General features: G+C 41.9%; 5 protein-coding genes across 7 annotated transcripts; 3 read left to right on the top strand and 2 right to left on the bottom strand.

Moving 5' to 3' along the window:
- Positions 1-32870: 32870 nt before the first annotated feature.
- Positions 32871-46026, bottom strand: KIAA1143 (KIAA1143 ortholog). Its single transcript, XM_039715207.1, has 3 exons — positions 45885-46026; positions 44333-44492; positions 32871-36395 (listed from the first exon to the last, which is right to left on the bottom strand). The coding sequence occupies exons 1-3, from the start codon at positions 45990-45992 to the stop codon at positions 36184-36186; spliced, it is 480 nt and encodes a 159-aa protein (XP_039571141.1). The 5' UTR covers positions 45993-46026; the 3' UTR covers positions 32871-36183.
- Positions 46027-46176: 150 nt separating this feature from the next.
- KIF15 (kinesin family member 15) lies at positions 46177-79105 on the top strand. The gene is made up of 35 exons (XM_039714972.1): positions 46177-46201; positions 48169-48211; positions 49382-49565; positions 50678-50754; positions 51899-51936; positions 52071-52168; positions 52541-52720; positions 53422-53631; positions 53730-53855; positions 55210-55332; positions 56021-56144; positions 57817-57908; positions 58731-58940; positions 60124-60301; positions 60712-60853; positions 63134-63275; positions 63576-63764; positions 64632-64739; positions 65528-65633; positions 66135-66300; positions 67226-67376; positions 68378-68463; positions 68846-68921; positions 69188-69274; positions 70223-70327; positions 71175-71297; positions 72727-72873; positions 73838-73936; positions 74105-74269; positions 74727-74833; positions 75243-75306; positions 76684-76751; positions 77595-77760; positions 78108-78239; positions 78497-79105. Exons 1-35 carry the CDS (start codon positions 46183-46185, stop codon positions 78575-78577), a joined length of 4212 nt encoding a protein of 1403 aa, XP_039570906.1. The 5' UTR covers positions 46177-46182; the 3' UTR covers positions 78578-79105.
- Positions 79106-79983: 878 nt separating this feature from the next.
- Positions 79984-89071, top strand: TMEM42 (transmembrane protein 42). Its single transcript, XM_039714971.1, has 4 exons — positions 79984-80017; positions 80502-80689; positions 85523-85669; positions 86478-89071. Exons 1-4 carry the CDS (start codon positions 79984-79986, stop codon positions 86616-86618), a joined length of 510 nt encoding a protein of 169 aa, XP_039570905.1. The 3' UTR covers positions 86619-89071.
- A 9734-nt stretch (positions 89072-98805) lies between these two features.
- TGM4 (transglutaminase 4) lies at positions 98806-112811 on the top strand. Its single transcript, XM_039715098.1, has 14 exons — positions 98806-98954; positions 102430-102609; positions 102736-102839; positions 103160-103289; positions 103938-104056; positions 105342-105449; positions 106008-106182; positions 106684-106822; positions 107081-107184; positions 108448-108699; positions 109357-109704; positions 111046-111215; positions 111694-111830; positions 112474-112811. The coding sequence occupies exons 1-14, from the start codon at positions 98939-98941 to the stop codon at positions 112613-112615; spliced, it is 2124 nt and encodes a 707-aa protein (XP_039571032.1). The 5' UTR covers positions 98806-98938; the 3' UTR covers positions 112616-112811.
- Positions 112812-113520: 709 nt separating this feature from the next.
- ZDHHC3 (zinc finger DHHC-type palmitoyltransferase 3) lies at positions 113521-142082 on the bottom strand. Of its 3 annotated transcripts, none has more exons than XM_039715054.1 (8): positions 141940-142082; positions 141086-141310; positions 135745-136074; positions 132915-133039; positions 129523-129619; positions 127549-127630; positions 125667-125797; positions 113521-117443 (listed from the first exon to the last, which is right to left on the bottom strand). In XM_039715054.1, the coding sequence occupies exons 3-8, from the start codon at positions 136048-136050 to the stop codon at positions 117201-117203; spliced, it is 984 nt and encodes a 327-aa protein (XP_039570988.1). In that variant the 5' UTR covers positions 136051-136074; positions 141086-141310; positions 141940-142082; the 3' UTR covers positions 113521-117200. The 3 variants fall into 3 exon arrangements, with proteins under 3 accessions (XP_039570988.1, XP_039570989.1, XP_039570990.1); XM_039715056.1 differs by lacking the exon at positions 113521-117443 and adding an exon at positions 121336-122994 and having other exon boundaries at positions 141940-142076; XM_039715055.1 differs by lacking the exon at positions 141086-141310 and having other exon boundaries at positions 141940-142079.
- Between the last annotated feature and the right edge of the window lie 1292 nt (positions 142083-143374).

The following is a 143374-nucleotide window of genomic DNA, read 5'->3' as shown; positions in this document are numbered from 1 at the left end:
GGTACCACCAAGCCTCCCCTGCCCTCCCTCTTGCCTGGAAAGTTGTGTAGTGCTGCTGCACGCGCTGTCAGACAGACACCCCTTGCTGCTCCAGCCCAGGGAAGCCCTGCATGGCATGGGGATGCGTGGATGTGCACAATATGCTTCTGCTTGTCACTTGGCTGTGGTGGTGCTTTGAGCTGTGCAGGGCTTTTTTTCTGGATAAAAGGAGATCTGCAAACATAAGTCCTGGTTGCTACCCTGGGTTGCGTGCGAGCCTTCTGAGCAGGACTGATCTGTCACAGTGGGCAGTTCTCTGTCTGATGTGACCCAAAGTAATTAAAAGTGGCCCAGCAGGCTGGTGCCTCCCTCCCCCATCTTTCCCCTCTCTCCTCTCACTCTGCTGGCATTTACCCAAAACAACAGCGACTGATGGCTCTGAGAGGGCTGACACTGTTTTCCCTGCCATGATACAGCCATTGATCCCACATCATCTGCCAACTCATCAGCACTTACCCTAATTCCCTGCCTCCAGGTCTGGGGTTTTTTAATTCCATTCCCCTTCCCTCCCCCAGGCAATAATTGCTGGGAAGGACAACTCCTCTTTGACCAGCCCAGTGAGATCCAATTACCACCAGATCAGTGCTCAGCCTTGGGAGTGCTTGTAACCACACACTGACCTTAATCGAGGATGTTCAGCAGAGGGGCAGTCATTTAGTTCAACCCCTGAGTGCCCCTCCACTTTGGGTCCAACACCAGGAACCTGCCTCGATGTCAGTTCATGGTATGACCCTAAATATCTCATTTCTCCCCACAAATGAGGCATGGGGGAGAACCACACCAACCACCAAGATGGAGTTATACTCTGGGATTGCAGCAGTTGCACCAAAATCTATTGTCAAGAGACTGGGCATGGCCTTTTTTCAGCACATGAGTGAACTCCAGGGCAAGAAGCACCTGCTGTAGCTTCAGAGGTGTGAAGCGGGTCTGCTCTGAGTCAGCTCAGGGTGTGCAAGAGTGTGAGCAGCTGCCCACAAATTTCCCTGGTAGGAAAGCAATCATCACCATTGGAGCCAAAAGAATAACCAACAACCACCACATGCACATGCTGCTTTTCATGTGGTCAGTTTATTATAAATGAAGCCTTAGCCCTGCAAGTTACATAAGCAGTATGTGAGCTGCTCTGCCCTAGAGAGAAGGAATGACTTTTACCTTCTCACTAAACATCTAGAAAACTATTTTGGTCCAGGTCTTTCTTTTTCAGTCCCCATTCATCCATATGACCAGCCTATCAACTTCAGTTGAAAATATCTGACCTTCTCGATGACAAGCATTTGCATATCATCAACTGGATATTCAATTATCTTGAGAGCACATTCAACATGCTGGGATTTGGGAGGAATACTGCAGCACCAATTTATTGCCCATAGGGAGCTCTGTTTTTCCAGTGGGGAGGAAATCAGGGTGCTTGGTGATGTGTCCTCCACTGCTTTTGGCTCTTCCTCCTGCGCCATGATGCCACATGGAGAGGAGCAAGGAGGTGAGGACACATCTGGCTGCCACGCTTCAACCCCGCTGGGGGTTTTCACCAAGCACCACAAGCAGCAGCAGCAGATGCACTCAGGAGCTGCATGTGGCCCATCAGCTGCACTTTTGTCACCCTGCATGGCAGCTCGTGTTGAAAGGAACAATCAGCTGTGCCATTTCCTTTGGGCTGAGAGCGCTCCATGAAATCTGAACCTCACGTTTCCTCCAGATGCTCCGCTGCTGCTGCTGAGGCAGATGCAGCCCCAGGAGGCTGGCACAGCCCCCAAGTGTCCTGCAGGCTCCAGGCTGGCAGACCCCAACTGCAGCTCACCCTCTGGGGCCAGGGGCCATCTGGGCTGGGCACAGATGAGCTGGAAAGGCAGACTGTCTTGCCTTTAAGGGCCTCATGGAGGTCTTGGATAGCAGTCAGGAGGGCTCCTGATCAGCACCACTCTATGATGAGCTTTTTTGATGAAAGTTTGAATTTTAAAGCAAATATATAGAGATATACTTAGAGGGATGCAGGAGAGAAATGGATCTTCTTCCCCTCTCCTCATAAAGTTTTTTGGCTCTTAGACTAAACTAACCCACATACAGAGAGCCCCCAAAAAAGGTGGAGCATCCTGCCCTTGCCTCCCTCTTGCTAGTGTGTGGCAGTGAGGTCACACGGAGCAAGGACCCAACCCACCTGGACACTACTCCTACCAAAAAGTAGTGATGGCTTTTCAACGGAGTCAGTCCTGACAGCAACATCTTCCTCATCCCAAATGAATCTTGCTCTAGAGACATAGAGACAGGGAGACGCAAGAAAAATCTTCCACATGCACAACTTGGAAGAGGAGGAAGCAAAGAGATTTAAAGAAATCTATCTGTACTTATCCAAATATTTCCTTTTTTTAGTTACCACCCTTTCTCAATCTAACAACTCAAGTGGTAAATGTTTCTTAGGATTGCTTGTGTGATCCCCTTATCTAGCGATCAAGTGTCCTAACATGGTATCAGTTTCACCTGAGGGGAAACAAACCTTCAATTTATTTTCTACAGCTAAGGCAGAGGCTGCATTTTTTATAAAATTCCCAAAGAGTATTTGGAGACATCCCTGGTCTGGTTAGATTACAAGACAAACACTTTGTTCAGAACCAGAAGAAGAACTCTGCTGACTCCCAAAAAATAATACAGGAATAATGAATAGCAAATGTAGGTCAGATGCTCAGCTAAGAAAAATGATCATTGCTTTTCAGCCCTTTGCAGAGCTAAGGTGGTTTACACCAGAAAGGACCAAGGTTTCTAACTCTATCTGAGGATATCTACAGAGGATTTCTTATTTGCTAGGGTGGCGTAAAGCTGTTATTGACGTGAATTTCGGATGCCTGCTCAACTCATGATTAATGAGGCCACAAGTGAGTTATATTAGTCACCCTGGCATGACTGACACTTGGATTTTTACTGTGTCATATCACTGCCTCTTGTTTATGCCAAGGAATTTACAGGCACAAGCCCTAAATCTCAGACTTTATTAAAGTCTTCTTTTCTAATGCCTTGATCTATACTGCTAATTTGTCTTAGCAGAGACCTGGAAGGGAAAATAAATATAAATGGTGCATTTTAAAACGTCTAAGTAACTTCCTAAAACAGTAGTTCTGTCAGTCACTTTGACTTTTTAAATTCTCCTTTTTCCAACCTGCTACAATTGGAAACCCTTGCTGTGTTTCTCTGGAAATCCTCAGCCATGCAGTAGCAGGAAGACTTCTTTTCAAGCACTTATAATGATATATATTGATAATTGTTTGCTAAAAATGTCACTTTTCAGGGGATTTAATGTGCATACAGCAAAACCAGCAAACAAACTAGTTGATTGATTGGATGGTTGATTTTTGAGTGGACGCAGGATTTTGTATTTGAAAAAGAAATTTTTGCTCTTGGCCAGAGCATGTGCAGAAGCTTAAAGGAAATTGTCTGAGGTATGAAATCTCAGTTATATGTTCACATTTACAAGTAGATAAATTTGTTCTAATTAGAGTTGAGATTTCCAGCTATGTAATCCCAGGGGACTTCACAACCAAAAAGTTGTTCTGGAAGAAAAGTCTTCCCAAGCAACCAGGGCTAAGGACTGAGGTGATCAAAGGTGAAAAGTTAGATCAAGCACATGGGTATACGAGGGTATAAATATGTGCATGTGCGCATATCATATACCAATATAAATCTGCGAATCAATTCAATTTAACATTTAAAAGCTTGGCTCCACAGGAAAACTACAGTGCTGTAAATCTAAGTGTGAATCTAAACACTTGCAAGCACTCAGGCACTGTCCTCTGTGGATATCCTTGTTCGGGGTGTACTGCGTTGTGAGTAGCTGCTAACATTTTTCCTCCACAGTCAGTTCTTAACTCTCTACCTCAGCTGTAAAAGACAGTTTAAGTGATCTAAACCGCAGGCACAAAACATCTATTTATTTACACCGGCTGCTTCATTTCCACCATGACATGGAGTTAGTTAGGGCTGAATTGAAAAAGTGACCACAGGTATCTCGGGAGATAGCTCAATAAATGTATATTGCACTCACAGCCACAAACTCGTTTTCACTCAGGTGATTGTGCCCAGGAGAGTGGGTCTGAGAACACTCTTGACATTTTCATTCCATTGGCTAAAGGGAGAGGCTGAAAAAAGAGGTTGAAAAAAGAGGTTGAAAAAAGCCTGAGGAGATGGAAGTCATGTAAAAGCTGCTTCCAAATGTGTGTAAAATGTTTAGTGACTCCGGTGTCGTAACAATTCGACACTGAGCTGGCAGTGTGTGCCTGTGTGCCAGTTTCACAAGAGGCAAAGGACAGCTTTCCTTGAATTGCCAAGCCTGCTCCAGTGATCAGGTATTACTGAAGAGGTGACAGAGGCTGGGACCGCAGGACTGGTTTGTTTTCAGAGGTAGTAGGGCTGTTTTACTCAATTCCAAGTTAGTGACATCTGCTTGGACTCAGATCCTCATGAGGCTCTTACTCCTGTATATTATTTACAGTGTGCTTCTTTTCCAGGGGCAAATGTCTAAAGATTTTGTAGTTGATTTTTTTTTTTAATAGAGAAACAGCTCTAGCATGTAGAATAATCTCAGTGAAATGAAGGCTGGAAATAGAGGCGAGAAGGGTTAGAAGAAGAGCAGATAGGAAAAGATCAAGCGTAGCTAATAATAAAGTGTCCAGATGATTTATTTTCTTTCTTTCACTGATGCTTTTTGACAACAGTTAAATATCAAAAAAGGAGATAGACCAAAACTTCTGATACAAAGTTCCTCCTGCTCCTCTACTAAACTTCAGGGAAGTTCAGATCCCAATTTTGCAGCTTTCTCCTTTTTGATATTAAATAAAAAAATCCTAGCATTTTCCAGCAGTTACATTCCTCAGCAAATCCATCTGCTGCTGTGCTGTTTCCATGGAGGTTGAGATCATCAGCTTTTGCGCTATTTTGATGCCCATGCACGTTTTCAGCGACTTGAAGGCACACCTGAGAAACTGTAATGACCCTCTCTTCAGAAAATATTTTGTAGCGTGGCACCTGTCCTACACCCTGCAAGGCCCACTGCAATGCTGAGTGTCAAATCAGTCACTGTCACAGTCAAACCAGTGGCAAGGTGAAGGGAGTTTAGCTAACAACTTAGCCTTTGTTAATATGCAAGCGCATAATGAATTTAGGAATGAACTTCTAAATCTGTATACTTCCCACCTACTCTCGTTATCAGGAGAGTACAAAAGCCTCAAGATGCTAAAAAGCTGCTGTGGGCTGTCCCTTCTTCCCAGGTTTGTTTATTGTGTTCTTTAGGGAATGGTCAGCCTGCTGTCATGGCCACTGGCACCCCTGTCCTGCTCCGTTCAGCCCCCTCCGGAGCTCACTTCCCCCTCAATTTTGTCAGCATAACTGCACATGAAAGGGCTCTCTAACCCAACTGCTGAAGTGATGATAGCTACAAAAATAAACATAGTACTGGAAGTGTTGAGGCTGACCCAGATTACTGTGACAGAACTGGGTTAGGGAGCACCTCCAACCTGCAGTTATGGTGGCAGATACAAAGCAGAGATGATGTTTAGCAGGAAAGGAAAAGGACAGCTGGAACAGAGGAGTGCCCTGAAACCGGGTTCATCTGAGGCCAGAAAAGCACATTGACCCCGGCTTTAAGCAGTGCCTGCTGTCAAGAGAGCATCTCATTTCTTAGCTCTGTGAACACTTTCCTATGGTTCAAGCATTCAAGGAGACTTTTCAGTGATAATGGCAGCGAAGCTAAAACAAGCAACAAAGAGGAAGAGGGACAGTGAGAAGCTGGTTAGAAGTGAAGGTTGTTCTTGCTTTATTATGTACTCAAAAGACTCTTCTGAATTATTTACAAGTAAGAGAAAAGCCCTCTTCTTCTTCCAAAACTTTAGAAGGAGATGAGTTGTTCTTTTCAAACCAACAGAAGCTCCAGGCTAGTGATGAACTCTGCCATCTCAGCAAACACCTGCGAACTGGAGTCCATCTCTCACTCCACATTAGCATTTTCTCCTTTCCTTGCATTTTTTATAGGACCCACTTGAGTCAATGAATGTTAGACCACTTCACAGCTCTGGGTCTGACTCTGGTCACGTGTTAGAATAGATTATTACAAAGATATGAACAATTATTACAAAGGAAAATAAGCTTTCAGTTTCTTGGAAACCCTTTTCTGTGACAGGTTGTAAATCAAACGGTATCAGAAGTAAATGCTTTTTTTACAGAAAGGGACAAAAGGACAAAGCCTCTGCACTTTCTAATTTGGGATAAGGCTGGGTGGAAGAACAGTAAAACTGGCCCTAGAAAGTAACCAGTCACCTAGCAAGGGGAAACTATATGTCTTTGTGGAGAGAGGGCATGTGTCAAATCCATCCTAGAGGTCAAGCTTGGGAGAGAAAGAAAAAAATATGGAAGACAAGGCAGAAAGACTTGCTCTATTTTTCAAGAGCATCGGGAGCTTTCCTTGAAGGGTGCCTCCTATGAGAGGAGTGTCCTGCTCAGCCCAATTTGAGGGAAGTCACCACAGGCAGGAAATGTGGTCAGGAAAAAGTCTTCATCAGCACTGGAACACAATCAAAACATGATATTAAGGGGAAGGTATTTGCATTTGGTAAACAGGTTGTATTAATGTAGCAAAACCCTGCAATGTTCTGGACATCACCCACTGATGACTTCTCTGTTGTTTCTCATGAATAATGAGTACATATGGTCATACAAAGCACTCATTTAATAGCAACTTCAGACCAGTTTGAGGGTGTTGGTTTTGTAGTCAGTCCTGGAAAGACTGGGATTTGAGTCATATCATAACAGGGTCACTACTCTGTGACTGGTTAAAAGCACCTCTCATTCTTGGCAGTACTCCCTCAGGTCTTGACTTTATGATTCAGGCCATGAGAGCAAGGTAATCAGAGATATTAATAGCCATCACGTCCAGCTGGAAGATGGAAAGCTGACTGCACACACCAACATCTCCCTTGAGTGAGTTTTGTCACTGCACTTGCTGAAAGGACTGAAGTGCAAGGGAGAGAACATCATTCTCATTCCCAGTAATATTTTATTGATTTACTCCATATAATGCAGTTCAATAACTCATCCCCCAAACAGATGAAACTCCAGCTCCCTATAAATAGGTATTAATCTCATGTAAATTACTGACAAGTCTTAATTAAGCAATAAGATGGAACAGCCCATATAGTCCGATTAACAGCACACCCAGGACACGCACCAGGGCACAGGGAGGCACAGGGCAAAATAAAGGGCTTCCAGTCCACTCGTGGCATGAAATCAATCAGCAGAGCAGTAAACCCAAACACATCCTCAGGGTATTGTCATAGGCAAGGGCTTGACTGTTGCTCCAGCATTGACCATGAAACTTCCAGGAGTTTAAAAGAAAACATGGCAGAAACTGAGTCTCTCCAATTCTACCAAAGCAGCAGACTATGTGATTGCATTGCTGTTTGTATCTTTCTTATCCATCCAAATAAAATATGTCAGTAATAGCAGGAGAAGCATGGGAGAAGGTGCAAGAAACTCACCAAGCAGAGAGATGCCTTTGCAAGTCCCTGGAATAGGCCATGCTCCTCAGTGCAAGCCAGAAACAATTCTGCACATTTTAGGGGGCATCATTCCAATTTTGTTTATGGCACTGTAAATTAGGAGGGACTCTATGGAGGTCAACAGAACTAAAAGACTGTGAAATTGATGTGAGGGAAAGAAAGCAGGGAAAAAAGCTCCTTATGTTTCTCTCCCTGCACACTAGTGTCAGAGTCTGCTTCCTAGTTTATCAAAGCATGCTATAGCCCTTTCTATCTCCCACTAGAGAAGTAGACTATTAGCATACAGCTGCACCTCTTAGGAGAGCAAAACCAGAAAGAACCAGAGTTTTGGTGGAGTGGGGGTTTTCTGTTGTTTTGTGGGTATTTTTTCAAAACAGGCAATACAAAATACACAGAAGAGGGAGGTGTGACAAAGCCGGTTCTCAGCTACAGTAATTCAGTTCATTTAGTCAGTGGAATTACACTGGCTTACTGTAGATGATCAATTCACCTCAGTCTGCCCCCACTCCTCTCTCTCTGGGTCCAGAGAGGTTGAAAGCAAGCACTGAAGAGAAAACAGCACGCAAGGCCAAAGAAACTCAAGTGGCAGACAACTTTGTGGAATGAGAATGAATCAGTATTTAACAGTGCAAAGACTACGTGCCAGAAAGGGAAAAGGGAGACAAAGGACATTCCAATAAAATTGGGAAAAGTTTCCAGTAAAAAAGGCATTGCAGCTGAACGGTTCTGAACTGAAGGGGAAAACACAGGTTTAAGGAAGCAAATGAGGGGGTCCCACACTACTCTACATGCTGAGATTATGGGTTCATAATAATGTGAGCCCATTGATCACAGGTTCCCTTTCCCTGCTTGCTCAGGATCTTCCTAGTCTCCTGCATGCTGGGGCTCTGCATGCCTCCATTCCTACTGTTGTCCCTCTGGCACCCCCACCACCACAGGGGCTGCCTGGAATCTCCTTTTGGCTTTTATTCCTTTCTTCCTATGTCCCTCCACCACTGATTTTGTGGGTTGTGCTTTGTTATGTGGGAGGAAGGAAAGAACCATTGGCCATTGATTGTTTTCACTAAGGACTTCAGCCCCAAGGATAACTATCCTTGCTGATTAAAGTCTTTGCTTATGGCTGCAGCCACAAATCACTTTCTAGCTTAACAGCACTCTTCCTATGTGCTCTGTTCACCCTTCTAATCCAACTGAAGAAGTCCAGAGCAGGCAGGAAACTTTGACATTGAAAATCAAATCTTTTACAGGACTGTTATGAATAAAGCATTTGTTGAGAACAATTTCTGAGAATCAAATATGGTTGGTTATTACTTGGGGCAGCTGAAGGAACAACCAGGTCAGCTGTTCCATCGTAGCCTGCCTCAGAGAGCAGTGAGCTCTGGCTGAGGTGAGGTGAGCAGGCAGAAGTCAGCAACCTCTTCAGACACCTCCACCAAATCCAACAGGCAGCAGAAGTCAGTGTGTTTTGGACATGTCAGGATGCTCTACTAATTTTTCTCCTAACTTCAGCACTTTGGGGGTTTTCACCCAAACACCAGAATAATTAGACCTATTTTTTTCTTTCTCTATTTACTCTGCACTTCAGCCACCCTCCCTGCACACATGCACAGACACCCCACACCCCCCACTCTCTATTGAGCTGCTGGCAGCCCAGCTACATCCAGGATAGCAAAGCCCTCTAGGACAGATGCGAGTAAAAGCAGCTGAAAGTGCTTTGGATAGTCCACCTTTTAGTCTGGTTCACTAATATAAATTAACTCTGTCAGGAAAAAAAAGTGTTTTTATGCTTCATGTTGGTTTAACTAGAACTACCATAAAAATATAGCTGAAATTGTCACAGCAGAATCACATCCTGACTGACAATGAAATACCAGCCAATGTCTCCAGCATAAATCTTGCATAAAGTACCAATTTTAATTTCCAGGGCAAAGGGAAGCAGGCAGACCTAGTAGGCAAGAATTTGAAGGAAAATAAAGGCACCTTAAAGAGAAAACAATTATTTTATTACATAGATATGTATTCATGTACATTAGCAGATAGTACTGCATCCCATTAGCAGTCACTCTCAAAACAGTAAGAATTTTTCTGTTTAAGGCCTCTGGATAAAGCCGCCAATTGTTGAATGGAAAAAGCTCCAATGAAAATATTTCATTTTGGCAGAGACAAGGCCACCTACAAGGCTTTCATTTCCCTTTTTTCTCCTTGTTCTCCCTCTTCCAACCCCCTTGCAGCCATTATTTTACTAGCAGCAGCTGTGATTGTCTGAGATATGCAGAGAAGCATAAGACCATCCAGTGCCTCATGCCAATGTTGTTAGTTCAGGAATATTACGGGATTATTTTTTAAGATGTTCCTCCTCCTATATGCAAGGCTGGAATTGAAAAAAAGCAGGAACTTAAGAGGATTTTCATGCAGTGTGTTTGTTATTCATTTTGTTGTTGCCACAGCATGTGGGATTTGTGTGCATTTAAGATATCAATTTAACTGTGTTCCCTTCATTTCATTACTTGTGTTTGCCAGCTGATGGGATGCCAAGGTGAAATAACTGAATCAAAGAAGATTTAAAGTAAATACCATTTAGAATTTGGGGCAAACAGTGTAATACTAGTGAGGCAGCTAGGGAAGGAGGAGAGGAGAGGAGAGGAGAGGAGAGGAGAGGAGAGTATAATGTGCTGTTTTAATAGAGGATGCCTCTACAAAAGACTAATGCTGGGAGAAGACAGCTGTCCTGACAAAAATCATCACAAATGTTGCCAGAGACTTCTGTCGTCATCAGTCTCTCCTTTCAGAGGACTGCTGCACTCAGGTTTTATTTGGTTACATTTTTTACTGTGTTCTGAAAAGCATTCCAATCATTAGTTTTTGTTAGGAGGATTACTAAAATAAACAACTACATTGTGCCGTAGATTTTTTTTGTTGTTGTTGTTCTATTTGCTTTGTCTCTTTACCAGATAGGCCCTATCAGTGCATGACCTTGAGATTTTGCCTTTCATCCTCTCAGATTTTTTTCTTTACATGTACAAGGAATGTAAAGACTAAAAACTAGGTGTTTGGTGTATAAGCACTGGCTGCTTACTCTGTGCCCTTCCCTCCTTGGTTTGGAGAGCCCTAGTAAGACCATTTGTTATTCACAAGGGGTAGTCATGGGACATTACCTTCACTTTTTCTAGCCAGGTAGATAAAACCTACTATCACACACCTATCTAAAACTTCATTATTTGAAGAGAGTGCTCAGTAGTAAAAGTTTTGGAGAAAGGAATGACATACCGTGTACCAGAAAATATTGAAATAATTTGGATCTTGAAGAGCTGACTTCTAACAGGAATTGTCAGTAAGTGCATTTTAGGCACTTCAAGGCAACAGCCAATTATTTTCACTCTTTTAAATAATAAAACAATATTTTGTCTGGGAAACACAATATTGTGGAGAATTCAGAAAGTTATCTCTTTATAGCTCCCTCCTTCCTCCATCCAGATTTTGGAAATGAGAATCTTTATTAACAGTGGCAAATTGGAAAAGATACAGCCCGGTGAAGGGGAAAAGCCATTGCTACTCCTTGCAAAAATCTTTTCTGAACAGTTTCAAAACTCATGGACCTGCCAAGACAGCCTCAGTTTTAAAGGGAAAGGAACTGCAGCTTCTGGGGTCAGATAAAGGTCCTGTAAAGTACAAAGAGCTGAGCAACCATGCAAAGGCCTAATTTCAAAAAAAGGAACTGCAGCTTCTGGGGTCAGATAAATGTCCTGTAAAGTACGAAGAGCTGAGCAAAGGCCTAATTTCAAAGTGGCTCACTTGGTGCTCTCCAAACCTTTCTGCCTTGTGAGTCATTGCTCCCAATACTGGGTTTAGCCTTGAAACAGCACCAGAGAGCTGAGAGCAGGGAGGAGATGGATGCAGATCTCCCAAGTGCTGAGTTGGTGTCTCAATCACAAGTACCCCTCTGGGCGGCACGTGCCACCTGACAGTCCCAGCTGTCACCATGCCAGCGCGCCACCGGCTGTGCCCAGCCTGCAGCTGTGCCAGTGTACCTGCCCCTCTGCCAGCAAGGGACACCACAGCAGGGAAAACGGGAGCAGCAGGGGCTTTGGCACATGGTGGGAGTCAAAGGACATCACCAGGATCCCCGGAGTGTTTGTGTGCTGGTTGCTAGCAAATGTTTGAGTCCCGGCAGTGACACAGGCACAGCTGCTGTCACCCACACTGCTCAGGGTAATGTAGGCCATGACACAATCACACTCTGCTCTTCTCTCAGGCTTCTTGCCACCGCTCTTGAGTCACAGCCCAGGGGCACTGGACAACATGTTAGGAGACCTGGCTGCACGTGGTTTCAGACAGGTCATTCATTCCACTTCTGTGCTTCTATTGTTCAAACTTTTACAGCTTTAATAATTATTCGTACATTATCACTGAATCTTTTTGTTCTCCTGTTTACAGTACAGCTTACAAGGATGCTGTGTATTGCTCTCAAGTAGTTTTACTTTTTTAACCTCTACTGTTTACAAAAAGCCACTTAAAAGGCTGAAAATAAAATTTCTTTATTGATTTCTTTTCTTTTTCCATTTGGTGAACATTGATTTTTTTTCCTTCTGTTTTTAATGGAGCTTGAAATTAACATGAATCTGTTTGTTCAGATCCCTGTTTGAATTAGTACAGTTTTAGTAATAAAGTTAGGTAGCTGTTACCTTGGAAACAGAGCTCTCTTTTAGCAAACACTCTAACTAACATTAGGCACTACACAAACAGAAGTAGTAAAATCAAATTCCTCAGTAACAGATTGCTGGATGTTGGTATCAGTATTTACCTTCCGCCCAGAATATGCCACCTGCCTGATGGTGATTGTATAAAGAAAGCATTAACTCAGGGGCTTTGGCTGTTTCACAATCTTCCAAGTTTTTGCAAGTGCTTCTTTTCCCTTCCCATCGACTAGTGCCACGTTGTCAGTCAGCATTAAGGATTCCCTGCTTCTCACTATCCCTTAATTGCCAAGCTAATCTGAACTACTTGGCTTAGCTGTGTGATCCTGTAAAGGTGCAGGCACACTGTGTGTACCTCTGATTCCACAGCAGTATAATATCCAAAGCACTGGGGACAATTGTCACGGCAAGACGGCCACAGGGAGCCGATGATTAGTTGCAGGGATATACTATGCTACTGCAAATACACAGGTTTGAACAGTAGCCCACATACTCAGAAATGTATTAGGCCTTATCTTCTGCAGAAGTGCAGGAGAGAGTCTCAAGACAAAGATACTGAAATGTATGTGACAGTTCAGAGAGCAGTGGCACAAACACACAGACAGAATACTCCCACAGCCAGAAACCAAAAGCAGTTGTCCATATAGAACAACTTCACTGGAAAAAGCAAGAGATGGAGCAGGCTGAACCAGCTGTGTTAAGCTTTATAGCCTGAAAATTGCTATTTACACCAATTAGATAACATTCCATTTTCTCAATTTCTCTAGTTTCCAGTAACATCCAGTTGGTACACTAGGATAGGACTACCCCTCTTCCTTCTCTGTCCCAAAAGAAAAATTATTTAACAAAGACTAAAAATCCTCTGGAAGAGCAGAATTGTTTCAACACCTCCTTCAGAGGTATGATTCATGTACATGTGACTTTCTTTGACCATGAGGCTAAAGGTGTCTCAGCAATGCTTGCTCAGATTCCAATTAAAAATAAATAAAAATAAAATGCTGAAGGAGAGATGACATGCTGTTCTGCTGAGGTTTGTTGTTTTATGATCTTTTCTGGCTTCCAGGATCACCTTCAAAAAATCCAAAACTTGTAGCTTTGCAAAAACACCAACTGGCAGGTTGCTTATTTAGCTCCGTGTATCTCTTGTGGACAGGCAGCAGAACAATGAAGAGGAAAAGATAATGCTTAGTGTAACCTCAGCATTAACATATGCAGCATAATAGATGAGTAGCCACCACATTTGAAGAGCAGTTCATGGAGCAAAGTAGAAATGATGTGTGTGCAGGATATAATTACAGCAGTAATGTAATAATATTCCATGTTAGATTATTAGGGGTCTATTCTGCCCTTGACATGCCTACATAACTCTCATTAATGGTAATTGAGGTTATGCACGTGAATCAGCAACTGAGCAAATCACTAAATTAATTACATGTAAAGTATCTGTTTCATTTTTTTAAACCTGCTGATATGTTTGGTTGGTGCAAATATCTATAATCCAGAAATGAACTGCCATAGCACGGAGGAGAAGGGATGTGGAAAATACTACCCAGATTTTTAAACTCCATTAAATAAAATTAAGTTTTGAAAAATAGGCAAGGGATAGTGGGAATATTAATTCATAGATAGGCCTTCCTGTACTTTCTTCAGAAACCCTGGGACTCTGAATAAGCTAGGAGAGACTCTTGCTTTTCTGTAGCACCCATGCAGAGAACTGGAGCTTTGGTTATCTGCAGCTCTAGTAAACAAAGGTGTTAAACACTGGCTCTGCAGGCAAAGGCAGCAGCTTTTGTGAGTGCAGCCATAAGAGCAATGACAGGCTTGGATAAGGCACACAGCTACTCTTTTTTTTTTTTTTTTTTCTGCTTGGCAGTCACAACCCCCACTTTCTGTCCAGGAACGCTTTGATCAAACAGATGTGATGACAAGGATCTGTGTGATGACAAAGTCTTTGCATATGGTGGGAGAAGTTTGGGCTTGAAATTCAAAGCGGGTGTTTCACTGAAGGGTCTCATTCTGCCAACATTTATCCCAGAGTTTGAAGGGTGGAGATGGTTATACAAGAAACTGAATCAACCTTCTCTCATTCTTTCTTTGTTTCATTTTTGGTTTAAGCACTAAGAGCTCTTGCTATTTCAGTATTTCTGAGCTGCAAAAACTGGGTGCAAAGAACAGAAAGGGCTTCCTGGAGAAAACGGGGTGATGGGGAGTAGTAAATACCCTCCATCATCTGCATCTCTAGTATTGCCCGCTTCTGATGCTGCAATGGGAGCAGAGCTGGGTTGTGAGTCTTTTCCGCAGCAGGAACCCCCTGGAATCCCCTTCTCAGCTGGGCAGGATCTAGAAGGGATTCCCCCACCCATTTAGCAACCTGAGAAGGCCCAGATGGTCATAAAACTCTGCCACCTGTTTGTGGTCCCCCACTGGGAGGAGGCACAACTGCCCCACACTCAGACTTCCTGAAATAGAGCAATATACCCACGATACAACCAGCAGAGCCCCCCTTGCTCTAGATTAGAAGGGATGCCTGAGCTTTTAAACCTCTATTTCACATGAAGTAAACAGCCTCTCTGGTTTCATCTGGATCTCTCTGAAAGAGCAACTTCTGGAGTGGCTTTAGTTACTGGGAGATCTGCTGTCTCCACAGCTAGTTTGGGGCCCAGCTCCCTGTGTCTACAGGGTGGCCCTGGAGCATGTTGGACGTGCTTAGCCTTGTAAAGAGGTCTGCCTTCAAAGAGTTACACTTTATAGGATCACTGCCTGCCAGACAGGCAAAGAACTTAAATTTCACCTCAAGACAGTGTGGACACAGCTGCTGAAGTAAAGTGAAGCTAACCCTGGTCAGCTGCACAGCAGATGGGGTTGCCAGTTTAAATATCAGTAGCATTACTTTCTGTAATTCTTAACAGATATTTATGCTCTTTATTTGCAATAATATGCACTTAGGAGTATCTTGTCATCACTGGGAGTATAAAGAGGGCCAATCAGAGGAATATGCAAGGTGAGTAGTCACCCAAGGAGAAGCAGTCACCTTGGCAGAGAAAGCAGAGTAGTAAAATTCCAGCTTTAAGTGAGATCTCAGTGAGATCTCACCTTGGTGGCTGTGGCATCATCCCTGGCCTGCAGTGGTTCAGTGGCAAAGGCACAGCTGCTCCCACAGGTCCAATTCCTTGTGAGCTGTGAGGAGCAGTGATGGCTCTGCTGTCTTAGTGTCTGGCTTACTACTGCCTCGCTCACTCACAGGTGAAGACAGACAGCCTGTACAGAAATCATGCTTCCCAGCAGCAGGGAAATAAAGGTGGAACAGAATAAAAGTGTCTAGAGACAAGATCATGTTTCTTCCTCTTCTCTCCCTGCTCTTTGGTATGTATCTCAATGTTGTCTGGATGAAATGCCATCAGCAGGACTGTAGCAGCCAACTGTGGGGCTGGGAAAGATGTGCTCAATGCCTCAAAATGCTCAAGAGACATGGTGCTTAAAGAAAGTGCTCTGCTGAAGCAATTGGAGGTTGTCATGGAAAAAGGACTGGTCTTTGCCACAGAAAGCTAAAAAGCTAGCACCTAAAAAACTAATGAGAGTACAGAGAACAGATGCTAAAATACCAAGAAAAGATTTTTGATGCTTAGCTTCAGACATCCATGTTTAATAATACAGATGTACTTGTTCGCTTGAGAAACAAAATGGCTTGTTCATCTCTTGCTTTCGTTCAGTTAAGTCTACAGATATCTCCAAAAAGCATTCAAGGTTATGGGATTGATATTTTAAGAAGGAACCGGGGACATAGGACATGAAGGACCTTGTGGACATAGGACTGGCTTTTCACCTACGTCTACATTCCTAAGTGTTTGGCTCAAAATCTCAGTGTCTGCTCACTTCTATTTAAAAATACAATTACAAAACAAAGAGAAAATAGCATCTGAAAATGCTCATTGGCAGGTTTCATCATGTTTTGCTAAGGACAGCTATCTCACTGTTCTCACTTCAGAAAGGACTGGACTGGCACTCAAGAGAAGATGTGAGTAGTCAGGCAGTCACCAAATGGCAGATTCATTTAAATGAGCTGTTCCATATAATGTGCAAGTTTCATCACCTGATGTGTGCATGGATCCTATTCCCATAAGAGGTCAGATTCAGAGATATGAGAAAATTTTATCACCTCCAGAATGATTTTATATCTCCAGCATGACTTTATGTCTCCAGCACAACTTTATGCCTCCAGCACATACTGCCTTTTTAAGACAGTGCCTATGCATCCAGGCTCAGTAAGTATACATGGTCTAATGATTAAATATCCAGGTATCAAACATCCAGTACTTGGAAATTTTACTCTGCAATTCCACAAATATTGATTAATTGACCTGAGATCTTCTGCACTTTATAGCATATTAGAAATCACACCTTTCTAGGGCCACTGCTTCTGCATTACCAATTGCACTTCAGCCTAAATATTCAACTCCAGTTTGTTCTGCTTAATAAAATTCTGGGCACATCTGTGCCGGGAGATAAGTGATAAATAATGTGTACCGATAACAGGTCAAGGCACTGCAAACAGAGCCAGCCAAATCAAAGAGAACTTGCAAGATTCAGATATTGATGATACTCAAGTTTCAACAGTAGCACACAGAATCCTGCTATGCTCCCTCACACCCATGAGGTTGTTACGGATGCTACTGCGGAAGACAATGGGGACTTTTCATTTAAATAAGTTTCCAACTGTGTGTATTATAATTGCAAGATACAGCCTATAACCAGTACCCTACATCAGAAAGGAGTCTCTTTTCCACTATGGCTTTTCTTCTTTGAATTTTAAATGTCTCACTAAGTCCTTTTTAGGTGTTTTTACTGGGTGGTCCACAGACAGTCCCCCATACTCTTTGCAGTTAATCTCCCACCCATCCCTAACCAACATGAGGGGCCTGACTTTGCCTTACCCACCAGTTAGGTCACTAATCCTGGGTCGTGCTGGTCAGTGGCCAGAGCAGTGTGCAAGCCCCGGTGTGTCTCATCCCCATCCCCATCCTCACCCTGGGGCTCACCAGCCTTGAGGCCCTGACACCCTGGGCTCCAGCTCCTCGTGGCACCAACCCATGGTGGCACCGTGCATGGCAAGAGCCAGCAAAGGTGGAACAGTGGGAACTGGGAGTGCAGGAGGAGTCCCCACAGGGCAGCCCTCAACAAGCAGCCACTGCTGATGACTTGGGACAAGACCTGAGGGAATGGCCTGAAGTTGTCAGAAGAGGTTTAGACTGGATATTACAAAAAAGGTTCTTCACTCAGAGGGTGGTTGGGGGCTGGAACAGGGAAGTGGTCACAGCACCCAACCAGACAGAGTTCAGGAAACATTTGGACAATGCCCTTGGGCACATGGTGTGATTCTCTGGGTGTCCTGTGCAGGGCCAAGAGTCGGACCCGATGATCCTTCCAACTCAGAATGTTCTGTGCTGCTGTGATTTTGTGAACCGAAGAACATAGCTTTTTCACCAGAGGAAAGCATTGCTCTAACTTGTCTCTTGCAGCACTTTGCTCCTCACTCATCCCAAATCAAGCACAAGCCCGAGCAGCAGGTGTCACCCTAGATATGATGTAGGAGGGAAGGAGAAAAAGGGAAGACAGGGGGAAATAGAGAAACCCAAGCAGGATAACCCTGCCAACCGCAGCCCTGCGCCGTGCGCTGGCAGTGCAGGCAGTGCGGGGCGGGCAGGGCAGTGCGGGCAGGGCAGGCCCGGGCGGTGCGGGCAGGGCAGGGCAGTGCGGGCACGGGAAGGAGCGGCCCGGCCCGGCCCGGCCCGGCCTGGCTGCGCGGCCTCCCGCCTCGCCCGGGGAGGCACAGCATTGGAGAACTCTCGGGAAGGGTTTGTAAAAAATCCGGCTCTGATGCTCTGTTAGCCCCCGATTCATTTCAGGCGTAAATGAAGGCAGAATCCGGCTACAAGGCGAGAGCAAACCTCCTGGGTGTCTCTGGGCAAGGAAATCCTGAAAAACCCCAAATGGCACCAACTGGAACTGCCGAGCATCTGGAACTGGCCAGTGGAATAGGCCAGGAACAGGACAAACTCCACCGCTTTTTTGCTATTCTTTTCCCTTTCCTTTGCTTTTTATGTGCTAATAATTCTCGTTCTGCAGAACAGATCCCAGGCTGAAGCAAGTAACACCACATCACTGTAATGTCCCATCACATGCTCTCTCTTAAATGCTGCCATTTGATGTCTCTGCCATTCATTCCCAAGGAGACATCAAGGCTCTTCAAGAAGGGAGTTCTTTCTTCTGTGTTGGTGGTAATAAATTGATGACAGACAAATAATTATCACCATTGCAATCAAAGAGTAGACAGAGGCTGTTTATGAGTGAGTGATGAGCTGGAGTATGGGAAGAGCCAATACCAGGACAGAAGCTTCTCTCTCAGTCCTCCTCTGGTAACAAGATGTAAATGCTATTGCCCCTCACTGCTTTGTTCAGAGGATACAGACCTGTGGGGTTTAGAAGAAAGAAATGAGGCTGGAGAGGATGCTTACTTGGTTAGAAAATATTTATTCCTCTGTACCAGTATTGATTACCTTTAGGTGTGAATACCAATGGCATTCTTATCCTCCAAATGTTCATTCTAGTCAATAACAAAATTAATTTGTATACCAACAAATCCACAGCTATCCAGGAGGCAAATGAGCTCAGTAGATAATAGACAGGAGAGTTTTGGCAAAAGGGAGAGGGTAGAAAGAAGACTGCTCATAAGAATTATTGATAAAAGAATTATATGTTTAGAGAATCCAATTTTCTATCTTGAAGCACTTTATACACTCAGTCCTCAGCAATAACTGCAACCATTTCAATAATCACTGTTTGCTGAAGAAAATTGATTTTAAAATCTCCCTGATTCATTTACAAATTACTATTATATTTTTGTACTAAAGTTGCACCCCATTCTGTGGCTCAGATTAGGGCTCCACTAGGGTAGGTGCCATGCAGACTTCTGATGCAAGACTAGGAAAATGGCTTTCTAATCCTCACAGATCAACAAGATTCATGGGTACGTATTTGTGCATGTGGTACTGAATGACTGCACTAAAGTCAACACCTGAGACAGAAGCATTTATTTATTAGAACCTACAAAGGCTCTTAAGCACTGCAAGGTGCCTTTAAAAAGTTTGCATCCACACATAAAAGTCTCTGACTCACTCAAACCCCCAAATTCAGCTGGTGTTGCAGCCATTGTGGACTCTGATCTCGCTAGAGGTGCAGAGGAGCTGGGGAAATTGATAGAGTGCAACTCAAAGGCATGATGGGCCTGTTTGTGCCAACCCAAAGGTGAGGGAGAAGAGGGCGACACAGGAAGTTTGCAGAGGTACAACACCTTAGACCGCTGAGTTTGAGAAGCAGTCTCACATTGCAAATGGTCACTCACACTGGATCTGCTCAGGAGGTGCAGTGAACAGCCCCCTTCACTCCTTCCAAGGCAGATATGCTGGATGATGTGTTAGCCTCTGTGCTGGGGCTGATGGAGGTAAGAAGAATTAAAGAGCAAGCAGCCCAAGAAGTAAATGAAAAAATACTCTGGGGCATGTGCAATTCAAATACATTGCCACCAGAAAGTGCCAGTATGGAAAAATAAGACATTAGGAAGCACTCTTTCACAGGAAACATCTGATAGGAGCAGGAAATGATCACAGTTGCTGTGTCTAAATAACAAGATTTACCTTCCTTTCAATTTCAGTATTATCTAGTGGGCAAAATGAAATTGCACTTCAGGGAAGAGAAAAGGAGTGTGTTGAGCAATGCAAAGCACAAAGCAGAAGCGAGTGACGTGGGGAAATTTGCCCTCAGACAAATGCCTTTGACAAGGCAGTGCACCTTAAGTTGAAACTCTGGGGGCACATGGGTTCTGGAATAATGACTTGAAGGCTCACTTTACCCCCTCCCCTGCCCCCCATATTCAACCACAGCATAAGCTGGGGAATACACACACAGAATGCACAACATGGACAAGAAACACAGCCATGTGAGCTGGATGCACCAGAGTATCTGTGGTTTTTGTCCATGACCTCCAAAACATGTGAAGAAGAAGTCTCGTGCAAAAGAGATGAACAAACACAGCAAAAGTTACTCTGGACTTTGATCCAAAGCCCAGGGCAATCGACGTAAATCCTCTAGGGCAAACCACATGGAGTACCCACAGCTACAGTGCATATGAATGTCTCTAACAAGGAAATGGCAAAGATACATAGAATAATGGGTGTCTTAAAGCATCCTGACAAGCATTTCACCATTACAAAAAACGACTGATAGCATCTTTTTCCCTGAAGGATGCAGTAAAACAATTTAATGGTCAAATATCCAGTTATAGCACTACCAGATTTCATGGTATAAGCTGAATTTTTTTCACGTGTCAGCTTCTGGAAGCATTATGTGAGTGTGCAAAAAGCCCAGCTTTATTCTGGTTTTGGTTTTATTTTTACTTCAGTTTTTTTTCTCCATGTAGCTGTAGAGAAAAACTCAAAAGTCATGAATGCTGAAAGGCCAAATTCAAACTCAAGTATATAGTATATACATACATACTTATATATATATATATACACACACACACACATGTATACATACTACTTCATGGTTTGACAGTGAAGATTTTAAAATCCAAGGGCTTGGCAACACTGTGATCATCAGCGGCCAGGCATGGCCTTTGGGGATAAAAACACATATGGTTATTTAGCTGACACTAAGGTACTACCAGTCACAAACATGACAGCAACAAATTCTTGGCTTCTAGAAACTGGCATGGTTCCACAGAGTTTCAGAGATCAGCAGCTGGGTCATGAACTAAATCCAGAAATCAGGGAAAATAGAAAATCCTGGGAATGCAGACTTTTCAGCTTGCTTCACACCCCTCCATCTTTTGTTAAGCATTTTTTTCTTTTTTGGCATTTGCACAGAAAACATGTCAGTGTGTCTTTTACAGCACTCCAAGGAAGAAAATTCAAGCTGCTCTGCCTGATATTAAAAGATGTGGCATTTGGTAATATTTGGATGCAATCCAACTGCTAAACTGCTGAACTGCAGTTTGTAATGCAAGCACATCTTGAAGGGAAAGCAGCAAAAGAGATGAAAATGAAATTTATCAACAGGAATAAAAGAACATGTGAGCAGAAAGCAGCAGGAGGGATATCCAGTGCCTGAGGATGGAAAGAAGGATAGCAAGCACATTAGCAGTGGCATTAGTTTATTTAAACACAGCCACATAATGAAGCTGAGCATCAGCGTCATGATAAATAGGAGCAGAGGAATGAGCTTTGGAGTGAGTGAGTGGAAACATAGCAAGTGGCCAAATGTGTCATGGCATGTGGAATGACAGTGACCCACCTGGAACTTGTTAGATGCCGAATAGCACTGCCTGCTACTTACTCAAGTGACAAAAAGGAAGTTGCAATATATGGGATTAATACACTTTACAAGAAACAAATTCTCATGCCATTAAAAAGATCATAGTCTGGTCACAAAAAATTCATAGCAGTGTAACCCACAAGTATTTAGCTGTTGAACAAGTCCATCTGCATTACATATATGCAAGTGTTAGTAATTAAAGGTGGGATATCAACCTTTAGCTGATACCTTTTACCAGATACTGTCAGTTTAAATCTGGCTCTCGCCATCACTATAACATGTTTTTGCTTTTGAAAGGAATGGTGAGGTCCTAGGAATATGACATCAGTCTTTCTAATAAGAGAACCATCGAAAGTAGAGCTGGAAGGGACCTTGCAAGGTCATCTAGTCCGGCCCTCTGCCCTAAGGCAGGATCAATTATACCCAAATCATTCCTGACAGAAGTTTGTCTAACCTGTTCTTAAAAATGTCTGGCAATGAAGATCCCACAACCTCCCCAGGCAATCTATTTCAATATTTCACTACTGTTACAGATGGAAAGCCTGTCCTAATGTCTTCCTTAAATCTCCTTTGCTACAATTTAAATCCTTTCATTCTTTTTGTATTCCCAGAGGACACAGAGAACAATTTGCAACTTCCCTCTTTGCAGCAAGCTTTATATGTCTGAACATTGGTATCACATTCCTATTCCTTTCCCTGCATCTCCTTTCTCTAGTAGTACTACCCACTTCTTTCAGTGTTACAGTTCATGTTTTCTAGACTCCTGATCAATACCACTGCTTTCTGTTGGACTTTCCAATTGGACTGCATCTTTTTTTTTTGAAGTATAGTGCACAAAAGTAGACACATCACTCTAGCTAAGGTCTGAAGCAGAGAATAATTGGGTAAGATTATTTCTTATTTCTTCTCCATGACTCACTAATTTTTAGAGCTGAAATTGCATTAGCTTTCCTCACACCATGGACTGTGTTCAGTGTTTAATTCACAGCAGTCACAAATCCCCTCCTGCAGAATAATGACCCCTGAGTAAGAAGCTCCCATTATTTATGTATATTTTTGGCTATAGAAATTCAGTGGCAAGATCCTGGAGTGTCCCACACTTAACTACTTTGAATTTAAACCCACTCACCTCAGACTACCTTTTTCAGGTTTATTAAGGAGCTCACCGAAAACAATGCAGTAATATCAGTAAATAATTTATTCCAAGTTGCCCATCCAGTTTAGAGGAATTCAGCAGTGGTTCCTCCTCTTACTACCATGTTTAGTATATTCAGTGTGAAATAATCTGAAGCACAGTGATGTCAGTTTAGAGGAGTTGGAGCAGCTTAAAATACAGAAAATTATACATGAAAATTATACCTCAGAGGGGTCTCAATTAGATTAAAGGTTTCCAACCTCCCTGTATTCTGATGACCATAATGCCCAGGGAGAGGAAAGCTCTTTAAATCACACCCAATAATACTCAAAATTAGGACAAAATGGGAATTGCATCCTATCAGCTCTTTAGTTACTTGTCCAGAAGGGAAGTTCAGTATCTATTCATATCTGTAATGTATGGAATTATATTTGTCCTATTATATAATCTTGAAATGTGCTATAAGAAACCAGCTAGTTTCTCCTTCTGCTGTACAGGCAAATCCTACTCTTTAGCAGCTGGAGTAATTTGCAGATACAGTGTGAAGAAGATAGAACAAGGTTCCTCAGTGAATGGGGCATAAACAACAACCCAAAAATACACTGTCGTAAGAAAAGGCTTAACTCTACAAATGCTGGACTGGTTTGTCACTTGAAGTAGAATTACAGGCTATCCATCCACTGTTTATAAGCATATGCAGCATTTAAATAAAATTTCAAAATTGCTCTAAATTTAACCTTCCTCTAATTTTGATTTTTACCAAGTATTTTAAGCAATTTGGAATTATTAAAAATTTACATTGGAATACTAAGCAGCTCAAAGGAACAAGTCTTCTAACTCCCATCAAACTCAGATGCAAAATTCCCACAGGTGCCTTTGAAAATCCCTATTTTCAATGTTGTTATCCATTGGATAAACAGCTCAAACATCACTGGCTTTTTGCACAAAGTTCATCTGCCTGAAATAATTTATGAAAATCATAAAATTGATTTAAGCTCTTCTCAGTGCTCCATAAATTTTATGTAGCCCTTAAATAATAAAGCTGCTGCTGCTGCTGCAGCACTCATCAGAACAATGCTTAATCTCTTCTCTCAAGATAGCTGGTATGTCAGAGGAGAAAAGAAGGGACTCGGGCAGCTGAATTGTTTGTTTCAATTTAACAGGGCAGAATAAAACAGCCTAGATGCCAGGAGTCAGTTCCAGTGAGACTGTGTGCATGAAGGTTTTATTGCAAAAATAAGTTGTTCTAACCTTCCCCTGCCTTTCCTTGGTTTTAAACCAGAAAATAGCTTTCATTGATTTCACAGGGACTCTTTTTGCACACATCATCAGGTTTGTGATACTTGAGATGTTCCCTGCCTAATTTTTAATCAGTGTGTTCTTGTTCTGATATACGACAATAAAATTCCATGTCTGCCCAATTACACATTGGTGTAAAAAAGCTGTGCAAAACTCACTTCATCCTTATCAGATATTCTCTCTCAGCCCAAGGCTGTGTGAGAACAGGTCAGGTTTTTTCTTTTACTAGGGTTTCATGTAGGGTTTTTTCTTCTACTAAAATGAGAGCTTTTAGGACTGTTCAATTTCTTTTTTTTTAATCTCTTACCTTCTTCAGCAAAGATTGAAAGCATTTTTGGAACTATATAAAACACAAGGTCAAAATAAAGTCCTAGCATAGAGTAACTGTGATTGAATCTACTTATTTACTCTTAAATTTGGCCCAGTAATATATTAAAAATATAGACTGCTTTAATAAGATTTTGGCTTGTGCTAGCTGACTCAGATTAACAGTATGCTGCTTTTTCTGGTTAAGTCTCATGTGGAGTAACCCAATCTTCAGAGGCAGAGTGGTCTGGACTTTATTAGACTCACTCTTTTTGGTGTTTCATCCTGGGGGTCCAGAGTCAGCAGCTGCTATAGTCTTTTCCTTCACACTGACTTTCCAGCTCCTTCCACTCTCCTGGTAACATTCCCTCGTCTGTCATTCAGACAGTCGTCATCTTTAAGGGATGCATTTCAGCCTTTCTATACTCACGCTTTTCTCCCACGTAACCCTGTGAGTTTCATCCTTCCTCGTAGGCTGTTTTTGCTCAGAGGTATACAAACCATCTGTGCCTCTAATACAATGTTCTTAAATAGCCTCCAGGCAGATCTCTATGGTTTTTAAGTACTTCTCTTTGCCCTTCAGCCTGCTGTTAACCATTTTCCTCATAGTTTTATAATCTGCCCTTTTAAAGTTCGTTGTTAGTGTGCTGTCCCTAAGGGAACAACTCTTTCATGATATCAAAACTAAAAGTGTGCAGTGATCACCGTTATCCTACAGAGGCTTGACAACACCTTCCTCTAATAACTTCTGCCTCTTACAAGGTAGCTCCCACTTGCCCACGGCCTCAACTAATCAGGCATGGCACTGAGGACTGCCACCAGAGTCAAGGAAAGGAATCCTTTGCCATATGGATTGGAATGGCACCAAAGCCACTTCTGATAAGAGGGAAAGAACTGCTTTACCAGCTGTTGCTTTACCTTCAACAGAAAATACACTAACAACAGTGGAAATAACGGTAAAATTCAATCTTGTGTCATTTTCCTAGCTGGTCCCATTCATTTTCCCCAGGAGGAAGTTACTTCCCAGAGGCTGCCTCTGAGATTTTATAGGTTCTCAATATCTTGAGCAAGTCTTCAGGAGGTTGCAGTCACATAAAACCCTGTGGTGTGTCTCCCCTGGTTTTAATGGCTATCTTTGTGACTGCTGCCTGTGAAATGCTCTCAAGGAAGTGGGGCAGAAGGGAAGGTCTACAACATGAAAAATGTCTTTGCAGATTGGTACCTTGCTCTAGGAATGGGAATAAAGGGATGATACTGAAGAGGCAGCTGATACACAAGCCCTTCTGTTTGCTGAATGCACAAAGGATTGATTTATGGCACCTTGCCACTGGACAGACCTACAGGTTATTAACCAGCCTCAATGGACAACAGTCTCCGTCTCTCTGGGGGTGCCTCCCAGTGAACCCCGACAAACAACGGGGCCCGAAGCGACTGACAGTAGGGGGACACTCTCTGGTGCCCCGAGGGTACCGAGGGCAGCCAGGCCAGTCACCTTTGCAGCAGAAGAGACACTGGAGACATCAGTAGAGGATAAAAGGCCGACTCTCAGCAGGGAGCCAGTCCAAGGTTTATTCGGAGCTCCCGAGGGAGCCCCACACCTCAGTGATGCGCCTTGCTCAGAGTAAAACAAAAGGAATCTCAAGGTTACATTTAAAGGGGGGAGGAAACCGAAGGTAGATACATTTGTTGACCAATAAGGATCCTTCAGGGGTGAAACCTTAGGGATGGACATTTGGGATAGCATATAAAATAATACTTGGGAGGCTGACCCCTGGCCTCGGACTAATCACTCGATGACTTTGACTGAAATTCTAGATAGAGGGGATGGGATGCTGAGTGACTGACAGAGAGCCAGGGTGGGGATTTGGGGGATGATCTCAACAGAGGAGAATGATTACACAGGTAGAGGAAGGGGGTACAAAAAGGGGTACACCATTTGGGAAAATAAAAAAACCAAAACTATTACAAAGTGTTACAAAGTATAAAAGCACACTACAACATCTCCCTCTTTTAGTTTCAATAAAAAAAGGAAGAGGCACCTTAAGTCTAAAAATTCAAAATTCAGCTTGGGCTGATCTCAAGCATCAGCAAACCAAGGCTGCATTGCAAAGTTTTCTGCTTCTTCCTCAGGAGCAGAGGGAACAGTCACCCGATTGATCTCTAAAGTAGAAGCAGCTTTGAATATCAGTTTGGTTCTGATGCTCTTGATGATCCCAAAGCTGATTAAAACAACAACAACAACAACAACAACAAAAAAAGCAAAACTAAAAGTACAGACTTTAGTATGGATTTGACCCAGCCAGAGAGTCCCCATCCTTGGAAAAGTCCATCCATCCAGTCTGCTGTTTCCTGCTTGATGTCATGGACCATCTGTTGCATCTTTCCAATGGTTTTGTGGACGTCCTCAGCCTTGGATGACAGGTTCAGGTAGCAGAGACCCTCAAACTCCTCACATCGATGATTATATAGTAGGAGAAGAAAATCAATTGTGGCGCGATTTTGTAGAGTGGCCTGCCTTGTTGTTTCCTCATCTGACAGGAGGTCAGAAAGTGCAGATGATGAAATGTCCTGTTTAGCAACCCAGCATTCTAGCTGTGATAATTCACCTAGAGCCTTGGCTGCAGACACCCATGGCAAAAACACGGTGATTGCAACCCCTTTTGGTTTGGACCAATGTACGATTTCAGAATCACAACTTGGGTCTAAATCTCTTAAGTCTCCATTTTTGTGGGCCGAATTGTGGGTGTTGGTTTTGGTTTCACCAGTCCACAATTTGGGTCTTGTTGGGCGTAAACAGGCTCAGCTTGCCAAGGGTACATGGACCTCCAGTTAGACGAGAGGGGATACCTGCCCATGCTCTGTCACCATAAATGAGAAAAAAGCCTTTAGGGAGGGCATGGGGCTTATTGTCGGGGGTGGATGGCATTTCTACCTGGGAAATTTTCTTACACCAATTTTTTGCTGTGTAGTTTTCTTCAAACTGTTTGATTCAGAGGATTTAGAGGGAATCCCCACAAGGCCAGTAGACATCAGATCAGACACGGAGGAGATGGACAGGCAAATGTGATCTTGGTTGAGGACTTTGGCAAGAGTGGTCCGTACATTTGCCTGAGGCTGAGAAGAATCCACATTTGACTGGGATGGATGGCTGACAACAGGAGAATATTGGAAACTTCTTGCAATACAGCGTTTTCTGCCCTGGACACTACACCTGCCACGTAAGCTGAATCACTAACTAAGTTGAAAGGTTCTGAAAACCTCTCGAAGGCTCTGAAGACACCGGCCAACTCAGCAATTTGAGGTGATCCCTCCACCTTGGCAATATCTGCCTCCCACTGCTGCGTTTTCGGATCTTTCCACGTCACCACTGACTTGTGGGACGCTCCAGATGCATCAGTGAAAACTGCCAGTGCCTTTAGAGGCGACCTGCTCTGAATACTTTCCAGTGATAGAGTAAATTGAACGTCCAAATTGCAAATTCTGTGGGCCGGTCAATGGATCGAAATTTGGCTTGTGTAGTTGTCCAGTGCAAATTGCAGGGCTTCATTCTCTTGGAGAAATTGTTCTAACATTACTTTAGTTAATTGGCCTGATTTCAGTTGTAAGGAGATGTGGATGCACTCAAAGTCACACCCTGCCAATTCCCTGATCTGAATCCTTTCCTTCCTGATTAGTTCTGCCACTAGCTCCTGTGGCCTTGTCATCCTTTTGGACCTGATGTGACTGAGAAAGACCCATTCTATGATTAAGAGTGGGTCGTTCTTGTCCTGGTCACTTTTCCCTGCCTGGGCAGTTTCCCACTGAAAGATCATCCCATGAAGGTGTGGCAGCTTACCCAAGATGATGAACTTGAAGGGCAGGCCCTGCCCTCTGGGTGTGCCTGGCAGACATTGTCTCCTGGACTTTCTCCAGTGCAGTTCTCGCCTAAGAGAACTAAGGTCATCTCCCCTTTTAACAAATTGAAAAGGGGGGCTAGGTCCTCAGTGGGAATGCCTAGCCAAGGTCTCACCCAGTTTAAAGACCCACACAGTTGATGGATATCTGCTAAGGTTTTGATGTTATTCTTGATGGCTAATTTTTGCGGCACAATAGTCCGCTTTCCAATTTCCTGACCCAGGTACTTCCAAGGTGGCATCTTTTGAATTTTTTCTTCCTGGAGCTCAAACCCAGCAGCAACCAATGCATTGATTGTCAGGTCAAGTGTTTGAGTAAGCATGTCATCAGTTGGGGCACACACCAGGATGTCATCCATGTAGTGCAGGATGATAGAATCTCCTGCAGCTAACATGGACCGGGGATAGCAATGAAGAGACATACCTCTGGCAAATCCCTGGCCTGACTTTGAGTCCTTGTGGGAGTACCGTCCAGTGGTATCTCTTCATTGGGGCTTCTCGGTTAATGGTGGGAACCGAGAAGGCAAAACGCGGGGCATCATCAGGATGCAGGGGAATGTGGAAGATGTTAATTTCCTGGGGTGTGTGTTTTGAATCCCCAACTATGACATACTTACTGTTACGATTTCGGCAAAGCTGTGTCCAAGTACCTGGTTGTTCAGGGTTAACAGTTGTAAAATGCCAGTCACTGTTCTTGAGATGGAGAGGCTCTGTCAGTACCAAACTGAAAGGGTTACAGGAAGAATTGGTGGTTAGAATTGGCACAGGATTATCACAGTGAAATGAATGTTTTGTCATGTCCAATGCAAGTGTCTGATTTGGCACAGGTAGTTCTCTCAAAATTGGTTTTTTGTTTCCCCCTGTGCTGGAATTGAACCTACCCTATTTTTGTCATAGTGCTGGGATAATGGGCGCTCTTGATTCAGTTTTTTGGAAGGTTCTCTTTTGGGGAATTCTGATTTTTATGGTTACTATATTTAAAATCAAAAAACTCCTTTTTCAGAGGGCAGTTGGGCGTCCAATGCCCTAATCTCCCACAAAGATGGCAGGGATGGTTAGAGTTGAAGATTTTTCCCTGTTTCATTGTGACGCGTTGAAGCTGGCTGGTGGGTGCTGGATCAGATGGCTGGGGGACGTCTGCAGCTGCAATCCTCCTTGTTGGTTTCGGTTTCTCGTCTTGATCAGCAGAGGTGTTGGTAACTTTCAGGGCACAGACTTCTAACACCTTGTAGTGTTGGTGTTGGATCGAGGGGCAGGCTCAGGATGGCAGCTTTACACTTTTCATTGGCATTTTGCTTTGCAATCTTGGTGAGGGCTTCCAGCCTTGCTCCTTCATTTGAACTTGCAAGTCCACAGTTTTTCTCAACCTTTCCACAAAACTCATGAAAGACTCAAATGGAGATTGTGTTATTTTCAAATAATTATCAATTGGAGCATCAGGACGCAACCGGAAGAAAGCCTTCTCAGCTGCTTTAACACTTTCTTTGAGAGCTTTCCTGGGAACGCTTTCTGCCTGACTTGCTCCATCACCCCACTCTCTTTCTCTACATAAATGGTCTAATGATATCAACTTTCCAAAAACATCAGTGGCAGTCTCATCACCCCATAGAATTGGCAAATTGGCTGTCACTTCTTTTTTTCCATGCCGCCTCCCACAAGAGGTACTCCTTTTGAGTTAGCAGGCAGGAAAAAAGCTGTTTAATATCAGCAGGGGTTAAATCAGAAGAAAGGGTAGATTTGAGAAGTCCTCTGAAATATTCACTGTCTCTACCAAATTCTTTCTGAGCCTTGACTAGCTCTTTGGTGGATTGAAAAGAGAACGGGGTCCAATGCGGTTGAATTCCCCCATTCAGGTCTGACATGTATGTGCCCGGAGCTGCAGAGATGACAGCTGTTGTTTCCCGGTCCCGGCTCCCCGGCCCTGCTCCCTCCCCATCTGGAGGGCGGGCTCTGGGAAGGACAGCTGGGTGGGGAGTGGGAAGGACAAAGGGAGGGGACAGCTGGTGGGCCAGCCCCTGAGGGGGTGGCGGGGCGTGGTGCCGGAGAAGCGGGGAGGGCGCTGGGAGGGAAGGTTTCAGGGGAGGGGGTTTCTGACCGGAAAGGGTTAGAGGGGAGAAAGGGATTGTGGGGAGAAGAATGAGAAAAAACTGGAAATACCATGTGGTTTCCACTGTCAGAAACTTGTGGGGGAGTCTCCGGAGGTGAAATGGGAGGCTCAAAATGAACTGAAGGTCTTTGGGACGGGGCATTGCAACCCGGGGAAGTGCAGGGGAGGGTGGCCAGAACTCTCCAGGCTGGGGGCTGGGAACTTCTGAGATAAGCTGGAAAGTGCAGCATTCCTCAGAGGGCCCTGTCTGGGGGCTGAGAGGGAGGAAGGAGGGGTAACAGAGGGAGAAAATAGCTTGGTGGGGGCTAAATCAGGTTTTTGGGAAGAAGAGACATTGAAATTGCTTCCTGATGGCTGTTCCTGCATTTCTGATTTGGATTTTACAACATTTCTGATTTGCATAGCTAGAAAAGCAAATTTTTGCAAAGATTTATCACCAGACTTCCCTGCTTTCAGTAACTCATTGCCAATTTTGTCCCAAAATGTTAAAACACGGATATTTTCAGCTGATACATGAGGGAAGTGAAGAAACAGCCATCTAACAAATTGTTTCACCTCTCTTTTTGAAAATCCGACTCCTTTACCCTTAAGTAAATCTAACAAATTATAATAAAGACCATTGTGGGACACAGAAAGCCTGACACCCATTGTGGCTGTGATGTAAAGTTTTGTATCTCATAAACTTTCACCGACCCAGGTAAAGGGTGGGGGGAGAAAAGAAACAAAGGCCTGCAACTGGCAGCCTGCCAAAAATAGAGAAAAAACTCCCTGTCCCCGCGAGGTATAAAAAATACAAGAAAAAGGCAAACTTACCAATCCAACTGTAGAGCAGGAAAGAGGGGGGTCCTGGGACAGTGGCCTCGGACTAATCACTCGATGACTTTCACCAAGAGTTCTAGATAGAGGGGATGGGATGCTGAGTGACTGACAGAGAGCCAGGGTGGGGATTTGGGGATGATCTCAATAGAGGAGAATGATTGCACAGGTAGAGGAAGGGGGTACAAAAAGGGGTACACCATTTGGGAAAATAAGGGGATACAAAACCAAAACTACTACAAAGTATAAAAGCACGCTACAACAGACAACACTTGCTGAGGCTGCACATCATACCTCTTTTGCTCCACAAAAGGTAATGATTCATCTGCAGGCAAGCCTGATGTCCTTGAGAAGGCAGCTGGCTCTGCACAGCCAAGTGAAGCATTACTTAGTTAATACACTACAGCATAAGGGAGACAATCAGCTGAAACGATGACATTGCTGCTTCCTGCTTCATTTTAAATCTGCAGCTTCCTAACAGGATTATATACTGAAGCACTGTAAAAAAGGACATTAAGTCCTATGATGAAACTTAAAAATGTGTAATTAAAACCGCTAAATACAGGCTTCTTGTCCTCAGTCTCTGCAAAACACAGCCTTTGATCCTCCAAATGATATTTCTGGGAAAAGTGCTGGACAAAAAACTATCAGAATATAATTCTGACTCATCCCTTCCTCTTTAGGCCAATGAGGTGAACTTTTTCAGTACAACAAATTTGCTTTCATTTCAGAAATACAATCAAAGGTATGAACTCATGGGCCACCTGCCCACATGTGCATTTTCTTGTTTATTCTATCAAGAATGCAGCATTCTTGATGATTCACCTTGCTTTCTATAATTTAGAGAAAAATCCTGGTTCTTCAAAAGAAATTCAGGTGACAGAGCATCTCACCTCTCCTACTACATCCAAGAACCTTTGCAGTGTAAAAAGCCTCCATTATAAGCATCTGCTGCTGCAATGCTACTACAGTTCACCAGATTTGTTGCACCTCAGTGCTCAGCTAATACCATCAATAAATGTTTTTGTCTTAATGAACTGGGAAATTTTATTAATAGAAACAGTACAAGATTCCCATATGAGGTAATAGGCCACATCTGACCAAGATTCCTGTAATGGGTAACAAGCCTCAGCTATTCTCACCTTGCTTCTCCAGCACTGCTCTCACATTTAACTCGGCAAACTCCATGAAACGATAAAGGCATATACATTCTCCACTACAGGAGGGGAAAGGGACAGGGAAAGGGGACAAGCAAGAGCAAGAGCAAAAGAAAACCCAGGAAAATTGTCCTTTCCTGTCCTAGCCTCATGTTCCATGTACCTAGCTTTGGCTTCCTTTATATGGAAGTTGTGATTATTATTTTCCCATGGCCCATTAGAAGAGGTGATTGCTCAAGAGTTTCACATTTCTTTCCTAAATGAACAAGTAATTGTTCTCTTTAACCACAGGTTTCATGGGAGTTGATAGTGTGTGTGATTTTCCTGGTGTGTCATGGTAAAAACACTGAATTTTCACATGACTACCTGATTAAAATGCTTTTGTGCATCACTCACACCTCTTAATAAATCTATTCCATTAGTTATTGTTGGGTGAACTGGGAGTGAAATACAATGAATACAAAGGCCTCCTCCTGGTCAGAGCACTACAAATCAGTTGGAATAAAGGAAAGAAACTGGGTTTCCGTATCCACCTTTTCCCCCCCTGCTATGTTGCCTAAACAACAACATACCTTTTAATGTATTATTTCCAAGCAAACCCAATCAATTTATTTGCATTCCAGACATCTGTCATGAGGCTGTAGAGCAAGAAGCATGATTAACCAGAAGTACCACACTCAATAAGTAAAAGTACTGCACTCAATACTTTAAGTAACCCTCCCTTTACTGGACTGCAGTCTCCCAAGTCTTTCACTAAAAATGGTAAATTTTTGTCCATTTTGTTTAAATGCAATTACTGTCCAGAACCAAACAATATCTCAAACTTATTTTGAACAGGCCAGATCAACTGCATATTTGTGAGGGATTCTCTGATTTTAAGGTAAAACCAAATGCCCTCTGGTCCTTGGCAAGCATTTATCTCGATAGCCATGTCTCCTAAATTGCCTCACAGCTCAAGTTATGAACTTCCAGGTTGTGCAACAAAAATGTATGCAAATACATTTCTGTACTGACAAATAGAACCAGAAAAGTTTAAGCAAGCAGCCAATGGTTAATTCATTCTTTCAGATGAGTCTCAGCAAGTCAAAGTATTTACTCCATTTTTGACATATGCCCAAATATTCCTTTTGTATGCTGGAATGCTACAAGATTACTCATGGGCATGTATGTATGTATTGGTATATATTTTTAATGGATTCAAACAAGTTTTAAGTATACAAAATAGATGGAAATACTAATTCCTGGGAACTTTTGGCTCTGTACTTTTTCTTTAATTTTTTTTCTTTTATATGTAGAGAATACAGACAAATTATGTATTTACAAATGTAGCATGTCCTCATGGGAAAAATCAGGTGGTCACACAGCACCTCTCTCACAATTCTAATATGAAAGCAGTGCAACAAGAATTTAATATCCATTTATAGGTCTGGTTTCAATTTTCTGAAAGGATAACAATCTATTGATTTTCAAAATCAGGGTAACATGTACTCACACAAACAGTGCAAAACAGTGTGCAGACTTGCATCTGATGTTATGCTGCAGGAAGCTGGTGTGTAGGGAGACAGGCAGGTACAGGAAGTTCCAATATCAGGAGGCAAAAAAACCCCTAATTTCATGTACTGAAATTTTTATTAAAATATCTTTGGACCACTTAAAAGAAAATATAATTTATTGTTTACCAGATGAACAAACTAAAGCCAGCTGTTTTACACAGCAACTTGAAATTTGCTCCTTGATGAAGCTTTACAGGCCAAATAATTTCAAATGTCCTGTCACTCAGCAGAACTGGTTTCATATAGTTACAGAATACACCATACTTCCAAATAACTTCAGTCACAAGTGACATTCTTAGCACATTGTTCTCCCAAATCCCACCAGCTCTCAGTGTCACTTCTGTCCTGTTACAGAAAGATGCTGAAATGGGACTTTCTATGCCCATCTGCCCAAGATTGTTACTCTCCCTCTAGGACCTGTTGGTCAGAAGCAGAACCAGAGGGTCTTGCTCCAGGTTCATGGAGGCAGAAGATGCCAGGATCCCTTTAAAATGAGACAACACTCACTGTTGCCTGTGCCTCTTTCATTCCCGCTAGCTACTGAGAAGTTGAGGCAGTGCAAGGCAGAAGCTCCCCTTTGTTTTGGCCTCTGGGCCAGGGAGGACTTTCTCTACAGACCTTTTTTCCTTGCTTTTTCATTGCTGCCACCCAGGATGGCCAGCCATGGCACCACAATGGGAAAAATTGAACCGCCCCTGCTCCACCCAGTCACACCAGCCCCCCAGCAGTGCTCAGCTGCTGTGGGAGGGTGTGGAGCCTGAGCTGCCCAGGCATCTGCCTGTCATCTACTGCTGAGGAGGAGCCCAAGTCCCTTCATGAGTTCCAGCCACTGACCAGTTCCAGCCACCACTGTTGATGGAGCTGCTGCAGCTGCCGGGACAGAGACCCTCTCCGGTGATGTGGAGCAAGCAGATCAGCAGCATTTGACAGGTTTTGGAATCCAGGTTTCTTTTTGTTTTGTCCTTGTTCTTTGTTGGTTGTTGTTTGCAGAAGAGGGACTTTCATAATCACAGAGTTTCAGATGCTGTGGTGGTTTTTTTCCCTTTGTTCTCTCTCCAACACATGGTCAGGAGAAGAGGCTTCTCCATCAGCTTGTCTTTGTCCCCTGAACCACATGGTCTTCTGTAGAGACCAACATTTCTGGGGAGGGGTTTCTCTGCCATCTTGTCTTCTGTGCTCCCAAGCAGTCCATAGGATTCAGCATCTTTCTATCTAGTGATGATTACTGTTATCCTGTCTGTTGCTGTTTCATTTTTTAGTAAACTTTTATTTTTTCACTTATATGTTCTTGCTTTCATCTCTGCTAATCGGTGAAAGGGAAGCAGTTCAAACTAAAAGGGGCAGTAACTAATTCCAGAGTGTCTGCCCCAGAAACTGTCTTAAACCAAGATACACACAGCTATAGTGTTCCTTGGCTTAAATTCCCTGTTTACAACTTCCCCCCTACTTGAAGAATACTAAATTAATGCTTTTCCACACCTTAAGATGAAATAAGAGTTTTTGAACAAGCTGTCTGATTATGAATAATTATGAACACGTAAGTAGTTAACTGGAACAAATATACTTAAAAAAAACCCCAAAACACCATCAAACCACTGAGCCCATCAGTGTCAAAACCAAAGTGCACAATCTCCAATGGTTTAGGCTTCTTTTGCATTAGTTGATACCACCAACTAGAATCAATATCTTTATACCTTGCTATTACAACCAGTTCAAATGAATTTGATGTTTCTTAGATTGCATTCACTAAAGATAGGATCAAGACTACATGAATTTAGCAAGTGCAGCCTCATTTACTGCAATGCTCTGCAAGAGCTAATCTTGCAAATCACAAATGCAAAGGTTGTGCAAACTTTTGTTAAGCTGTGAGACAGAAAGTCTGTTTCACAGTAATGAAGTGTCTCTCTTTTGAATGTCAATAATAACAGGTAAAAACCACAATTGTCAACAAAGACTATTCAATATAGAGGAAATACATTTTAGTAATGGAGGGCATCTTAAAATTGACTGCAAATTTGAAAGCTAAATATGTACAGGTATCATTTGCTACTCATTTGTGAACTCAAACAGCTTTTACGTACGCGGTTAAATTCTCTTTTAAAATTAAGACATGACATACAGTTCCAACTAACTGCAGACTTAGCTCATGCTAATTTTATACATTATTTCTCTAGTTGGACTATAACAAAGTAAAAGACTCAGACACCATGCTTCAATTCCTATGAAAGCCCTCAATCCAGGTCTCTATACAAGCAAGTAAAGCATAAAAAACTACAAGTCCTAATCATCATTTTCCTCATCATCAAATGAGAGAAGACTGCTGTTTTTTACTTGCTTAGCTGTACTCTCAGAAGTAGTTGCTTCTCTCTTAGTTTTCTTTGCTTCTTTCATCTTCTTACTTGAACTTACATTGAAGTCCAAACACTTCTCTGATGAACGTTTGGCTGGTTTCCTGAACATAATTTTTCCATCAGCAGGTTCTGGTTCATCATCTGTAATAAAGAGAGTAAAGTCAGAGTTCATCTGCATAGGTTCACAAACACATACAGACCTTGAACTAAAATCAGTAATGCCTCTGACAGAATACAACAATCATGAAAATGTACTTTTTGGCCATAAACGCTGTATCAATGAATGTCCTTCATCCTTCATCATACAACTGCTCCATGTCAGTTAGCCCTTGAAGACAATCCTCCTGCAGTTCCTATTGGAAATGGGGTTTCACTAACCAGAGCTCTAACTTAGAAGAGATTGTGGGCAGTATAGCTTTCCCCTCACATTCCATTCACATCTACTTACCAAAATGAAGAGGACAATTTCATAGAATCCTCTTACTCTGCCTCAGTATTTGTAAAATTCATGACATCAAATGCACTTATTTCAGAATTATGGCATCTCTTTAAATAACAAAATGACACATATACAAGAAAAACCTTTTTTCCCCTAATATATTCTGTCCTGCTGAGATAGCTGAAAAGATCACGTGGTAATAAACATCCCCTTTATTATCGTAATGGATCAAAGTTTCAGGGTTTCTTTGTATCTGCAAAATCACCCAACTATTCCAACTGACTAATTTTGCTCTAGTGCATGCAGAGGAGCAGACAACAATCTTGAAAACAGAAGTCCCTTCCATGATTATCAGGCAGAGTGGGATAGCTACAGCATAAGTAATAGCATCAGGCAGTATTTCTGGAAGATAAAGTGTAATGTAAAGTCGTGAATCAGACACAAAGGTTCATGCTGCAGTAGTTTGCAATTTTTATAATGTATATGTGACAGAATGTTAAGGAGCCACAGGTTCTGTGCAAGATACTTTTCCTAAATTACTTTTGTGAAATTCATTACTCAATGGAAATGTGTTTGACAAGATTATGTGCTATTTAATTAAAACCAATAAATAACTTTTCTCTTTAGCACAAATTCTTTCCTCGGTATATCAGCACTACGGCAGAAGACTTAACATTTCAGTGTTATCTACACAGCACTGGCTGAAACTCTCTTTGGTGCATTCTCAAACAATACAACTAATAAATCTGGTATCTTTAGGGTTGTGTGGTATAAATGAAGACATCAACTTCAGCGGGAAATTTCAGTAAGAATGCCTTAAGTTTCAGAGACCCTCTTAAAGAAGAAACCTAGCTTGAAAAACTAGGCACCAATTCTGCCAATGGCTTCTATGGAATGCATATTTCCAAAAGGTGCACATGGTGATGAGCAGGAGCACAAGTCCTGAGGGACATGGGGTTGTCCAGCCTGGAGAAAAGGAGCTCTGGGGGGACCTCATCTCTCTCTGCAACTGCCTAAAAGGAGATTGTAGTGAGGTAGGCATCAGTTTCTTCTCCCAGGAAACAAGCAACAGGACAAGAAATGGCCACATGGGGAAGTTTAGAGTGCATACCAAGAAAAATTTCTTCACTGTGAGAGTGGTCAGGCACTACAATAAATTGTCCAGGCAAGTAGTGGAAACAGCATCCCTTGCAGTGTTCAAAGAACATGTGGCACTTGGGGACACAGTTTAGTGGCAACAAAGCAGTGCAAGCTTAATAACTGGGGCTCCTAGAGATCTTTTCCAAACCAAACATTTCCTTGATTCTATGATTCTACACTAGTTTATGAGAAAATGCTACTATGCAGAAAATAACTAACCAGAATTGGGGAAAAATACTTCTTTCTTGGCACATTAGAAAAGCATTACAGTTACAAGGAATTAGCAGCAATAATAAACTGTAGATATGAAAAGCATAGTTCTCAATGGATCCATTGTGAACTCTGCACAGAGAGCTTAAGTGTTTAGATGCTGTACATGTAATACAGAAGTTTAGGAAGTGTCTACAGTAAATTTTGGGAGGGAAATAGAACTCCTGAAAGCATATTACACCTAATGAATCAGAATATACTATGCATCCTTTTTATCAGAAACTGGGCCTCCTTTTTGGGGTAAGAAGTTTTATAGCAAATTATTCCCCTTACGAATTGCATAGCTACAATGTTTATTTGGATATAGAGATCTTTTAATTTAAACAAGATCTGAGGCACAATCTAAGCCAAATTCTGAAAAAAAAAATCTATCTATAAGGAGAACTTCCTTTATGTACAGACACAACTGCCTATGTGCTGTATACAGTACCCATAGTGCTGTGGAAATGACACAACCAGCTGCTGGATAAGCACAAGGAGCAAAAAAAATCAATTGGATACTCTTTAACAAACAGATTACTGCATTTTCTTAGAGTGGTAAATTTTAAAAACCTAACCCCTAAAAATACAGTTCAAAGCATATCAATAGAAGAAAACAGATAAACAGCTATGTAGCTGTAATCCATGGGGGAAAAAAAAGGGCAGAAATTTTAATTTTACTCACAATTGGCCTGCTACCCACATTGTGAACTGCACAAAACAATTTCATTTTGCGAACCAGATGGAGAAACTGGTAAGTATCTTTGCAATATGAATTTAAACATGTAATAAGCTAAGGGCACAAACAGCAAAGCTCAAAAATTCCACCAAAATGGCAACAGGTTCAGCTCTGACCTCCAGGGCTACAATACTATTCACAGGTCATTCTGTATCAAAGGAAATTATTTTAGCTCTTGGCCTGGTTAAACACTGTCAAAATTTCATGATATGCTCAAGGACATTCCTTTCAGCAGGAAGCCCAGGCCAGCCTCAGAGTGTGTGTTGGCAGTGCTTGACAAAGAATGAAGCAGATAAGGAAACACAGTAGGCCTAGCCTACATGGGGAGAGAGCGAGGACAGACTAGGCTTCTTGAAAAAAAATTGATGAGGCAGTTCAAGGAATTTGTGTTGATGTGTTAAGATTGTCTTTTTCAGCTGGTAAAATGACTTCACTTTATCCTTTGTAATTTCACCAGGTTCTCATGTGTCAGCTATCTTTTTTGCTTGCATCAAAGACCTACAAAAAATTGTATTAAGCAATGCAAAAAAAAAATACTAAAGAAACAATCTCAGTGTTGGTAGTTTTTAAAACAGAGTCCTAATAAAAGACTCTGTTAGTATTATGAAAGTGGGATTTCTGGTAAGCACACTGAAACACACTAAGTAAAATACATAAAAGCACTACAGGAGAAATAATAAAATCCACTTCTCAAAAATGAGTCAAAAATTACACTAGCAGTTCAAATTCCCACTGTTCTTAGTCACTGCTGCTTTTTACCTGGATCACAAACCACTGGTTGACCAAAAAGAGCACAGTCAGATGTTGAGCTGAAAGCTCACTTCACAAGTGACATTAATTTAAGAAACTACAAAATCAGAAATTTCTTCTTTTCTTTTAATTGCAAGGTATATATTGAAAGTAGAAATGAAAGCCTAAAAATGAAATACTGCTCTTCAGTTTAGAGGGTGTTTTTATTTAGTAGTCATTTGTGTAGTTAGCAGCACCACTTTTCAGCAGTTTCTGTCCACATATGTCAATGAGGCAACAACTGGAAATACAAGTGCCACTGAACTGTCAGGAGCAACAGGAGAACAGTGGAACCCATACACGTCTGTTCAAAGATAGGAGGTTACAAAAAGAATTACAATAAGCTGGCAAATTTCCTAATGGTTTCTAAGGTTAGAAGTTCAGGTCAGCCATTTCAGATGCTCCTTCCAATGCTTTCTGGCCATCCACTCTCTATCCATGCCTTTGGAAGCATTTACTCCAGGAATTCAGCACACTGGTGGTTTGAAGATAACAAGGTCACTCTTGCTCCAATAGTCAGTTTCAATTGTTTATGAAAACCTTACTTAAATACTGCAAAGTTAGCTTTGATTTAGGTTCCTGCTAATTCACATATATGTAAAATATTTCATATTTCACAGAGCAGCATTACCTCTGTGAGATGTATCTGATATATCAGCTGCTTAAATCAGAACAGCCTGTGCTTATTCAGGAAGGGCTCCAATAGCCAAGACAGCAAGGACTGTATTCTCCTTGCCTCTTTGCTCTACTGTCCTTCCCCAGAACCCAGCATATAGAATGAAACAAGAAAAACATTATAAGGCTTTGAACAAAAAAGGATACCTTTTGCCAAATTTGGTCATCTGCATATGTCAAAGTGTCCCAGAGGCCATATGAAGTAGAAAAGCAGTAGAAAAAAAAAATCAATTTTATAGACTGCAACGAATGCTGATAAACTATCTTGCAGTAATTCACATATTTTTTGGTGCAAATTTAATTTTTCATAAGACCATTCTTCCTTGTCTCTGAACCAACAGGGACAATTTTTAAAATGATGCATAAAACATTAAGATAAATCACTGTTGATAAACAAACTACTTCTTTTTAAAAAGCCTCTGAGTCTCTGCTCCATGGAGAAAAATATTTCAATATAGAAGGGTGTTTTCTCATATAAGAAAGATTTGGTCCTAAATAAAAAAGATTCCTGTGACTCTACTTGCAAAAGCCAACAGAAAAGCTAGGATTTGCTCTGCCTTAGGAAGCGACTAAGTACAGCTAGGACATTAATCATCTGGTTTAACCAAATTGATGCAAAAATTAATGCAAAAACGTTACTCATCTATAAAAGAAAATGCAAGTCATAGGAACATCTGGTGTCTAAAATTAAAAATAAACAAAACCAAAATGAACAAAAGCTGTAGCCATGCCCAAATGGTTATAGAAGAAAACAAAGGAGAAAGTACGTAAAAGAGATATGGAAAATTCTGGGGTAATATCACAATCCTAAACCTGAAGACAAGGTCCTTTAAATGAAGACAATCACTACAACATAAGAAAAAAGATGGAAGAACCTCAAAACAGAGTACTTCCCCAGCTCTGAAAAACTGTATCCACAACAGATAGTTAGTAGCACATTTCTTAGGCTCTATCAAAGTGCCTCAGCATTGATGCATGCTGGAAAGGAAGATTATCAGTTGGGAAATCTACTTTCCTATTACCTTTTTAGCTTCATGTAATTTCACTAATGATCTGATTTGGGACTATATAATAAGGTCGAGTAGCTATTAAATTAATTTGACTTTCAACTCTGGGGTTAAAATCAAAGCAACATGAAATGCAACCAAGTCATACAGCACCGAACTTTCTTTATAATTCCCATTTTCAGAATTAACAGCCAAAAAAATAAAATAAATTCTCACATTACTCAATACTCTCTTTATTAGACTGTAAGAAAACAGCTGTCTAAATACCTGCCTCAGACTACAAATTAAAATTTCAATCTAGAGGTCAAACTGACAGTGCAAAAATGGCCCAAAGTGCAAAAAAGCCTTCAGCAAGTCGTAGCATAGTCACACTCGCCTCCTTTCCTTGGAAATTTCACACTGGGTTCTCTCCATAGCAGAGGAACACACTAGTGCTTATCCTGTTTATTCCCATAAGCCACAAAAAGGAAAAGAGCATGAAGACCTCATATTAACTGCAAAGGCAGATGAAGGAACAGTAACACAATAATGCAGAACAGAGGGCAGCAGTCCCCAACACTCCTGCTACCTACTTCTGTGGATTTTTTCCTCCAAATGCAAGCTATTACTGAAGGACTGAAGGGGTAATAAGCAGAGGTGACAAAGTTCTACAGGGACTCAATACTGCCATCCTCACTACATACAATTATGTCTTGGGAATGTCTTTTTCCACCAAGTAAGTTCAGTCACTCTATTCAAATACACTTCCATTTCACACTGTGTATTCAGCTTGGTAGCTCTTTTGGACTTTTTTCACAGCATGGACTCCACCTCAATAGATTCTCATGGACAACTACTTCTTTTTGCCTGGCCTTACAAAATCATTTTTCCTCCTACTGTGATCACTCAAAGTTCAAGTTGCTTGTATGAAAAGGAAGCCAATGCTCAGAAAGAACCATGATATTTCTTTCCAATAAGTTGAAACGTCTCCCAATACTAGGAGGGTGAAAGAAATTTTGTGATGACTTTAGAAACTGTGACACCAAGCATCTATATGCATTACACTTCAATAACAAGACACCAGGAAGTAAGCCCAAAGCTGAGCATATATCTTCAGAGGAGTTCAAGTCACATACCTGCTTAGACCTAACAAATACATAACCACCTGCAGAAAATAGGATGTGGTTTATTTAGTTTCAAGCTAACCTACGTTACTAAAAATTAAGATTTCTCATCAATCTGCTTTTCAAAAAATATAAGATTTTCAACATATTTTCTCCCACTTCTGTTACTGACTTCTCCACTTATACCATTTGAATTTCAACACATACATCTGCACAGAGACAGCATGAACCTGAATTTTCAAATCCCTATGACAGACAAAGAGACAAGCTAAGGATGTCATATTGACAGCCATGTGCTAGGCCTCACAGTATCCTCTAAATTAAATTGGCAGCTTTTGTAAATAGCCAAAATGGCTAACCACAGAAGACGTCCAGTTTCTATGATTCACCTTTCTATTTTATGCTTTGGGTTCCAGCTCCTATATTCTTAATTCTCAAGACATTTCCACTAGAGATACCGGTAGCTACATTCAATTTGTCAGGTCTTCTGTCAGCAAAAGATAAAGCTCCATTTCATCACACCCTGTGTGATGACTGAAGCTTCTGGACACTCAAAGCACTTATGTCAATCATACCTGAATGATAAATACTGAGAGAAATTCTTAACATAAAACTGTATCCATCAGCTGTAGTTTCTCATCCTTATTGTAAAACTGCAGCAGCTCCTCCCACACCACTGCCATCTTTCCATTCTGTGTAATTCTTTGTGACAGAGTGTCCTAGGGTGACTTTACGATGTTTGTATTCCCAATCCTCTGCTCTGTTTATGCTGGGTATTATATTCTGTACCTTCAAAACTGGTTCTGAGACCAAAGGCAAGGAGAAGAAGAACAAAAAGGAGTTTGTTATCAGAAACTGCATCCCTTTTCCACCTCCTGCCCTGGATTGTTTTGTCTATGCACAGATGGAGCAGAACAGAGCCCTCCTTTGCTTTTTAGTTAAGTTTAGCTAGCTGAGGCAGGGAAGTTTTCCCTGAACTGTCTTTTCTTTCCCTTTTCTTGGAACCTTTTGAACCTGCTCCGCACTGGGACCTGGGGAGCACCAAGAGCTCGCACTCTGTGGCCAGCCAGGGCCTCCTCTGGGCAGCAGCCTTTCCCAGCGCCGGAGGGACTGATAACAGAGTGACCACCCCGGGAGAGACATTCTGAATTTGCCATCTCTTCAGAGCAACGAATGAGTTTTGTCATCTGGTATTGTTCATTTTTTGTGCTGGGGAGTGCTTTGTCTGTTTAAATAGGGTTTTTTTCCCACTTCCCTCCAAGGAAATCTTTCCCAAACGTGGTTGCAGAGAGCGGTCACGTGAGTTCGCTTTCGGGGTGGCGGGGGGGGGGGGGGGGGGGGGGGGCCTTTTAGAGGTTTTCTCCCAAGTTTGCCTTAAACCAGAACACAGAGAAACATTTTTTTCTGGATCTTGCTGGTTTTTGGCACTATTGTATCAGATAAGCGAACATGTTCCCAAGCCACACGTCTGCAATTCCTTCCACCAAAGCACAGACCTGAATCCCTCTGCCCTGACACTCTCTTTCATGAACTCATACAATTACCTTTTAAACATCCACTCCACTGTCAAATTCAGCTGAATTAGTCAATGAGTTAAAAAATGATCACAGGTGATGTCAAAAGACTGTACAGTGGAATAATACAACAAAAAAATTTGTTTACAAAAATAGGAAAAAAATTAATTTAAGGGCGCATTTAGAGGGAGGATGGTGCACAATCAAGAAGCACAGAACTACATAATTATAAAAAGCCAGACAGCCTGAATATGCACTTAACAACTTGAGATTAGGAACCAGAAATGCAAATTATTTAGGTGAAAAATTCAGAAATAATCAAAGGTAGTATTAAACAGTAGAAAGCTGAGCAAGTATCAGACCCGCTTTTGTGGATTATCTCTTTGACTACACAAAGCAAGAAATTAGTAGCTTGAAATTCACCTGATTCTTTTGATTTTAAAGCCTCTTTGATTTGCTGCTTAATTTTCATTGCTTCTTCCGCAGTCAAGTCCCCTTTTTTCAGTGTCACCACTTGCGGCTGCTCATCTTCCTTGTCACTGCCATTGTCACTGTCGTCATCGGCGAGTGGAAGCTGCTCTCTCTGGATAAGGGAGAAATAAAAGCCATTCTGATCATCGCTCCAGTTGTGGGCCAGTACTCCTTGGTTTCACTTTTGCAGAAGGGTTATTGAGGAGAGTTGGCATAGCTGCCAGTGCCAGGCCCTCCCAGCACATTATCCAAAGGACACTCCAATTGTATCACTGAGACATGGCTTCCCATTGAAAACATTAGCATGGGAGCATGGGATTCTTCAATTAGAGACCAGAAGGAACTTGCAAAGCATGAAATTAATTCCTTTTCTTTGCCATCTTGACTGTGCAGCACTATCTGCTACGCAACATTAAGAAAAGCTTTAAATGCAAGGGTCCAAACTTGAACCTTCTATGCTGTACTTAAAGCAGCACAAAGGGAAACGTGGGTCCATGGTAGCTGGGTTATTAAACCTGGCTAAACAAATCACTGTAAGCAGCACTGACACAAGATCATACTCCTGTTTCTGCTCTCTCAAACTTGTGCACTGGGGCAGAAGAATCAATTTGGGTAATTTTTTATTTTTTAAAAAAAAGCCTTCTGGTATGGAAACCTCAGTGCAACAACCTGAAGTTTGGCAATATTAGAGGATCTGAAAACTTTATATTGTAAGGAAAAGTATAGACAGTATTAGTGTAATCTACTGAATATGCACATATATATATATATACATATATAAAGGTAAGTTCATTTCTTAAGGTATCCTGTAAAATCCTATTTAGAGGGAAACACATGCAAAATCACATTGGAAGCAGAAAAAAACCGTGCCTTAGAAAAGGCTGCCTTTTAACTCCCTGCTTTTCCAGCCATCACAACACAGTTCATGACACAGACCTACAGCAAGATGTTTGAGGTTGGGAGGGACCTTAAAGGCCATCCAGTTCCAGTTCCCTCGCCGTGGACACGGGCACCTCCCACTAGGCCAGGCTGCTCAGAGTCCCATCCAACCTGGCTCTGAACAATTCCAGACACGGGGCATCCCCCATGTCCTTAGGCAACCTGTCCCACCACCCTCACGCTTTCCACAAATCGAACCTAAATTCCTTCTCCATCATTCCGAACTCATGCTAACTCCTTTACAATAATCTGGTTTATCGTGCTTTTAGAAGATTTTTTTCCACACCGCCCCCATCGCCCTGTGTTTTTTAAAGCCCGGCTCAAGCTCGGACATCCCCCGGAGGCACGCAGGGGCTGAAGGGGCACCGCAAGGCCGCCACAGCAGCCTCGCAGTTGTTCTGATCCAACACAAAGCCAAACGAAGTCACACACACGACCCCAGTCAGGGTAACTACGGCTCCCCTCGCACTACAAACGCTGCCTCCCCACCGCCCACTGCGCCAGAAGGCAGCGGGCGGGGATGGGCGGGCGGCCATCGAGGCTCGCCCGCGGGCCAGGGCGTTACCTTGGTGTCCACCGTGGGGCCCTCCCGATACCCGACCCGCCGCTTGAAGCGGCTGAGGAAGGCGGGCTCGGCCGGCCGCACGTAGGACACCTGGTTCCTCTTGCTCATGGCCGCCGCCGCCGCCGCGCGCGCTTCCGGGCGGGCGGCGCCGCGCGCGCTCCGTTCCGGAGCTCCCAGCCAATGGCGGCGCGCGCGCTGGCCGCGGGCAGGGGCGGGGCCGCACCGCTGAGCGCCAAATTCGAAGGTGCCGCCATTTTGGAGCGGCGGGCGGGCGGGAGTCGCCGGGCCTGGAGTGACCATGGCTCCCGGCGAGAGAGGTGAGTGGGAACGGTCGGGAAGAGGCTTGGGGATGTGCCCTCGGTGCGGGGAGCAGGGGAGGGAGCGGGGCACTGAGGGACGGCGCTGCCCGGCAGAGCCGCGCTGTCCCGCGCCCTGCAGAGGCATCACCGGCGTGGGAGAGCCAGCGGGGCCGGGTGCGGAGGGGCTCGGTGCCCCGGGCGGGCAGATGCTCCGGCGGGTGCCGTCCTGCCGTGCCCGCGGCAGAGCGCTGCCCCAGTGGTGTCGGCGTACCTGGGAGTCGGCCCTTTCCCAGAATTACAGAATAAGCTGAGTCCGATGGGACTCGGGATCGTCGAGTCCCGCTCCTGGGCCTGCAGAGCACCGTCCCCAACAATCACTCCATGTGCCCGAGAGCATTGTCCAAACGCTTCTTGGGCTCTGTCAGGCGCGGCGCTGTGACCACTTCCCTGGGGAGCCTGTTCCAGTGCCCAGCCGCCCTCTGAGTGAAGAGCTTTTTTCTGGTATCCAACCCAAACCTCCCCTGACACAATTTCAGGCTATTCCTGTGCAAGTACCTATCAGTCTGATTTCAGTTTTAACTGCACCCCTTTCCTTGATAACTTGTGCAACTGAAGAATAAATTACATAATTAGAAGCTAAAATATTTCTCAGATGTTGAGTAAATGAAAACAGCACGTAAAAAACTCATGCAGCAGCAGGATATTTAGGTGGTATGAGTGTCAAAGAGAAGGTAGGCATCTTTGCTCATCATTGTTCTGTTGTTAAAGGTGATTCCCTTACCTGTGTGCTTATAAAGATTTTCATAAACGCTTTATTATTGGAAAATCTTGAGCCATTGTCTTTCATTGTTATTTTGTTTCTTTTCTAAATACAATTTTGTTTGTTTTGTGTTGAGGACTCCCCATGTGTGGAGACATGAGTCTTGACTCCACATTTCTCAGAAGGCTGGTTTACTATATTATGATATATATTATACTAAAATACTACATAAAAACTATACTAAAAATACAGAGAGAAAAGAATTATCAGAAGCCTCGAAAGAACAAGAATAAAATTTATAACAAAATCTTGTGACTCTCAGAGCTGCATCTGTGATTGGCTCTTAATTAGAAACAACCAACATGCCCCAGTCACAGATGCACCCGTTGCATTCCACAGCAGCAGATATTTATTGTTTACATTTCTTTCCTGAAGCCCTCAGCTCCTCAGGAGGGGCAAAATCCTAGCAGAGGATTTTTCATAAAATATCATGGTGACAGTTTTATTAGCTAATGTTTTGACTATATTATGTATTTTGATGTCAGATTAAGTAAAAAATAAGTCACTTTATCTACCTATGGGGCAATAGGTGTTGTCTCCTTGAAATCTGAAGCTGTGCAAGATGATCCTCACTCTCAAAATCAGTGAGGTTGGAAAAGACCTCTGAGATCATGGAGTCCAACCTATGACTGACCAACATCTTGTCAACCAGGCCATGGCACTGAGTGCCATTCCAGACACCTCCAGGCATGGTGACTGCAGTACCTCCCTGGGCAGCCCAAAGTCTAATCAGCCTTTCAGTGAACACATTCCTCCTGATGTCCAACCTGAACCTCCTCTGGCACAGCTTGAGGCTGTGTCCTTTGTCCTGTCACCTGGGAGAAGAGTCTGACCCCAACCTCCTTCCAGGCAGTTGTAGAGTGTAGATGAAGGTCTCCCAGAGCCTCCTTCTTGCCAGACTAAACAAATGGCACATTAATAAGTGTGCACATGTTCACATTAAAGGACTGGAGCTTTCTCTTCCTCTGCAACAACCTGAAATCTTTCTGCTAAAGGAAGATAATTACCAAATATTTTCATGCAGTTTTGTTCATGCACAAAACACGTATTTATAAGGCTCTCCATTTATTTCCCTCTGTACTGCTTACAGTATTTTTTATTTAAGTCAGGAGTTTTGAGTGGTAATTTTATTTTCATTTTTGTGTGCCTCTCTTTTCTTTTATAGGAGATCTGCGTGACTCTTCAATATCTTTGCTGAACTCATCTAGGTAAAATAATATTGGCCAGTTCCCATATATTATTAATCACATTGCACAGAAACAAAACCTAGCATAACTTTGTGAGATAAAGTTTTTTTCTTTCCATCTTTACCTGCCTAAGATTGCTGCCTTTCTCTCCTAATATCCTTAGAGGCTTAAAAAAAAGAAGTATTCATAATGAAACTGTTATGCCAACATGTTGGGTTCCTCTTGGAATGCTGCCATGCAATAAATTTTCATTTTTCCACTAATTCTGCAGCTGGACTCTAGAGTTTATATGAAGAAATATCCCACTAGGAACTTCAGTCTTGTGAGGAAGCCCTAAACTAAAAACCAAAAAGCCCTCCTCCAAGTGTAAACCATGCCACGACTCAGAATAATGAAAGCATATTTGGCAAATTAATGTGGTGTGTCTTAGGGAAAATGTTATACTGGATTTTTCTCAGTTGCTGCTTATGTTCTCAGCCCTTTCCTCTGCCACAACCCAGCTGCACATTTCATTCATGAGGACCCTTCCCCACTTTTAAAACTGTTCTCTCTTGTTACCAAAAGTAAAAATAGCAGTTGCAACGCCCTCCTGCTAAATCTTTTGGAACGAATGAAGTAAAGTAAATCCAAGTTTGCTAACACTTCATGTAAGAATTTAATTCTTTAATATTTTATGGGTGTATTGGTATTTATGGCAGAACTCTTCAGATCCTTAATGTAAATCATGCACAGTTACTTATTAAAGCTGATAAATGTGATGAAATTGGTTAGGGATGTTTTAGATGCAGGTACTTGCTATGCTTTATTTGATTCTTTGATCAAGAATTGATTCTTTTTCCCCTTCTTGTGAGCACCAGAGAAAAACGCTAACAACTTTTTTGCTGGACCGTAGCATTATCTGATCCATTGGTCCATTAAAGCTTCCAGGAGTAAGAAGGGCATCCCATGTTCGCTGTGCAATGTGTTCTTCTAGAGCTAAAGCTAGGTGCCACAGCAGCGAGTTGCATGTAACTGCATGTTCTTTGTTTTTCAAATCTGCCACTTTGTTACCTCTATTGATTTCGTCTACAAGTAGTATGATTTTCAGAGACCTTTGTAAGAACTTCATATGCTTCATCTGATTGTTGCAATTTAATTTTATCAGGCAGCTGATCTATTTGGAAGCAATCTAATGCATAAACATTTATTTAGTGTTGAAGGTGATGCTATCAAGGTTTTCGTGCGGGTGCGTCCCCCTTCAGACAGCACTGTATTAACAGAGGGAGATCATGGCCTGTGTTTATCTGTGCTTTCATCCAACACCATCCGCCTGCACTCAAAGCCTGAGCCCAAGATCTTCACTTTTGATTGCGTTGCAAATATGGAAACAACGCAGGTAATCATTTCCAGAATCTCGTAACTACTGCTATTTTCACCCAAGTTTTGGCAACTACTGTGCTAAGCATTTCTGAAGATGTGCATTAGGTCTAATTTTTTGCAGTGGTCAGATTGGAAATACATTGTTATAGTACAGAATGCTGCACTAGATTTTGCTCTCTAACAGTTTTGATGTGATTGTGGTTTTTTTAGCTGTTAATTTCTGTAATTGGAGTTTGAATTAAAATTGAAGGTTTTGTTTGTAAATATTATGGTAACACCATAGAAAATAAATCTGCCTATTGAGGCAAATGTATAAAAATAACTGTCAGTCAAGAGTTTATATTAACATGTGATTTCACAGAATCACAGAATATGCTGAGTTGGAAGGGACTTACCAAGTTCAACTCCTGGCCCTGCACATTTGTATTTAAGGAACTTCAGAGTTTATATTCCATTTACTCTATTTTCTTTTTCTACTTTTGCCTTTTAAATGCTCACCTGGGACAAGTAATACTGGAAAGAAAGTCCTTCAATTTACTTTCTGTAATATGGTGATTGACATTCTGAATGTAATTTTAATTCTGCTAGGACTCCCAATTCCATTTAAATTCAGTTAAAAAAACAAACAAAACAAAACCTCCCAAAAACCTCACCTGCTCTAGGCTATTATTTGTAGCTAGGTTCTTGCAGATCTAAGAGAAAAATGTGAAGATAGATGAGACTAAGTTGTGCAGCTCTGTTGAATGTGCCATTGTGCAGTGGCAAATGTTGAAAGCTAGATTTTATAACTGTCATAGGCACCTGGCCTACTGATGGTATAAACAATGTAACAATCAAAACCACTGGATCAAAATTGTTATTATGTATTTGGAAGCTGTTACTATGATGCTGAATTTTATTATGTCTCTTTGAATTTATCAAGGAATACAATTTTTTTCAGAGAGAGTGATTTATGTCATAAAGACTTAGGATGCATCATTTTGCTGTGAGAATTCCAGGGATCATGGTACATGTCTAACCTTAAGAAATGCGTCTATGATATTCTATAAAGTTATGGCATAGGAAACACTGATACAACAGATAGTTAAACAGGTAGTGCCAAGTGCTTTCTCTTTCCCTTATCCCCAGGAGTCTGTGTTCTCAAGTGTGGCTAAAAACATTGTTGAATCGTGTATGAATGGCTACAATGGAACCATCTTTGCATAGTAAGTGATTTCATAGCAATTACAGTAATTTCATAGCAATGGAGACATTTAAGGAGATTGTGCTCATAAGCAGTTGGGGTTTCAAGTGCCAGAGCCTGCCTGATTTTACAGTAAACTTTGAAAGTGCTTCCTTACTGCAGCACAGCATAAGCAATGTTCTTGCAGTATTGGATGGTACTCCTTGCCCCTCTTTTGGAGGAATCTGTATGTAGGTTTACACTTTTAACACTTAAGGCCAGTAATGCTGATGTAAACTCATTTCAATCTTACTGTTCTTTGCTTAAAAAGTGGGAGCTTCATTGCACTGTTAAAGAGAAAGCTAGTGGTTTTCAAGTAAAATGGAATGAAAATTGTTTTAACTTGATATTTGGTCAGCTCAACTCTTCAGTGACTCTTGGCTGCCTGTGGGAAAACTCATGAATGATAATTTTAACTGTTAGAATATTTTTAAGGTAGAAATATATCCATGACTGATATAGAAATATATCCAGTAGTATGAATATAGTTATATTAACTTTTTGAAAACTGAGGAAGCACTTTGGTTAGAAAATGCTGACTTAATCAAAACTTTAGTGGGGTGTTTTTTAGTGTAGCACAGCTTTTGCAAAACTATCAAGTCCACTTTGTTACAAGATACAAATGCGGAAAAATGAAATTGCCCTGAAGTTTCTTTAGCATGATTAATAACTACATTAGAAAAAAAAAAAAAACTTTAAAAGAAAAAAAATACTTCAAAGTCAGATATATCCTTATGTCTAAATATATCCTTATGTCTAAATATATCCTTATGTCTAAATATATCCTGAGTGACATAAAACTCTAAAGTTTGACCCAAAAATTAGTTTTATGTATATATTTGAAAACCTTCATTTTAATGCTAACTACCCTTTCCAAGAGAAATGAGGAAGGAAATGGTGGGTGGTAGGGGAGACAAAATGGGATTTATCTAATGGGACTTCTTGGTAAAATTTGCTGTTTTGTTTTTACACCTTTTTACCTGACTGATTTCTCAGCTTGCTTCTCTATCCTTATCTTCAGTTTAGAAAATTGTTGCTTGTTTTAAGCTTTGACTTCTCCTTAAAAGATGAAGATGAATGAAAATTCAGAATAAAGTTTAATCTCACTTTTTTTTCTTTTTTTTTAGTGGCCAGACTGGGTCAGGGAAAACCTTTACTATGATGGGTAAGTGCATGAGAGATTAATCGTTCAGTAGTTTCTTAATGGTTTTTTTTTTGTCTTGAAATGTATTCCTCATATCAACCGCTACTCTTGAATACTACAAATTAATTATTTTTGCATTTAAAAAATCTCTTTAGGACCATCTGATTCTGGTAATTTCACTCACAGCCTGAGAGGTGTAATTCCACGGAGCTTTGAATACTTATTTTTTCTAATTGAGCGGGAAAAGGAAAAGGTACATTTGCTTTATAATTACTATTGCAGTAATGTCTCACAGTAAACATTAGCCAGGGTTGGTAAACTGTGTGTGCAGCCATTAAGTTACCAAGATTATTGCCTCAAATGTATTAATGAGAAATGCTTGCATCGAGTCCTCTACCAAATTATAGTACAGTTTCTTCAGACACAAGTGTGCCTGTATTTTGAGTCTAGAAATGCATCTCAGTTTCCAGATGTTGGTTGTCACCTGGGCATCAGGAATGTATAGTGTGCAGAATATATATGCAATCTAATAGCTTTAGATACATGTGAAAAGAGACTTGCTGCCATATAATGACAGACTGAATAAAACCAATCTCTTTATAGTGTAAATTACTGTGCTTTTCAGGCTGGCAGTGGAAAGAGTTTTCTCTGCAAATGCTCATTTATTGAAATCTACAATGAGCAGATATTTGACTTGCTAGATTCTGCTTCAGCTGGACTCTTTCTCAGAGAACACATCAAGAAGGGAGTCTTTGTTTGTGGTGCTGTTGAACAGGTGGTGTCATCTGCTGCTGAAGCATACCAGGTATTTTTTGGCACTTTTTAATGCTGGACTATTCATCTTAAATATTATGTGGGAAATATTCCTCTTGGATTAAAGCACATTTTTTTACTTATTTTTTGTCTGTAATGCTTTCTCCCCTTGCTATCTCCCTACTTCAAAACACAGTGTAAAAAAAGCAGGTTTAAGTCAATGCTTCCTGACTATCACATATCTGTAAGAAATCAAAAAAGTTTTAGAGTTTGGAATATCTGAATGGCAATTACAGTAATCTTTCCCCAATGCTTGCCCTACACATCTCTGAAATAGCCACAGAAAACTATACTTCCTGCTAAGTAGGCTCCATGTGTTCCAGAATTGCCAGGTTTATTTCTCCATGAATGGTAACACATACAGATAGTACTTGTGTGACTTCAATTTTTTTTTAAATTATTATTGTGTCTACTGTTAACATACCCCAGTATGGGGTATGTTATGCTTTCAAACAGCAGTGGCACTCTTGGAGAGAAGAAGTGAATATTATAACAAGTTCTCCTACTAAGCTTGACTGTAGCTGCATCTTTTTTGTTTTTAAAATACTTATCTTGGAAAACAGTAAAAAAAGTTCCTTGTTCTTGCGATTTTTAGGAGCTGTTGCATGGAATTGTGCCTACGGCTGTTTCTGTCACCTGTATGTGAAGTACAGTCTGACACAGTTGAAATTGTGATGTCTTTTTCATGCTTAGGTATTAACTATGGGCTGGAGAAACCGTCGAGTAGCATCGACCTCCATGAACAGAGAATCCTCCAGATCCCACGCAGTTTTCACTATCACAGTGGAATCCATGGAGAAAAACAACGAGGTTGTTAACATTCGGACTTCCCTGCTCAACCTGGTTGACTTGGCAGGATCTGAGAGACAGAAAGACACCCATACAGAAGGACTGAGGTTAAAGGTTAGTTCTGTAGTATCTGTGGCATCTTCCTCCTTTCAGATGCAGCTCCCTGTTCCTTCCACCAAATCCATTCACTCTTGTTCCCTCCTCTTTTTTAGGAAGCAGGCAACATCAATCGATCACTAAGCTGCCTGGCCCAAGTAATCACAGCACTTGTTGATGTGGGCAATGGCAAACAGAGACACATTTGTTACCGGGATTCCAAGCTCACTTTTCTGCTACGGGTAATATATATCCTCTGGATTTTATCTGCTACCTGGGGTGTAGAAAAATACATCTCATTAGGCTTTTTAACTATTAAAAGCTGAACTAGTGCATTAAAGTTGTTTCAATACTGGGCAAGTGGAAAAAAGATTGAAAAGTATCTTTTTAGCCTAAACAGATTTCTGATCAATCTATTGCTGTTAACTGAAGACAAATCTATTTATTCTCATAAGCTAGTACTACATACATATTTGGAAGTTTTAATTAAAAAAAAAAACAACACTTTTTTGTCCTTATAATTTGGGAAATAATGTGTATCAAAGTGTAATATTTAGAGATGTGCTGAAACATTTGCTGTGATTTCCAGAATTAGCTTATGTGTACTTAGGGTTGGTCTGGTGTTAAAGATCAGTTAGATTTAGTCTCCTACCTGAGAACTTATAGGCTCTTCTCATGTGCTTTCAAAATGAGCACAAAACAAAGACCTAAGCAGTCAAAGATTTGTTGGATGTCAGCACTCACCAAAATTCTGTGAAGGGCACGTGAATGGCTGTAGTATATTTTTGTATTATAATATAGTATTTGTACACATACAGTATTTGTATTACAACACAGTATTGTGATCACAGCAAAATTTCTCAGTGTTCCATCCCAGTTCTGTGTAGATTGATGAAACTGAGGAATTATGTTCTTCTAATGCAACCCAAAATACAAAAAAAAAAAAAAGGGTTTTTGTGCTGTTACTTTAAGTGGTTATTCTTTTTGAGGTGCAGTAGCAAAGAAGCCAAGAAATATGAGCTTCACTACTACAGAGCAAGAATGCCATCAAGGCTTGTGGACTATTCTGTAGTAGCAGACTTTTAGTCTTTAGATATAAATGCTTCCTTCGCTTGAGATTTGAGAGCTACTTGTTTAACAGCCCAGAAATGCTGTGCATGCAAAAGGGAGATGATCCTTTTATATCCTTGGTCAAGAATCTGTTGGTTTGTGATTTTGTTTGATAGTTGCAAGCAGAAGGAAGATGGGCTGGAACAATGAATTGATGATGTTGAAAGTAGTGTTACTACTAATCTGCTAATTACCAAAATGATTTTGCAGCTCTTTAGAATTTTTTCCCCTCCCTGTTGTTTGTGTGAATAAAGTATCTCTATTTGGGGCTTCAAAACCCAGACCACATTAAGTCTTTACTTAAGGTCACATCCTTTATACCCACATTTGAAATAAAATTGAGAAACTTACCTTCTATGTGGATATTTGTTAAACAAAATTATTTCTGCAATTTGTTCAAAATGATACACAGTATCTTTTAGGTGATGGCTTCCTATTGTCACCAAAAACATGCAAATAAAACTTAACTTCCATGTTTTTAATTAGGATTCTCTTGGTGGTAATGCAAAAACGTGTATAATTGCAAATGTTCACCCAGGATCCAAGTGTTTTGGTGAAACACTGTCCACCCTTAATTTTGCTCAGAGAGCAAAGTTGATTAAAAACAAGGTAAGAAAGTTACTTAATGTCTTTATTGTAGCAACAGACACTTGTCATTTAACAACATATCTGCAAGCAAGGTAGCTTCCAGTGATTTCATTAATTTAACTTAATTTGGCTTATTTGAAAACGTTAATTTGCTTTGTCGGGTTTTTTTAAGACAAACCATTTTTGAAAAGGGCTTGTTTGCCCTTGGTTAGGAATAAAGGACAACAGCTGAAGACTAAGTAGTGGCTGCTAACAGTACGTATTCATTGCTTGCTCCCAGAGCACTTCATTAGAAAAGTAAATCTATACTTAAAATGCAAATTGACCAAAAAAAATGTTCTGATTCAATGTTGTTTCTGTTCATTTGTTCTATATTAATTCTAGTCCCAAAATGTAATTTTTCATGAGTGGGTATTTAAATGCATGCTGGCGTTTAGCTGAAACAGTCTCTGATGTATACTGCTGTGTTGGTGAAAAAGGTCCAGACAAAATCATGCAAAAACATTACATTTTTTAACATTTAATTCCAACTGAAGTGCAACTTGCTGATTTCTCAGTGAATGGAACTTTGCTTTTTTGAGGAATTCTTCCTTTTCTATGATGGAAGGAGTTCTCAGTAATTTTACTGATTTGCATTCTTTGAGTTTTCTCTTATCATGTAATATTTATATTTATACCTTTTCCTAATTTTCTCCTATTTATAAATAAGGCTGTAGTAAATGAAGATACACAAGGAAATGTGAGCCAGCTGCAAGCTGAGATCAAGAAGTTGAAAGAGGAGCTTGCTAAACTTACTTCAGTGTCATCTGCATGCAGTATTTCTGGATCGCAAGGTAAGAGTTGGAGGTGAGGGAGAACTTGCTACTTCTGTAACCCAGGAGGTTGGGGACCTTCATTAAGTTTGTGAACAATTAATATTTTTGTAGGCACTGACATACAGGGGTCACATTTTGCTTATGGATCCGATTTCCTTTACTTATATTTGCTACCTTGCAGAAATTATTAATGTGGCTTTATTTTCTTCCTCATAAGTTTGGGTACTGGTCTATGACTTTATTATATGATACCTAGATATTTTTCCACTTCTTAAGATATATTCTGCCTAATCCTTTAAGTAAGCAAAAGTTTGCATGCAATTCGTTGTACATTTGTCAGAGGGAAGGCAAAATGTTGCATTCTTTTTAAGCTCAGGGCAGGATTTTCTTCCCATTTTTCCCGTTTTTTGCCCCTTCCAGAAGAACCTAAGAGGGATGCTTACTTTCAACTGACATTTGATTTCAATATAAAGTGGAAATAGAGTTTTTAGGTAATCTTCCATAAGCTTCCCACTAGGCCATTTTATCTGCAATACAAATCTCAGCAGAGCTTCCCAGTATGTGTTTCTCACTGAAATGTGCTGCTTGATGATGTTTGATTGCAAAGTCTTAAACTTTGTCTTGTAACTCTTGCTGGTTTTGTGAGTCAACTCTTTCTTGAACTTGCCAAGAAATAGTAGATACAGCAGGAGAAGTTATGACAGAAGTTAAGAAGCCTTGTCTAATATAAAGCATCTGGGCTTGAGTTTTCCTAAGGAAAAAGTATTTCTGCGTTAGGATATGTGTTCAACCAGTAAAACCAAATCAGAGATGAGGTAGGACACTGAATCATGGTTCATAAATATAGGACTGTTGATAGAGGGCTCAATGTTTAGGCCCTTGATAGAGTTCTGAGGAAGAACAAGTGATGATAGTTAAACACTCAGAAGGAGTTTTGAGAAGAACCTAATATATCACAGCTGTGTTTGTTCTGTGCAGTTAAATTGTTTGCAATACTGTCAATCACAGAAATACAAAATCTGCTTTCTGTGTGCTTCAGAAACATGATGGCATTTTAAAATATATTAAATCATAATAATGTAGTTATCATGCACCTTGATACTATGGTGATTAGAGCTCCATAAATAAGTAGACTTGTATTAGAATATTCAGACATGCTATTTTGAATTAATTTCTAAGTGGATTATTAAACCCTCTTAATCCCTTGTGTGGACACTTTCCTTCCAGATTAAGCCACTAATTGTCCACATAATTCAGGTTTAGTTTCCTAAACTTCCTTCTCATAAACCAGTCAGTCCACTTTTAATATGTACAAAATGTACTAATAATGGCTCAGTGTTATCAAATTAATTTCAGAGGGATTTTGCATTTTACAATTATGCTTAGCTGAACAGACTGATTCTTTTACTTTAATAAAAGTCCAAAGTCCATTGCAAGGCTGTTTAATGCTTGAACAACTTTGTTAATTATACAGTTATGTAAATTAGCTCTGTTCTTTATCAGCACTTGCAGGTGACTCGGAATGATTTTCTAAAACAGTGTGCTCTGGGTATGGCACGTGATCTTTGTGGAAGAATTACACTGTTTAAAGAATTTATTAAAATTTACACAATTGTCATGTTATAAATGTAGAAAAACCTAAGTGGTATTTTAATAAATACAGCATTTGTTTATTTGACTTCCCCTACAGATGCTGTTGAAAAAGGGAAGAATAACATAAATTACATGAACCACTTTCTTGAAGCAATGTTGTTCTGGGAGAAATCAGAAGGTGAAAAGAAGGTAAGAAAACACTGATATTTTAAATTGCATTCAGTGTACTCTTTCTGGTGAGAGACCAGTGAGCATAGTGAAGCTGACTCTCTTATTGATTTTTCTTGATTTTGAATAAAAATACTCTGTCCAAAGAAAACAAGGTTTGGTAACAAGGGAAATTAGTCAGATGATATTTAAGGTAACATCTATAGTGCTTAAGGACAATGGTTTAGTAGTGGACTTGGCAGTGGTGGATTAATGGCTGGATCTGATGATCTTAAAAGTATTTTCCAGCTGAAATAATTCTATATTTCTAGTCTGTTGTTCAAATTCTGACAAGCCACAGGATAGCTTTGATAGTATATTTAATTTTAAGGGGTGGGAGCTTTTATTGGGGTTTTCAAATTTTTAAAAAATTCAACAGAATAAGCTTCTGTTTTGCTGAATTTTGAGTGTTTTAATCAATGGTGTGTTTTTTGAAGCAAACGTCCTAGTCTTTCTCATTTTATTGTTCTTTGGTCATGGTATAGTACTGAAACAGCCAAAATGGATTTTTTTTCTAAAGAAAATTAACTGAAACAGGCACTCTAGTGATGTGCATCTGAGGCGCTTAGCAGAATACTTACTTTACTAGATCATATTGGAGTTTCTAAGTACAATTTTTGCAATATGTTGTGTAATTTTAGTTCTTGATTTGAGCTGTTGCTTTATACAAATCTGCTAAAAATGGTAGTCTGTGTATTCACAAAATTACTGTTAACTGAGATTTTGCATGATTTATCTGCCTGTGCATGTGTATGTAAGATATGCACCTTAAAAATTCACTAATCTATCTATGTACTTTCTAAGAATTTATTAGAAAAAGTGGCTCAGCTGGAAGAGCTGTGTGCCAAGAAGGAAAAATTTGTTCAGTCCAATAAAATGATAGTTAAATTCCGGGAACACCATATTGTTCGCTTGGAGAGGTTACATAAAGAAGCTGGTGGAATGTTATTGCCAAAAGAGCAAGATGATCTCCTCAGTGACTTGAGGGAGGAGGTGCAGATACTCAGAGAACAGGTAAAGTCTTTGTTTTTTCTTTTCTGGAACAGTTTTTTTTGGCGAGATAGCTCACATATTGTAGTCCTGTGATGGGCGAGTAGGGGATTTTTAGGAAGGTCAAGCAGAAAAGCAGAGGATGGGTGGTGAGTTCCCTTATTAGAAGCATCTCAAACACATGGAGCTTCCCTATGGAGACAATGGCTGGGTTTAGAGTTTGAGTTTCCCTAAGAGGAGAGTTTAGTGGTCAAGCAGAAAAGCAGAGGATGGGTGGTGAGTTCCCTTATTAGAAGCATCTCAAACACATGGGGCTTCCCTATAGAAGAGACAATGGCTGGGTTTAGAGTTTTGAGTTTGCCTAAGAGGAGAGTTTAGTGAGAGTGATGTTGTGGTGGGAGCTTGCCACAGACCACCTGATCTGGGTTAGGCTGAGGATCAGGTTTCTTTTCAGCAACTCAAGGAAGTCTCCAAATCACATATCCTCATTCATATGGCAGAATTCAGCTCTATGGCATCAGTTGAAAGGGAAAGACAGCAGCATGGCAATAATGCCACGGGTTTCAAAAGATAATACACATGCTAGGTAGACATATAAAGGGGGATGTGGTCCTGGAGCTGTTTGAAGAACATCTTTGGGTCAGGTGTCTGGTAGGTGTGGTATCATTTGTGAGGCAGTTTTGAAGAACAAGGAAACCCAAGAGAGAAGGCAAATTCTTGAAAAACAATTTCCTCCAAGCACAAGGAGAGAAAAGGAGTGAATGATAGAGTAGCATAAATCTGTAGCTCATAATTGAGCTTCAAAGGAAAGGGAGGAGGAAAAGACACAAAGTTCAGGGCAGTCCTTTGTTGACTACAGAAACATTCCTATGGCTTGCAAGGAAGATGCCATTACTATGGCGTTGAGAAAGCCAAAGTTTAAAGTGAAAATGGAAAAGTATCGAGAGCAGCATAAAAGCATCCTGCTGCTTTAGTACCAGTAAAAGAGTAAACACATAAGATGTAAACTCACTGTCTTGAGAGTAGATTCCAAGGCAGTAATAAAATTAACCAAAGAAAAACTGAGTACTTATAACCACTGTGGGGAAGTCCTCTTTTCCTTTTCTTTAACAGCTTAATCCTTATTAAAGGTAGTAGAGTAACAGCTAGATAGCTATAGCCTTGTCTGGAAAATAAAAACTATTGAATAAAATATTGATTACCACAGATGGAACAACATCCACGAATTGCAAAGTACGCCATGGAGAACCATAATCTCAGAGAGGAAAATAAAAAACTTCGTTCTTTACAATCAGTTAAAAAGGCCCAAGAAATTGATGCTCAGACCATTGCAGAGCTAGAAAAAGTTTTTTTGCAAGCTTCAGCCACAGAGAAAAGTACTAAAGGTAAAAATAGGCTAATGTTTTCCAGATAAATGTGCTTATTGTGTTTCTGCTGTGTGCAGCATTGTTCAAAATGTCTTTCTTGATGTATTTTTGCCTTCCTCAAAGTGGTATCTGAAGACTAATAAAACAATTTCACTCTATTGTATTCATGTTGGCCTTCCAGCAATAGGGAATTTTGATTTGCATCTTGTGAAGCTCATCTATAATCTCATTTTGTGCTCCTTTGTTACCATGAAGACTGCAGTAATACTAATTATTACTAGTTTTCATGTGGACTGTTGCCAGTACCTATTTTTGTCAATCTCAATTGCTGCTGTGCCGTTTAAAAGCTGACAAACACTTTCATTCTAGTAAAACTTTAGGTATTTGAGCTGCTGTGTGATTTCAGAGGGTCTCTGTTTGCTCTTTAGGTCTCCGCTTACACTCCACCACCATGTCAGTGGAAGGCAACTCGCTGGCATCTGTCGAAAGGCTGAAAGCTCATCTGCTGCAGACCCAGGCTGAACTGGCAGCTTCAAAGCAAGAATATGAAGAATTTAAAGACCTAACCAAGTGAGACAAAACAGTATTGAAACATCTGTAATTAAATGGTTTTCAGTCATTATTCATATTGATTTTTGAAATACTCAGATGCTGGTTATACCAACTAGGCTTGTTCTTGGCATGTAAGAAAGGGCCAGCTTAAGAATAATGGCATGCACACAGAGGGTATGTTCCTGTTGAACTTGCTAATTCCCAGACTAGGGAACAGCCATCATTAAATCTGAAGGTATGTCTGCACTGCTGCAGGTTTCTTTGTCTTTTCCAAAGCCATTCCTGATAGCAAGGTGCAGAAAAATGCTTCACACCATGCAGGAGATGGACATACCCTTTAATTCTGGTAGGTGCCTGCTTAACAGCACTGGGAGTGTTTGGCTTAGTTTCCATGCAGAGCAGATGTTTTCAGTAATTGAAATATTACAGGTGGAGGCACTGACAGGAAGATGGGATATGGGAGAATGAGAGGGGTATTTGGGGGTTTGGTTTTGTGTGACAGTAGTTTTTAATATAATCACTTAAAGTCTGCAAGTTTGAGTCAACATAAATGTAGAATCCAAGCTCCCGAGAAAACTCTGGCTGACCTGTTGGTTAATTTATCTCAATTTCAAAGATTTTTAAGAAGGCAATAAAACTGTTATCTTGAGACCTTTTATGGGAACAAAGGTTTAATTCAAATCAGAGCCAAGACATGGTGTCAATAGTACATTTGTATCCATTATGTCCATAAACATGAGGTAAGGCTCTATTTTGCCTTTATTAATGTAGTAAAGAATTTACTGTCATTGTTCTCCTAGAGGGCAGCACAAGATAATGGGAATGGTCTAATACCTTCAGTGTTCATATGCATGTGAATAATACATTACTTCACTTGATTAACCTCATTTCTGAAAAACTCAGATTTGTAACTGCAGATAGAAGAAAAATAACATTTCCAGCAAATTTAATGAAAACCTGGAAGGCAAAAGGGACCTGATTTCTTAAAAATTTATTTTAGTTGTACCTAACAATGTTGCTTTCTGTTGATTTCAGTGAAATTAAATTGCAATTCTAAAAGCATCAGGAACAATTTTGCCTCCCCACTGCTATTTTTACAAAGTAGCTTTTAATATCCTTTTTGCTCTTTTAGGCAATTGTAGAAATCTGTAATTTTATTGTTTGATTTCGTGTAGCAAATCCTATGAACTTTATAAATAATAGTATTATGATCTACTGAGGTTATCAATTCAGCAGTCCATCTATTGTTCCATATCATTAATTGCAGTAGTCTATATTTTTATCTATTGTTTATTTTTCTGCCCATTAAATAGATTTCTATTTTATGTATTCCATATTTTATGATGGTCTTGCTTTCTTGTTAGTATGTATGCACTTTATTATCAATTACCAGCATTTTCTTGGTGGAGTGCAGTCAAACGGAAATGGTTTTTTAGCCTCTGGAGTCACTAAATTTCACTAAATTTAAACTTGTTTCCACTTTCAGAGTAACTGAAACTTTACATACAGGTAAATATATGCTGTAACTGAATAAAAGTAGAGTAAAATAGCAATTTCACAAAAACAATATATGCTAATTTTTGTCCAATTGCAGTCAGAACTTCTACTCTGTTCCCTAAGTTTTGCTGCAGATGCCAAGAGCATGAGGGAAAATGATTGCACTAAACTGCCAAGAGATTAAATAGTATGTTTCCATTTGTGTATAAACTTTGACCCTACCATTATGACAGTAATGGCAACTATCACAGTTACAGCATGTAGCTCTGCAAAATACCTGGGAAAATTATTCCTAAATTTCTGCTCAATTGTTGGATTTCAGCTAAAGTACTCTTAGAGGGCAAAATAATCTTAACAGAGCAGCACTTTGAAAAAAAAGTCTTTAAAGGATTTTCTTTAATCCTGGCAAGCTCCAGTTTAGACTTCTCATATAACTGGATAACATTTTTAAAGCTTAAAACCATATTGGTATGGGTGATATCACTTTCTCATAAAAGGAACTGCAGAGCTCTCAGTTTATTTCTTACTATGTAATGGATTTTTTTTCTGACATGTTTAGTTATCCATCTGCTTGCTTTATTATGCAGGCACAAATAAGCTGCTTAGCTTTTTAATTTTTTATACATTATTTTTAACTTTTTAATACAGCAGTAGTGGCTTTCTTCTCAAAATAACGCGTTTCAATGTTTGGGTAAAAGTTCAGCTGCAGTTTGCTCATTGGCAGTACTGCAGTGTATCCTTACTGATAGGAAGGCATACTCATGGAATAGTTTTGACAGTAGCAAAATACTTCCTAAACAGGAAAACACATATGGAACTGGAATCAGAGCTCCAATCTCTTCAGAAAGCAAACCAACATCTTGAAAACATTCTGGAGGCCACCAAAGCACACAAGCGCCAAGAGGTCTCTCAGCTGCATAAGCTACATAGAGAAAGCCTTAAGGTATGAGAATAAGTTTATTTAAGGCCACACATACTCCCAAGTTGTGCAAGAGTACAAACTGTCATTTGTGTGATCCCTTAGCATAACTAGTTTTCTGGAATGTTCTCCATATAAACCAAATAGGCTACTTTTTGTTTTGGAGTATTAACTGAATGGCTGCTACTGTTATCAGATGCTAAATCTGAAGAAGTAATAGTAGTTTAATTATTCTGCTTTTAGAATTCAAAAATACAATACCAGACAAAGTTTTAATTTAATTTTACAGTTAAAATAAAGACTGCTTTGTAATCTTTGTAATAGAGCATAACCACTCCAACTAGAGCTTACCAGCTAAGGTCTCGCCTTGTGCCGCGAATAAGCCCAGATTATAATTTTGAAGATTTTCATCATTCTGAAGAGATGATGGAGGACATTCTGAAAGAGCCAGTTCCCGCAGAGATGAGTGAACAAGCATGTGAAGCTATTGCTGAGGAGCTCAAAGTAGCACAGGTGAATGTACTGAATAAAAAGTGAAGTGTATGTACAACTTTATAATAAAGCAGACTTTGCCATGAAGTATGTCCACTGCACCAAGTGCATTTTGATTTGCATGGGAAACTGAAGCCCCTCATTAATACTAAACAGTTTTCTATACATCATCCTTGAAAAAAGATTTACAACAAAAATACTGAAAGTGATTTGAGGGTTGAATATCATAAGTAGTTTGTTGCAGGATGTTCATACTTTTTTTCTATTTACACCTGATAACTTGTCTCTGAGGACTCCTTTATAAGTTAACAGCTACAGTTGGAACAATACACAAGCTTAATATATAACACTGCATTATTTGAAGAAACCTGCCAAATAATGCTTGTCCACCATTATACATTGTCTTGTATCTTTTCTAGTGGGCAGGAAAGGTCTTTTGTCACATAGAAGAGCACTACAAATTTATCTGAACTGCTCTAGAAGCTGTAGCTAACTTAAGTGTGTGTAAAACCATGGTACAACAGCAAAAGCCCCTCTTTGATGGTTACCATAGTGCAGAGTTCCTATAAGGAGTTTAACTAGTGTATGTTTTTAATAACTTATTTTTAAAGCCTTATTTTTCCAAGATAAACATGTGTCTGAAACATAAGTGTTTATTGGATTCAGTCCTTGTATTCACTGATGGATCTTGTGTTTTGGCAGTTAAGTTAGAAATAGGATATATCAACTACTTAAGATACTAGTTGATTTTTGAGTGTTCTGTTGGTTCAGGTCATAAAAATAGAAACTTGTTGACTTTCTATATTTAATAAGCACAGACTGCCATATGGCATGTGAAAAAAAGGTGCAAGATGGGTGCTGTAATTTTGAATGTCTGTTGTGTCACAGGAGCAACTGAGCACTATGCAGACAAGGCTTGATGACGAGGAAAGCAAGAGTATGAAACTCCAGCAGCATATTAATAAGCTGGAGCATCACTCTGCACAAATACAGGAGGTGAGAGAACAGTGTAATACAGGATTCATGTAACTATCATACAGTCATACTGCTGTGTTGTCTGGTGAGGTCTTGCAACATTACTTGCATTTTGACAAATTGACATAGCATTGTAACTTAGGGCTTTGCAGGAAGACAAGGATTTAAAGTCATGTAATAGTTTGGTTTTGTTTAAAGGTCATCTAACCCAACACCTCTGGAGTTGGAGTGAGCAGAGAAGATTCATATAATATAACACTGCAGTTTTGAGTTTGATTTTGTTGCTTTAAATCTTGTGAATCCAAGCCTGCTTGAGCTTAAATATAAGCAAATAAACACTGTTGTCGTTTGGTTTAGCCAACTTCATGCTTTCTGGAAAACAGCAATAGTAACAAGGAAATTTTAAACTTTGGAATGCTGAAATGATGAAAATACTCATCTCAGTTGGAACCACCTATCAAATATTTGCAAGTCTTGCTTAATTGCTAGGGTTGTTTTATCATAGAAAAGGAAATAAGGCCTGTATTCTTTCCAGATCTGTCTCACTTCTGATATCTATCATATCAGCTCCTAAGCTGTGGGTTCCTTTTAAATGAACTTTCTAGATAAGGTAATGTCTTCAGTTATATAAATTATTTTTTCCTTGGACTTTCAGGGATTTTGGAGTCACTAAATATTGAATTTAAAGAAAAAGGTGTTTGTAATCCGTTGATTAAATTCTTTAATACATCATTATATTATTGTTACAGTGTGTGGCCTACCCACTCCTGTACTTCCTTCTATTTTAAAAATTTACTTTTCTTTCCAAGCTTCTTTCCTCTGAAAGGAATGACTGGAGTAAAGAGCGCCAGGAGCTCCTTGAACAGATAAAATCACTTGAAAAGCAGCTTCAGGAAAGTCAAAACAATGCTAATTGTAAGTCTTTGTAATACTAAAATTTCATAAAAAGTTTTAGGGTGTTTACTGTTTTAAATCAACAATAGCATGTGCTGAGTAACTTTTTGGAATGTTAGACATACTGGTTTGATTTTCTTTTTTTTTATAAAGAAAACAATCTAATACTTGCATATCATCTTTGCACAGTATACAATATTCAAAATGGTTCCATCTTTGAATGTGAAGGAGGTACAAGATACAGTATTTAAAATTAAAATATTAAATAAAAACAAAGGATTAAACCCCTATTGTCTATGAAAATTACAGTGATATTGTCTGGAATGCTTTTGATTCACCTTTAAAGTTGGTGTTTTGTTGACCTTTTCCATTCCTGAAGCCTTTTTGTGTGTGACTTTTGAGATTAATTCCACTGAAAACATGCAGAGCTTTGTGATCCCAGCAGGTTCTGTAGCATTCCGTGTCCTGTACCTAGCACAGTTTTCCAAATAACACGTAAATTATTTTGGGTTTTTTTGACAGTATTAACAAGTGAAGTGCATGACTTGCGTATTGTCCTGCAGTCTGCTGACAAGGAGCTGTCTGATGTAAAATCAGAATATAATGCCTTTAGGGAAAAGCAAGAGAAAGAAATAAGTCAGCTTTCTGGTAGACATATGGATGTACAGTTCCAGCTGGACAGTGTCAGGTATGTTGGCAGTTTCTACAATGCCTTGTCATCCCTTCTGGATGTATCCAGTGATTTAGTCATCCTTTCCTCTGTGCAAATTTACACTTCACATGTTTTCTTTAAAGTTGTTGTTTTGTGTTTGTCTTTTGCTTGTTTGCTTTTTTGTGGGGAGGGTATTTGGTGTTTGGGTTGTTTGATTGGAGTTTTTTTGCTGTGTTTTTTCATGCCTATTTCAGGCAACGTGGTGGAATTATTAGAAAGAAAACAAAATGTGCCTGCCTTAACTCTGCTTTCCTATATAATTTTCTGATTAAATAGGATATATCTATAAAGTTGCTGCTCTCCAAAAGTTAAGTGGAAGTTTGTCAGTCTGGTCACGTGAAGTAGCTGACATAATGGTGCTGCTCTAAAAATTACAAGCAGAAAGAAATCACAAAAAATAACTGAAGCTTCAGTATCAAAGCCAGAAAAACTCATTGCCTTGTCCACAATAATTGTCATTATCATAAGGAGATCGTTATCAGTATGGTTTTTAATTACTAATGTGATTTAGTTATGTTGGATTTTGTTGCTGTTTTGTTTAGTTTGTTTTGTTGTGCTTTGGTTTTAGGTTTTGGGCTTGATTTTTGTTCCTGGAAAACTTCACTACATTTTGCATTATAGCAGGTCATGTCTTAGCTGAATGTCAATTTTTGAGTGAGGCATTGTAAGACTAGGAACCTGGAACTGAAATTAAATGCTGTGGTTGTATTGGTGCATTCTTTGTCAGCAGAAATACTGTTTGGAGTATTGGAACTGTGTTGGAATACAGTTGATTGGGTGTGGTTGTATTGGTGCATTCTTTGTCAGCAGAAATACTGTTTGGAGAGTACAGTTGATTGGAGTATTTTTATAAGGACACAAACCCTTATTAGATTATTTGGTCTGGGATTTTTTTATGTAGGCTAGAACATGAAAAGATTCTTGAAGAAAAGGCAAGCCTGCAGGATGACTACGACAATTTGCAGGAGGTAGCCAAGTTTGAGACGGACCAGCTGAAGCAACAACTTGAGGACCAGAAGCAAGAAGCAGAAGCAATGAAAACTGAGCTAAGCGTAAGACATTCAAGGATTCTAAAGGACTTGATTATGTAGAACCCAGATTGCCAAATTTCTATTATTTGCCTATTACTATTACTGATAACATTTCACGGTAGTAATAGGTTTCTTAGCAATTTCATTTGGAAGATGTACCCAAATTATTTTTCCAAACTTGGTGCAAGATTTTTGCAACCACAGGCTATCAGAGTAGCATCATGAATAGTAAGTTTTTAGGCTGAAGAAATTGCTCTGGAAATGCTGAGGGAGATGGGTTAATTACTAAAGGAATAAGAAGCTTCTTTGGAAAAGAATCTTGACGTTGAAATGCTGAGATGATCTTTTATCTTGGGACTAGCCAAGACTAGCCTAATTATTCTATCTTTACAAAGCAGTTTCTTAAAAATTTTCATAGTGGATGTGATCTTGTTAAAATGATCTATGGCTTGTGGTGGATCACTGTCCTGCAATTTATTTGATGCTGTCCTTGAAAGCCTGTCAGACTGCAGTGACTGCAAAACAGCAGCAAGGTTGCTCAAGGGATTTTGCAAATAATTTTGCCTGTGTTTCTGCAGGGTATGTGGTGCCTGCTTGGCAGGTTTGATATAAATTTTCCTTGTTAGTGTTTAAGAGAATGCTGACAGATTGAATATTATTGGTTTAAATTCTGTATATTTCAATATTTTGGACAAATACAGAATTTAAAAATACCCCCAAATTAATCTACAATTAAAAATTCTAATTTTTCCCTTCACAGCCTTGGATATTGAGGAGCATCATAGTTATATGAAACTATAATGGCAGGTGAAAAGATCTAATTACTTAATATAAATAAGAGTTTACTTTTGAACATCTTCAGCACAAACTAAAGATCTTCCAGTTTCCAGTTAAGGTTTTCTGGGGTGGTTGAGTTTTTTCAATCATCTTAAGGATTTGTTTAGATTTTTATTTTGTTTTAGATTGCTATAAGAAGTTACAATATAAGGTCTCTAAAGCAAACACATATTTTGATATTCTAGAACCTTTTGCAGCTTCTGAAAACAGAAAAAGAACATAATGAAAAACTAACATTACAATTACAAGAAGACAAAGAAAACAATTCAAAGTAAGTTTTAATTAGCAGTGGGGTTTATTTTCATCTGACCTCATTGGTGCTATATGTTGTATTCAGATGGGAGTCCCATTTGTAGAGGTGTTTTTCTCCATGTGGGTTTTTTATTTCATCCAAATCAGAACAGCAATTCATTTTTATTTAAAGTAATTTCATTGTATAGTTTTTCATGTCAAAGATAAAATTCTATCATTGATAGTAGTGCAAGGCTAGTAACTAAAGTATTAGTCTTTTGTATAGCACTGAAAAGGAGATAACTGAAGAACTTAAAAAAATTAAGTGCAAATAAAATAAACTCATGTCACTTTGTTCTTGTTAAAGTTCTCTTACATTTCTAGTGAGAAATGTAATCAAAACATGTTTTTATTTTTACCAGGGAGCTCTTGAAAGTACCTGAAAAAGGACAGGTGGAGAAACCAGTTTCAGAATTGGTGACACAGTGTGAGCAGCAGGTACAACAGCAGATTTAAATATGTGAATTGTGTGTTCATGGCTTTTCTTGGGCATTAATAACAATTTTATTGGTGTACTGAATGTTAGGTTGATTACCAGCAAAATAAATGTTGAGTGCTCAGGCTACGTATTCTTTTGTTAAGCTACTGGTTAATTTTTTAGATAAGGTTAACAACTTACCTTCTTTTCTTTTTCACGACTTGGTTCTTTAGAAAATACACCAAAGGTAGTGAAGACATTCCTTCACAAATATTATTTCCTTTAGGAAGCAAAACTGAGGACATTGGAACAGGAGCTAGCTGCTGCTGAAGAGACTATTGCTTCTTTGAAGAAGACAAATGATACAGATAAGGTTTGGGCTTATTTCTGTTACTGATACACAGTCCTGTGGGTAACTGTTCAGTAGTAGAGATGAAAGACCAGAGTGTTCCTTACCGCTGCTTAGTAATTTTGTGCTTTTAGGCAATCGTGGCTATATAGACAGGTAAAATAAATCCTGCTTTTTCCTAGCACGGAGTTTGTAGGGAGATAGGAAATTGGTATGCATTCAGAGAAAAGACAAGTTGACTGAAGGCTAAGCAAAAAAAAAAATAAAGGTAAAACTGTCTACTGGACAAAACATTCAATGCCTAAACAATGCATAATTCCCCAGATGATTAATAAAGCCTTCCAGTCAGGGCTTTGTTGTAATGGGCAGATGGAAAGGGTAAGAAAGGTGTTGTAAGAATGTGACTGTATGTCACATTGTCTTTATTAGTAAAATCAAAGCACTTCTTTATGTAAAGACTGTTGTAGTATGAAAGCTGATTCCTCTAGTGCAAGCATATGTGGTGTCTATAAAACAGGCACATATACTTGCACTAGGGGTTTACTGCCTGGCATGATGCAATGGTAAGTGTTGCTTTTTCCATCATAAACCCAAAAACCTGACATGCATAGGGTCAGAATCACCTGGTATTGTCAGTGCAGTGGTGTTTCTTGAATATACCTTTTTCCATTAGAAACAAATGTACCCTTAAATTATAGTAGTTCTGTTCTCCTATTAGTAACCCATTACAGCCTAAGACTAAATCAGCAGGCCAGTCTTATCTTCTGAGGAACACTGCAGGTTATTTAGTTCTTTAAATGCTTAGAACAAAAGCCAGTGATTTAGCAACAAATTTTCCGGTTTTTTTTAATATGTGCAGTTTGAGGACTCATTTTCACCTGATTGATTAAAGTTTGGGATGGACAAATTATATACCAAAAAAGTCCAGTTATACATTATATGGATTTTACCAAGTTTTTTTTTATGTTGCAGGAAGTTGTAACGGACTTGATGAGACAGATCCAGGAGCTGAGGTCTTCAATTAATCATAAAACTGAGTCTATAGATGGGCTGACAAGAGAGCTTGAGGATATAAATGTATGTTCTGTCATTTTGAAGGACATGGTATCGTTCTTTAGATATGGGATGCAATGCTATGTCTTACCACATGTTTCAAACAGTGTAACTTGCTACAGTATTTTAGAAGGAAACTTCTTTGTTTTGACATGTTGAAATCTTCTGAACATTTTATGCCTAAGGCTGTCTCAAAAAGTGAACCCTCTCCATGTGGTGGGTAAAAAGCTGTGTCTCTAAAGGGACCTATTCACATCCTGTAAACTCCACTCAGCTGACAGTCACATTTAGATTTTCTCAGAAATTGGCAATTTAAGACCTCAGCAATTGAAGCTGAATTGTAAATTCATTTTTGATGGAGTGAATTTTTATGTTGCTAGTATTACTATGTTCTGCATCTGAAAACAAGTATGAAGAACTAAAACTGTTTGAATAACTATGAATAAATATGATGCCTCTGCTTTATTAAAATAGGTCTGGTTTGAAAAATGCTAAGATCAATCAGCAGAATGCTTTATGTAATATATTGTGTGAACTATGACTGCCAAAGGTTGTATAGAAGAAAAATGTTGGTGATACAGATTTCTAAATATGGCTATCTTTTTAATAATGGTTTTAGAGGGTAATATGTATTGTGGTGGCTAATTCATTTTAATAATATTTTTATATCATTCTGACAACTAATCTCTATAAACAGTTTGTATTAATTTAGCAAGTAAAATATATCATTCTGGTTTTAGTCATTGATACTAATTTCTAAATGCAGTTGTCATCATAAGATTTGTGATGTACATTTATTTGTCTTCTATTTGCCAACTTTACCTGACAACATGTTTCTCTAAAATATTTTAAATTTGAATACTTTTTGTAGTACAAGTATAATATTGTTCTGGCTGCAAAAGAAGAAAGCACGGGAATCATAGAGGATCAGGAAAAGAAGATTGAAGAGCTGAAGGAAGCCTTGGAAGGAAGAGAAATCAGTGATAACATTGAGGTAAAAACATTAATGTTGGTGTATTAAGATTATTTGTTCAACCAGACCAATTGGATGTAGTTTTGCTTAAAATGCTCGTGTAAAACTTAACCTCATTTTAGTTCAAACTAAAGCAAGTTAAGCTGTTCGTAAAAGAATTTTTCATGAGATACCTGACAAATTCTGTTAAATTACCATGTTACTTGACATAAATATTTTATAAGCTACTTCATAAAAGCCTATGCTAAGAGCCTGGTTTAATTTTGTTAAGGCCACTAAGGAATCATCAGCTGAATTTAATGGCAGCTTTAGATGATGCAGCTGAGAAATTAAAGTAGTTAGAAGAATATATTATGTTCCACAGTGTCTCTTCCCCCACTGCACTATATTCAGCAATGTCTTTTCTTGGCTCATAATTTTAACTAAAAGCTCCACCTGCTGGAAACAGATCTAGGGCACACATTTGATTCAAATGTGGTTTTGCTTTTTAACATTGTATCTTTCTTTAGCTCTGTATTTTCTATTACTGCTGTCACCATTATTTCATTGAACATGTCAAACAGTCACAAATACTAGCATCTCCTTACATGTACCTTCTACAAGATCATCTGATTAGATTTGCTAGTCCAATCAGATAGTACCAATAAAGTCTTCCAGGGAGGTGTGTGTTTCTCAAATGACACTAAACATAAGGGAAATCTGTTTTAAAATAAACAGACTATGTTCATTAATAGTCATATCTAAAAGTGACATTCTGAAACCCAAAGCTGAGTTGTCTAGCAAATGGATCACTTTGGGGCTTTTGGCTTTTTTTAACTTAGTGCCACTTCCTGTTTCAATGTTATCCTTGGGTATATCTGGCTCCCAATAAAATTATAGTGTTTCTCCTTTACTTTATACTTCAGTTACTAATTTCTTCATGCTTTCTTAACTGGACAAGAAGAACTAATCTGCGTTTAAAATACTAGGTGAAGTTTCTCCTTATGTGCTAACATATCTTACTTAGGTATGATGCCCCATCAGATAGGGTGGGAGTATAGATCCTAAAATAAACCCAAAGGTATCTCTGGAATATCAGTGCACTAAAAAAAGCTGTAATCACTTCAGTGTGATTAAAATCTATACATTCTTTTCTGGTTTCTTTTAAAGTACATATTATATTTTAAAATAGTGATGAATTCCAAAGGCCTTTCACTAGAATCTTAATTGTCACCATGCTGGGGAAAAGTTCTCATTTTTATTCTGTAACCAAGACCAAGGATATGCAAATATACTAAAATAAATTTACAGATGAATGCTTGCTACAATTCATGATGAAAAAGTAGAAGGAAAAGGGAGATCTCACAGCTCTAAGCAATCTCGGCACCAATGACAAAACATCTTGAAACAACTGACTTGGAGCAATAACTTTAATATTTCTTTTTTTTACACATCCAACGACTTAAAACAGAGGGACCTTCTATGTGAAGAATTGCGTCACACTGCTGAACAGCTGACCAGTCTGACAGAGGCCTCTAAGAAACACCATGCATTGCTCCAGTGTGCACAGGAGGACATAGCAAAGAAAGAAGCTGTAATCCAGGAACTCAGGGAACAGGTAAAACCAAGAAATATTCACAGTTAGCTCATTGAGAGGGAGCTGTGGTCAATTGTAGCTTCTGAAAAAGGTTTCACTTGTCATTTTAGAACATCTGGTACATAGTCCTCTTGGTGAAGAGAAATGCTCCTTCTTGTAAAAGGAAAGTAGTAGCTCAAAAACTTCTGAACAAAGATTAGGTAACTTAAAATGTTTTGGAACAGTTTTCTAGAGGTCACAAAAATGTGTACTTTGATAGCAGAGTAAAATTATCAGTACCTGTAAGAGCAGAGCAACCTCAGGTTAGCAGCAGTGTAACCTAGGGGATTACCTTTTCCTCTGCTTAACACTTATCCACAAATGGTATCATTATGCAATACAGATAACTGTTGAGCTCTGTAAATTATGCAGTGGTTTGGAGCTGCTGCAGACTAAATAGCTATGTTAAACCTTTGTTCTAATTTTAGCTCTAGTTGTCACAACTATCACAGTGCTAAGTAATATATTTGTGTTGGCAAAGACTCTAATAAGTTATTTTTTGGAAGAGGAGTTCTTTTGTCAGGTTACCATATTCTCTTGGGGAAACTGATCAAATCTATATCACTAAAATCTTTGTATCAAGTCATGTTTTGACCAGTAATGTTTGCCAACCAAGTTCATAATAGCTTTCTTCTGTGTTAGCACGCCCTTTGAAAGGTAAATTGTGTTAGCAAGGCAAGAAAATCAAATACTAACAAGAACAAAATCAGATGAACTACAAAGTAGTAGATAGATGGATAGATGCTTTTAAAAATGCTTGTTGCATACAACTATTGAAAGTTTAACAGTGACTAAATACAGATGAGTTATGTAAGTGAAGTCTTTGTTAATCTAAAATAACTTGTGGTGTACTTAAGCTTCCTCAAAATATAGATGTGAGTGCTATTTTGTTTCCTATTTTATGTGTGTTATAAGCTACTTTAATTCTTCCTGTGTTTTCTAACAGTTAGACAAAATGACAGAGGAACTGGAGAACAGGAAAAGTGAATATGAACTGAAAATGAAGCAAATAGATTGCTTTGTGGACTCATCTTCATTTCCTCAGGTATGGCATTTGAGAGAAACATCTTCACATAGTTTGTAATATTGATGATTGTCTGCCAGAAATTTATTAATTTATGTCTCCAATGAAATATTAAAATATGTAATCAATACACAGGTAAAACAGTCCTTTACTAATAGTTTATGTGGTTTGGTTTTTTTCACTTGCCAGTATCCTAAAACTCCTCCTAATTTTGATGTGAATTTGGCCAAGCTTTTGGAAACTCATGAGCAAGAAATAGCTGATCGAAGGGCCTCTGCAATAAATCTGGAGCACCTTGTGCATGAACTGAATGAAGAACGAAGAGCAAAAAATGATGAAATTCTAAGGCTGAAGGTACTATGGGTACTCTGCTGGCAGCTTGTAAGGTCAAAATGAGACAGACTGCAGAGTTCAGGTTTTTTAGTGGGCTCTTCTTAGTAGTATGTCCTTAAAGCAGAAAGGCAGTTTTTGGTTTTCTCTTTGCCAAGGCTGGGAACAAGTGGTGACAATGCAATGTCTATAAATCTCATTTTCCCAAGGACTGTGCTGTTTTGTGTTCATGAATGTCAAATGGTAACATCATTTTTGCTGCTGAAACTGTTCTCAATGAAGTTTCTAATGCAATTTCTCAATAATGTTTCTAATGCAACTGTAGATGGAAGGGTGATGCAGATATTTGCCAGAGAACCATGACTGTTTTCTGAGAAATAGTTTTTGTCTTCTATTTTACTCAAAACATGTTCAACTAGAAATGAAAACAGGTATTGCAATTTGGTCTTCAAATAAAATGTTTTGAATTTCACTTGCTTAGGAACAATTAAATGAGTTGGAGAACTTGCGTCTGGAAATGCAGATATTGGTGGAGAACAACAGGAGTTTACAGAGCCTTGTAGAAGCTCAAAGACCAAGCAAGAACAGGTAAAGTAAAATAAAACACAAAAAAATCTCTTAACTTGAAATAATTAAGATAAAATTTACAGGTTTTGTTTGAAGTACAGTCTTACATTGTTTGCCTGTTTAGAGATTGACTCAAGCTTTTCTATGAAGATTATTTACTGGCTTGTAAACTTTATAACCCTGAAATCACCAGTTCTTAAATGCAACAAAGTTTTATAGAAGGAATGGAAACAATGTAAAATCATTATCTGCATAGTAATTCCTGGGTATTATATATCACTGTGTCGCTTGTGTAGTTATGGATCCAATAGGTAAGGAATGTCCAAATAAATGCAACAGAAGTTTCAATATAGACATAAATGAATTTTAAAGCCTCCGGTGTACAATTAGCCTTTGGTCTATTCAAACCACAACTCCTGTCAACTAAAAGGAGCAGGGAATTCTTAGCACTTATCCAAATTATATTCCGAAGTCCCGAGTCAGGAATCCAACAAGTGAGGAACATAAAAGTAATGCTTTTATTGTGGAAAAATTCGGTCTAGAAAACCTACATAAACTGTGAAAAGCAAAGCCACAGAATCCATTGCTTCATGGCAATGTAACCATGGTTGCTTGACTGATTTCCGTTTCAATTCACAGCACAATTTCAAATGTCTACTTTTGCAAACTTAAGCAGAAAGCCTTAGAAATGCCATCATTGTTCAGTAACCTACCTGATCTATTCACAAGATTAAGTTACTGAAAACAGTGGTTTTATTGTAATATGATGCACTTATAAAACTCTTAACCAATTAACTTTTTCCCATATGGCACACTACAAGTGAGTTATTTTAGTTGTATGTATTTTCTTATTTCTGTCCAATGTCATGTTGATTAAAAATGACCAAAATAAAGATTAGTGAAGTCTTTTGAATACAATAAGCTTTTACCTTAACTTAGCAAGACCACTAAGCAGTGGGCTTGTAGCTAGTCTTTGTGCAGTCTCCATTCACATGAACACTGTGAAATAATAAAATATGCACCTTCATCTCAAAGGTGCTGATGTACTTTAACCCCAGCCAGCAGCCAGGCCCCACACAGCCACTCACTCACTCCCCCAGCAGTGGGATCAGGGAGAGAATCAGGAGAGCAAAACCCAGGAAACTCCTGGGCTGAGATCGAGGCAGTTTAATAGAGAAAGCAAAAGCTGTCCATGCAAAGCAAACCGAGGGATTCACTCGCTGTTTCCCATGGGCAGGCAGGTGTTCAGCCAGCTCCAGGAGAGCACGGCCCCATCACACACAACGGTGACTTGGGAAGACAAACACCATCACTCCAAACATCCCCTCTTCCTCCTTTTCCCCCCACTTTATTGTGCACTTGTTGGTTTGCTTTGATTTTTTTTTTTTTGTTTTCAAAACAAACACCAATTTCTAGTGAATTCTAACAGGCACAGCCTGAGACTTGGCTCTTAGGATTTCTATATTGGCCTGACACCAGTGAACTGAGTGTCAGATTGCACAATTAGCAAAAACAGATCCAGATTGCTAAATCTGACTCATCCCCAGGGTTGGAAAGTGAAGATTGTGTCACTTGCTAATGTCAGAGCTCTGTCAAAGGGAAGTTAAAGTCACAGCAGAGGTTTCCATGGATGTCCCAGACAGAAGAAACCCATTAGAGCTGTGCTGTATGTGTGTGGGCAGAGAGACACTGCTGTGGGTCAGCTGTGATGGCATGAAATGGGAAATAAGTGCCTACAGCGAAGAGATGAACTTAAAGCCAATATTAGAGATGTGAACTACTAGGTAGCAGGATGATCTGGAATGAGATATGTAGTATCAATTAAGTGACATATTTTTAAACATAAATATATGTGTATATTAAACGTTAAGGCTGCATCTAATGTTTTTGAACTTTTCCAGAATAAAGCAGTGGAAGAAATGCTGAAAATCAAAGCAGAGTAAGTCTAACTATTGTTCCTTGAACTGGAAACTAGTATTAAACTAATTAATGACAGAAAAAAAGATACATTTAAACAATAGAAGTCCAAGACCTGAAATGACAAAAGGCATAATTTGGATGTATTTACACTTCTGCAAGATACCTTGAGTTCTTACTCTTTCTCATCAGTAGGTGGTAGTAGCACCTATTACTACATAGCATTATATCGGGTCAATACTTTAATGGGTAGAACCATAAAAACTTAATTGGAAGGGATGTTTTTAATTGTTTAAAGTTATTTATTTGCAGTGAATTGTAATCTCATTCCTTTTCAAATTGAATTAAAATACTGTTCATTTCTTTATTGATATTGCAAATATTTTATAATTTTAAACATCATGTAATTATGTGGTTTTTATGCTGTTTGTTTCAATTTCTGTGGTTCAGCTTGAAAAATGAATTTTTTTTTCAAAAAGAGCCACAGACAAACAAGCATTTTATAAAGGGAAACCTGTAGAGCACTGGGTTTAGCATTCCTTAGGTGAATTAATTCAAAGTGTTCTTGTAGATGAAGCTTCTGTTTTCAATCATGAGTGGAGTTGTATATCCTGGATTGCAAACACCACGGTTCCCAAAGAGAAGAGCAGCTCCAAAACACTGCCTAGTTGATAGTCTCAAACACAAGAACTGTGAAGCAGAATGAAATTTTTCCTTTCTTTAGCACTAAATTCTAAGGGAAATACAATATCTCAAAAGAATGCTTTTAAAGGAGCCTCCCTCCATGTCCAAGACTGACTGAGGAATTCAGTTGTATGACATTTTTGTTGGTTTTTAATGTTTTATGATTCTTTTATATTGGCAGATTAGAAGAGACCAAAAATATCCTCAGAATCCAAGAGAAAAGCTGTCATGAAATGACTCTGGAGATGGAACGAACAAGGACTTTGGAGCTCAAAGCATTTAATGAGAAAGAAGAAATTAGATCAAAACTGGAGGAAGCATATGAAGAAAGAGACAGGACTGAAAAGGTTACATATACATAATTTTTGTCATCTTCACAGAAGAATCTTATTTAGCAGAAGTACAGCTGGTTTGTTGTGCAGTTTGGCTTTATTTGTGATGTTCTGTGCACTAGTGAAAGTCTGGATACAGAAATGACTTAGTGGTACAGATCAAATGGTGCTTTTTTTTTGCCTTTTAGAGGGATCTAACATAGTGTCTAAGGAAACATAAGACAAACCTATTTGCAGAGTGAAGCAACTCTTGCATCATACTTCACAACAAACTTGAATGTTAGTATGTTAGCTCTAAGAAGCTATTGCTTCTGAAAAGAGAGGCTACTGCTAAGAGGTACACAATGTATTTATTATTACAGGAAATGAAATTGCTGAGGAAGCAAGTTCACTCGCTTGCTGAGGAGAATGGGAAATTACTTGGTCATCAAAACCTAAACCAGAAGATTCAGTATCTTGTGAAACTGAAGAAAGACTATGCTAAACTTACAGAGGTAAGTTTCAGAGTAGATTACAGATGGAGTAATGGCCTGACACAGCAAAGAACTAAGTAAGCTTTGAGCATGAAGACTAAAATTTCTGCTCTTCTGTTGGAGAGGAACAGAGATAACTTTGGTCTCCATTTTACTTCCTCAAGTATATAGTGCATAAAACACTTGAACAACTGTAGATACTGCTTTTGTAAAAATACAAAAAAAAGAAAATGAGGATAATTTCCTTAATATACTCATGTTTTTTCTCTGTTTTACAGGAGACTGAAAAACTACGAGTTGAAAACACTTTTTTGAAAGAATCAAAAAAATGTGACGTTTGTAGACATAATCAGCGGTAGTGACAAATAAAACTGCAGAGCCATATTTTTAAAGTGTACAGAATAAGCAAAAGTCAGTTGTCAAATTTGACTTTTGCTGTGGTTCTGGAATAATCAAGTATTCTAGTCTTTAGATTTTTTGCTGGTAATAACTCTTAAGTGAAGATTGTTATTCCAGCTCTGTGGGCAGCTTTCAATGAAATTTTAACATCTTTTTGTAATTTTTTTAAAACCTGATTTTGTATAGATGCTGGGTAGATGCTTCCTTGAAACTTTTGTACCTTGAGAAGGAAAAGCTTTCTTCCTGGGAACACCTGGATTTTTGTCTCCTTTTGTACTTTTATTCAGGATCCTGCCACTTCTGAAATGCTACATTTTCCATCAGAGCCAAAATTAAAAAAGCACAATTTCTTTGTGTTTGTTTCTTTAGTTAAGCATAGAATGATTTTCCTGGGTTGCTTAAAAATAATTTTCATATTAAACTTTGGTCAATAAAGCATAAATGTGAATTTAGTAACAGGCTTGTAAATAGTACTATAAATACATTTTTTGTTTCTGTTTTTTCTTTATTTGAAAATAAAATGCTTTTCAAACATTTTTTTCTGTTAGTATAGACTTAAAGCTCTGTATTAGCACTGTAGGAAATTCTGAGGTTTTTGCAACCATTTTGTTGTCAAAGAAGTGAAAAATGTTAGCAAAGAAGATGTGAAAATATGCAGAACATTTTATAGGAGTACAGCATAAGTTCATTTAATCACACTTGAAGATTTATTGTAAATAACTGAAATGCTTATTAGTGGAACACAAAATGTTGATTTCTACAGCAATATCCAAGTAGAGGTTTTTTATTGCCTCTACTCCTATTGCTCTGTTTTCTGGCTAATTTATGCAATCCTAGTTTTGACCACAACCACTGGGGCAAAAGGGAATAAAGAGGAAAGATGTGTCTGGTAAATGGTAGAATATATCTAATGATTTACTACATTATTTGGCTATGGGAAAGAAGAATTTCCACCACCTTACCTATTTTAAGCTGCAGATTTGTTTCCACTTGAAATGTGATGTGGAGAAATAAAAAGCTGACATTAAAGGTGTGAAAAGCTTGTTTTTAAAAGTTAAATCATAATAAAATGGTTATAACAATATAACAATAATATATAACAATATAACAATATAAAATGGTTATAACAATAGTAATATAATTAGAGTAATAAAATTTGAACAATTGAGATTATGACAATATGAGACAATAAAAACAAAGAGCTATGGATGTCGGGGTACCTTTTTTCTGGGCAACACAAGCCAGAAAAAATGACCCTTAAAAACAATCACCTGTTGCATATTCACACACCTCATACATCATGCATAAATTCAATTCAAACACAGGACTTTGTCTGGTCATCGTCAGCTTCTTCCTCTGAATCCTAATGCCGTCTTCGTCTTCGTGTCTGAGTGAGGCAAGTTAGTGTTCTGCTGATAAGGGAGCAATAAATCCTCTTTCTCTGAAAGATTTAGGTGTCCTGTGGCTGCTATCTGGTGCGAGTCCTTTCTTTTAAAAAAATATCATACATAGCACACTTTAACATTACATAGCATATTTTAACATTGTTATAGCCTAAAACTATATTTAACACACTATTTAAGGAAATTAATACAGCATAACTTTCTAACATAACACATTCAATATTCATTTTAATATTTGCAAAAAGCCAATGCTAAAATATGCATTTTTCACAAAGGGAAGATGTGTTGGGGTGTGCATAGAGGTCAGGACTAGCACGGCTGAGGAGCAGACAGGCCAAGAGGCATTCATCAAGGATGCTTTTATTTGTGACAGCCACGTTCTAGTTTACGAGTATTTCTTTCCTGTCTGTTTGTGGACGATCTTCACGTTGGCACAGGTTTCTGCCCTTTTTCTGTGCCGTACATGGCCGTTGTCGCACAGCCCCGTGCTTCCCCGTTTGTGTCGATGAAGCCTTCGCACATCAGCGAGCTCTGCCCACGCGTCCTTCCCTCGCTGCCCGCCCGGGGCCCGCCCGCGCGGGGCGGCGCTGGCGCTGCGCCCTGGGGGCGGTGGCGGCCGCCGCGGCGAAGCTGGCGCTGGGCCCGGGAGGCGAGGCGGCCGGCGGCCCGGTAAGGAGGCAGCAGGCGGTGCTGGGCGCCGGGGCTTGCGGCGGTGGAGGGGAAGGAGCGCGCTGCTTCTTCCTCCGGCGCTCCCAGGAGCTGCCCTGGATTTGCAGGGAAGGGGGGGCGGTCTCGGCGGGCGGAGCCGTGACTCAGCCCGGGGGAGCCCGGCCTTGCGGGGCTGACTGAGGCGCGGTGCCGACGTAAACAGCGCGGGGAGCGCGGCGGGGCTGCCGCGTGTGGGGAGAGCGGGCGTGGGGCGGGAATGCCCCGAACCGAGCCCAGCTCTGGGAGCTCCTTTCCGCTCCTTCCACGTCAGTGTTATTTTAAGCAGGATGTTAGTATGACTGAGCATCAAACGCTTGTTCTCAGCCCACTGTTTTGCTGATAGCAGCGCCCTTCTCCCTTTTATTCTATCTCTGCTCGGCCCTGAGCAGAGCAGAGAGGTGCAGCCCTTGATTTCCTCTCTGCTTCTCTTTGGGTGTTCATTGGTGATGATCTTTATCTCGGTCGTGTTTCACAAACCTCCGTGTGCTTGAGGTTACACGGCACTGCTGGCCCTTCACCTCAGAGGCAGTGTCCTTACCTCCAGGAGTGACCTCTGGCACAGGGGGAGATGGACACCAGGCTCTGTGTGAGTGGGGACAGGAGGAAGGCAGCATCCTAAAAGCACTAATTGTATCCCAAAAGCACTAAATGTATCCCAAAAGCACTTTGGGGAGATTAATTTAGGCATAGGTTGTTACTCACATGGCAAATGTAAAAAAGGGAACCCATAAGGGAAACTAGATCTGAAACAAATCCAGCTTTGCACAAGGGGGAAAAAAAAAAAAGTAATTGACCTGTGTGATTATTCACTTTGGGGAGATTAATTTAGGCATAGGTTGTTACTCACATGGCAAATGTAAAAAAGGGAACCCGTAAGGGAAGCTAGATCTGAAACAAATCCAGCCTTGCACAAGGGGGAAAAAAAGAAGAAATTGACCTGTGTGATTATTAGAGAGAGTTTAAAAGGCAAAAACTCAGTACCTGCCAAGCCTGTTGATCCCTTCTGAGATCTCAGAAATGAGAAATTAAAAAATCCTGATACTCTTCACTCTGCCCAAAAAACCCCAAATTATGCTCTGTACTCAGAGAATGGCAGAGCGTGGAATTACTGGAAATGCTGACAGCATCTTTTCTGAGTATTTTTCTGTGTTGAAATTTATAAAAATATTGCCCATTTGTTTGGGAGCAGGTGTGGGGGGAGGTTGGTACTTCTTTTTTTTTTAATGTGCTATGACAAAGTATCATGTCATTGATGTGAATGTGTGAATGTTGCCAGAAGGTCAAGAGAGATTATCCCTCCCCTCTACTCAGCCCCAGGGAGGCCCCACCTGGAGTTTTGGGTTGAGTTCTGAGCTCTCCACTGTGCAAAAAGAGATGGAGCTACTGGAGAGTCCAGCAAAGGCTCATAAAGATGATGAAGGAGTCAGAGCATCTTTTTTGTGAGGAGAGGCTGAAAGAGCTGGGACTGTTCCTCCTGGAGACGAGAAGGTTCAGGGGGATCTTTTCAATGTGTAGAATTGAATACCTGCAGGGAGGGTGCACAAAGGATGGAGCCAGGCTCATTCCAGTGGCAAATTCCAGTCCTTCTTATCCCAGTAACAAGACCAGAGGCAAAGGACACTTTTTTGTACTGAAATGGGCAGTTCCCTCTGAACATCCAGAAACTGTGAGGGTGACCAGGCACTGGCCCAGGTTGCCCAGGGGTGTGGTAGAGCCTCCATCCTTGGAGATACTCATACGCTGTCCGGACATGGACCTGAGCAATGCGCTGGAGTGATGAGGTTGGACCAGATGAACCCCGGAGATCCCTTTCAACCTCTGCCATGCTGTGTTTCTGTGACTGTTTCTTTTTTATGGGCAGATGGCTTTATTTTGGTTTTTAGGTCCACTCCAGGTGACAGTTATTAATTAAATTAATCAGCTTAGCTGTAAAACTAGCCAAGTTTTATGTAAATGCCGTAATCTTCCAAGTAATTAAATTGCATGGGACTGTAGATACATAAGTATTTCAGTGTACTCATGTGGCAAAGGCATTTCTGCAGAGCAGCCACGAGGTGACAGAAATTCCAGGGTTTTTGTGTTGGGGGAAGAGCTATAGAAATAAGTGGAACTTATTTCTATAGCTATAGAAATAAGTTGTGCAGTGCGAATTCCAGGGTTTTTGTGTTGGGGGAAGAGCTATAGAAATAAGTGGAACAGCCGCCATCACTTGTGCAGTGCAGAGCACGGCAGCAAAAAGTGTATTGACACTTCTAAGAGCTGATGGTGCAGGGTAGCAGGATACTCATGGCACCACAGGGATGAATTTCCTGGCCACAAGGATGTGTTGTGGTGGCCCAGCCTGAGAGCAGACTGACCAGGAAGGGTCATTGCACTTGAACAAAAGTCTTTCTTTGCTTTCTCCGCTCCCCTGCCAATCTTCATCTAAAATTACTTCTGCCACTTCAGGAGTGATTCTGGATTATCTGAAATGTACACTGAAATTAATCTTTGCTTAGAAAAGCAATCAGAACAGTAATCCTTGACTCATTGGGGTGGCTCAGCTGAGCCCTTAGCAGGGGAGGAATTTATCTCCCTCCTTCCTTGTGGGGAACACATGGGGATGTTCCTATCTCTCTGACTGCGTACCATTGCAATGACCACTCTGCTGCCCTGGGCACAGAGAAACTTGACCTTTCTCTGATAAACTTTCCTTCTGGGCATGTGCCACCTGCAGCTGGTTTCCCTGGCTCTGCATTAGGACATCAGAAGAAGCCATGGGTTCTGGGTCACTTTTGAAGGCGGCATAGTTGCTGTGATGGTGGGAGCCAGCTTTGCTTCACCACCAATAGTCTCAGACTAGCTCAAGTCTGGCAAGATCTCTGGAGGTCTCTAGTCCAGCCTTGGTTACACATGATGTTCTCCAGTTAAGTTTTAAATACTTAGAAGGTCAGAGAGCCCATGACCTCTGTTCCAATGCTTGATCACCTTTGCTTTCCCTCGTAATGGATGTAATTTGTTCCATACTTCACTTGTTGCCTCTTGTCATATCCTAATGGTCCTTGGAGAAGAGCCTGGGCTCCATCCCTCTACCCCCTTGGGCTAATGGATGAAGGCAGTAAGAAGATTTCTTAAGGCTTTTTTTTACCTCAGCAGCATGGTGTCTTTCTGCTTCAGAAATACACTGGAGTTAGATGAAACACAGACAATTGTTTTGCCCTCTCATCCCTGCTCCCAAGTCTGCTTACTCACTAGAGGTGTGTGGATGTACATAGCTCCCTGAGGAAAGTAAAACTGCAAGGTCATACAGACAGAGAGTGAAACTGAGAGGCAAACCCCATCCTGTGGTGAGCCCTAACACAGCAGAAGTTTTCTTCCTCAGAGGAGCACTAGTAGCTGGACTGGTTGTCCCTCTTACCCATCCACACAGGGTTTGCCAGGGTGTCAGTGGGAAAACAAAGTGCTTCACCGGTGGGAATCATTCTGAATCTTTACTGTTGCCCTCATCAATTGCAAAAGTTGGTGACCTTTGCCACAAGTGGGGCAAAATAAGGCCACACACCTGCACCATCCCTCACTGGGGTGGGATTAGCCTCGGAGAGTTAGTGCCAGCCATCAAGCATGGATTTGCTTTGTGTTGTTTTCCTTTTAGCTTTGTACTTGCCATATCACTTGCTTCAGAAAACTGTGGGCTTCCCCACTGTTTGCAATTAGTAAGTTCTTCTTCTGAGTGGGAGCAGGACATGGTGGATGCCATTGATTTGGGCAGCTGGCAGGAGGACACTGCAGCCATTCTCACAGGGCAGGTGCCACTTCTGAGCTGTACTTGTTGGTGGCATTTCTGCATTTCTGTCTGCCTCAAGATGGATCCCCCCAGGGGCTGAAAGTTGGCAGGCTACAAAGCTGTGATTGCTACGGGCATAGACTTGTCACTGTGAGAGTTGTGATCTGCCTCCCTGTGATCTCCCTTGGTGTCTTCACATCAACTACATGGTACCCAGGGGCTGGGGAGATGGTCTCAGCTGCCTAAACTAGGAAGGGGTGGGGGGCACTGTGAATGGTGCTGGATTTTCAGGTGCAACTGCCCTTTTTTCAGACTGAGGCAGTTACACATCTGGTCAGGTTGTCTAAGGAGGGAGATCTTTCTTGAGACCCTTGAATTCAGAATTGGTTTTATTGCTACTAAATACTAGAGCAGAGACCCCGTCAGTAAACTTCCCTACTCCAGTGAGTGTGCAAAACAAGGCACGAAGCCACTCAGCTCACTCTTTCCTCCCAGAGATCCTGCTCTACCCTCCCTGCAGTAGTAGGGCAGGCCAGGTCCTGGGAGCTCATAAGGACCAGTGATTTGGGACCACCCAGCTCTTAGCTCACATTCACAGTTGGGTTCTGGAGCACACACAGTGCCAGCGTGTACATCTCTGGTGTTTGTCAGACTGAATTTGACCCTTTTCCATACATCAAGTGATAAGTGAAGAGCATTTATCAGTGTTGTGTGTGGCATCACTTGGTGAACTGGAGAGCTTTCTGCAGGTTGGCTTCTGGCATGGCAGCTGCTGCACATTATCCCAGCACTTCTCAGGCTGTAATGTGAGGCTGGGCTTGCAGCAGGAATGGCAGGCTCACAGTCTGTCCAGAGCTGTTTCCTTGTTTCCATTTCCTTCTGTGATTTAATATATTGATCTTCATGTAATACTAGCTGCAATTCAGTTTTAAAAGCCCTCACCATTAGGTTTGGCTCCAAAGTGTGCATGAATTATTGAAGTTAATAAGTGGGGGATGAAAATATACAGAGTTTTCCATTTTGTCCTGCAGCTGCCAGTGTTGCTTCGCCTCAGCTGTGTTGGCCTGGTGTTTGTGTGCAATGCAGTGATGTGGATAGTCTTCACAAAAGCCTTACGACTCTCCTCCTCCTCAGCTGCTGCCTCTGTGACAACAACAGCCTCCAACTTCATCTCTTCAGTGAGTAGACCCCTTCCCCAGACACTGAAGCCTGAGGAGCCCAGCAAGGTGGGAATGCTCATGCTGGTTGTAACCCATCTTCCAGTGCAACCAGCATCGCTGGCCACAAAGGGAGTTACAGGCAGATGGAAAATGATTGTGTCAGGTCTCTGCTGCTCTGAGCTGCTCTGTTCATGGCACAGGTGGTGAAACTTTCCTTGGTAGTGCAGGAGGAAGGGTGGTGCTGTGTGCCTTGCAGCAGCAACACAGTTTACTGAATTTTTCTGATTGCCAGTGGAGCTGGAGCTGGGAGCTTTGCTTCATTTTGCTTTTCCTTTGAGCACGTCACTTGTGACAAGCCAGTCACCCTAGCTGGGTCTGAAGATGCATCACCTCTAGTGACAGCAAGAGAGTCTTCAACCCACAGGTTTTTTCCACTTGCTTTTTGCTCTTGACAGCAGTCCACCTTGTTTCTGTGCTCCAGCTGGCAGACAGCTCATGGTGGTGTCTAATAATCGACAATAATAATAAATGCCCAGTCAGTGGGAAATTTGGCTCCTGAGAAGTGCTGGGAAGGCAGCAAAGCACATGTGCATCTGCCAAATCCTGCTTAAGGACCACAGCATGGTTGTGCTTCCAGGCTGCTGGTGGAGTTGGTCATCTTCAGCATCATGTCCAGCAGCCATTCCTGTTGGTCATCCCAGTAGGAGTTTCCTCAACCAGGTGTTTTCCAGGGCTGTCTCTCCCGGAAGTCCTCGCAGCTCTGGCAGCACAGGAGGCCTTGGGGCAGCTCAGCCCAGCAAAGCTTTGTGTCTCTCTTTTCCTTCAGGCTATCCTGGGAAGGTTTCTCTTCGGGGAGACGTGGACACCTCTGTGGTGGGTCGGCCTCGCCATGACGGTCTGCGGGCTCACGCTGCTGCACACGGCTGCACCCCAGCTGGTGCCGGTCCCAGCGGAGAAGAAGGAATGATAGCTGCTGGAGGGGTCACGGTGCCATGCTGCCCCTCTCCAGCCTGTCTCATGACAGCATCCCCAGTCCCCACCAGCCTCTGAACACATTGGCCACCGAACTGTTAACCCCTGCTCACCGCTCATCTGCTGACTTGCAAAATTACACTGGTCACATCTTTCTTGGTGGTGGTATGGTGGCATGGTGGCAGTGACAGCTCGGAGGGAGCTGGTCAGCTCTGAGTCAGTATTGTGAAAATCAGGGCCAGAGGCTTATCAGCCACTCCTCCTCTTCACACCCTGTGGCTGTGAAGCTTTCCCAGTTTGGGGAATGCTGAAAGTAAACATGGTGGTTGTGGAAGGTGCTTGTGCATCAGTATTTTTCCATGAGAGGACCTATCCCAAAATAGAAGAGCAATCAGAATTAGATGCTCAAGGCAGCTGTTATTTCTGCTTTGCTGTTCCTGACTTTCTGTCTCTTGAAATGGTTCTATGCCCACTGCTACCCGTAAGGCTGTGGAGACTTTCATTAATTCCTTCAGCTTCCTGTGTCAGTCACATATACCTTTGAACTTGCCATTTGTATCTGACGTCTAGAATTTTCACTTACCTATTCCTGACATGTTAGTCACTGTAAGGTTGCTGCTCTTCCTTTAAACCCATACCCAGAATAGGGTTTTGGTCACCATTCCTACTTTGTGTAGGTCAAACTAATTCTGGGACAGTTCAACAGGCAGCCTGCTTTCACTTGGAGGGTCCATGTTCCATACATCCCTCATCCCCACTCGAGTTGACAATTGCTTTAATGTTTGGTAAAAGGGAGTTTCTCAAGCCATGTTTTTTCTACACCTCTGGATGATGCTTATTCCCATTGATGTGATGTGATCAACCAGATCTCTGGTATCTGCTAAATTTTGCATCAGTGATTACTCCGTGTTCAGGTGTCAGTTTGGTGAATGTGTCACGAATCATCATTTGTAAGGTATCGGTTTAATTCCCCTGCCCACTTTTTTTTTTTCCTCCTTGGAAATTCTTCAGTTGGAATCCTAATTAAGAAACATAATGATGCCTATAAATGTATGCATCATGGTGGTGATACTGCTTGCTTGCTCTGGGCTTGCCAGGTTGCCTCTGTCATCTTGTAATGACAGAAGGTGAGTCACAGTTGTGGCATGTGCAGAAAACCAAAGGACACATTTCTGTGAGCATCTGTATCAGAACCTGCCAGGTCTGTCATGACTGCCAGATCTGTGCTGTGTCAAGTGTAAACTAGACTTGTGGATGGGAATGCCACTGGAGCTGGGTTTGTGCCTTCTTTGAAGCAGAAGAGTCACTGTCTCCCAGAAGAGGCCAAGAGCTGTTTGCTGTGTTCCCTGCCATTCCAGCTCACCGCATCCTGCAGCCATGTCCCAAGAGGGGCAAAGCCTTTGCCTCTCCCCTCAGTGTGTTCTCAAGTCTTCCTGTCGAAGAGGGGAGCTGCATATGTGATGGGAGAGGGGGCAGAGTGCTCTAAGTGCCTTCCCTCCCAGCCACCGTGGGTCTTTGCACCTGGGGAGCTCTCTGGGTGGCAGCAGTGGCAGGGTGGGACACATCCAGTTGCCTGGGAAGCTGGGACTTGACACAGGGACCTAGTATCCCTTATAGGTCTGCAGACATGACAGCCAGGAGCCATGCATTTCTAAGTACATCAGGTCTCCTTAGATCTTCACAGATAATGGAAAATTAATGAAGCCTGATTTATTTGCCCTTGTTATTAACCCTCAGCCAGCTGTAAGCCATGGCTGCCTTCATGCAAACAGCAGTAGAAGGACCAGGAAGTCTGGTTAGTTTGGCTGTTGTCCCATTTCCTAATAAACCATTTGGAAAGCTTTTTAATCTGGACTATCTCAAAACTGACATTTCTTTATTACGGCCATTGCTGGAGGTCAAGGTTTAGGAGGTGTTTCTTTGGAAGTGGAACGTGTGCAGAAGGTGTGAGCAGCACTTTACTTGGCGGTGCTCACTTTAAGGCGGATGAGTATAAACCAGGGCTGTAAATTCTCTCATAAATACTTGAAGGTGGGAACGGATATAAGTTTTTCACCAATTCCCATGGTAAGAAAAGATTGCCAGGTAGGGTTCATTTTATGGCAGAATCCCACCCCTCTTGTGTACACAAGAGTTTGGCCATGTCTGCCAGTGGGGCCAGGGCTACAAGAAAAACTGTAATCACTGTGTGGCAAAGCAGTGTACTTCTGGTAAACCGTTCATATGGGATCATCCAAAATGTGGCTGAAAGTAATAAAAAAAAACAAACAAACAAAAAAAAAAAACCCAAAAAGCAAAAAAACCCCACAAAACAAAAACAAAAAAAAAACAGAGGGGGATTTCCAAATTAAAACTGTGTCCAAAGCTCAATGGCTGATTTTTTTTTATTATTTTTAGATATTTTAGACCACACACACACAATAAAGCAATGTGAGAATAACAAATGAACTGTGTTTGACAAGTCAGTGATTCAGATGTGGTGGACCTTGTAAGGTGGCTGAAGATTATGGCCAACTCCAAGATACTGGTTTAGCAGAGTGGAAGGTGGGTTACCTTTATGTGGGAAGTACAGCAGTGTGCATGCATGAAGTTTTTGCTCAGTCGAGGTGAGGTATTATTAGAGAAGAGTCTTGGGCACATGTTTCCAGTCAAATTCTAGCAAAATCTCACAGGAACACAGTGCTGTGTCTGCAGCACTGGTGGATAGGGGCAAAGCCATGGATGTTCTCTGCCTGGGCTTGCTCGAAGCATTAGACACTGTCCTGCACAACATCCTTGTCTCTAAATTGGAGACATGGATTTGATCCCAGGCACACCTACAAGCTGGGCAGAGACATGACTGACAGCAGACTTGTGGTGAAGGACTACTGGGTGGTGGCTGACCAGAAACTCAACATGAGCCAGCAGTGTGGGCTCACAGCCCAGAAAGCCAAACAAATCCTGGGCTGCATCTGAAGCAGTGTGGCCAGCAGGTGGAGGGAGGTGATTCTGTCCCTCTGCTGTGGTGCTGCATCCAGCTGTGGTGCCCCTGATGTAGAAGAAACAGCTGGCGCAAGTCCAGGAGGTCACAAAATTGATAAGGAGACTGCAACATCTGCCTCAGGAAGACAGGCTGATAAAATTGGGGCTGTTCAGCCTGGAGAAGAGAAGTTGTGTGGAGACCTCATCACAGCCTTCCAGTATCTGCTGAGGACCTACAGGGAAGCCAGAGAGGGACTCTTCATAGGGAACTGCAGTGATGGGACAAGGAGTAATGGGGACAAACTGTAAGAAGGAAAATTAAGGTTAGATAAAAGGAAAGAAATCCTACTGGAAGAGGTTGCTCAAAGAAGCTGTGGATGCCCCATCCCTGGCACTATTCAAGGCTGGGTTGGATAGAGCTCTGAGCAGCCTGGTCTAGTGGAAGGTGTCCCTGGTCCTGGCAGGGTGTTTGGAGCTAGATGATCTTTAAGGTCCCTTTCAACACAAACCGCTCTATGATTCTCTCACCTCCCAAGTGCTCGTTGTAATGAGTCTTTCCTGCACCTAACTCTCATTCTCAAACACAACATTTTGTTTTTCAGCATCTTGTTCATCATCCAGCATGGCCATACAATGTCATAGTTTTAAAGAGTAGAAGAAGCAGGTGCATGGTTAACAGGAAGGCTCACAGTGACACTCAGGAAGATTCAAATAAGAATATTTGAATTAATGGTGGGAAGCAGAAACAGAAAACCAGAAAATTGTTGTATAAACAACATCCAGGAGTATTGTATTCTAAGGTAAACAATGTCTCATATACCTTTACAAGGAACAAAGCCAAATGAAATTACAGTTTCAGTTGAACCATAAACCATAATTTGACTGATTAGATAAGGAAATATACATAAAAACTTCTAAATGTCCCTGTTGTCATTGACAAGGAGTCACTGAAAGTTTGTACAGCATCTCAGTCACAGGATATATTAAAATCACTTGAAGGATGGTATGTTTGCCAAGGTAATAATTATTTGAAGTAGATGTGATAAGTTTGGTAGATTGTACTGCCAAGTTTGGTATATTCAAAATTTCCAAGAAATTTCACTCAGTGTCCTCTGCTGACCCTTGAGAGACCTTAAATTATCATATTGCAAGAGTGTCCCACATGCACACATAATTACATGATCTTGCAAGCAGTGGGGTGTTTTTGAAGAAGGAAGTCCTGTGACACAACTTGCCAGAAGAGTGGCTCTGACCTTGTCTGGCACAGAAAAAAACATGAAATTCCAAATAAATGGGTACTAATCCTGACATGTTCAGGGTGCTCTGCTGCAGAAGAGCAGCAGCAAATCTTCATTTTGGGGATGTGAGAGGTTCAAGGGGAAGTTGCAAAATATGGGCACTTGTCTACAGCAAGTGGTGTGTGCCTGCAGCTCACTTGGTCTTGGAGAAAAATCTGGGGTGAGCTCAGGTCAGTGGTAAAAGCCTTTCCAGGAGAACCAGGGCTTTGCCCCTAAAAATCAAGTGTGTGGAGTGTTGTACCACATGACTTTTTAATGGAAAGGATTGAAGAGGACAATATTCCTGAGAATGTTGTCCTTCCTGAGGACAGAACAAAGTACTTTAGACTGTAAAATAACACCTTCTTGCTTTAGGCAGATGGTTGTTGGGCTGTGTGTTTCAGTGTCCTTTCTAAGGCAACCCTCTTTCCAGGTATTTAACACCAAAAAAAAAGGTCAGCAACTTGCTTGTAAAATCTGAGATGGGGTCCTGGGCCATGGGCAGGGAGGAGGGGGAAGACCTCTGAGTTGGACAGGGGCAGCCAGTCCCAGTGGGGCTCTCAGAGTCCTAACACAGTCAATGGTTCTGCCTGGAGTGTTTTTCCAGTGCTGGACCCCCAAATTCAATAGGGGTATAGGAAACTGGTCTGGCTCAAGGATTGCAAGATGGCATGGGCCTAGGAGGAGATGTGGGGTGGTTGAAGACAAGGAAGGCTCAGGCTGACCTAGTTAGCCTTGGAAAGAAGTTCCAGAGGCAGCATAGAAATGGCCAGTACTAAACAAGGTAAAAGACACAGGTTGCCTCTTAGGACTTTCAAGCTGGCCATCAGGGGAAGAAATGTCACTAGGAGGGTAGTTTCCTATACTATATACCAGGCAGCTGAGTCTCTGCCCATAGAGGTTTTCAAGACTCAGCTAGACAGAACTTCAAGTGACTCAATCTTGTGTTGGTGACCATCCTGTCTGGGCAGACAGATGGATTTCCTGTGACCCAGGGGCCAATTTCTTTATCACCACCATCTGTAATTGGAAACTGGTTTGACCTTCTTGACCTTCTGCCTCCATGTTTAGTAGTTCCCATTACATCCTGCTGAGCCACAGAAAGGAGGTTCCCCCTTGAGGCACCATGCAGATCTAGGCTGCCGGAGGCTTGGACTCTGACCACAGAAATAATGGACATTTGCATGTGCATTCATAGTCCAAAAACAAATTTTCCAAAGGAGAAGGACTCCACGATAGCAAAGTGCTTTGTGAATCTGAGCTTTTGCTGGCTGAGGGGATAGCCAGGTGGGTGCAATGTCAGCAATGGCTCCCAGGGCTGGGCAGGGCTGACCCAGCATGGGCTGCCCGGAGGGATGACTGGGAAGCCTGGACCTTGTGTTACTCCATCCCGTGGCTGCGTGCAGCACCACAGTGACCCACGGCCAGCAGCAGCACTTGGCATACACAGGAGACTGCCCTGGGAGCAGCAACCAGCCAGCCATGCAATTCACTCTCCAACCAAATTTTTCGGTTTCTGACTGTTTAATAACATTATTCATTGTTTCAATTTTCCCTTGAGGTTTAAGGAAGGGTGTCTGTGAGTGGCTGCACTAATTGCCAAAATTTCCTAAGGAGCTTCCTTCATGCCTTTGAAGTCCTGAGGGATTGCTGGGTTAAAGCCTGAGGAAGTCCTGGGTGGGGCCTCCCACTCCCATTTTGCTGGGGGGAGATGATGCACAACCTGCCTAGCCCCTGCACAGGTTTTGCAGAACACAGAGGCTCCACTGCACCCTGAGGGGATAAATCCATGACAATGGAAATTAGCGAGAGGGAAGGGCTGCAAGGAGTGGTAGTAGGTGGGGTGCTGTAGATGGTGCCACCACTTTTTGTACATTTTGAACCTGTTGCTCAGTCTCGTTTTTCTCAGAGATCACTGTGAGCCTGTGAGAGTCCAAGCTGCCTGTGGGAGTCGGGGCTGGGGTTCGGCCACATGAGCAGCTCCGGGCCTCCCCCTGGCACAAGCAGAGCATCTCTGGTTTTGCAGTGAGAGGTGAGAGTTGGACAGCTCTGCTTGGCACTGGGACCTGCAGCACGCAATGTCTGAACAGCAGCCAGGGCTCTGACCCTAATTGCTTTCAGTAAATTAAGGCAACACTTAGGGAGAAATGAGCAGTGCCCCAGGGAAAGATGAGGCATTACAAATATATTTTCCAATGCCAGTTGACTGTTTCATCATCCAGATCGGAGGTAAGTTAAGTGACTTTTTCCCTTCAGGACACTCCAGTGTTAGGCAATCACAAGCATGATTCTGCTAGGAACCAGTATTGCATGAAAATGCTTCCTAGAAAACCCTGGTAGTCATGGAGTGGAGCATCGCGAGCTGCTGTGAAGGACAATAGCGTGGATGCTGTGACAAGGGGTGGGTGGGAATACTGTGGCTTGGTTGCTTTTCCGGGCAAATAGCCACAGATCCCTTGGCTCAGTCAGTCCCGCCATATCCGGAGACGGTCACTTGATGGATGCATTCAGGGACAGGACAAAACCTTTGCACCTGCTGTGGTTTTTGGTCTGCTCTGGTGCAGCACATGAGCCAGATCCCCAGCACTGTGCGGGACCGTCTCCTCCTTGCAAACCTTGCTCTAGGAAGTTTCTCCCTTCCCACCACGTGACAGTTTCAGTTGCAATGCTGGCTGGCGGGAATGCAGCATGGCTCAGTGTGATCTGCAGTCTGTAGACCATGTACCTCTTGATGTATACAGACACACACCCACACAGACAGGTGGGAGAAGCTGCTACACCTCCCCTGCAGAATGAAATGTTACTCGAAGACACTGGCATGCAAGTTTCTGTTTTCTCACTTAGACATTTGCAACCAAACATATATCCTGTAGGTGGGAAGGCATTCTTTCAGTATTTTCCTTGTTCGCTGGAGCTGTTTTTAATACATGGATAAACTGTTTTATCCCTGATTCAATATTTGCGCTGTTGATTTCCTTGCCCTTACCATTTATTTTTTGCAGCCCTCTTTTGCTTTACTTTTCCTCGTACCTTTTCATATTGTTTGCTTTAGGTGTAGGCTGTGGGTATGTGTTCACACTGCAATCAGTCAGTGTGGTCATACATGCAAGCAAATTCATGGGTCAGTGGCAGTAGGGTGGATACAGCCCTGGAATAACTACACCCACCCACTTGTTGGACCCTTTCCAAACACACACTGTAGGTTATGGGATGGCATGGTGAGGGGGGTCCTTCTCCCCGTTTCAGGTCTCTGGATGCAATGAAGGTGTGAGGAGGGAATTAACAGGCTAGGGCTATTCAGACTGCAAAAGAGACCGTGGTGCTTTGTAATAGGGGCTGAGAAGACCCTAAGTTGCACGGAGAAAGTAAGCTGGAATAATGGAGAAAGTGCGCTGTTAATTGTCTCCTCTGCCACGAGGACGGGGGCCACAAGGGCAGCCAGCAAGCGTCAAAGCCAAAGGAGCTTCCTCTTCTTGCAGTGTGTCATTTGGATGAGGAACTCCTGCCTGCAGTAAGCAGCAGAGGCTAGCTGGCTCATCAGGTTCAAAAAGTGGGGAAATATTTTTAAAAGAGCTACTGCCTGGAAAAGGTGACACGATGGAGATCTTTCTTTGTAATTTATTGCACAAAATTCTATAGTATTTTGCCAAGAAGCAGACGTACATCATGTTGAGTTGTTTTAGACTAATATGGAATATCTTGGCACTGGAACATGCGTATTTCAGTGTGTTTCCAGTACAGCAACAGTTGTACTAGAACTGAGGGTCAAGAAGTCATAGTACTGAAATTCCAGGTTCAGCCTTCACACGTTGTTGCTCCATATATCTAGACTGATATTGCAATTTTGCCTTTTGCACCTTAGCTAGGAAAGGGATCTTAAAACATATTTTAACATCATAGAATTTGGGCTTGCTCTTAAAGCAGCTCTCTCTTTTGTCAGTGGCCTGAAACCTCAGCTTTTGGGCCCACAGAACGTCTCTTTCAGGGTAGGGAGAGTGTTTTGCCTGAGTAGCTGTAAGTCTATGTTTGATACCTGTGGAGGAATGGTCGCTGTTTGATCTCTGTCTTTACCTTCTTCAGGAGCAGAGCCCTTGGGTGGTGCTGGGTTGGGCACAGGGTGATAACAGTTTTCATTCCTTCTGCAGGTAAATGCCCAAAGCCAGTCACCTATATCCCTAACTTAGGTCCAAAAATCCTCGTTCAGTGTTCAGTTGGAAGGAAGGAATAGGGTTTCCATGGCTCTTGTAGGTCCCTTACAACTCAGGATAGTCTATGATTTCACGATGCTGTGAAACAGTGGAATTTCCATAATAATTATACTGGCATCAATCACTTCTCTGGTATTTGCCTGTGAGAAACTCATTACCAGGTACCTGGGGCCAGATGACTTGGAATCAGTTAAGATCTGGGCTTGGCCATCTTTCATCAACCCCTGACGTCCGAATGCCTACCACAAGCTGGCTCATGTTGGATTAGAAGTGAATCTGCCTGCTGGATACATGGGATGCCCTGTGGGCACAGACCACTCTCATGGTCCATGGTCAAAGTACCTGAGTGAGAAGTGATCAAATCAATGCTCCTTTCAGAGCAACAGCAGCACTGGCATGCCAGGATCACTGTGTGGCTGTGGTGTGTCTCAATACTAGGACATTCCTAAAGACTGAGGTACATCTTAATGAAATTGTGAGAGCAGCTCACCTCATATCCAGCTCAAATTAGATGGACCAGATCCTCAGCTGTTCTTCTGTGCTTTTTTTGTCTTTGACGCCCCCAAGATTTTTTACTTACTTATCACTCCCTAGGCTGTGATTCAGGCAGGACTCAACACCTACTGGGTGGTGCACGTGGGAGCAGTCCTGCTGTGGTCAGTGGAGGACATCTCCTCACCGTGGTGCCCCTCAGGAGCCAGACAGGGGCTGTGTCCATGTGTACCATGCCGGATGCACTGCTCACTCTGACACCTCACAGCAACCCCGTGGGAAGGCTGAGAGGATGAGTTCACCCTTCCAGAGCGCCGAAAAGTAAACCTTTTGATCTGTTATTTATTTTGAGTGTTACTCTGACTAGACATAGCAAAAAAACCCGACAAAACAAAATCAACTCAAAGCCTCAGGTGTTTATAAAAAAATGTAGCTCAGTAAACTGTTGTTATAAACGGCAGCTTCTCATGGGGTTGCACATGAATGAAAATGTTAAGCTAAGGATTTGTCTTTCCTATTTGGCATCAATACCTGTGGTCATGCTCTGGAAGTTTGACTTGTTTTGTCATTTTTGATACACAAAATAAACAAAACCTGAGACAAAGGCCAAGCTTGCAAATAGGGGAGCAGCCACTGGGGAATTTTATTTTATTTGTTTGCATTTTATTACCTTCTTGTGCCAGCTAATAAGGTGACCTTGCAACAGACAGATGTAGATAAGGCTGACCGCCTCTGTTGTCCTATTTTGCAAGCTGGGAAATTAGTTGCTGAAATTATTTGGAATAGGGAGATTGCCTATGGGAAAAAAAAATCTCCTGCCACTGTTAATTAAAAGACTATAGTTTTATGAGACAGATTGAAGTGATTAACTGTTATAACTGTTTGGGGATAAAAAGATTAAATTTAAATGGGCTGGTATTTTTCATTGCTGCACCAAGAACAAAAAAACCATGGAGCTAAAACCACAGCCAGCCACTCTGATCAGCAAAGACAGGAGGTTTACCTGTAAAAAGATAGAGATCACCTGCTGACAACGTGAAAAAACTTGAAACCACATCTTTTAAAAACATTCCTGTAGTTTAAGCTGAAATTCCTCTTCTCAGACCTTGCCAACAACTCTTGGAGAGTATTGGAGTTCATGGCCTTTCCTGGCAGGGCAGGCTTGTACGAGCCAGGGGCGGGAGGTTGTGTTGGGAGCGTGGTACCATGCGCCAAGTTTAGTTTTGTTGAATTGAGATACTACCAGTGTGTAGAGAAAGATAATGGGAACAGGCTAGACCAGCAGCTGCACAAAGCAAAAGGAGAACTGAAACCATGCCCCAGTGGCCAAACCTGCCCCCAAAAAAAGGTCAGCCACCTTCCAAGATGGAGGAAGTTCAAAGGCTGCAGGGCAGAGCCCACACCAGTGTAATTTTTACAATCTTTCCTTGAACTCTGAGGTTTAAAGTGAGTGTCAGGACAAGCACACTGTTGAAATTAAAGTTTTGCAAAACTCCATAGGACTGGAAGTATGACTGTGCCTGGTGAATACATGCCCTGCTTCTCTTGCTCACCCTCCAGCACACATCTAGAACATTTTTTTCAGAAACAAAGTGTTACCAACATAAATCTGTTCCTGTTTGCAAAAATCTGTAATTTTGCTGTAGGACTATTGTGTCAACACAATTTAAGATGCCTCAAATCAAGCATAGAATGATGTATAAAACAGGTTGAGACTGGATTAGGAGGCTACTGTCAGTGACTTCAGCTGATGTGGATTACTCTTGCTGCAGTTAAGTGGAAACCAGTAAGATACATCATAAATGTTCAGATTACATGCATTACTGCTTATGTTGTCGTACTGACATTCCGTGTATACTTCACTTCATCCCATACTGCTTCTAAACAAAAATGTCTTTCACCCTCTAGAAGGAAGGAAATGCAGAATAAAAGCGACACGTAAAGGTAAATCAGGGCTGTGGTGTTTTTGTCAATAGTGAAATACGTAGTTGCCAGCGCATTGTCTGGTGCTGAATGCTGCTGAGTGATGCTCCATCTGCTAAGAACATTGGTGGTTCAGATGTTCTTGTTCATCTTCAGATGTCCAGCGAGATTATGGATGTGTGCTGAACCCTCAGTGCCCTGTGGTGCCCTAGTCATGCTCTCAAGTGAGGACACCCAACATACACCTGCCAGCAAGCAGTGACATGCTCGGAGGGTGGGATCTGCTAACTCAGCTCCACGTTTGCACCAAGGGAAACAGCCCTCCTAAAAGGAAATGCCTGCTTACCTAAACCAGTGGAGACAAGTCAGTGCCTTTGAAGGCTTCCACAGGGAGATCCTCTTTAGGAAGAACCTACATTTAGATGGGGCAGCCTTGCAAGCAGAGTTCTACACTGCTGAACCCAGGGCTGCTCCTGTTGAGGGAGGCATCGGGAGGCTGAGGCTGCTCCCACAGCTGAGCCACCTCTACGTTTCTGGGTGCCTGGGGAAATTCGTATCTCTCTCTGGACACTGTGCTCATGTCACTGGTGGCCTGTCTACCACCAGCTCTCCTCTCTGTGGCTCATCTCTCCATCTTTGGTCGCCCTGAGGACCAGGGTGGCAGTGGAGCATGTGGGGTTCAGCCATGTCCTTGGCAGAGACCTTTGGCAGAGCTGCCAGAAAAGAGCAGCCAGCAAACAGCTCCTGTTCCACCACATTTCTTTCTTCTCCTGGACATAGCATGATTCTCCTCTTTTCCACTCAGTGCTCCCACTGGGCTATCTCCCTTGAAGTCCACTTCATCCTGTGGGGAGGGAGCCAGTGCTAGGATCCTTCAGCTTTTCAACCCACAAGTGTAAATGCCAGATTTTAGCCCATGGCTCCAAGTATTTCTGTCCCAAATGTGATGACAGAAACCTCATTAATTTATAAGAATGTTAGACTGGTTCTAATGGGGAACTCTCTTCTCCTAAGGATTAAATGTTTGTGTGCTTCCTTGTAAAGTTAGCCCTGGAATTGCAGTCCTAGTGACCTGGATATTAGGGCATAGGTGAATTCTTGTTACTCACCTGGCCCGTGATTTTACTGTTTGTCAGTGAAGGGTCTGTCCACTTGTCATCTGATTATGCAAATTCACCTTCCATGTGAGTCGGGATTTAAGTTTCGCTGTTTTTCAGGGTCTGACTATGTGCAGAGGGAGTTGTAGTCTTTTTTTTTTTTTTTTTCCACGGGAACTTCCTTTCTTGAAACACCACCCCTTGGCAGTGGACCTGCTGACACCTCAGAGCAAGACACAGATAAAAAGGGCAGCCTGTCTGCCTTCTCCACACTCAGAAGCAAGTGGCAGAGACTGCTCAGGAGTTTGGAAGCTGCTGGCATCGCAAGCATCTCGGGTAGAAACGCTGACAAGAACCATGTTCAGCAGCACTGGTAAGTTTTTAAAGCTTGATGTATATTAGGTGTGAAGTCTGTCAAGTCTCCTGCAGGGAGGATGGCAGCTCCAGAGGTTCTCAGCCCTCTGATTGCCATGGGTGACACCTTGAGGAAAGAAGTTTTGATGCCAGCACTGCTCACAGGGGATCAGTTTGCTCTGGCTGTGCAAATTCTGCTTTTGACAGACTGGTAAACTAACTGCAAGACACAGCTCATTTTTCATCACTGTTCTTCAACCTGTAGACATCTGGTTCTCTCAGTGATAATGGAAAAGAAATGCAGCTCTTTTAAATTTGTTCCACATCAATGTTAAAATAATTTCTTTCTTTCAGGCTACTTTATCATGTAGATTATTGCTCTTTAGCAATGGCTGATAGCATCTCACAGAAGTTTCAAAATAACCAAAAGGAGGATTTATTTGGGCTTGAGCTCTGTCCCATGGCTGTCCTGCCTGTCGTGTTGTCAGGAGATCCTGCACCTGCCTAGAAAGGTGCGTGGGTCATTCCTGCAGCAGCTGCTGAACCAGCACCACTGGCCAGCCCAGCCCCAGAATGCCCAAAACCCCTGGGGTTTGGGATGTAGCTGAGCAGATGCACATGTGGGCTGGGTGGTGCCCGCAGCAGAGCTGGGAGCAGGTCTCCATGGCTTTCAGGAGCAGAGGGGTGTTTTAGCACTGCTCTGAGTCCCTCAATTTCAAACCTCTGTACTCTGAGTGTGGATGAGCTGAAAATTTCCAGGAAATCTTGGACTGCAGCATCTTTGGGATGTGATCTCACATCTCTATGATGTTCATGAATGTTTGCCTGGAGGCTGGGCAAAAATCAGCAGTAAGTGCAGGTATCCAAATTATGATCTCTCTTGAAAAACTACAGTTCTCATCCCAATTCCCTTCTGAGCAGCCCTTGTCCCCACTGAAGCCAGACATACTATAAATGCCCTGCTCCATATTGATAGGATTTTTTACCCCATCACCTCCTCTTCATAAGGGAAAAAAGGCCCCACCTTCTTACCAGTGACAAGGTCTCATATGCCCATCTTTGATTACTGCTCTCTTGAAGCTCTGAACATCTCTCCAGGCAGGCAGTGATGCAGTGGGGCTTGTGGGTTAGCGTAGAAAGGATCTCTATAAAGGAACTAGGCAACAAAATACTGCCTTGACTTTTTTTATATTAAAATAGGAAAAGAAATCTGACAGGATTTGAGGTTTGGGTTTGCTTCTGGCCTGGCCCAGGAATGATCACAAACAGGACTGCCTTTAGCAGCCTGATCCTCTGTCCTGCACTTTCTATGTATACTCATCTCTTCTATAAATGATGAATTTCCGTGTTGGCACACCAAGGTGCCTGCAGGCAGCCAGACACAGGGTGTGTGGGGGCCCAGCTCTATGCCCAGGGCAGGAAGCAGGGCAAGAAGACAAAAGCAGCAGGTGAGGGTTGCCCAGGGAAGACAAGCTGCAGCCAAGCCCCCTCGGATGTGGTGATGGGTGCGCCACTGGCTCGCTCTGAGGCATTCCTTGGCACAGGACACTGTGCCAGTCAGGTCACAGGATATCGCAGGTGTGTTTGCACAGGAATAAATGCAGCACAACTGACGGGCAGTGCTGAGTGGAGACAGGTCTTTGGCACAGTGCTCAGCATGGTCAGGCCATATTCCAGGGCAGCTGTTGTCAGTGAATCTTCCCTGTGCATCCTCAGCATCACTGGTGATGTCCAGAAATGGGATGGATATGCAGTCCCTAAGTTAAGAAATGCTGGATGGATGGATGGATGGATGGATGGATGGATGGATGGATGGATGGATGGATGGATTTCCTTGGGCCCTTTTCTCACAGCTATCCTATGTGTTCAACTTTCATATCCCTGTGCATCCCTCTCCCAGGACCAAGGCTTTCTGGTGTCTTCTCAGCCCAGCACCAGGGTTTTCCATAAAGAACAAGGTTGAGCAGTTTTAGTGTTTGGAGATTTCTTAATGCTGAAGATGCACTTCCTCTTTGTCCTCAAGAGGGTTAAGCAGCTAGCTCCAGCTGAAATTTTTTGACACAAATGCACACACACCCCATTGCGCAAAATATCAGCCCAAGGCTGGCAACTGGCATGCAGCAAGCAAACAAAAAGCACTCAAATATTAAGTTGGTTAACAAAAAATGCCGGTCAATTTTAAGTCTGTGTGTTGGGCCAATGATATTTGGTATGTAATTAAGATAAATATGGTTTTTATATTTACTGAGAAGAAATAGACAGAGGTGTGGTGGGGATCCATGGAGGGTCGGTTCTGTTTACTCAGGGCTGCAGTCTCTGCACTGCACAGGTTGCAGCAGGAAGCGTGCTGCTGATTTCAGCCTGCCCTGGGACTAGCCCTGCATGTGGCATCTCTCACGCCACACCAGCTACCAGATTCCAGCCTCTTCTGTGTTAGGGATGGCTCTTGTTGATACTCAAGTTAACATGGTTGCTAGGTACCATGAAAATCTGTCAAGACATTTGGTGAATTAATCTCTTCAACCATTATGCTTTTGACTTGCTAATATCAAAGTTACCGTAACCCGTTTTTGCCTCTCCCATGTCTTCATCTGAATCACTCATGAGAAAAGTGCTTATGAGGTATTGTTACTCCCTGCTGTTCACACGGAATTCATCCTCTGAGGATATTTAATGGGCAGGTACAAGACATAAATGCTCCCGAAGAAATACAGCTCAGCCACATTCCAGCATGCTCTGGCTTTTCCTGTCACAACTGGGCAGCCTGCCAAAGCCTGATGCAGTGACCCCCAAATCTCCACCATCATTCAAAGCTGAAGGCTTTCTTTTTGCTCAGGTGTATCACTGGGTTGTGCCTCTCGGAGCTCCACTCCTATGCCACAGCCCTGAACCACGAGCCACTAGCACAGAGATCCTGAGGCTTTTCCTGGCCCTGATCCCATCCAGAGCTGCAGGAGAGGAGGCAGTAATTTTAAATATTGTGTCTTAAAAATCAGCTGCTCTGTTGGGAGTGAATAGGAGTAAGGCACTTGTAAGGGATTCTTGCTGGGGAGTAAATCTCTGCTGAAGGCAAATGGGAAAAGCAGCCCCCCTGAAGGGGGGTAGTGCTCTCTGATGAGTTTTCTACAGCAATCCATCCAGAGCGGGGACAAGCTCCTGCCTTGCCCTCGAACTATGCAACCCTGAGCTGCTGTGGCATGATTCTGCCTCCTCCTCCTCCCTCCATGTCTGCCCAGGGAGGTCTGAGGTTCACCTCTGGGTATTTTCTGTAAATTTTTAAATTTTTAAATGTTTAATTTTTTTAACTTTTAATTTTTTTATTTTAAACTTTTTATTTATTTATTTTAAAATTTTATTTTATATTGTCTTTTGCTAGATCTCTTGTTACTTTTTGATGCCTCGCAGGGCTGCGTTAAGAAGAAGAAAACTGTCTTTACTGAGAAAATGACCATCTCTTCTTTTTCCTTTCTCCTTTTCTCCCAATGTTTTTCCAGAGACCAGTCTGAGGGTCACTGGGGTTGACTTTCTGAAGAGCCAGAACACACGGCAGCACCACACGGATGGGTACAACATCCAGAGCCTGGTGGTGCGGCGCGGGCAGCCCTTCCAGGTGCAGGTCAGCCTCAGCAGGGAGCTGCGGGCTGCCGACAAGCTGTCCCTGCGCTTCAGCATCGGTAAGCAGGAGTCCCTCTGTGGCCACCAGGCAAAGCCAGGGAGCATCCAGCTGCCTCTTCCTGGCACTGCACAGGCGTTGCAGAGCTGTGCAACCCTCACACATATTGTCTTGGGTTTGTTTCTAGGTGAAAATCCAATGAAAAACAGGGGGAGCCTGCTGTCGCTGAAACCGGAGCGGGAGGATATCAATGGGTGGAAAGTCTCTCTTGTCGAGAGGAATGGCAACGAGGTAAAGCCTGTGGGCAAGGGACCCAATACCCAATACCAAGCCCATCAAAAGCTACACAGCAAAGCAGCCTCATACCCCCATCCTGCTTTCCCTTAGTTCTGTGATTTTAGATGGGGAGTAGCCTTGTCCTGCTTGGTTCATTGCTCCCCCCATGCACAGGCAGGCTTCACCCTATCCCATTGCCTTCCCCTCTTTCCCCACAGGGATCTCCATGGCCCCCAGCTTTGCCACTCGTGCCATCTCTGTGGCACCATGTTTGTGCCATGCATGTGGCCACGGTGGGGTGTCCCTCATGCCATCTCTCCTTGTTGTCCCCTCAGTGCCTGCTGTCTGTCACCAGCTCGCCCAATGCCCCTGTGGGAAAATACAACCTGCACGTGAAGACTGGCACTAACACTTACAAGCCTGAAAATGGTGTCATCTACCTTTTGTTCAATCCTTGGTGTGAAGGTGAGTGGTCCTGCAGCTGGGAGTGATAATTACTCCTACCGGGGATTGTACCAGATGGAATTTTTCCTCATATTTTCCCTGTTCTTTCTTACATACATTGCTTTCTCCCCATAAAACACTATAAGCAAGATCCTCATGGAGACAGTGGGAAGCTGGGCAATAACAATGAGCCACCTCCTAATTGGATATTCAACAGTGCCAGGACATAGAGGGACATCTATCTGTCACATCTGTGTGCGCCTCTGTATATCATCCCTCTGTTTCTCTGAGCCAGCCAAAGATTAAATGAGAGAACTGGGTTGGCTTAAGATCCAGAAAAAAGCAACCAGAATAAAAAAATTTGTGGCTGGTGGGCATCAGTTCCCCAGTTCTCTCTGCTGTATACCTAGTACTCTACAGTGTTCAGAAATGAGATTTTTGCAATAATAGAAGAGTGGTCATATAGGAATGGACCTACAGGGGGAAATTAAAGATTAGTCTTATTGGAAATTCTTTCATTATAGGAACAAAACAATGAGAATGCTGTATAGTCATCTGTTGGTGTCAATGTTACAGATCCTTGGTTAACCCAGTTTAGCTTTCCATGGAAAATTTCATATAGGGTGTGCAAACCACCTGATCTCTGAGGGTTTGGGATTTTTTCTGCAGATGATGTTGTCTACATGGCCAATGAGGCAGAGAAGGGGGAATACGTGCTCAACGACACCGGCTACATCTATGTTGGGTCTGCGTACAGCATCTACGACAGGCCCTGGAATTTCGGGCAGGTAAAACACAGCTGTCTTGTCAGCCCTCTTACCCTTCATCCCTTCAGCATGAAGCCCATGAGTATCTCAGAGTGCTGGAATTACCCTGCCAACTTCACTGGGAGTAACCTATGTGCCTAAGTATGTTCCCCATCCACAGCTGGAGAATGGGGTTTAGTGGCACATGCATAGTCAGATGATTGGGCCCCCCTGGTAAAGGATGTGGAAACTGGGGACAGGGTATTTCTGATTGAAATAATTCCCATAAGGGAATTCCTGCTCTCATGCAACTGTGGGTGCTGTTAGTCAGCTAATGAGACATGGAGAGGGCTGATGGGGAAAAAAATCTGATTTACATGTTGCATCATAGTTGGGAATAAAAAGGGTAAAATTACTGGCAGAGGTTATCACCTTTCAAGTGGTGCCTTCACTGACTGCTGTGTGCAGGACACAATCAGCCACTCTCTCAGGAAGGGTGTTCCTGCATGCTGCCTCTGAGATAACTCCAGAGGAGCGGAATGTCAAATTGGCTTGGGCTAGAGATAAGAGGTGGATGCCAGAGCAGATTTATTTGCACCGTGTACAAAGCACACAGGTGCCAAGCATGGTATACTGCACCCTATCCAGACAGAACTCCCCAGCAAAAAACGTTCAAATCTGGGGTTTTAATTTGTTTTGTTTTGTTTTATAAGTCTACAATTTTTGCAGGATATCTGCAGAATATGTATCTGCAGGACACACATAGCCTGACAAAGGTGCTCACACTGATGCCTTTACATGAAAGGGGCCAAAGGGCATCATCTGAAGGGCTGTTGCTATCCTAATATTTATCCTGCTGTTAAGCAATGAGAATTGATATTGATATTCTGACAAGCTTCATTGGATCAAACACAAGATGTTTGACATCTTTCTGAACTGGACCTCAGGGAGCTTTATCAGCAATTGCTAATTATGAATCTTTGTTGTAATAATTAGCATTTGCGTACCTTTCTTTTTTCCAAGGTTCATTTTGTACCTATGTCAATAGACTAAATATCAGTAGAGGTCTTAAATTTTCATTACTCTTGTGAGTAATTTGCAGAGTTGCAGGGAGATGACGTTGGTGACTTTTGTGCTGGGTCAGGTTCCAACTGTGTTTGCAAGGCACTCAAGACAAGCTTTTGTCTTTCAAGGCTGGGTTTCATTTTGAGCCCTTGTTTGGAGAGAACAGCTTTGGGAAGGCCCACCACCTTGGAAATCCAATATCACAAGCAAATTCTGTTTTAGAGCAGCATATAAAAATGTCTCGGTTTTCTCTCCAAAATAGTTTGAGGAATTCGTCTTGGATGCCTGCATGTATCTGCTGGACAAAAGCAAGCTCAGTCTGGCTGAGAGAAGGGATCCTGCACATGTGTCCAGAGCCATGTCTGCTTTGGTAAGCCTCTCTCAGTGAAGTGCTTTGCCACTGCATATCTTCCCTCATCCTTTCTTGCTCTTCTTACCCTGGGACCATGAGCACCATTTCAGGAGGCATCTGAATGGGATTCCTTTGGGAAAGTGCAAGCAAAGAGATAGAGGCATTTTTGGGTAGAGGGAAGAGGCAAACAAAAATATAGCATGTTCCCACCTCCAAAGCTTGCTGCTGCCCCAGTGGCCATCCTTTCTCATCAGTTGTGTTGGTGGGACCAACACAAGGGGTTGTGTTTTGGGTGGGTAGCTACTCTCTGTGGTGGGACCCTTTTGGAGCCCTGTGGTTTAAGACACAAGATGCAGAGTTAATTTTTACTGGCCTGAGCAGAGTTGTCACCTCCCTCTAGATATCCAGGTGGAGGCTTTCTAACTAGGGAAGCCCCCCAGCCAGGACCAGCAGCCTTGATGCATCCTACATGGCTGTGGAGCACCTGGGAAACCACAGGGAAGGCAGAGCCCCTGGGGTTTAAGCCTCATTCAGCCTCATCCCTTTATTTTTCTCTCTCTGTGTGTGTGGCCACAGGTTAATGCCAACGATGACAGCGGAGTCCTGCTGGGGAACTGGTCAGGGAATTATATCAGTGGAACATCCCCTATGGATTGGATTGGGAGTGTCACGATTTTGCAGAAGTACTACAAAACCAAGAAGCCGGTCCGCTATGGCCAGTGCTGGGTCTTCGCAGGAGTCCTCAACACAGGTGAACAGTGCAGAGTGACCTGCCTCCCTTCTCTGACACCCCAGTTACTGTGCTAGTAAGCCAAATTACTGTACCTCTGAGCAGCAGAGGTGGCAGGGTCTGTCTGTAAGGAGAGGCTGAGGGAGCCAGGACTGCTCAGCCAGAAGAGAAGGCTTTGGGGGTCTGACCCTTGTGTGTAAATACCTGACAGGAAGGAGTGGGGTGCAGACAGGCTCGTCTCTGTGATGCCCAGCAACAAGAGCAGAGGTGATAGGTACAGCCTGAAACATGGGAGGTTCTGTCTGAACCTGGGAAAACAGCTTTTTTCACTGTGAGGGTGACCAAGCACTGGCACAGGGTGCCTACAGAGGTTATGAAATCTACATCCTCGGAGATGTTCAAAATCCATCTGGACACAGTCCTGAGCACCTGCTCTAGAGGAGTCTGGGAGGGCAGAGGGGTCAGATGAGAGGATGCCCCCCAGCCTGAGAGATTTTGTGACCCTGTCTGTCTGTGCTGCAGTCATGCGTTGCCTGGGAGTGCCATGCCGCTGTGTGAGTACCTTCGACTCGGCCCATGATACGGAGGAGAACCTGAGAGTTGACGTTTACCTGAATGAAAAAGGAGAAAAGCTGAACTCGCTGTCCTTGGACTCTGTCTGGTACTGCCAAATGGGGCTAATGCTTCCTATGCCCTGTGCTGCCTTGCAGTGCCCCATTTCCCAGCCTCAGCAATTCCTTTGAGAATTTCACACTGCTTGGGGTTTGTTGCCCGGGAGAGAGAAAGAAAGCCAGGGGTTTCACAGGGTTACCTGCAAGTACCCATTAAATCTGCCCTTACTGAAGGATTAAGGGAGGAGATTGTGACTCTTCAGGCTGTAACAACTCACTCCTTTTCTTTCCAACCCAAATGCACACAGGAACTTCCACGTGTGGAATGATGCCTGGATGAAGAGAACAGACATACCAAATGGGTTTAGTGGCTGGCAGGCAATTGATGCAACCCCTCAGGAGCAAAGTCAAGGTAGGATTTGCCTAGAAAGGCTCTTCTGCAATTCCTGAGGGAAGCAGGGATGTTTTGTGTGAAAAACATGCTTCCCCACTAAGCAAATCAGGTGCTCCCCACACACAGCTTCATGCACTGGGGCAGTGACACTCTAAAGCAGCAGGTCTCACTCCTGGCACCTCAGCCCAGGATGGAAAGATCAGCATTTCTTGGCAGGCAGAAAACCAACCGTGTGGGAACATGAATGTTGTTTCAGAGGTTAGAGGATATCTAAGTCATTGGGTTCATGAGCCTGTTCATTGGTGGATGAGAGGAGTGTCCACCAAAATTGGTGACTACACTCCATGCACGGGTTCGGGGAATTTGAAGGTGGAAAAAAACCAAAAGGTTAATCCTCAGGGAAGTGCAGAAAGTGGAGTATTTCCTAGAAATCAAACACATTTGTCTGGATGCAGCTGACTTCATAACTTGATACTGAAATTGGCTAAGGAAGAGACTTTCTAACACAATTTTGAAGCATTAGAAAGCAGGTATTCGTTATTGCAGCACGCTGAACACCCGGAGGGTATTTCCTCTGATTGGGTGTATCATGAATTTTAGAACAAGCTATTTATTCCATCATGATCATACATATTCATTAGAGTGTCCCTTCTGGCTAACACATAAACATCACTTCTTCCAGAACTAATTTGTTTGCATCTGCCTCTTACTGGAAGGCCTTTTATGGTTCTGGGGGCTCATCTGAAGGGGTCCCTGGTGGTCACACTCACTGAGTACCCCCAGTGTTACAGGTGACCTTGCCTAGAACTTCTCTTAGGGCACATGCTGTTGTTTCTTGTCACATAACATTGCCACAAAAGCCACTATATTCCTCGTTATCTGTTTATCCACTGGTTCCAGCTATGTTTAGCATCCTGTGCACCGACTTTTACATTCTTTTATCTACTTCTTTAAAACACATTGCCCGTGTTTGGACAAGGCATCACTATATTCCGTTCCTTCTATCAAACCAAGCTGCAGCTTTCTAAGCTTAAATTTATCTAAGTGAAGGGAAACATGCAAAAGCTCCTACCATACCTTGGTCATCTATAAGAAATTCCCAAGCAGCTGTGGGATAAATGAGAGGATTTGGAGCTCATTACTGAGTTGGAGGGCTGTTTACTGCTAAGTGTCAACTGCCATGGCCACAGATTCCTGCTTGAGTGTTGCCTGGGTGTGGAGCAAAAACCGGAGTCACTGCTGGTGTTTGGAAAACCATCTGGTGTTGGATGCCCTTTCTAGGTCGCTTCCAGTGTGGCCCGTGCCCGGTGAAGGCTGTCCGGGAAGGAGATGTGTACTTGCCCTACGACGCCAAGTTCGTGTACGCGGAAGTGAACGCGGACAGAGTCTACTGGCTCGTCAAGAAGGTGAACGGCAAGGAGAAATACTTCAAGGTCGGCACGGAGACCCAAGCCATCGGCAAGAACATCAGCACAAAGGCCGTGGGGCAGAACAGGCGGGAAGACATCACCCGGGAGTACAAGTACCCCGAAGGTAACTGCCCCCATCCTCCAAGAGGAGACCCCGACCATGCAGGTCACCCCACAGCACGTGTTGTTTCCAGGAGGAAACTGCAGGAGTAGCTGCAGTGGCAAACTCGGCCTAAGGCCTGGAAACCCTCGGGAGGCAGCACTGCTCCCGGGCATCCACATGCCCGCAGTGACACCTATAGGCTGCTCCTCAGGGACACGAGCAATCTTCCAGACAGTGAAAGAAATGGGCTGAGTGATCGACCTAGTCATCACACTGACCTTTGCTTTATTTTTTCATTTCTACATTTCTTCATTTTGCCTTTCCGTTCCCCAAACCATTTTGGAAAAAAAAAAATAATTCCACATTTCCTTCCCACAGTTCTCAAGATCCAGCCATGTTGTCCTAGATTGTTAAAACCTTCTCAGTGAGGAGGGCAAAAATATCAGGCTGAAATATTTAAGAGTACCCATCCTCTAAATTGTCTCTTCCAGGAAATTCTTCCAGGCCAGAATGCTACAGCTAGATTTGGTGGTAGCATAAACCAAGAAGTTGTCCTAAGCAGAGGCTGGAGGTGCTCTGACATCCCCTCTGCTTATCAGCAAAAGCATAAATAAAGGGAAGATAGCTCTGGGTGAGGAGACTGAGATACAGCTGTCACCCATATTTCTCTTCCTCCAGGCTCCAAAGAGGAAAGGATGTCCATGCAAAGAGCTTACAGCTTCATACGCCCTTCGGGATTGGTGCCTCGCTCAGGCTATGCTTCAACTATGCAGTCAGTAGGGGCCAACACCCAGCCTTTGGTCCTGAAGGAGCCAGTCACCAAGACTGGGCTCCACCTGGAGATATCCAATACAGAACCTTTGCATCCTGGCAATCCCCTTGAAATGGCCATCACAGTGAAGATCTCTGCTCCTGGGAACTGGACCGTTGACCTTACTGGCTCCTGCCAGCTGCAGTACTATACTGGAAACGTTCAGGCCAATCTTGGAACTATCAAGGAGACCATCACTCTTGAAGGCCCATCTGGTAAGCACAGAAAGCTTGCTGTGTTCTGTTTTTATTTACTGTGGCAATCTGGCATTCATACTGGCTCCACTATAGAGCAGCGTATGGCTCTGTACTCTGTGAAGAGCAGAAATTGCCTGCCTCGAACCTACCTCCCTCTTCACTGCATTTGGAAATCTCAGTTACAGACTGGGATCCCTCTGTAGCAGAGACCAAAACATGAAGGCCCTGCTGCAGCTTCAAGGAGGTGATTAGGAATACATCAGTGTGGGCAGACAGAGGTCTTCATGGTGGGAGCAAGATGTGCTGAAGCATCTCCCTCTGTCCTCACTGAACATCAAAGATGCCACCACAGGCTTTGTATGCATCCATGTGGATCAGAAACCTCACAGGATTTAAATGGCTGGAAATTTCAGCCTTTTTTTGTTTTTCTGTTTGCTCTAATTTGGGTGGTGGTGATGCTGGTGAGTGTTATTTTCTGAATTCTTTGCCCAAGCAAATTCCCACTCCACAACTGCCTGCTTGGCTGATCCCAGGAGCTGTTTGTTGCTGTGCTCTGCACATCTTTGAGCAACCTGGGTTTTGTATTTTTGATCCCAAGCAATGCAACTGAAATTTGCTAAACAACAGATTAATGAGTTATCACTCATTATAATAATTATAATAATTAACAACCCTTGCTGATTCCTAGCATGAATCACTCACACAAAAAAAAAATCTTTGCTGTTGATGAGCGCTGAGTGTTTTCACTAATACTGTTGCTGTCAAAATGCAGCAGGGCAGGACACAAAGGTAGCCCCATATGTACATGCATATGTATATACATACATATATACACTTAGGGAAAAGGACAAGCATTTTTTGTTTTATTCCCAGGAGCCAGGAAGCTTTGCAGCTAAAGCAATGCTCAAGCACCAGCACTGCTGACTTTGTGGCTTTTCTGAGCCACTGGAAGGTTGTCCAAGCAATCAAACATAAAATCTGAAGTGAAAGGAAAGCCTGCAATTTTATAGCAGGCAAAGAAATCCTCAGGGGTGCAGACTTAGATGTACCCCACCACCTGCCCCTCTGCCTCCTCCTGAGTGCTGGGGCAGCCCGGGATGAGGGCTGCTGAGGTGCTGGATGTGAGCCCAAGCCAGTGCTTGTCTGAGCAGGGCGATGGTGGGACTCAGGCAGCCTTCCCAGGGGCTGCCCGTGCTAGGTACCACCCACTCAGCCAGGGACTAGGCCTGAAGGGAAAGCAGGATGGTCTCAGCAAACATGGCTCATGCCCCACCCTGGGACTCCAGCCACCAGAGCTGACTTTGCCATCCAATTCCTGGGCATGTGATGAAACATCAAGCTGTGTTTTCTTTCCTGCAGAGATGCAGATCCCCCTGAAAATAGCACCTGATGCATACATGAAGACACTGTCCTCTGTGGAAGATGAAGTGCTCATCCTTGTCACTGCCATTGCCGAGGTCAAGGAAACAAATGACAAACTCACCAAGGAGACCTCAATGAGATTCGAGTATCCCCCCATCACTGTCCAGGTGAGGCAGCTGCCAGCTGGGCTCCGGGAGGACAAGGGTTAAAGCTCTGCTCTCTGCAGCACCACGGTGGTGCTAGCATTCCCAGGGGCATCTGCCAAACAGCTGCCTCCTGGGGTGCTCAGTTCTTGGCCTCTTATTTGGCTATCCAGCATTCATTTGAAGGTTGAAAGCAGCCGTGAAATGAAAGTTTTATTGCTGCCCCATCTAAAAGGGGAAGGCAGGGGCTGCTGGAGGGAAGGGGATGGGAGAGGGCAGTTTGTACAGGGCTCATCTCCAAGCCCACAGCTCTTCCTCCTGAAGCAAAAATGTGTTGAGAAACCATCTGGGAAAACACAGTACTTGGGGTGGGTGGAAAGTGAATGGGGGGGTTGTCCCCTACCATGCTGGTGGTGGGCAAACCTGCAGCAACCTCTGGCATCTTTATTACCTCTCTAATCCCCAGTCTTTGGGTTTGTTTCTCTCTTTCCTCCTCTGCCAGATGCCAGAAACAGCCAGACTCTACAATGACTTCAACTGTGCATTCATCTTCAAGAACAAGCTGAATGTGGCCCTGGAAAACTGCAAGCTGCTAGTGGAGGGCTTGGGCATATTCAAGATGACAACATTTGAGCTGGGGTAAGGAGATGAGCCAAGGAAACGACCATGTCAGAACTCTGCTCTGGTTTGGGTTTTTTTTTTAAATATCCTTGAAGAAGTGGCTATGGGATTTGCAGTAAGAGGGACTTTTGCCAGCTGTGTTTGAAACAGCACCACATTTGGCCAGAAAGAGCCACACAGCAGTTTCAGAACTCTGCTCTGTTTTTGTTTTTTGTTGTTGTTTGTTTTTTTTTTTTTTTAATATCCTTGAAGAAGCAGTTAGGGGATTTGCAGTAAGAGGGACCTTTGCCAGCTGTGTTTGAAACAGCACCACATTTGGCCAGAAAGAGCCACACAGCAGTTGACAGGCTCAGGGCAGACGGGCATAACAGGGACTCCCCCCACGCTCCTGCTGTGCTGCCCAACAAATGTGAGCACAGCTGCTTCATTCAGAGCTGAACTTGGTGTTTCAGCAGTACAGGGAACTCTGGGGAAGGTCCCCAGGATCACTGGGACCACCAGGCAGTACCACCATGCCAGTCCCCATTTGCTGCAAATTGGTCACGGGGGAAGGGAAACACCCACCCTAAACACATGCAGTGACTGTTTTTTTAAATTATCCAAAAGTGGCAAATAACCCTAATTCATGCTGGCGCTATTTTGGTTTTTCCTTTGTCCTCAGGGATATAATGCCTGGCAGGATCACCAAGTCTGAAGTAATATGCACTCCGACAAGACTAGGAGATAAGAAAATGGTAGCCAAGCTGATCTCAAACCAGATCAAAGGGATCTCTACGGAGAAGGGCATCTTCATCACCGAGTAGGATCGGTGCCTTGTCAGCGTGCAAACACTACCCTTGCTACATGTATCGCATCACTGGGCACTTCTTGCCTTTTTGATCGCTGCACAGTACTTCTAAAGAGCAAAAATGCTATAAAGTTAAGGGAATTAAACTGCCTTAAGGGCACAGTTGCATTGATTGCAGTTAATTGTGATTCAATAAAGATGGTGAAAATTGACTGTGTGTTTTGGTTTGATGATATTGTCACATTGGGATGGCTCTGGACCCACAAGGGGATGTTCCCATCTCAAACCAGGGACTGGAGCTTGTGTTGGTACCAGCTGCAGCCAGAGATGGGTGTGAGCCTGGGAGGGGCAGCACTGCTGTGGTCCTACACGGAAGGACACACAGGGACCTCACTGCACCAAGGGCTCCTGTGCAGCTCAACGAACATTTCAAGCAAATCCCTCCTGGGCAATTCCCTCTTCCTCCCAGCTCACCATCTGGGGAATGCACCAGCACGTGCCTTTCCTTGTCTTTAGAGCTCAGAAAGAGCAAACCCAGCGCAGTGTCCCCAAACACTATTTTTCATACGTCTTCCTATCCCACTTCTTTTGAAGGTTTTCAGGCATTTTTAGAAGAGATGCTGCCATCTCCAGCAGCATTCATTACTAGTGCTTCCCTAGAAATGTACAGCCTCTCTTCTTCCCCTTCCACGCAGAACACTGCTGGGCCACAGGAAGAACCTCGATGGCAGTGTACACCAGGAGCTCTTCCAGCCATAGTCACACTGGAGAAGACAACAGCTGTGCACAGCTGGAGCCCACCACTGCACTGCACACCCCAGTAACTCCTGAGCCCACCTTTAGCAAGGGATTTCCCCGTCTCACAGCATGGCCAGCCCAGCATTTCCACAAGTAAAGAGGAAATCAGGTCACACAGTAGCATAGGGAGTAATTTATCTGTTTATTTAAAAGGCAAATGCTTAAGCATTAAGGCAGTGGAGCAGAAAAAATAAATGGTGACTACATCTGGTTATGTGCCAGCCCATAAAAAGGGAAGAGGGCAAAAAAGGACATAAAAAGGCAAAGAAGTTTTAACCACTTTTCTGTGTTTCAAAGATTTGGGGAACTCTCAGACAACCACGCAGGTGGCTGCCAGGCCACAGAAGGGGGTCAAGGCTGCCCTGACCCCTGCTGCCCCTCTGCCCACATTGTTGTGTCACTCCACAGCAGCACAGGGTCCCCAAAGGCCACCTCCTGTGGTGGCACAGCAGGGAGTGGGAGCTCCTCTCCACAGGCAGAGCGGGTGCAGGGTCCATGCACATCATGTCTGCAGAGTAGGGAGGAGCAGGTGGTGCTTGGCAGATGAAGTATTAGCTCTTCAGAAAGTACAGCAGCGACCAAAGGCACAAAAGGACTTACAAACAGCAAAAAATATATTTCTTCACGAGATGTAAATTCCCTATTTGCATAGAAAACCTGCTGTAGAAGACACCAGGTGAGAAGTATGAGAACACTTTCCACAAATGCCACGACTCTGTCCATCACGTACTAACCTCACGTCACAGCAGTGATGGGATCTTCAGCAGACCACGTCCCACTGAGCAGTGCAGGGGCAGCATCCTCCCTAGCCCCACAAATTTAGGGCACTACAAGCAGGCTCTCCAGAACGTCTTTCCTGGGACCTGGCAAGCCAGCCAGGACCATAGCAGCATGGTCTGAACATGGGGGCATGCTCTAACAAAGGCCAAGAAATGTGTAGAGGGAAAGGAAGGTAAACACTGAGCTTAGTTTCAATTCCATGTAAATCATGTTTGGTCTCAAGCTACCAGTCAATCCTTAAAAAAGGAAGTTTATACAAAAGCTGTGGATAAAACAGATTTTTCCAATTTGTGAAGACTTGCGATTTCTGACAGTTGTCATACTACATTGAGACAGAAAGGAGATACACCAAGGGGTACTGGGACTTTGGGAGAGGCCAAGGGAGACTGACAGCCAAGAAACACCAGAACTGATTTGCTGGGCATAGGAAGTCACCCTGCCATGTCTTGGGAGCACCACAGCTGGAGCTGGCTGTCCATGAGAGCATGGCCCAGGGACACATCCCTGTCTCATTCAGACTGTAACTGGAGGAGAGGAGATGACTGCTCTGGCTCTTACCCTCCTCTTCACACTACTTTTCTCCTTCCCCTATTAAAAGAAACAAACCCAGAAATATCAGCACCTGAGGAACAACAGGAGAGGTGGGAAATAGAACAAACGACAACTGTTCTTATGATGAAGTGAACCAGGTTTGAGAGTGGAGAAGAAATCTGGCTGCCTCCATCCATGCCTACCCAAAGCCATGTCCCACAGTAGGGTCCCTGTCCTGAGAAGCATCCCTGGAATGCAGCACATGGGTTCTCTCCCAGGCTGACATCCCTATATGCCTGCCTCAAGGTGATTTTCAGCCATGGACTAGTTCCTCCCTCTAGCACCATTCCCACTGCAGACACAGCACCAGAGGCAGGGGTGTTAACTGGATGCAGAGGTGGAGCAGCAGGGCAAAATTAGAAAACATGATCTAAAAAGGGCACTCTTCCTCTTTCAACATGCCCATTCCTCCCTAAGGAAATCCCTTACAGACCCGTGTATGTCCCTGACATCCCATTCCTGGGGGATGCTGACAGGGATGAACATGGGCTAGTGCAGAAGGAAGAGCTTCTTCCCTCAACACCCTGCTGCACAGGGCAAAGACATTCAAGACCTCATGACTAAATGACATGAGAGGATATCTCATTTCCCCTCAAAGGGGGGGTATTTCCCTTTATCCCAAAGGTTATAAATACACAATTCCTAATGATGTTCTCTGGATCTACTTTTCACTGACAAAGAGACATCCAGAGGGAATAGGGAATGGGACAACTATTCAGAAATATCCCCTGGATTTTGGTGAAGCTGTGCTCTTAACAGACAAGGCACTCTATTTGTTCCCACTACCTTTGCCAGAAAAAAGGATTGCTGTGGCAGAGGACAAGTCCAGGAGATAATCTCATCCCCCCACAGTAGCCCTGAATGTCACACAATCAATGCACACAAAGATGCTTTCTGAGGGGTTAAAAATAAACAGGAAAAAAAAAGTCTTGCACAAATTCCATTTGATATTACTCTTATAAATAATAAAAACTTCATATAGGTCTTTCACAATACCATGCTTTCATCCCAAAAACTCCTTTCTCTTGCTTTTGAGAGGAAGTAGTTATCTTTGGTTCAGGTTACAGGGGAGGGGGAGATAAAAGCAAGCATGTTCTGTAGGGGGAAACCAGTAGCATATTTCTAGTCTCCTGCAAATTTAGTGACAATTAATTTAAGGGATATGACAGAAGAGGAACAAAAACACAGATGAAGAACAGTCTAAATTAAAAGTAGCCTGACATCTGGAGGATGCCAAGTGTTTGCAGTGCATCTGAATGCAGCAGCTGGCAACACCTCTGCAGGACTTTGCTGCAACTACTGCCTCCTGCAGTGATGCCCTCTTTGAGTTCCTTCTAAAGGTTCACCAGCACTCCCCAGGGATTGGCTGCAAAATTACTGAAAGGAAACCTGGAGTAATGGCACATACTAGTAGTACAATGTTAAACCCAGTTAGATTAGGAGGCATTATTCATCCTCTACCAACTCTAGCTACCAAGAGAAGAGAAACATCTAAATTATACAAGTCAAACAGAGAGAGGTAGTACCTCCATCACAGGGTGTTCACATCGCCCTCTCTTTCACTGCAAAAATAGCCCTGGTACCTGGCCTAGACTGCTCCCCTGCTCCCTGGGCTGCAGGGCTCAGCCAGGCAGCTCCCACTCCACACATCTTACATGCCAATGAACCACAGCTCCTGGGAAAAGCTTCCCCCCACCAGCACCAGCAGCTCGGCATCCCAGCCAACACTTGCCCCTTCTTGGCTGCACTGGCATGGGTCAATGCTCCCGCCAGCACCATCACAAGCCCAGCACCACCTCCAACAAGCACTGGGCATTCTCACAAGCACAGAAGGTAAAAATTAACCCCTGGAGATATTTCAGAGCCCAAAGGAATCACACCCAGAGTGAGCTCATCGATCTGCTGCATCCATAGCCCTGCATCCCACCTCTGCTAAGACCAGTGTACTAGCAACATTCATAACCCACAACCAGCACCCATGGGATGGGAGGGGATGGGATCGGCTAAAGAGGATGCATTTTTCCAGAAAACTTGCAAAGCTGGCTAATCTTGCCTTCACACATTTAGTCTTCCATAGGGCTGTAAGAACAAAAGATTAGCCAGACTCCCCAGGATGGCACATTTCTGGGAACTGGAGCCAATCTATCTGACAATTACAAACTGTCCTTAAATGCCATGTAAGAAAAGACGGATAAAGCAGTTGACACAGTCTGAAAAGGAGCTTATGAACCCCATCACTTATGAAGCTCTCTCTGGAGATTTGCATTGCTTCTGCTAGTGCTGTAGCGTCTGTTCCAGACCAATACTCCTGAATTTTTTAATGCACCAGAAAGTATGTTTAAAAACAACCCTTAAATCTCCAGCACAAGTAATTATTTAAAAAAAAAAAAAAACCACCTCAAAGCTTCTCCTGGAGGAGAAGGACGTTTTGCTTATTCACGCAACATTTGGATGGCAACATCTCGAGCCAGAAACTGCTCAATTTCTTCTTGGGTCATTATTTCAGATGCAGGAGCTGCTGCCACCGCTTCAGCTGGCGCTGAGCTCTCGCAGTTCAGGTTTGAGAAAGGGTTAAACCAACCCAGGGAGAAGGCACCTCCAAACGCCAGCTTCATTCCTTCCCAGCCGCTGATCTTCTCCCAGGTTGGCTTTTGGTTTTTAAGTCTCTCAATACCCTGCAAGAAGAGAAGAGTTTATGGTCATCTCACGCTTACAGCAGGCGTTAGAGCACCAAGCACTGTAGCACATGCAGAACTGCCTACCTATAGCCAGGCTGATGCTATTCCAGTTTGAGTTAACAATGAAGACAGACACTCTGCATTACTGAGAGTTTCATCTCCAAATTTAACAGCAAAACCCTCACACAAGATCAAATTCATGGACAGTCTGAATCTTGCTGATGCATTTTGGCATCAGTTGATTTTCAGGGTACGGGGATGGCTTCTGAAAAGCCAGCCTTTTGGTAAACATGGACCTCTTCTCATATAGCTTTTCGAATCCTTCCAAGGAGTGACAAACTACAGTTACAACTTAAGAGTTTCATCTTGTTTGGGCACTTTTTGCAATAGTTCAGACACAGCCAAAATACTGCAACTTTTCCCAGCAATCAGGAATTTACCACTGCCACACCTAGGCTAGTCACTACAAGTTCACTCTGTGCCAGTTAAGAGCAAATATTTAAGAACACAACTTCTATTTACCAAATTGTCAAAGACAAATCACAATGCAAGCCAGATAACCTGCTGGGAGGTGAGAGAATCTGTACAGGTTAATGTGGAGGCTTCAAAATGGGACTGGAGCCTTGGTCAGTCAATATTCTGACTCATTCTCCCTCCAAGAATGTCACTTTTAGTAAAGCAAACATTTTGATTGTACTTAAAGAACAGATCCATCAAATTTGGGCAGCGACATTTTTTTTCTGGTAGTATTCTCCACGTAGAAATAGGGAACTAAAATTTATTTTCTTAATGATTTTTCTAAGGCTACCACTGTGTGAAATAGGGCACAATTTTTTAGGCCCATCTTCTGTATCATGGAAGAGAGGCGTCAGATCTGCAGCTGTGTATGATCCACTTGTGATGATATACAAGTGACCACACAGTCTGCCTGTTCTTAGAGAAGCAAGAATACTGGGATCCAAGTTTTGAGAAACTCAAGGAAAGGAAAAAAAAATTGCAGATTGGGTTAAAACTGTAAGAAAGAACAGTTTTAGAAGAGCTAGAAGAACAGTACACTTCTCACATTCTAATTCTACAGATTTTTCTTGACAACACACAAAACATTCAAAGCTTTGCAGCGAGGGGAAAGGAATGCACGCAGCAGCTCAGCGGCACCACAGCTGCACTCGTTGTCAGCCTCACAAACAAAAGAACAGCAGCAGCTCAGTTTGCAGTAACACTGAGTCAGCACGAGCAGACCCAGGAGAAAGCACACCATAAACCAAAGCGCTGCATGCAAAGCTCTTATGAACATCATTCATTCATGCCCCGTTTCTCATGCTGACTTAAGAGAAACCCAGCAGTAAATGTGCAGAAAGGAATGATGCAATACCAAATCGGAATTCCTCAGGGCTCCAATTTGGGAAAAATTCAGGCCCTGAAGGACTTTGAATGCTAAGCACAGGCCTGTGGCACCTCAGCCTGCTTGCAAGCTTGCAAATGTACCACTTCAAGTGCTCCAGGGAGAATCTCCTGCAGCCTCTGGTCCCTTGGGATGCCACACTTTGTGTGCCACAGCCAGGGCCTGACCTTACCTCCCTGCTGGGCAAGCTGGAGAGGAGCAGAGTTTGTGCACAGCAGACCCTTGGCAAAGTGTTCTAGAACTACCACGAGCTTTTCCTCCAGGATACTGCATTTCCAGCACCCAGTGGCTGTGCAACCAGGGGGCAGAAGCTCTGGCAGCTTAAAGCAGGAGACCACCTTTGGTTGTGCGCTGTTCCTTAGCGAGCTGCAGAGGTTTCCCGTGTGTTAGTAACAAACTGGCTGGAGCACGGCTGGAGCACTTACAGTGTGAACATCTAGAGAGAAGGAAAACAAGTAGCACAGAGCAGGAGGAGAGACAGACATCAGGCATTTAAACCTTTCCATGAGAGCACAAGCTTCAACCCTGCCCTCAGTCATTTGGGTAATCCATTTCAGTTCCTGCTGCCATCTAGACTGGGAATACAAATTTGGAACACTTCTGGGCAGCAACCTCTCATTCCCTTCCCCCAAAAACACTGCTCACCTGCTCCTATCAGCATCTGCTAACCAAGGCAACAAGCAAGGTCAGGCTGTGGTTATGCTAAAGCCAATTAGGGAGTAGTTCATCAGAACAGCCAGGGGCATACTTTCTCTCTCCCAGCCTGACCTCACTAATCCCTTCACAGCATGTATTCAAAATAAACAGAAGTTTTATAATTGTATCTTGATCTAATTTTGGCTGCTGGCCGCATGGTCAATAGGGCATGAGGTTATGCCTTAAAAAGAATCTAAGGGAGATGGAAGGAATGTACAGCTGTTGAAGACATTTCACTACTGTTTAATTAAACTTTTTAAAAATATACTTACATAAATCTCTCACCATTATTTTACAAAGTGAGAATTTTCTGTATTTAATTAAACAAACACCTCTTTCTCTTTCCCATCATGCAGCTATTCCACTTAATTTTTAAAAAAGTGCTTAGAAAGCATCATCTTTCCCTATTTCAAATTACATAATTTTGAACCAATACTGAAAAGACATACACTGAGAAATATAAGATACTGGACATTCCCCTTTAAGTAAAAGGCACAACGTTGCAAACATGGGGACAGATAGACAAGGTTAACCTGTGACCACTGTGATGCTGTAGAGTAATACCCATTTCTTCAATTACTGCCCTTGGTATCTGCTCCTGCCCAGTGCCAGAGGAGGATGGTGGGCTGCATGGTCTGACCCAGAAGCAATCTGCAGAACAGCTCTTGAATGTTAGAAGAAATGCATTAACTTCTTGTTAATGATGTGAAAGGAAAGAGCAAACCAAAAAGACAAGCATTCAGACAAAGTGATGGTTAAGAAGACACAGGAAGCATTGCCATTGGGAAATCATGATTAAGGCAGAAATTCTCTTACAGCAGTTCCTTCACACATTTCTGCAGAGCACCACTTAGTTTTTTAAAAACAGAAGTGCTCTGATTGAGCTTGTCCTTCAATTTCTCTTGGCCACACTAAAACAGAACCAGCACCTGAAATCAGGTAGTCCTGACCGAGAAAATACTTTCCATCAGCAAACCAGAAAGTCTGCCTTTCTCATATTGATACTGACTCTTAGTACCATTTAAATTGCATCAAACCAAGTTGTACAGCACAAGAAAATCTGAAGGCCCTGGCTATCACCCCACACATGACAGGTACCAGTGGCATTTCTGTGATGGTGCCTCATTTAAAAGACAAAACACAGTTTGACTGAAAATCTCAGTACTATATAGTGCTGTATAGCAATTTGCATTTGGTTTGAAACAAGAAAAACTCAGTAGTTACACATTTTTCCACAATGGTCAAAAGGCCAGAACAATGTAATTAATCTTCCTCCAGAACACATAGTTAATAAGGGTAATTAAAATCAGCCCAAACTGGAATGTAGAATTTGTAATCAAAACAATTTTTTGAAGCAGTGAACTACAGAGAGATGCATTCATTAGTTAATTGCCTAGGTGACTAAAGCCTCTCCCCAGTATATCTGATTTTGCATCAAGGCAGCTTTAGGGCCAGGTTCTCTGCCAGTTCAAATTGTCACCTGCACATGTCTCACTGGCTGCACTGACCATGGCCCAAGAGCAAGCTTAATGATTACGGTGGGAGCGTTCTCTGAGAAACACCATCACATACTCAAACCAGAGTTACAGCCTCTCCCAGCTCTGAAATAACCACTGATTAACAGACCAGCATATTACCAATTAACTCACTTTTCAACTTAGAAGTTGAACACACAAGTTAATTAACTTTTATATGCTTCTGCCTGCTTGCACACAGAAGTGAAAGTTCAGAAAACCATCACAGATTTTTCCCAAGATTTGGAACAAAGAAAGAAAGAAAGAACAGCAAACAAGTTTTTGGAAAAGTTTTATTGCATTTGTTTTCCATATGGAAGCATTAACAGATTGAAAAGATGCAGCATTCACATTACTTCCAAAATGAGACATCCATTCAATTTCTCCTTCCCTGATTTCCCTCCCTTCCCCCGTGGCTTTGAAGCAGTCTAGCAGGTCAGTTTCCAAAAAAATATTTTAAACCAAGGAAAGAAAAGATTCCTTGGAAGTCACAGATGCAGCTGATTTGTGTATTTCCTCTGTTTGCAATTCATTTGATGAGCCCATGGGAGTTGTGAATCAAAAATATAATAAAATTCCTGCCTGAACACAAGATGTTGCAATTAACACTAGCAGTTGAAATTATGAATGGTTTAGCTCTACCTGTTTTTGGAATGCATTCTGTCCCTCCCACTTTTCATCACCACACAGTTCATAACAGCATGCATGCTCCTTACCATAAATATTTCCCAATTTCCAACCCTTACACATATATGTGCATGTGCTTACACACACACATGTATGCATAAACAGGAGAAAAGATTTACAAAGCTCTAAACCAGGGCAAAGCTAACAATATAGAATCAATCACCCTGGAACACTTACACATCCCATCAATATTAGTCTTTATAGTAATCTGGGCATTCATGTCAGTTTTTCACGTTAACACTGTTTAGCAGGCATTGCTCTAACAAGTCATTTACCAAGACAAACACACATCAAAAAACATGATTCTGCTATTCTAAACACTTGAAAATTAGCTTTCTTTCTTTCCTGGAAGTGTAAGGCATGTAATAATCCAAAGAGTCTTCTAAATCTGCCACAGTTATCCTAAAGGGGCAACAATTTCCTGCACACAAGGGAGGGAACAGATAAAATAATGCCAGAAAGATGGAATCAGTTCTGTGGCTGGAAGGAAAAAGGAGGGTGGAGTGAGAATTGGTGTTGGCAACTTTTAAGTACTTTAACTGTTTGTGGTCACCAGCTCAACTGGCTCGCTTGCTGTGCTGCCTTCTGGTCTTGCACCTTTTGGTACGTGAAGGATCTGCTTCCCTGTTCAAGTTCACTTAGGAAAGAGCAATGTGCTCCTTCAGGAAGTCCAAAGGTGTCTGTGTAGGGCTGTTGGCACTCACATGTCATCCACAGAGCTCATCACAGTCAGGAGACAGCATGAGAATTTACGCAGAAGAGGTGGGTCATAACAGAGAAGAGAGGATTCCCTTCACATTAATTATGCCATACAGAAAGCAAAGAGAAACAAATGCCAGTAAAGTTAATGTGATAAAAAAGAAAGGAAAAAAAAAAAAGGAAAAGAAAAAAAAAAAGCAGCAGTTTCAGCCAGAGATATAGAATTATCTAAAATGGTGGAACACAGGGCTTTTTTTCCTCTGCAATTATCAGCCATTTAATAGACATAAAAAAGTTCATTTTGCTTTTTGTTTTAAACATTCATGGAAAATTTGTAACAGTAGTGCTGTAATATGTTTCTATTTTAGTGGAAATGCTGGTCAGGAATTCCTCAGACCACATACTGGTACGGGTCTGCTTTTCCTTGGTCTGGTGTTGCGAATGGGCTAAGCCATGCTATAGAGAACGGATGGCCAAATACTGCTTTCATGTTCATCCATTTTGTTTTTTTAGCCCATCTTCTCTCTTCCTTTTTCAACTGTTCTATTCCCTGAAAACAGAAATATCACATTTTCAGTCAAATACTCAGGTTTTGTACTCTGGATTCGGGGAAAAGTCTATTCTCAATTACCCCTTGTCCAAAGGACAGAGTAAGAAAATACAAGTGCATCTGTACTGCCTTTCCTTTTCTTCTCACTGTTTTATATTTAAAAAAACTAAACCTAGAAGCTGTTCCTTGGAAATAAAATTGCTTTCATTTTCTTCAGACCTACATACTTCAGAACCATTTTAAGACCTGCCATCCAATTGCCTCTGATGTCAATAAAAAAAACCCCACTACTTAAAACCAAACAAAAACTATGCGCTTTAATGGCTGAATGCATTATGTGCTAACCAGATGGAAAAGTTTTAGAAGAAACCATTACAAGCTTGCAGACCAAAAAAAAAAAAAAAAAGAAAAAAAAAAAGAACCAAAAACCCACAAACCCAAAGATAATCTCTGTAGTGCTCTCAGATTCACCAAGCAAGTTCAGGAAATGCCCATGGCTCAGTGTAGCTGAGTCTCTCTGGTTCCTCTTCATGTGTCATTAGAATTGTTGCTAAAACATGCATGGGATGACTGCAGGGAGAGAGGGTTAAACAAGATACTGATTTGAACAAATCATTGGCATTGTTTAGTAAAGGTTAGAGGCAGAACAAAAATAAGCCATCAAGCAATCAGCTGAAACATTCACTAGTTAAACATTAAAAAGAAAATAAAAACCTATATTGCATCTGAAGCCCAGGAAGTGAATTTGGTCTTTCAGGAAAGCCATTTATGCCTGGCTGCTACAGAAGCACAATGAGTAAGAGCAGTCACTGAAGAGCATCACTCTCCCAAGGGCAGCAGCAGCTGGCAGATCACCCAGTTCCTTGACTCTGCATCTTTTGCAAGGCAAGGTTGCTCCTGACCTACATGTGTCTCCCACGCTACACAGTAATGCACTGCAAGGCATCGGTGTGCCTCAAATTACTGACGCTGGGAGCTCTGATGAACACAACATGGGTCAGCTGCAGGAGTTGTGCTGATCCCTGGTAATGTCACCTCCAGAGATAACAGCAAAATAACAGGGTTCTGGGTCCTTTCAGGCAGAAAGGAACCATCCTGGCAGGACAGCATACTCAAGATGAGGAATGAAGTCTCCCAGTGACTGGAACAGAAAGGCGAAAAAAGGGCAAGATACAGCCCAGTCTCTAAAATGCAAATTAGAACACTGCAAGAGAGCACACCAAGAGCACTTCACCTGGAATTATTGCTCTGCTCAAAACAGATTGCTTGCATACAGCTAGCTCAATGCTAGCAAACCAACAACGAGACGTTCCAAGAGCAGAATCCTTACTGGTACTGGTATATTAAAAAACCACCCAAAAATAAAAACCCACAACCCAACGGGGGAGACCATATTTCATTCTTTTATTTTAGAACGTGGCATTCATCCTTTAACATCTACGAGTCCCCAGAACTACATTGGAAGGGAAAATCTGGGGACTTATTTGGGCACCCAGCTGTAGGAAGTAGTTTCTAAAAATTCTTGACAGGTTCCAAAGATGGAGAAATTCAAGTGATGATTTCACAGGCAACATTGCTAACTGACACACTTACTGCTGAAGACAAGCTCAGCAGGATCCGTACCACACTGTACTTCTTCCTGGGGCACTCCCCATCAGAAAGCACAGTGCAGTCTTCCTCTGAACACAGACAGGCGGAACATCAGCCTCTTGCAGAAGCCAAGCATTAAGGAAAGCACTGCAACAAAGGCTCAGAACAATGGACTTGTACAGCATATAATGCCAGTCACAGCTCTCTGACAGCAGCAAAAACATCTACTCTAGCTTCAACTGGCCATGGGCAAACAAGGGGAAAGAAACCTAAAGGAGGCAGGGGAGGAAAGAAGAGCTGTCCCCCTTTTAAGACAACCACTTCTCTCCAGCCACTCTGATTAATTCAATTACCTGAGCGTGCTTGGTGAAGGGTGCAAGTATTCACAAGTGTGAGAACACCCCCAGGAGTCACCAGCTTCATCTTTGCAGAAGTGGGCAAATACATGGATTTAGGACTGTAATATTACTATATAATCTCTAATATGCCATCTTCAAATGGGAGATGGCTTGGTGGATTCGCAGCAGACTGTATCCAGCAGTTTCCATGAGCCTACTCTACTCCTATTTCTTTTTCCTTCTGGCAGGAGTTTTTGAACTGTTGAACAGGTAGTTAAGGCTGGAAAATCTTTTAGCCTAAAAGAAGAGTGTGGGTGTGCATGTGTGGGTGCGTGTGTGTTCCTCCCCCAACTTCGCGTCTTGGCTTTCCAGCCTTTCCAGCACATAAACCTGTGAATAGTGACAACCAGGACACACAGCTGAATTTCACACAATACCAATGTAAAAGCACTTCATTAAAGGGGAAAGGCTCTCCAGTCCATAGGGTTACTTGCCAGAGTAACCCCAGATACCTACGCCTACTTCACAGGAGGTACTGTCAACACAGCACCCCAGCCAGTACAGAGGGTACCCTGTGTACCACATGAACCCTCAGAGAGCACCAGCCAGCACTCTGCTAGCTCAGCTTTATTGCACTGGATCTCTCCTCAGAGGGTACATGGGAGTCCCTGTGCCATGAGGCAAAACCCTGTAACCCGTCACTGTTTCTACAAATGGTGAGAGACAAGAGTGTGAGACACCCACCGTTTCATCAGTGCAGATGGAGTGTACTTGGGTCCCAAACATAACTGAGGTGAAGATGAGAAATAGGAGAGCCTCAAAACACAAGAGGATGAGTAGAATCACTGTAGTTGGTGGAGAGAAGGAACTACATTCTGTGAAGACAAAACAATGGAGTTGGAAGGGTAGACACCAGGTAATGCACCTGCTGCAAAACCCCCGCTAAGCCACAAGTTTCCCATACCCAAACTATCAAATAAATTATATTAACAACATTCCCAGAAAGATACACTGGGAAGCTCTGACATTCAATCATAAAACAATCACTCCCTCAGATTTAAAAAAAGTGAAAGAGCCCACCCTGCAACACTTCAAGATTGCAACTTTCTTTTCCACTTCAGTGTTTCCCCAGCACACCAACTAGGATGCCATTCTCCTCCATTTCACCTGGAGGTTCTCTCTTAAATCTTAGACTTAACAGATTTTCCACAGTGATAAGTCCATTAAAAATCTCAAGCTGGCAGTCAGGACATGAGCATATGTAGCACCAACATAAAACCAGGGTGTGCTTCCTTTCATAACTGTTCTAAGCCACAACTTAAAGAAGGTCAGATTAAACCAAGTTCCTATTTTTCCTCATACTCAACAGTGCAAACCCAAGCAAGAGCTGAAAAAGAAACTCAAGAAGGTAATTAAGAAGAGCAGAAGAAATAATGTTATAGGGCCAAAGTCATAGTTGAGTGGTGCAAATACAACTGAGTGCTGTAAATGCCAGAATGTCTCCAGATTTTTCCAAAATCTAAGACTCTCACCAAAAGCCTGTATTTTTCTAATGAGATCTTAGGCTTAAACAGATAAACCATAATCATAAACTAACACAATCTGCACAAACACAAGGCAGCTGGAACAACATATCCATCTCTCCTAACAGCTCTGTTCTGCCACCTAAACCTGGGACAGGTAGGAAAGTGCTTTCCCCACAGGAACAGGCTCTGAGAAAGGACATAAGGGAAACTACCTTTTGATGTATCCTTCCTTTATGGCCCTGGCCACTGCAGTCAAATGCAGATGACTGCTGGCAACTTTTTTACAAAGTTTTGAAGTGCAGAACAATCTTTTCAAATTCAATTCACATGTGTATCTTCTGCAGTACTATGATCTAAAACCAGTCACTATACTGCATACCACTACTGAAATTCCAAGGGGAAAAACCCTTCTCCTTTTCCAAAAAAACTCACAAACAATACCTACATGTGCACACACGTTCTTTGACTCCTTGCTGTTCAACTCAGCATTACACTGAGGGTTTCCTATATCCATTTGTGGTTTTTAGGAACATACATAGACTGACTTTGTGAAAATGTACTCACTGATACTTCAGAGTGAATGCTGAAGTTTTTGGTTTCACTTTTTTGAGCTGCTTGGGCTCTGTTTTTGGTTTGTTGGGTTTATTTTTTTTCCGAGGAAAGGAATTGTTTGTTCTTGTAAGGGTGGATTTTTTGGATATGAGCAGCATGTTTTCCTGGCAGTCTCGCAAGAATGATTCACAGTACCCTTTTAAAAAAAGCATACACATTCTTCTTATCTTTTGCTGGCATTCAGGAAATTAGTGCTGTGTTCATGTCAACAGTAGGTTATTGCACACATACTCCTTAGGCATCTTTACATATCAGCTTTTTCCTAGGCACTATCAGGTGTAAGTTAAAAGAGGACTTTTCAGAACAGAGATTCCAGCAGCTCAAAAAGAATTATGAAGTCCCAGAAATGAGCATTAAAAAGACAAAAAAAAAATAGAGATAGCATAGCAGAACTTTGATAGCATTCTTCTGAAACAAGCCAACTGCATTTTAAGTTCTTATTCAAAGGATAATCTGTTATTTTAATAAGGTATTTTGTTTATACTCACTTGTCCAGTCTTCTTCAAAGCAGTACAAGAAGTGAAATCCCACCATGATTAGGGCATGCAGGGAAATCAGTGCTATATACATCTGAAAAATAAAGGATGTAATACAGATACCAAGTGAGTTCAAACAGGAAAATGCTAAATCTTCCCAACACTTTATTTAAAAGTATAGTGCTAAGATTTCAAAATAAAACCAAACCACAAAACAACTCCAAAAACCATGAAGCTCTCCCATCTCCCCTGAAAAAGCGCCATGAAGCTGGCAAATGCTGCAACTACACAGACTTGTTCTCCTTTCGAACAGCTCTGAGCAAGCACAAGGCAGATGCTGAATCCAACAGCAGCTGGATCCAAAACCCAGCCTCCTGTGTCCCAGAGTGGCCTTCCACACAGCTTACTGCCCTGACCTCAGCTGAGCACTGCACGACTTTCAGAGAGCAGTAACACTGATCAAGGTATCCTGTTGTCAAAGCTTACATCCTTGCTCTTGACAGCACTACAGTTTCCCAGAGAAACAACAGTAATTTTGTTTTAACCAGAAAATGCACTTTGTTTTCCAGCATGAGGTACAGAAAAATTATATTTTTTTAAGAAGAACTTTCTCTGAGGCAGACACTGGCTCAGAAAGTTTCTCTCAGGCTTTAATACTTTGTACTTAATAATTTTTGGTTTAAACCAGGTCTCAGCTTTGTAATAAAAACTGTATGTAACAGAGAGTTAGAACAAAAGCTATGTGTAATGTTACACATAGATTACAATTTACTAAGACAGGGCTAAAAAAATTACTCTTCTGAACCTACAAACTCTGACAAAAATAGGCATATAGCAGAAGTGAGAGAGGTTTTGTAACAAGAAGCACCTCTGGAAGCAGTAAAAGGCAATAGGGGAGCATTCTGGTTTTCCTTGCCAGTTAAGCATGCTGCTGTCCTTTCATTTCCTCATGTCAAAAAGAATATCCAAGAACAAAACCAGCAAACCTTATTTTGTTTCTCTCAACCAGATTAAGTCTTAAATACAGTCTGATAGAAAGTGGATATCAAGTTCTAATAGTAACTGAAATCCTTTTGAGAGGAATAGAACACCTAGCTTGAGTTAAAAAAAACCCCGCTTGCTCATAGGAAAGAAATGGGAATCATTTTGTTCTGTAATCCACATCCTTGCAAACCACACCACAGAACACTAGGCCTGTCATTTAACTGAAAATCTCCTCCTTTCTGCTTGGTAATATGAGAACATACTTCCTCAAACCTACAGATATCTCAGAAGATTTATTAATAAAACACAGCATCACTGAGACTCAGCCTTGTAATGTTCACACTACTCCCACAGGATATTTGCAATTCACTTTCATGAAACACTTTTCAAACCTTCCAGAAATATCCACTGTTCAAGTTTGTACTCCTGTTTTCTTACTCATGATGCTACAGATATAGTAGAAAAAGTCAAGCACCTCCTTGGTTTTCAAGTACAAAAATAAACCACTTGCATTTAAAAGGTGGATAATTCTTATCCAAGGGGATGCAGACTTCCCACTCCTTTTGAGATGCAGCAACAGCTCTTATTACATGATTCCACAGAGATATTTGTACAACTGTAATGTTTAGGAACCCTACACATGGCCTGGGATCCTACCAGCCAGTGTTTGGTGTAAAAGGATGGCCCCTCCCTCAAAGAGCTCAGCACCACAATACACTACTCGCCTTACAAAATAGGCGCTGAACAACCATCAATACAAACCCCTAAAAACCCTGACAAATGCTTCCTGTGATGCCTTTTCCTGTTGCTGTGGATGGATGGAGGGGGGGCAGGGGAGGTGCTTCTTAATTAGTGAAACAGAAACCTGCAGCAGGTCCCCACAAAGTTCTTCCAAAACATGAAGCAAGAGAACACCAGCCCTTGGAGCTGCTTCACAGACTATGCACGACATTTCAGCACTTCCCACTGGACAACCTCAAGCATCACCTGCAAAATACTTACTGTAAACAGTACAAAGTACTTCTGGTTATTCTCTCCTACACAGTTATTGACCCACGGGCAGTGGTGGTCCATTTTCCGAATGCACCTCTTGCAAACACTGAAAGAGCACAGGTCTTCATTAACGCCACTTTTCATTCCAAAACACAAGATTTTACTGGGGTTTGGGGGACAAAGAAATTCAGCTAAAGAATCAGAAGTGAAATCTGAACATAGGAGAATTTACTTGCCACCACATTTATATTTGTGGTTTGCTCCCTTAACTAAGCCTGTTCAAAATGAACCATAAAATACCAAACCACCATTGTAAAAATTAATGCCACACATCAGTGGTTCTTTCCAAAATATGGTTTGAACAACACATTCAGAAAGATGGAAAAAAGTCTGTGATTTTGTTTAGTTTTAATCTATTTAGCTTGTAAAAATGTCTACAGATTAAAACTAAACATAAATCTAAATCTAAACTAAACTAAACATAAACAAAGATACAAAAGTTAGTAATGAATAAAGATACTTCTCAGAGTTGCTAACAACAGACTCGGGTTTATTTGCCAACATTTGCTGGTAGCAGGAACTTGCAATCAAATAAGGCATTAGAAAAGATTCTTGACATCAAGGTAAGCCACATACTAAAAGAAAATAGTTGTGGCAGTCAGTTAGGAAGATGGTACCACAACAGACATTCAAGGTGAAATTAGATGTTAAAGTACTTCACAAAACCAGACTAATGAAATCAAAATTCAGATTCTTGCCAGCGTGCAAGTTGTGGCTGGAAGTCAAATAATTGAAACATTATTACTTTATATATTACTCTGAGTATCATTCTGCTTCAACACACATAATAAAGGAAGTCTTTTTCTCTGCTGCTTTCTCATATGATAGGAGATGAAAGGCAGTCTCCTGATACCACATTGAACAAACAAGCACAGAAATCAAATATGAAAAAACACAAAACCCCAAAGCAAACAAATAATGACCCAGAAAGGAAACAGCCATTCCAGAACAATTCTGGCAGCAATTAAACAGAAAGGACTAAATGCTCTGCTAGTTTTACTTTTCTTCTTATAACAAAAAGTATCTTGACCTTAATATAAATAATAAACTTCAACACCCAAACACTTAAGGGAAACTCAAACAAAAACATAAATATGTTCTTATCAGCATGTATGAATAAATAATAGCAAATCTCTCTGTCAGAACAGCCTTTCACTCACTTTAATTGGTGGGAGGGGATAATCCCCAAGGATATCTGCTATGCATGAAAAACAAATTAGTTGCTATAGGCCTGATCCTAAATGAAAGTCCAGGCAGGCAGACCAGGAGCTCCTTCTCCTCAGGCACTCAGGCAAACATGGGTGCCCTACTACCTGTCAGCCCCACGTGCAGTGGGAAACAAGAAAAAGCCTCATTTTGCCAGAACAAGCAGCTTAAAATTATTTGGAGCTACATGGGGTCTAAAATCATCAGGCACAGCAAAAGCAATTTATCTGCCAGGTAATGTACTTTGTAAGACAACTCTCTATTATTGTGATTTTAAAAAAAGGAAGGGGTAAGGTGAGGAAGATGATGAAGGAAGAGGATGCCTCCCTGTGTGCAGGTGTGCACACACTTCCCTTGGGCTCTGGGAGAGGTGAGTACCCACGCAACCCTCCAACTGCTCCTACTGGATGATGAAGGAAGAGGATGCCTCCCTGTGTGCAGGTGTGCACACATTCCCTTGGGTTCTGGGAGAGGTGAGTACCCACACAACCCTCCAACTGCTCCTACTTCCCTAGAGGGACTACCTGAAGCAGCCATGCCACCGATGTGAAAGAGACAGGAGAGGAAGCTGGGAGGGGAGTTTTATTCCATGTACACATACCAAAAACAGTTGGATGACAGGCAGAACAGGAAGCTAGCTGGTGGAAAAGGAAACACAGAAACCACAACTAATACTACAGGGAGCAGGGATTGTCCATACTCAGACACTTCCCCCATTCAACCACCCAGCTTCCAAATGCTGCCAGGACTAATTTACTGGGCACAGGGGACTCACCAAACAGCACATTCATCAAAAACACCCTGGTCCCTCTGGCATACAGCTAGCAGTATCTCCTACTGATGCATACACTCAACCTTGGTGTCTTAAAGTCTAATAAATCTCCCTAGGCCACAAAAAAAAAGTCTGACTGAAGATTCTCAATAGTATCAGTGGTCAGTGGATCACATTCCCAAACCTTAGTGTCTAAAAACTTATCTTAAAGGACAGAATAAAGGACAATGGTGATAAGGTCTTGTGTTTAGACAAAGTCCTTTTCATTTACCTACACTGTGAGTCATCATCAAGACAGCATTTTAGATGTGAAGTTTCATTCATAATTGAAAAGCTGTCAGAGGGGATTTTACAGCAGCATTAATAAGTGATAGGCATGACCACATTGCTCCTGCTGAATAACCGACTCCCGATTTTCATTAAAATTTAAAAAAATAACGAAAAACAAAAAAAAAGAAAAACATCTGCAAACTGAAGCTCTGAAAACAAACATGAAAAAAGCAAACAGCAGGACAAGTTTGCTCAGCTCATTATCACATATTTCCCTCCCCACAAGACCACTGCATGAATCAGCACTAGCCCAGGTGCGAGCTCTCTCTGTATGTATTGGTTTTTGAGTAGGCAAGGAAGTGACACCAGTGCAAACTTATTAACTACTTACTGGAAAGCAGGTTCGCTTGCTTTAAAAGCAGAAGAGAATTTTAGGAAGTAGTTATTTTTTTTGCTCACTGCCTTTAGTACTAAAAAGCTCACTACCAGTTACTCTCTTCCGGGAAGTTTATCCTACCAGAAAAAGAAAGGACATGACAGATCAGTAGGCATACTGATCTATCACACAGCACAAAAACAAAGTCACAGTACTCAACGAAAATGTGGAAGTCTGAACTCTTAAAAATATATATACAGTTACCTGCACTTCAGTTTTAACTTAAATATCACTTCTAAATAGAATACACAGTTAGACAAATGGATTTGTGAATAAAAACAAAAATGGAAAAGACACTGTCCCTTTGGGAGACATTTTATGGATTTCTATGCATTTTGGTATAGAATGTCTCTTTTCAAGTATTGTTTACATGACAATTTATGGAATGTCAGTTAGAAGTCTGTAACCAAGACAGCACTCAAAAATTGTGTTTCTCACTTTGCACGAAGCAGCTGCAGCCTCCTGTACATGAAAATTTGTCAGAAAAGGTATGAGATTTCTTCTGAGAAGCTTATATGTGTCTGGTACTATTGGCTACAGAATTTGTATGCCAATCCCTCAACTGACCCACTCCAGTCTCAGACTGCAATAACAAGGCACACTGGTGAATAATTCTTGAGGTCTTGATGAAACAGCCCTCCACAGAACAGACTTTACCTGCAGTGATGTGCTCTGTCGGGTTTGATGCTACAACACTTTGGGCACTTGTAAACCACCTGTCCTGGCTTTAGCTGTAAACTCTCAATGAACTCTTTTGTGGCATTACCTTTGGGTACAGCACCCTGCAGGGAAAAAAAAACAAACCAGGAGATTAACTTGTGCACATTATGGTTGCTAAGAAGAACAGGATGACTTAAAACTATGGGAGGGGCAGAAAGAAAAAGAAATAAAAGCTTGCCTAAGATCAACAGTTTCAAGAAAGGCAAGAAGATTCAGAAAAGAAATTTAAATGTGGTCTTAAAATATGGAACCACATACTTACACATAATTTTGGTGGGGTTTTTGTTGTTTTTTTTTTTAAACATAAATAAACCTCCACTTAAGCAATTAGTCTTTTGTAGTCCTACAGTAATCTTAAAATATTTAAGAATCCTCATCCATCTTTTCACATCAACAAATGTATCATGTCAGTGCTTCCTATCACACACTGAAAACTGCAGATGTTTTATGCCAGTAGAAGCAGCTTCTTCAGAAGTATTATTGTGTAAACTAAGAGTTGCTGGTAAATAACTCATGTATTTATAGTTATGCTTCCATTGTGTATTTGCTATTTAAATTGGGGGTTAACATTCAAACAGTGAACACTAAGAATTGTCACACCTGAATAAGACCAGGTAAAACATTCTTAACTGTGCAATTTCCACTTTAAAGTCTATCTTTAAATAGGTAACATATTGCTGCTATAGGAGCCCAAGTTCATGAGTTTCCAGTCTTTATAGGGACAAAAACTTGCTCCAAAAAAAAAACCAACAAAAAAAACCCCAAAACAACAATCAAACGAAAGAAACACCCTCTGCTCAAAAAAAAAAAAAGAAAAAAAAGGCGCCATGAAACATGGTGTATGAAATCACTGCTGGTACATTGGCACAATTTACTCCTCTGAATTTAAGGCTTTTTTAATTGAAATAGAAACAGAGAAGCAATATTTCAATAGATTTCTAACAGAAGAGTCTCCTTTCAAAACATTTATACAACCTCCTAAAAGCAGTAAACAGGAATGATACACGAGTGAGAGAACTGCACATTAAACCAGTAGTATGAGGCTTTTTCAAGCAGTCTTTCGGGGGTTTTTCCCCACAAAAACTCCCAACACGCCTGACTAATTTAAAAATTACCAAAACTAATTTCCACAAAATGCTACAGCTCATGTTCTTTCTCTTCAGTATGCAGCAAAGCTCAAAACTTTAGGAATGCTTTTAGCAAGGACCCATTGAAAGCAGTTCCTGAAATGCAGGACACATGCTATCAATTGTGAAGAACTGAGTTGTTAATTTATTCATAATAAGAATTCTGCTTGTTTGCCTTAGCAGTGCTTTTTGTTTCATTCTGATCCTACATACACCCCTGGTTCCCCATGTCCTGGAAGCTTCCTTAATCCCAGGCTCACTGTCTGCCAGGTGTTAGTGCATCCCTTCTCTGTATCTTCCCTTCTGCATTTTATTTAGCTGAATGCCTCATTAAAAAAATGAAACAAAATCCCACTGTCTCTCCATCCACATACATAAATCCCATCTCACACTAGGAATTAACATATTTTTCCCAATTAGTCTCAACAGAAATTATATCTGCTTCTCCAACACTGCTCCAACTAGCCAATTTCAAAATACAGCTTTTGTTTCACAAGAGCTGCTGCTGCTAACTCTGCAAAATAATTCCAGCCACCTGAAGGTCCCTAAGCATTAAAATCACACAACATACAATAATTAGCAACCACCCTTAGGATACAAAAACTATCTAACAAACTGCTGCAGTCCTCTATTCCTGAGTCCAGTGACCAGAAGTTTCAGAGGCTGAAGTACTGCTTACACTTCTGCCCTGCAGCTGTGTCTTTACTACAAATTGTGAGAATGCCCCAAATCAAGCCATTTCTGCAGTGCTGGGGCTTCTGGAAGATCTGGAATCTAAGAAACAAAGATCATACTGAAGTCTCAAGAGCACCTAACGAGGTTTCAAGGGGGACAGAGTTATCAGAGGAACATCATCACTCCCAACAGCAGCAAAAACATTTTTGAGGAAGGAGACAGGAGAAGTCTAAACTTGTCTTTCCTTCCACTGACTAGTGGAGATGGGGTTTTGAACTGAGCCTACTGTCCAGAGGTTATTAAGCAAAATGAACCATCACAGGCCATTCAGAATTAGCATCATAGTGCTAAACTTTGTATTGTCACAGACTGAAAGATGAGGAAGTAGCAGATCTGATCTCTCAAAGCAATGTCCTAAGGATACATACAAGGGGATCTCACAACTTTGATGCTTCCAAACTTGCCTAAGAACTGCCATCTCTTAGCATGCTCAGACCATATTTATTTCAGCATTGTCCAATACACTCAACAAAATCAGTAGAATGAGAGATGGTAACACAGCTTTTCAAAACAACACATATTCTGCTCTGTTCTGCTGAAGCAATACTTGCCAAGGCAGACAACCAAAACCAGCTTTTCCAGCTTTCCTGTTTGTCAAGACACAACAAGCCACAAACACGAGGTCTGCCATTGGGGAGAAAACAGTACCAGAGAGAAACACTCTCCTTCCCAGTGCAGAAAGAGGAGCTGCTCACACACCAGGAATCTAACGCTGGGTCCCTGACTTAGCATCCGACTTGAGTGGGACGAAAAATTAGCATACCACATACCTCACTCAGCAGGCTGACACACAAAAGTTATTTAAATCTGCCACTCACTCAGCAACTGATTTACCCAACATCTAGCAGACAAGAAAAACACCGCCTGTTTCTTTCCGAGACACACAGAGAGAGGTGTATACTTACTGGATCTGTCAGCATAGCACGAAAATGTGAAGCCAAAGCGAGGAAAGCCAAGGTGTTGAACAGTGTGCCATTGATGACACTATAAACATAATCTCTCGATGGAACTAGCATGACAAGAAGGACTACAAAGTCGGCATAGAACACCAGCATCCAGGTAACGACAGCACATGCAATACCACAGCCATCTCGAATAAACCACATTGTTCCCAGGGAAGCGCGGCTAGGAGGTGGAACACACTTTTCTGGCTGGAGGTATTCAGGTGTCCTTTCAATATCTCTGAAGCGGTGGAGTGGAGTAATCATCATAGGCTATTATGTCCATACTTGCATCTGAAAGAGAGTCAGAAACAGTGCTCACTGCTCTGCCAGACATCCAGACCTCTGTTCACATAACGGCATGGTCATCACATGGGAAAATTGCAGAAAGTGAAATGAAAAAGCAAAAAAGGTAAATAAATCAAACATAAAATAATGGATTGGGAAACCACACTCTTGCGCTTATCGGAACACTCCTTACTCAGAAGACTCTAAGTGCTTTTAAGAAGTGCTTAATTACACACTAGGTCTACCTGTGTGCCACCTCCACCTCCCTAAGTGGAAAGGCAACAAGCATTTTAATGAAGAAAAAGTCATCAGGTAGGAGCCAACAGGAGCGGCCACAACAGGAACTGAAGCAAGAACTCGGCACTGTCACGTGAGGGAAGAAAAGTCCTGTCACAGCTGGCAGGGTCCCTTTTTTTCTGCTTCATATTTGGGAAAGGGAAGGGTCTTTCCTACACATACTGGGAAACTTAGCAAGTGGAAGAGCCTTCCTTTCTCCTTACCCACTGACTCCCAGCTTTGGGGTAAAAGGGCAAAACCAAACAGCTGTACAGTCTTATCCAGATTTGCAGAAACTGGATAAGACGCAACTCAGAAAAGATCTTGACAGAAACTTCTAGTCTTGGCTGGAGGATGTAATTTCCCAACAATAGCTGTGTCCCACTCCCACCTCCTCCTCTGGCCTTACATCCCTTGCAAGTCTTCTGCTTTGCCATGCCTCTCCCACCACCTTTGCCCCATCCCTCAACAGCATTTGTTTTGCTTCCCATTTTCCAGCCAACTTGACATTACTGTAGCAAGAGGACCAACACTAACATTGCGCTGTCCTCTCCTCTCCAGCTCTGCAGATACCTTGTATACCCAGAGAGTAAGAGCCATCTTGGAACCAGGAAGAGTAATGCTCCAGGTACATGCCATCCTTGTGTTTCAATGTAACTCCCACCAAATGTAGGCATTAGAGAAAACAGAGAGGGTACTCAGAAGTCTTTGGCAAGGCATCAATCCATCTGCACTCAACCCCTCCACCACTCAATGCTGAGCACACCTGGAATGCTACACTTTGAAAGCAGCTCTTTACACACCCAGCAATCTCCTCCAAACACACTTCTACTCAGAGTATTTGCTCAGTGCTCTAAATGCTTCCTAACACTACACCCTCTAAAGACCCACCTTCTACAAAAATGGCTGCAATAATTCTACTACCAAATACACTGAATTGCAGATCCCTGAATGGAAGGTATCAGCCTCCTGCTATTTCAAAATATGAGGCTTATTCTCCTGGCTTTGCAAAACAAGAGTGTTTGTTATGTCATTCACATTCAGAGAAAATGTTCACCACTAATTATTTTTTCAGCCAAGAAAGTTCACCCTAAAGCTAATTGTGTCATTAATTCTTTAAAAATGGATATATTTTACATAAAACATAGTGAGAGAACTACAGAAATCCCTAGGACTTCAAACTTTTCTCCAAATTTAACAGCTAAGTTCTATCAAGTACAAGAAGAAAGCTCTACTCATCTAAATGGAGATGTCATTCCCCTACCACAACAGGGAAGGAGATGATAGTTTACTTTTCAGCTGTTCTTTTAAGAAGACCAAATTCATACGTGGACAATTATTCTTTCACAACTGAAGAATAAGGTTATTAATGAGCAGGATGATTAATTACATCCAAGAGCAGAAGTGATGAGTGTTGTGCGCCTGAGTGTGAGTGACACGAAGAGAGGTACTGGAACTGCTGTGGCAGTGACAGCGAGAAGCAAAAGCCAGGAGCACAAACTTCCTAGGTGCACAGAAGCAGATGAACTAGACAATTCAAAGTATTTGTTTTCTAACACAACCTGTATAAATAAACTAGGAGAATTAGGTATTTTTTAATCTTTCCACTTTGAACATTTAGTATGCTGCCAAGCGAGTTTAAGATGGTTTATGAATCTGAAGAAAGTCACGTGGATTAATGTTAAAGCGTATCAGTCCTGTATTTATACACACATCACACAGAAAAGAAATATAAGATAAAAATGTTCTTGTGAGGCTATCATTTACTTCAACAAGAAAAAAGCCCACAACAAAAAACCCACTCCTCATTCACAAAATTCACATAACACGTTGTAATTACTTTGTATTGTAACCACAGCTATAATGTAGCCTCGTGATTTCTGATATTTAGGAAGACAAGCTATGTAATTTTTGTAAATAGTGATTCCCCAAACAATCTGGCAGTCTAAGTTCAGATAAATCTATACCTCCTAGTATATGTATACCTTTTCTCCCGTTTTTCACAACTGCTGTAAGGAGTTCACACAGACATAACAAGTATTTCAAAGACTTAGTTCTTCCACTCCCTCAAGGAAACAGGTTAACCTTCACTGCGTTGTTTAATAATCTTATTAAAATTGCTATGCTTGTTTGCCAGCTCAAAATAAAACTGACATAATTAAAGACTCACACCTGACAACAGTGTTTAGTTGAGAAGAACATCACATTACACTAAAAAGTAAGAAAGAAAACTGTAATTTAGGTGTTCAACTTTCAATCGCAAGTTTAGACTTGACACAACAGGTGCAGTAACAAGCTGGGACAGCCCTGAACACAGACTCTCAGGATTTTCTGCCTAGACTCCGAGCCTTTTTTCTCCCCTAAGGTTTTGTATTCCAAAGCAAAGGAATCAAACAGTCACAGGAAAAGTAAACTCCTATTTAAGAAAGGAATCAGCCTCACAAGTCACCTTAAGGTCAGTATGAGCAAAGACTGACTGAAAGCTGAACAAATACACAGTCATTAAGCCGTGGGTTTAGTCCCGAACAGCACACTTCAGCAGTAAAATAAAAATTATTCTCTCTTGCAAGTGCAGGAAGTACAGTTTCACTCCAATAAAAGTTCTACAGCTCTCTCTCAGATATATTATGAAGCTCAACTGGGGAAAAAATAAAAATCTATTGCTGTGTAACTGTCTAAGGAGAAACTGGAGGGAGCCCTGAGGCCCCCTCACTCTCAAAGTCCGGAGACTCAACTCTGCAGTGAGTTAAGAGGACAGAGCACAGGCCCCTGATTACGGCTGGAGGAAAATTTTGTTATTTAATGTACTCTGCCATTTAATGCTTGCTTTAGAGGCCTCATTAGGCAACAAAATAAATCAGTACATAAACACCATACATTGTTTTGAGAAATACATATGTGTTTTAGTGCCTATTATCTTAAAAGTCAAGCTATAGGAGCTTAAAGTCTCAGCTTCTCTCCTACATGACCGCGGTTAGTGAGGTTTTTTTAATTCCTTGCTCTTATATACACAAACATCTGTTTTGGTTTATGTTGTCCAGTTTGGTATTTTCATATAAATAATAGAGCAAGCCAAAAAAAAAAAAAAAGAAAAAAAAAAAAAGAAAGTTGTAGCAGGGTGGAAGCAGTAACTTGCCCTAACTGGTCTGCCCTTCAATCATGCTGCATATGAACTTAATTTATAAAACAGATGGAATATGTCAGCTCCTCCTGCTCTGGAGCAAACAATATGTAAACAATGCAGGCAAAGGGCTTAAGGACTTAATCTTGGTGTCAGGCTACAAGGGAGGACACTAGGTAAATGTGAGATACAATGACAATATACACATCAATTCAGCTTAATGACATGACAGAGCAAAGACCTTTTTTGTTTCTTTTTGTCTGGGAGGCATTTGGCAATACAAGAACAATCAAAAAACATGTAATACATAAGTTAGAAATGTAAATAAAAATCCACTTCCTGCTACAATGAACACTTGAAATATGCTATTACACCCTATATAAACTGTCTTTTTACCATAAGAGCCATGTCAAAAAAAATCTGGTTTTTAATCGCCTGTGACGGCCAAAGAATTTGCTAAGAATGTACAAACAAATGATGTGGGCCTTCACCCACGAAGTGCCTGAAAGCTACCTGAGGTTCTGATGTAAAACTGACAGCAAGCTTAAAACCACCATCATTGTGAACCTGCTGATTTTCATGTAATTATTCATGTTAGTGAAGTCAAGCACATGGGTATGACTTGCAGAACTACAGCATTACTATGTACATTGCAACCATTTCCTCTATTAAAAGTCCATTAACACTAAACTTTGGGAAAAGGTTACATTTTCATTCTGTCATACAAACTAGGTGAATTTCAACTACATGAAAACAATACTGGGAAAAAAAAGAATAAAAAGAAGAGAGATAAGGGCAGATCATGGACTTTTTATGATTTCAGTCTGATTTTTTATTTACTTTAGAAATACTTCCAAACAGCTTTTATGACACACAGAGTACCTTGATAGCTGACAAATAATAGGAAAGTTAAATTTTTATCATCAAAAGAAAGCAGATACACATAACTAGCCTTACTATATTCACTACAGCTACAGCAAGCAATCTAGATCCACAGGACAGATGTCCTTTTAAACAAAATCAGCTAGCTCCAGACAGATGGACAGAAACTGCAGGAGAATTCATTTTTATTTCATTTCTTCTGTACATAGAACTGCATAGATTAAATAAATTAAAATACTGCATATTTAATCTTCCTTTGTATGAGACATAAGAGAAGGTGAGTTTCCCAACTAAAAGGGTTTTTACCTATGCTTCTCCTGCCACACTTCCATGCAGCCAAAATCCAACAAGCTTGCGAAAACGTGCCGAAGCAGAGGTAATAAGAAAATATCAGTATTTATATGTATTTTTTCTAATGGCTCCTGCGAGGCCTAAAAAGCTTTTATCTGATCTGCAGGAGGGCAACAAAACAGGCCAGCTATGCTGAGAATTTTTGGCAGTCTCCTGCAGATTCATCCAGATATCCATTGGCATGGCAGTTTCCAACCTCTGGTTTACAAAACCCTGGAGGGTCAATGGGGCACATCTAACAGGTCTGTGAAAGGCAGCTAAAAAAAGCAAACCTATTATTAGCAGGCTCAAATTTGCTACAGAGAGCTGTACTTCCATTGGCATACTTTCGGGACTCCACACATGGTTAAAAATACCAAACAAACAACAAAACAAAACAAACCCCACCTCAATTTGGGCTAAAAACCTCAACGGGCAGAAACCTCCTCCTGGGTTACAGTGGCAAAGGCAACAGGGAAGAAGCGGGCGCGGAAGTTAACGCTGCTCTTACAGACACCCGATGACTCAGATCGAATTATCGCAGGGCAAAGTCGGCGCTGCCAGCCCTCCTCCAGCCACCCCAGGGGCAGGGAACAGCGTTGGGCCTACCACAGATACTTCTTCACTTTTCTCCTGGAAATTCAGGTTACGTTAAGGAGTATAGTTACAGCCTAAATATTACATTACCAACTATGCATCTGCTTTTAGCAAAAGGCTCAAAAACATCTCAAGATTCTCCTGAATCCTTTGGCTCCTGAAGTCAGGCAATTTCAACACTTTCAGTTCCCATACTGAAGAAAAATGGCGTAAATAAATCTTTAAAAAATTACAAGGCTTAAACTAAATTTATGTTTCCTGAGGGTAAAAGCACAGGCTTGGATTACCTCCCTTGAAAAGGGGAATAGAGGACGTAAAACCACATGGTAACCAATTTATAACATTTTTCTATACATAAAGGGAGTAAAGTGGCTGCACTACAATGCTTTATAGTAATTGTTTACAAAACTGTTTATAACATCAACGATTTTGATGCTATTTTCTATTTTTAATTTCTTTCTTACTTCAATGATGTCACATATGAACAAGACCTTAGTAAAAATGGCTCATGCTAAAATCATACTTTTATTATTTTTATTAGAAGCATCTTATTAGAGCGTAAGATTTAATTGAAGTCATGTCTTCCTGAAAAACACATTTGAATAGGAGTGCAAATACACAGAGGGAACTTCTCCCTAAGGAGAGAAAGGGGAGGGGGAAATTACCTCAAAGATGTCCGTCATATCTAGAAACTCCATCCTGAGGGCTTGGATCGGGCTGCGCCTCAAAAGAGATGCAGCCACATAAGGCACAAACCCCTCAGTACTCCTCTAATTTACATCAGGGTAGACAAGAAGCAAATTCAACAGTGCCAGAGGAATTCCATTAGTAGAACTGAAAGAAAAATAAGGCAAATTTTTCTGAATTATGAATACAGGGGTTTCCCTATCCTGATGCTTGTGGTATGCAGTCTCTCAGGGTGGATGGAACAGCTTCCTGTTTAATGTCTGTAACATTACTGTTTAACTAATGGACATGTATTGTATAAATAAATTATAATGCAGTAAAGACTGCCCTAAGAGTCTGAGTTATCTGGTGACTGCACCCCCACCAAAAGGCCAGTCAGCTGCTAGCCTGAGCAAAGGAGAGCAAAGACAATGTAGTTACTGTCCAAGGTACAAAAACACTGGACCACTGGATGAGTGACAAAATTGGGGCAACATGTAGAAACAGGGCACAAATCACAAGGGCACCAGGACTGAGGTCAGACTTGGATCTGACTTGGTCTGATCACAAAGTCAGTGATCTTAATAAGTCTTTCATCAGAGATAGAAGGTACTTTATAAAACCGTCATTAAGCAATGAACCATTGCAAAAGAACTGGTAAGTTTTTAACTATCAGAGCTGCAAGGGAAACAGAAATTCTGCCACTTCAATCTCAGAGTTTCCCAATAGATCAAATATACACAAGCCACTTAACCCATGTCAAAAGAGAAATATTAATCCTGAACATACCATCCTTGTTGCACTGCCACTTATCTAAAGTTAAGCATTGGAAGGAAAGAGCAATCGTGCAGGAAAGACTGCACCAGGAAACAGAAAACAACAGATGGGGATGTCATGCTTTCCAACAGCATTGCAGTTATCCTGAATGCACAGCCTTATGAGAGACAAAACAGGAGAAACTGTCCTGGTCTTCTAGACAGCTTTGCAATTTACATGCTGACTCAGGACTTAAAACAGCAAGCCACTGGATCAGGGGAATGTAAATTCTCAATTTGTCCTTTATCAACACTTTTTTTTTTTTTTAAGAAAGACAAAAAGTAAAGGGGAAGGTTTATCTATAAAACTGGTATAATTTTTAATTTCAATTTAAAAAATCACACAACTTTCATGGCATAAGGAATATGTTTTGCAAAGCAGGAAAGAGCTGCAGCTTTAAAGTTTTAATCATAATAAGATGCTGACAGAACCCTAGTCTAAAAAAATACTTCAACTACTATCTTTCAAGGCAGAAAGAATACTTTAACTACCAAACATACGTTTTCACTCAAGATGGTCTATTGCAGGATTTGGCTCTCACCTGCTTTTGCTACAGCCCCCTCTTCACAAGCATGAACAAGTCACTCACTCTCTGATTTTATTCCCCTGCCTGTAGCT

This window comes from Passer montanus, unplaced genomic scaffold (assembly GCF_014805655.1).
Source record: "Passer montanus isolate IOZ18808 unplaced genomic scaffold, ASM1480565v1 scaffold32, whole genome shotgun sequence".
NCBI classification, from domain to species: domain Eukaryota; kingdom Metazoa; phylum Chordata; class Aves; order Passeriformes; family Passeridae; genus Passer; species Passer montanus.
The sequence above is the reverse complement of the archived record's forward strand: the minus strand, read 5'-3'. Positions and strand labels throughout refer to the sequence as shown.

Bases quoted from the DNA above. Each gene is read 5' to 3' on its own strand.
- KIAA1143 (XM_039715207.1), bottom strand. From the start codon at position 45,992: ATGAGCAAGAGGAACCAGGTGTCCTACGTGCGGCCGGCCGAGCCCGCC. The intron at 44,493-45,884 runs GTAACGCCCTGG...TCCCTTATCCAG, and splicing joins GCCCCACGGTGGACACCAAG to AGAGAGCAGCTTCCACTCGC. The intron at 36,396-44,332 runs GTGAATTTCAAG...TCTTTATTACAG, and splicing joins TTTAAAATCAAAAGAATCAG to ATGATGAACCAGAACCTGCT.
- KIF15 (XM_039714972.1), top strand. The intron at 49,566-50,677 runs GTAATCATTTCC...CCTTATCCCCAG, and splicing joins CAAATATGGAAACAACGCAG to GAGTCTGTGTTCTCAAGTGT. The intron at 63,765-64,631 runs GTGAATGTACTG...GTTGTGTCACAG, and splicing joins AGGAGCTCAAAGTAGCACAG to GAGCAACTGAGCACTATGCA.
- TMEM42 (XM_039714971.1), top strand. From the start codon at position 79,984: ATGCCGTCTTCGTCTTCGTGTCTGAGTGAGGCAA. The intron at 80,018-80,501 runs GTTAGTGTTCTG...GTTGTCGCACAG, and splicing joins TTCGTGTCTGAGTGAGGCAA to CCCCGTGCTTCCCCGTTTGT. The intron at 85,670-86,477 runs GTGAGTAGACCC...CTTTTCCTTCAG, and splicing joins CCTCCAACTTCATCTCTTCA to GCTATCCTGGGAAGGTTTCT.
- TGM4 (XM_039715098.1), top strand. The intron at 102,610-102,735 runs GTAAGCAGGAGT...GTTTGTTTCTAG, and splicing joins GTCCCTGCGCTTCAGCATCG to GTGAAAATCCAATGAAAAAC. The intron at 106,183-106,683 runs GTGAACAGTGCA...TCTGTGCTGCAG, and splicing joins CGCAGGAGTCCTCAACACAG to TCATGCGTTGCCTGGGAGTG.
- ZDHHC3 (XM_039715054.1), bottom strand. From the start codon at position 136,050: ATGATGATTACTCCACTCCACCGCTTCAGAGATATTGAAAGGACACCT. The intron at 133,040-135,744 runs GTAAGTATACAC...TTTTCCCTGCAG, and splicing joins GTGCTATGCTGACAGATCCA to GGTGCTGTACCCAAAGGTAA. The intron at 125,798-127,548 runs GTGAGTATAAAC...TTGTCTTCACAG, and splicing joins CTTTGAAGAAGACTGGACAA to AATGTAGTTCCTTCTCTCCA.